Below are 141302 nucleotides of genomic sequence, written 5' to 3' on the forward strand. Positions count from 1 at the left end.
TGCAGTGAGACGGGGACCGCCTGAAATGCAAAACCTCCGTTTCTGCCTTATGTGTTCAGTCAAGTTCAGTGACCATAAGTGTAATTCCAGTCAGCGTCACAAGAGAGGGGCCCTGTCTCTGCCCTCCATACCACAGACTGTGAGGAGATGCCAAGCCAACACACAGCAGGGAGGAGGGTGGCAGGGAAGGGAATATTTTAATGCACACATACCCCCCACCCCACACACACAACTGCAGATACTCTAGAAAATGATCTATATCAAGTTTGCATTCCAAGCTTTCCTGCTGACATTGATTCAGAGTGGCTCCTTGAAAGTGGTAAAGTGTGGCGTTTGTGATATTTACGTGGCACAGCACCGACCTGGTGAGGAATTTTAAACGTCAAGATGGCTGCAAAAAATAAAAATAAAAAAAGGTTTGGAGTTTTATGCACCGCCAGTTTGACAATTGCAGAAGAGGTCACCGGAAAAAACATGAACCAATTCTACAGGATGTTCGGTTTCGTGATCGTATCCTTCGCCGAACATCTGTTTCTCCATAATCTGAGTCATTCAGAACAAGAAATGGGGCCGAGTTACATCCGAATCAGAATTTGAAAAATAACAATAGCCATTTTTGCATTTTGGCATTGAAAGTGGTTTTAATTGTTCTGTTTCAGGGAAGCTAGGTGAGAATTTTTTTACTTACTTTAACTTTTTTTTTTTTTTCCATTTATTTATGATTTTCTGACAGCTCCACTCCGATTTCTCTACAGTCTACTACTCTAACACGGTCTGGAAGTCTAGCGGCTTTGTTTTGGAAAACCATCTCAACCCAGAGGGTCAGATCCTCATCCAGTGCCGTGCTTATTTTGACACGAGGCCCCCAGGGACTGGCCGCGGCCATCGTTGAGCCGTGGGAGAAAACAGGGAGATAAATAGGACATGGAGACAGACTGCCAGACAAATGACACTGAAACTCTTTTGCACTGTCCCCACTGTTATCTTCAGTATTGCTCCCCTGCGCAGATCCATTTCTTTCTGGGACTGCGAAACAGATTTAGAATAAATTTTTGAAAACGAGCTGCTGAGTGTTACACCATGTTTTAATGAGGCTGTCATTCATCCTCCCTATCTGCAACATCCTTCGTTTAAATTCGGGCCAGGCGCTCTTTTAGTGCGACATTCTTTCTCCTTCGATGCTCATGTTTCCTGTGTCAGATTATCAAGGTGACCCATTTACAGTAAAAAAACTTAAAAAAAATTAACAAAGAGTGTAATCCAACCCTGGCTAATAAAAAACTAAAAAGAAACAGCGCTAGCCTGAAGTTTTATTGTGATATTGCAATCTCAACTGAATGCTGTCTTCAATCCTTTAATAGGAACTTTAGGTTTTCAATAAGATGTTTCAGTCAGGACTAGGACGCTATCTTGGTTTGTGTACATTTTTACACCTCAGATTCAAAATTTATTTCTGTTTTTCCTGCGTTGTGGGGCATTTTAAACCTCTTGCAACTAAATTCGGTTACAGAGACTCGAACATCTTTCACTCAACTCATTTTGAGCAGCTTTAGGCCCAACGTTAACCATTTCCAAATGATCCCCATTCATACGTGTGCATCCTTTTGACATACTAAAATCAGTTTTGTCGTTCGTCAAGGTTTTGAAGAACTTTTTTTATTTTTTATTTTGATGCCTTTGCAGATACAGTTCTTATGGGAGTTTCATTTTAGATCAAGTTCTCCATGTTATGGCTTTCTTTACATTGGCTCCTGGCAAATTTTACAAGAAATTACTAACTATTAATTGCAACATAAACAGTTGTTAAATGGTAAATTTTATTTTATCCCTTTTCATCAAACAATTTTATAATTATTTAATTATGTCAGCATGACTTTGCCTACTAAGCACTTTTTTTTAAAGCGCTCTAGAAAATAATGGTAAGTTGACTTTTAAAATAGTCTTTTGATTTTTTTTAAAAAAAAGGATTCTAATCTTAACAAATTTATGACGAAGAGGTTACGATTTATCTGTCCAATAGATTTTAATTTATACTAGTCACTGTTGCATCTTCCTCACTTATCAAAATCTAATTTACATATTAGAAGTAACAAAGTTGTGCATATAGAGCTGTGCTTGAAATGCTTTCACATTAACCAACACTATTACTGTGTGATGAGGAACCAAACAAACTCAAATGATATTTAACACTGAAATAAAGGCTCAGCTCGTCGCTCACTTTGCTCTATATCTAGCGCAACAGCACCCCTCTGTGGTCAAAAATTATTTTACACTTTTTCATTTCTCACGTCTTTTTTCCAACAAACTTTATTTAAACAAATGAATGACTAAGAAAACAAATGAATGAATTATATAGAAGAACACAGCAACTACACGAATAAACAACTATTGGTGTTAATGTCACAAATACAGTCTCTCTGAGTTCCTTTTGTTTGTATTGATTTAACATTGGTTCACATCCTTAACAAAAAGAAGGGGTTTTAATTTAAAGACATGTATGAGCAAATTTAGCAAATAAATAAAATAGAAATAATTAACTAAAACATTTGAATGGAAACACTCCTCAAAATATTGTTAATAAACATCCTAAACTCTTTCCAAAAAAAAAAGAAGAAAAAAAAAAAACTTCGTATGAAATTGAAGTGCCAAAAAAAAAATGCGTCAAAGTTTCTGGACGATCACCACTAAAATTGCAAATAATATTTATGTCTCTTCAGTTTTATCGCATAATGCCTTCAGTACAAACGTCCCAGAAACAAACGTGTTTCTACACTGTCTCTTCAAAGTAAAAGTCTCAACGATGAAGCTTTTTCTTAGTTATTGTTTTAACACGTAGTGACGGTCCTGTAAGTTACAGGACCGTTAAGACAATTACAAAAAAAAAGTATATATATTGCTTTATTTTATATGTATAATAAATTTCAAAAACGTACCTGAACGTATTTTCTCCTGAAATAAACCCCTTCATGTGAAAGGCTTCGAGCGGAAGTACCTGTGCCTCCTCCAGCCCCGAACAAATGAAGTGTGTGGGGTTGATGTCTGGGTCCCAGCCGTCTGTGGGACAGAGAGGACATTGACGCTGAGGGACAGAGCATGATGGGACTGAAGGCAGTGGTCGTTACGGTGCTGCTGGCCGCAGCGCTCTCCTACTACATCTACACCCCGATGCCTGATGCCATCCAGGAGCCCTGGAAGCTGATGGCTGTGGATGCTGCGTTCAGGACCGGCATGAACCTGGTAAGAGAAAATGCGTTCCCTGCCTTCTGAGGCTGCAAGCAGAAATGTGAGGCTTCGATTCATTAACATATCTTGTTTCTATATTTTTTGTTATGCTTTAAGTAAATGGCATTAGATTTATTTATTTTTTTTAATGCTCAGCCACTGAACTCTTCCCTGGTATTGATAACGGTATCAGCTGCACTTTGACCTGAATGAGAGTGGGTATGAAGTCATATTTTCACTGTCTGACATTTTTTGCTGCTAAATTGTGTTGCACAATTAAATTGTGCTTGTATGTTTTATTTAGTGCAATCTATTTTCAGAGTGCATCTCTAGTTAGAACAAATTTACTCCAGTGTGTGCTAAGAAATGCAATACTGATGCAGGAATAGTGCAATTTTGAACTGTAGCAATATTTGTCACAGTGCAAAGCTGCAGTCACTCTGACGGCGCCATAAGGAAACGCTCCTGAACTTCACCTTTGCTCCATAATGGGAAGTTCACACTGTCCAGTCAGAGGAACATCTAGATTGCCTAACTAGCTGAGGTTCATGACAGGTCTTTTGCAGAAGCGTTTAGTGTTTTACTTTACCTGGTGTCAATAAATGGGGTAAAAGTTAAGACTTTGGAGAGGAGATTGATTTATGTTGCGTTGGTAAATGTTTCAAAGTTCTTTGAACTTTTTCTGCATTTTTTTTTTATTCAACAGCAACAAAATTCCAGCCATTTTCTTACCTAGACAAACAGAAATTGGTGCATGATTAGGAAACTGATCATGCAAGGAAACTTGGTTATTTCACTTTTTTTAAACAATGTACGTACGTGGATAACATGGGTTGTTGTGTGTTCAACTTTTTTTTTTTTTTACTGCGATACTATGAAATAAAGTCTATCGCAAACAACTGCTCTGTTGCTAATTTGATTAATAGTTTCCAGGATTGTTGTGCTTTTATTTTAAGTGCTTTTGATGAGCAGAACATGAATGGTTCTTTCTATCTGAAATGTGGTGGAAGCAGCAAGACTGTACTTAGTTGTTTCGGGGGGTTTTCTGTCTGTTTTTTGTTTTTTATAATTAACCACAGTCGTGTTTTGTGAAGCCATTGGACAGTGAAAGAGAAAGCATTTCCTTTTAAATAAAATAAAGCAAAGATCACCGTTCATATCTTTCATGTTTAAGAATCAGGGCCTCATGTACTGATTCTTAACTCAGTCCCTGCCAAAACATGCGCCTTCTGGCATTCATGCAGGACGAGTATTGAGACAGTCTTTGTGGGACAGAGGGCAGACGGTACAGGACAACAGAGCTCACTGGGTCAGATGTCTTTTCCTGTTAATGGCCTCCATCATCTGTGCTTTTCATTTAATCCATCTGAGATTTTTATTTTTTTTTTATGTCTCACTGTCTTCAGGCTGCTTTGAAATACCACCTGGGTATCGACCATTACATCACAGCATTCAGACGCTCGATGGAGGGCTTCGAGTCAACGATGGTGATGCTGGTGGGCTCCAGGTCTCCTGCGGGGGTCGTCCCCGGCGTGAAGATCAGCGACATCACCTTCGCCGGCGTCCCCGTGAGGGTTTACGAGCCGCCAGCCGGAGGGGAGGGTCACCTGAGGAGAGGCCTGATGTATCTCCACGGAGGTGGCTGGGCCTACGGCAGTAACAGTGAGAATTTTTTAAAATATATTTACAGCACCTTGGCTCCTTCAGCAATCGGCACAAATCAGTTAAGAAATGTTTACTTTTATACATTAAAAAATAAAAAATGCTTCACCTGGAAAATATTGTCCTCTCTTTCCTCAGAGATGGGTGCATATGATAAAGTGAGCCGCATGATTTCTGATGAGCTCAACACCGTGGTAGTCTCTGTTGAGTAAGTTTATCTCTTCTTCTGACATCTTAACTTGTTATGGTAGTTCTTGCTACAACATTTTTTTTTAAAGAATCACAATTATACCAGAGCTTAGCAATATCACTAAGCATACAATAAATTGGAACGCAGTGCAGCACATTTGCAGCAGGCCATAATTAATAACTATGACAACCCGTTTGCTAAAAATCGACACAGACCTCCCCAAAAACAGCAGCGTCCGTGGCCTGAAATTCAGGTATCATGTCTGGAGAAAAATCTCCACTGCTCACCTAACACCATATTTGACGATCTTGTATGTTTATTTTTTAAGAAATTTACTAAAATATCAGAAGAAATGTTTTACTTTTTAGATATGGACCATCTTGTGTAGATTTCCAACATGAAAAGGAGAACGGTTAAAGGGTTATGAACTCTTTAGAAGCAGGTTTGTTGGGACAAACAAACTCTTACCTCTTAAAACTTTCTCTGAACGTGTGTAGATATCGTCTGTTTCCAGAGGTCCTCTTTCCAGAGCCATTTTTAGACTGTGTCGCTGCTGCCAAACACTTCTTATCTCCAGAGGTTCTGGACAAGTACGCCATTGACCCCGAGCGTGTTGCTGTGTCAGGAGACAGCGCCGGAGGAAATCTGGCCGCCGCCGTAGCTCAGGAGGTACTCGCAGAACCCAGGGTCTTGGATTCATGTGACAGCTCAGCTGCAAGCTCAGATGAAATTTACATTTCTGAGTGTCTGTGTTTCTCCAGGTTGCTACAGATGACAGTGTGACTGTGAAATTCAGTGTCCAGGCTTTGATTTACCCAGTGCTCCAGGCTCTGGATTTCAACACACCCTCCTACGTGCAGAACCGGAATATGGCCATCCTTCCTCGCCACATCATGGTTCAGTTCTGGCTGCAGTACCTCGGCGCCGACATCTCCCTGAAGCCCCAGCTCATAGCGAACAACCACAGCGCCCTGCAACACTCGGCCCTCACCCCAGAGCTGAGGTCTCGACTGGACTGGACCTCGCTGCTTTCTCAGAAGTTCACGAAAAGCTACAAGCCGGTCGTCGTGGAGAGAGACTCTCACGGGCTCCTGAAGAAGATACCGGGGTTGCTGGACACTCGATCGTCACCTCTGCTGGCTGGACCGGAGGTGCTGGCCAAATGTCCTCGTACGTACATTTTAACATGCGAGTTTGACGTGCTGAGGGACGACGGGCTGATGTACGCCCGGCGTTTGAAGGACGCCGGAGTGTCGGTTACTAGCGATCACTACGAGGACGGCTTCCACGGATGTCTGTCCTTCATCAACTGGCCGTTGGACTTTGATGTGGGGAAGAGGGCACTGAGGAGCTACATGACCTGGCTGCAGAACAACTTGTAGCTTGAACATACGCACTCACGGAAGTCAAGAGCAGACGTTTTCGTTTAAACTTTTTCCCATTTTCTCGAGATAGGGACTTAATTTCCCCAATGGTTTTCTCAAGATAAGTTAATCTCGAGAAAAACACTCCTAGTTTTTGCGAGATCGCAAGATGATGTGCGTTAAACATGATTCCATCCCTCAAATGTATGCCAGAACGGGTTGCATTTGAAGGCAACTCGTCTCGAGAAAACCATTGGCAAAAGGTATATGTGGAAAAAGGGTCGCTCTCAACTTCCGTATGCGCGTTCTCTTGCTGTGTAAAATTGGTCTTACTGAAGGGCTTGCACGTTTTCTCTTTGTTCAAAAATGTACAATCCAAGCTCAGGGCCTGGAGATGAATGGAAATCCAAACTTTGTACAAGTGAAATTTGTAGTCTGCAGACTTTAGTCACCATCAGCAGTCCAACACGGTAACCAGCTAACCAAAGAATAAAGAACTTTTTCATAAATGAATCAGCTGTAAAACAAATAAGTGAATGAATTACTTTTAGATATTTGATGCCAAGCAGTATATAAGATAAATTCCTTTAGATGTCATTTGTCTGAGTACTATGCAACATCTGATCTCCTACATTTGCAGCTTTTGCCATCATCACCAAGTCTCAAATATGACCAAAACCTGATTTTATTATTCATATCTGAAGAAAAATGAAAACGTTGTTGTTTACCTTAGCTGTAATCTGTCATTACCAGCTCTCTTTACGTAAACAATACGAAGTTGTCTTCAAGGCGAATTATCTTGACCCTCAACAATCACTAGCAGATTGCACTTTAACATTTAACGACATGTATTGCACTTGGTTTGAATCGATTTGTGTTTTTTTTTGATTGGCTAGTCAGTGGCTTGCAATAGTATCCACATTCCTTGGACTTTTATGGCCCGCCGTCTTTTGTGGCTCTGTTTCTACAATCCTTCCTCGTAAGATTTCTTTCTTTTTCTTTTTACAAAATAGTTACTGCACAGTGAACGTAGGTCTGGGCTTTGACTGGGCCATTCTAACACACAAATATCTATTGATCTAACCCATTCCTTTGTAGCTCAGGCTGGATGTTTAAGAGTTGTTGTCCCTTGGTCTTCATGGTGCAGAGTCCTTCACACAACGACTGCACTTGTAAATAAAATGACGCACATGTAACCTCTTTTTACAAATCAGTTGAGTTCTCAAGGCAACCGGCTGTAATGGATTTCATTTAGGGGTGTCAAACTAAAAAGGGTTAAAGACAACACGCCTTTCATATTTTTATTTGATAGAAAATATTTAAAAATCACATATTTTTACCCCCTTCTCACATGTATGTGCTGTTCTGTGTTGGATATAAAATGTGAAAAATGGAAGAAAACAAAAAAGTGTCAAGGGTATGAATAGTTTTGCAAAGCACTGTAAATGTCAAAAAAAAAAAAAAGACTGCATTTAACAGGGATTTTTGTCCATTGCAAACACTCCTGCAATTACCAAAGGTGCTTTAAGGTAATTTTTTAAAAGCGTTTCTCTAAGTGGAATAATTTCAATGTCTTTAAACAGTGTTGTATTTTTCCAAGACTGAAATGAAGAAATGTCTCAGATTTATGAGTAAGTAAATAAAACTTTTTAATCCGCATGCATGCACATAAATATTTTTTGGGGGGAAATCTTTGTGAAATGTTAGGCAGCAAGCCTTCATCAATAGTCTGATGTCAAGATTTTGGGGTTTATATTACAAGTTTATGCTTCATGTGTTTGGCTGATTTTCAATAATGAATGCTTGAATTAAAGGAATGAATAAATGAATGCTATTTATGTGGAGGTTGTTTTTTTTTTGTTCAAATAATGAGTCCGTAAAAAAATTAAAGGCTGCAGACTTTAGTCACCATCAGCAGTCCAAGAGAATTTAAAAGAGAGTGAAACAGCGCCCCCTGTTGGATATAAAGAAACCTACGCCTTCTACTTTCTGTACCTCATTGGGTGATTCACGACTAAAAACGCAACCAAGCATGGAGTAGAATATTTTACATGAACTAGTGTGACAAAGTGCTTTTTTTTTTAAAACTTAAATTCACCGATTAGAAACGTTTAGGTGCGTTTTGTTTTTACAAAAATGGAAGAAACAGACAAATAATTGTCACATTTATCTCAACTCCTGTTATACCTATAGAAACCAGTCACCTGCTTTTACTAATAACATAATTGCACAATATTTGTTCGAATTTCCCATGAACCAGAATTAATGAGGTTGACATGAATAAACGTTATTACTCTTCAAAGCAACGTTGAGATGCTTCTTCCTGTTGGGCGGCTACTGATATACTGTCACTGATGTAATCACCTCTTTAACAATTACCAGCACGCCCCGTGCTCTGCTTTTCGGCTCTCCTGTTTGTTTTGCCTGTGAGCCGATGAGCAGCTGTTGTCCTCGTTCAGGAATTTAGGGAGATTCCACACTCGGAGGAACTCAGAGAGGGGAAGCCTTTGGGGCAGGAAAAAAAAAAAAAAAAAAGAGGAGTGGAAATCAGGAGAGGGTGGATGAAGCGTCCTTGATTGTCTTCGAGGTATTATAATCCGCTTTGGGGGAAAAAAAAAGATGGTTCATTTTCTCAATTTTTGAAGCTTTTTTTTTTTTAAACAGACTCCGCTGTGTCAAGTCAGGAAAATTAGGACAAAGTCCTACAACTCCAGTCGCACAGGAAGTAGGCGGCCTCCAGTCCAACATGAGGGTGAGGAAGTTCATCCAGGAACAAGGCAAAGAAGACAAAATTGGAAACTAAAGGAAAATGTATTGCAATGGACATCACAAATAGCTAGAATACAGGAATAAAAAACAAAGTTAAATGTCTGAAAAGAAGCTAAACGCCTATTACACATAAAATTTGGACTAAAACTCTTAAGACCTGGTAATCCTGCTCTACTTGGTCCAATGGAGTTGGGGGAACATACAAAGTTTTATAAGGGCCTCATACCAGTTACAAACCTGTGGATTGGGGGGTCCTGGTGATCATCTGCTCCTCTGGGCCGCCTGTTCATGAATCTATGACTCAATCACACAGCATCAGCATTAAGCATGTTGGATCTGTTGGTTTCCTATGACTCAGCCACATATCAAAGACATTGATCTGGCTACTGATGATGCACTGCTGCTATTTTGTGCTGATGTGTGCAAGTACTCACTCGAAAGATAGAGGAAGGGAGTCTGACCACAAAACTCCTTGATGAACCTGTCTTGCTACCGGCCCGTCCAGGAACAGAGCCAAACCACTTGTGATATCTCACCTGTGTTTCTTTCTCAAGCTGGAGTCCTTTTTTATTTATTTATTTGTTCTTTTCTGTAACTCTGATGTGTGCAAAGTTGCAATAATTGTACATCCTTACGCTCAGCAAGAACATGCCTCACAATAACAACATCGATCTGGAACTGATGAATGAAAATCAACATTCGGAGGCCCGTTTGCTGTAGGGACAGAAGACAGGCATGTCTCTCATCGTGTCATCTTCCATGCCCGAGGCAAAAAAGCCTTCAAGTATCACTTTCCTCTCTCATTCCTTTGCTCTAGCAAGCCTGGGAACTGACTTGTTTCATGGAACTCGAGGGATTTACCACCTCCTCTTCTGCTTTTTAAAAAATCCCCGATAAGTGAAGACAACAAGCTTCGACCTATAAAAGAGAAGCAGATTAGTCACCCATCTAAACCTGTCTGAGCTACCTCGGCATCTATGTAGAGCCGTGCACCATTGTGACTGCATGAGCACGACTGATGCTTGCATGCTGATGCGAGAGCATTTTAGACGTTTCCACGCAAGTTTTGATTGTTTTTAGTGGGCCGTCCGCATCCAGGAGCTCTGTGCATTCGGTGAGCTCCACTCCCACTTCCCCGCTCCAACAATGGGGAAGAGGCTAGAGGTGAAGGAATGAAAGCTCAGGAATCACTCAAGGTTAAGCAGCGCACAGCGAATGGTTCCCATGTGACGAGCTCAACCCAGGGCTGAACCGAAGTCAAAACAATCGCAAGTCGTTCGGCTCCGACCAGTTAAATTGCCCCACAATGGCTGGATACAATAGGAAGGGGAATTTGTTTTTCTTCCATTTTGAATTTAGATGCTTTTGAGCGATTATATGAGCTGGATCGATGCCACAAAAGTCACACAGTTGCACGAAAAATGTCTAAAATATGCATTGGCAGCTAATGTCGTAAAATGTCATAAATTAGACTTTTTCCACAAATATGCACACATTTCCGCAGGATGCCTTCAGATTAAAGCGAGTTATTCCGAAGAGACGATGCTCCTGAAAACGGTTTAACCATGCAGTGTTTATGAACTGTTATGATCAAAACTGTTAATACATTTCAAAGTAATTCTTATGTTGCCGGCTTTTTAAGCTTTTAAAATGAATGTGTTTTTATTGTCTCCATATTTATGACTTTAATAAATAAAATGTTCTCACTTACTTTAAACTTTAAGTTAGAACTTTTTAGCAGATATATATATATATACATCTATGCTGGGCCAGCATTTTCTTTTTTCCAATCTAAAGCCAGCTCACGCGTGTGGCAAGAAATATTTTTGAAGAGCAATTCGATTTGGCATCACTGTACTTAACTGGCCGGTGAACTAACCTGACCGAAACCCTAAAAAGAATCACAGAGTGATCACCTCCATGCCACACCGCATTAATGCAGTAAATTATGCATAAAGAACCCCAACTAATGAAACATACCAATATATGGTCATACTTTTCAGAAAGCCCACAATATTATTTTAAAAACCCTTCTTATTATTATTCACTTTTCAACAGGAAGCAACCCTAGAACAGGGACTGTATTGAGGTCGTTTGCTGTATTGCTTCATGATGGAAAATCATTCCAATTTCCAACACCACCTGGAGCTTCAAACGCGGCAGCGTTCAATGCTCCAAGCTTGGAAATGTTCAATAACAGTGACATCTTGAGGAAGTTGAAACTCTTCAAGCCTCCTCTCTGCTCCACCTCCAGACTCTGTTGCGCTGTTCCTCCCACCCTCATGCTTCCCAGCAGAAACGCAGAGGTGTTTGATCAAACTTGCCGTGCAGTGGCTGGAGGTGATTTCCTACTTCGCCGGACTTCAAGGTGTCTCCGCACTCTGTGATATGGCCATTTCTATCTCCCTCCAGTGCCTTGGTCTCACAATACTCGCAGCTATCCTCCTGCAGACGGTCGCGGTGGCCATAAGCTTCATGTACTTCCACAAAGTCTTGAACACGGTAAGACATACGTTTGGCTGCGTTGTGTTCGAGGTAGTGCACCAGCTTCTTCTGCTACGTTTAATGGCTGCATTAAAACAGCAAACTTTTGGCATAGACGTATCAATGCGGGCACGTACATATCACGTTGGTTATCAAGCCGATCTAAAAACGTCACTTTGCAAACAAACATGACACGTACTACGTTATCCCACTTTTTTTTTTTTAAACTCACCAGAATGACTTTATTCACCGTTAAGGAGTGTGGCGACGTGTTTAAGTTCCACACAATCCCGTGGGAGTTTCTGGTCAACACCGGATAATAAAAAAGGAGACAGTAGGGCGAGTATATAACCTGAAACAATGGGAGGAAATGGGATTTGTTCGCACTAAATGGGCTGTGGCACACAAAAGCAACAAGTATCGCAAGCTTGAATAGGTTAGTGTAGAGCTTGTGACAAGTGTTGAGACGGCGCTTGTAAAGTCTGACGGCTCCTGTTCTGGGCCCTCATTGGCTGGTTTTGGTAATAAAATCCCGCCTCTCAGCGATCACACCTGGGACTACTTATGAGTTAATTACATTTTTTGTTTACGGGCTGTTTAATGTGTTTGGCTGGTTGCGTCTGAAAATGGCAGCCGGTTTGATGTGGCACATTTACTTTTATTAGTAAGTTACTAATGCATGGTATGGTAAGAAATGATAGAAAAAAAATAACAGGTAAGCTAGTTATCTTCACAACAATTTAAACGCCTTTGATATTGTTCACTTTGGGTGTTAGACCTGAAAAGTTTGGGAATTAATCATTATTATCTTTATTTTAAGCTTCTTCACAACTTTATCCCTGACCCGTCAGCCTTGTTCCTGCAGTGTTCCTTTGCTCTTCATGACAACAGTGACTAACAAATGCGTTTATACAAAGAATAAATTAAATGCAAGTTGACTACATTTACTGTGACTTCTGAAAGAAATCGGTTGCGGTGGATTTCGTTTTAGGTTATTACGGTAAAACTGGGCACGGAAAGTTGGATGCCACTCTTTAAAAAAATATATAATTTCTGAAAAAAATGTGGAAGATTTGGATCTTAACTATTATTCTCTACTTTGTGCCAACCTGTCACATAAAATCCTAGGAACATTTATTGCACATTCTGACAATAGAATGATTAAATATAAAGAATACTTTTGCCCAGCAAGGTAAAACGTTTTTAAAGCTGCAGTGTGTAATCTGCCAAGTATCCTTGCTGGTATACTCAGCTTGGTAGCATGCGGTCACTTCGCTCTGAGTAATAATGTGGCTAAACATGTTTCTCCACGCACCCCCTTTTTTTTTTTTTGTTTCATTAACTCAGTTATTTTAAATACCCAGATGCAGGACAGTTTTTCCCGGAGCAGCGTGTCCTGTCTGACAAATGCAAAGCTGCAGTCAGAGTTCCAGGACTCAGCAGCCGAGGGCAGGAAAAGCAGTGATCCCTGCTGGCAGGTCACACAGCAGCTCCACTACCACATCGAGAAGGTTTGACTTTTTTTTTTTTTTGTTTAAACTATTTTGCCAACATTCCTAACCATTTATAGCTCTGGGGGTTTTTTTTGTTGTTTTTTTTTTACCCACATTTTACATCTTTAAAAGGGAATATGTTGGGAAAATGTCTGTCACTGAATGTTATAAACCCAATTGATGATAAACATTTTAGTGTTTCTTTTTGGAACATCCCATATTTAGACCATAATCTGACACGTTCTATCAACTACGCAGACGACTGCGGGATCCTTGTCAGTTCTGGTGAATTACTAGATGCCGAATATGACTTAGTTAGTTAAAAATGCCATTGTGTTTGGGATAATAGATAACTTGTTGGCCAATTCATCTGCTCTTTCCTCTGCCTTTCTCTGTTTTCCCTGCAGAAGATTGCTGACAGATTCCAGAGGGAGATATCCACTGCTATGAGAAGTAAGAACAATCCCCCCATTGACTAATAACAGGCTTGTGTGTGACTTTTCCCACTAAAAATGCCCTGTGGTGAGTGTTTTGTTTCTGTCTGTTTTGGTTTCCTACAGATAAGTTGACGGGAGTGCTGCCTATCTTGGGCCCTGGGGTCCGTGGGGTCCCTCTTTCTAAAGTCGCTGCCCATGTGACCGGTGTTGCCTCATCGCCAAAGGCTCCAGCAGCACCAGAAAGTAAGATTCAGTTTATTGTGGCTTTAGGCAAAAACATTTAGCACAAATTGAGTCACTCGGAGCACAAGTGAAAGTTTGTAAGAGAGGCTTCTTTTTCAATGCAAATCTTGACAATGCTCAGCCTTCCTTTCCGGGGCAAAAGGTGAGGAATTGTCCTCCGGGCAATTCGAGGTGCTCAGATTCGGTTACCTCCTCATACCTGGGTCTGTCAGGACCTGCAGCTCCCTCTCGAAACATCAGAAAAATGTTATGATTTTTAGAAAACGTTACGCTAGTATTCAGCCTTCTTTTTGTCCAGCTCATCCCAAAAAAATAAAATGCATGGAGGATTTTTTTTTTTTTTTTTTTTTTTTTTTTTTGCATAAATGAACTGTTAGGTTGAGATCTAGTGACTGTAGGTGATTGTGGTATGGAATGCACACACTGACATGTTCAAGAAACCAAGTTTGAGATGATCTGAGCTTTATCACATTATCACCTCAAACTGTCATAATGCATCAATTAGAAGAAAAAAAAACATATCATAAATCACGCAAAATCACTGTCTGACAAAACACAACGCAAAATGTTCCTCCTTACTTGCACAGCAATTTTGACGACTTAAACTCTTTCATGTCTTGGCGCTGACACTCTGCTTTTTAAGTTCACACGTTATTTATTTTCCTTTATTTCACTCATATCTGCTAACTGTTAGAATACATAATGGATTCAAGACATCTCCCATGGTTCTCTTCTCCTTGCACAACATTCACGCCCGCATTTGGGGTTAAGCAAGTCCTCTGGTTTGAGTGGCACTGAGTTTTACTTTTGATGTGTTTAAGACAATAAAAGCATGACATAAGCTAATGTTGTTTTGTGGGTGAAAACAATAACACAATGTGACTTTTTTTTACATTTATTTATTTTTTTATTGATTGGCAGTGTTATTCCGCAAAAACCTTGAAGCCATGGGGCAAAAATCTGTCACTTCAGCCTGTTTTCATTGAACTACATGCAAAAAATATTAAAATATGTGTTTAGAAACCTAATTGAATTCTCCTTTAACTATTTTTATTTTTTTCTTATTATTAATGTTTATATATTTATTAAACTACAGATTAAAGATAAAGCTTAAAGCTATAGTTATGGGATGCTTACTCTATAACAGAAAATTACTTTACTGTGTAGCTCTTTTTTGCATTTCTGGAAAGGGTAAAGTATATTTTGGAAGTGTAATAAATTATTTAAAAAGGTACATGTGTTTTATGAAACAGATTCAGAATATGGGGTGTTGTTAGATTACCTTGAAATTGAATGAAGTCATTAAATATGTCCAAATATGTCAAGAAAAAAATCCCACTCCATATCACACATTTTGCTATCAAAGTACACTTGTGACATCATTGCCTGTAAATGGTAGGACTGATGGTGAGACAAGTCATTTTCAAAGCGCTTAAAATTTCTACACCCGGCTACGGATTTTAGATGATCTGTTTGGTTATATTTAATTTTGACAATAACATGCGAGACATAACTTCTTAGTCTGGCTTGTCTTTAGATGCTACAATGTGTTTATTGGCAGCATTCTAACTGATGATATCTTTGTTCCTATTTCAGACCAATGATTTCTTTAAAGATACACACTGATCTGTGGGCACATCTGGTAACATTGTGTACCCTGTGAACAAGTCTTTGCAATTTGCTTTGTACTTTTCTCCAGTGGTGACTGTTTACACTTAACTCCGGCTCTTGCACTCCCAAAGGATCTGCGATGTCGGGGACGGGCCTCCAAATAACCATGGTTGGTGCTGTTGCAGGCCCGCGGAGCAGCAGGGGGTACTCTGGCGAGCGCATCCGAGCGTGGGAGGGCCAGAGAGGTCTGTCCTTCCTGCAGAACATGGAGCTTAAAGGAGGGGAGCTGCTCGTACCAAGTGCAGGCTTGTACTACGTCTACGCCCAGACCTACTTTAGGCTTCCGTCTGTGGGGGAGACAGACGGGGAAGCAGCAGACGATGAGGGAGCAGAACTCGTCCAGTACATTTATAAAAAGGTTCAGCTTTTGTATCAGTAGATAATGAAATACCGACGTGGCAGCGATGATTTTTAAATTGTTGTTTAATCCCCTGCAGATGAGTTCCTACACGGGACCCATCCTGTTGATGAAATCGTCCCGGAGCGTGTGCTGGCCTAGGGGTCAGGAGCCAGGCCTCTTCTCCTTGCATCAGGCCGGCACCGCTTTCCTGCAGCCAGCCGACCGCCTTTTCGTCACCGTCAGCAACGCCAGCGCCATGGAGATGGACGGGAGGGCGAGCTACTTTGGGGCTTTCCTGGTGGACTAACGGCGTTAACTGAGGCTTTCCGGAGTCGTCAGTAGACTACCTCAGTCACCATGGGAAGAAACGGGACTGGAAGACAAGATCTTCTTATGGAGAGTGGAGCTGGGATCGCTCTAAGCTGCAGAGAAAAACTCTGAATGCACCGCCGCTCAAAAAGGAACGAAGATGAGCTGTTTATGCTGTGCATATATTCCAGCAGTGACCTGTGAGCACAGATCATATGTAGCAGTGGCTGGAAACAAGAACGCACATGGATTAAGTTGGAGAAACTGAATTGCAAACATTGGGATTGCTCTCTGAGAATTGACCAAATGGACATCACTGTGTAATTTTTCAATGTTTTCCAGCAATGGACACAAATTTGGTTTGCTCATATATGGCATTGTTTACAAATGTATTCATACTGATAAATAGATTTAATTGAGATGTTTTTTTTCTCAGGGTGTAAAAAGTAAAATTGTAGATATTATGTCAAGCTTAGTGTACTCTGGGTCTATTTTCTCAGCAAATATATTCCTAATTTGATATGAACCCTTTTGAACTACAAATCTCAATTTTCAGTCTGTCACACTTATTTTTTTTATAATTATATTCATCAGAGTTGGTTGATGCTTTGAACAGTTCTTTTTTTAGGGTGGACTGAAAATGCATCTAAAGCGATGAGTACAAGCCCAAAACGAAACTTTTCTGACTAAGATGAATGTATGTAGACGAAAGCTCTGCCTTGAATCTAAGCGACTTAACAGGTTCTGACCTACATAATATGAAAAAAAAGAATTGAGGAAAATTCCTCCCTTAATCACATCTGTCCACACAATTAAAGACACAAAGCTGAAAAAGTAAAAAACTATCTTTTAATTCATGTTGTTACATGTCTCCATAATATGGCAGTGAATGTTTCAGCAAATAACTGTCACTCCCCAAACAAGACTTACATTACGGAAAAAAAAGACATAGAAAAAACAAAATTAAGGGTTCAAGTAATGCCCAAAACAAATACATCTTTGAAACCCACACACACACACACACACACACACACACAAAGGAAGATAGGACACGTCTGCTGATCAAACTTAAAGTCCACCTGCTACTTTCCTGGTCCACGAGTAGAGAGGTTGTGTTTTCTCTCTGTTCAGTTTTTTTTGTTTGTTTTCTTTTTCTTTTGGTCACCAATACTGGACTGACGCACATGTTGCAGTTACAGATGAGAAGGTAAACACAAACACAGACAACACACAGCCTCGTGAAACGTTTCTTTGTGATATAACCAAAACACTTGGATACCAAACCTCCAACAGTATCAAAAATAAATCTGGTATAATCTCTGATTAATCAGGACTCTACGCGTGTGAGTGTGTTGGGGAGTTTAAAGGAAACTTTCTGATAGAACTATGGCTTCAGTTTACCTCTATACACATACAGTCATGTACAAGTGTGTTAGTTTTTTGAGGACTGGCGATTGCAGTCACAAAACTGTAACCGGACAGGAGCAGCGAGCCTCCTCATTGGGTATTCCTATTGCTATGACGATGAAAACCCACTGTTCGCCTCCAAGTGCCTCAGGATGATCTCATTAAAAGTTAAAAAAAAGCATGCTGTTTAAATCAAACTCCCAAACAGCTGAGAGCTTTTAGACAGGGTGCCTTGTGTAACGCTTAGTCTGATTTCAAAATTAAAGTTTGCTCGTGTACGGGGTTAGGGATTAGGAAGGGGTCCTGATAACACGACACATTTCATATTTTTAGGAATAACACTCAGAAAGGTGAAGATGAAATCTTAATAAAAATGACGCTATTATCGACACTTTTTTTATTTTATTTTAAAAAGAGTAAAAATCTGCACATGTTTGTGTGCAAATGAACAAAACTTGGAATGGGTTTCTATTGCCTCTTACAGTAAATCTGTGGTCTATAAGCTGGAAAAAAAAGCACCTGTGAAGAACAGAACATCCTTGGAATAGAGTATATACCTACAGACTGGCAACAATACACACCAGTGCACAGGCACGATACAGGAGGCTTTGGCACACCCATGCTAATCTCACTAGTCAGCGTTTTCCAGAACAGAAAACCAGCAGGTTACAGAACAGGACAGACACATAGCTGCCATGAGTCGAGTCCTCCCTAAGAGGGAGCCGGCGGAAACGGGTGGATAATCAGCCGTCACATTCAATCAGCACCGCGCTGTGTTGTCGTTTGTTTTGTGTTTGTTTTGCTTTTCAGATTTTCTGCCCATCAGCCAATCAGCAGCTCCAAGCTGTCGTCAAAGTTAGCATCCTGCGGCGGGCTGGCGGACAGAAAGGCCGTGGTCACGGGAGTCCCCGTCGCCGTGGCGACGTTGAGGAGGGTGTTGGCGCGGATGCTGGTGGTCGCCGGGTTGCGGAGAGCCGCGGCCGCCGTGATGCTGGTCAGGTTGATGCCGAGGGTGAGCCGCGTCTGCTCCAGGGCCTTCTCGGGCACGGCGAAGGCCTCCAGTTTCTTCTCGCCGTTGGCCATATAGGAGTTCTGGCAGCCCCGGCAGATACAGTCCAAGCACGCCTGGGGAAGACGAGAGAGATGACGCAACTCGGACAGTACGCACGAGCGCTGCACAGAAACTACGTCACTTCGTACGTCGACTGATTATTGAAGATAAGCACCGCTGTTGCAACGACATGTTAATTTCAGTGTTTCAATTAAAATAAATTCAAGTCATCTAAAACGTAGTTTCATTCCACACAGAGCTATATACTTTGATCATTTATTTTTAGTAATCCTGAGTTATCCCTAATGAAAACGCAATATTGAATTATTAGAATATCATTAGGGCAATCAAAAAAACTTTATTGTCAACATACAGCAGCTGCACGGGCTCCATTTCGGTTGAATTACAGCAACAATGTGGAATGAAATGAAGCCGTTAGCTTGTAGCATTCCCCAGCCATTGTTGGCTCTGGCGTCTCTCATTCTCCTCTTCACAAATACTCCATAGAGCGTGTATGCGGTTCAGGGGAAGCGAGTACGCTGGTCGGTCACAGTAACGCCATGGTCACTGAACCAGCTTTTGGCGCCTTTTGCAGTGTGGGCAGGCAGGTGCCAACTCCCGCTGGAAAATGAAATCAGCATCTCCATAAAGCCGTCAGTCAGTAGAGGGAAGCATGAAGTGCTCTGAAATGTAATGGTGGATGGATGCACTGATTCTGGATGTTAGAAAAATTTATTTCCAAATGAAATGCAAGCGCGGCTTTCATCTGACAACAGGACTTTGGGTCACTGAGCAGCAGTCGAGTCCTTTTTCAATGACACCGTGATGTCTCTGGTTCTAGGGCTCAAGTGATTAATCAAATTAATCGTGATTACTCGATTGTTGAAATAATAGTCAACTAATTAATAAACAATCTTAACTGGACTTAGTGATTATACAGACACTTTAATCTATATCTATCCATACTCACAAAAGGGCCATTTGCTGAAGAACAACATACGGAGAGCAGTAAATAATAAAAATCCTTAGTCAAATATGCATGTATCCTATTATGCTCCAATTGTTTTATCCAATTAATCATTCGACTTACAGATAGAATAAGCGATTACTAAAATAGTCGTTCTGTCACATCACAGAAGTAACGTGACAGCTATAGCCATCGTCTACGTCTGAGTGTGGTGGCTCTTGAAGCATTGACTCCAGCCACAGTCCATGTCTAGCAACAGTGCTTTTGTAGTTTTTCCTTCCACTCAACTTTTCATTAATATGGTTGGGGTAAAAAAAAAAAAAAACTTGTGCAAAACCTGCTTCAACATTATTTATGACATTTTGCATCTAGGCTTTACAATCTGCTGGAAACTGATAAACGTTCAATAATAAGCAGAACATTTCTACTGTTCTTCTATAGATGTAATATTAATTTTTTATATATCTTTATTAGCTGTGAACCACAACCGTTGACTCAAACACGTGAAACATGTCACTCTGTGTGTAATGAACCTACATCATAATGAGTGGATTTTTTTTTTTTTTATTATTAAATTGCAGAGAAAAATAATTTTCAATTATACTCTTACTTACTTAGTAATTTGTTCAGCAGAACAGATTACCGCTGCTGAATTATTACCAGAGGCTCCCATCGTGCAGGAGATGAGACAAATAATTTGCACAAAGCACCACAACATTGTTGTTAAACTGGATAGATGTGCAATCTCTAAAGATTTAAAAACAGAAACCCCTCCACTCTGAAAAAGTGGTCTCACCTTGCGGTTTGAGTAACAGGGACATCGCTGCCCCCTGCAGGTTAAAACAGATGGGTTCTGAGTGGCCCTGCCACACTTGCAGCCCTTCTTCTCCACCGGCTTCTTGTACGGAGGCCTGACGGGCGGCGTTGGCAGGACGCAGCCCGACATCGGCCGCTGGTCTTTGCTCCGGTCTTTCGTCTTGGAGCCTCCGCCGCTGCGGGCCTTGGCGTGGGGCTTCTTGGAGCTCTGGTCCACGTGTTTCCTGGCGCCTTTGGTGTGGTTCTGTGCGGGGCGGCTGTGCTTGGGGAACGCGCCGTTGGGAAATGACGAGTACGTGTGCGCCGGAACTGCGAGGGGAGGCATGGGCAGCTTCGTGTGCTGAGTGTGAGCGGGGGTCGGAGTGTGCGACTGGGGCGACGAGTCGTGGAGGATGGAGGTGATGGGGACGGGGTTCACCTTTTCCCTGTCGCTCTCGGAGCGCGAGCGCTTCCGGTTGGGCCGGGCCTGCTGGGGTTTGGAGGCGGGAGACGGGTCGAAGGAAGAAGGGTGCGTGTGAGTGCCGTGGTGCGCCACCGGGTGAGTCCTGCCCGTGTGGATCTGGGTGTAGTTGTGGGCTGCGTCCAGCTGTATGTACATGTGAGTGTGCGTTTTGTCCGTGGCGATGTGTGTCCTTTCCGGGTGTGTGTGAAGAGCGTCCCGGTCGGGCTGCAGGGGATCCAGCGTTTGTAGCACCTCCTCTACGCTGAGCAGCAACACCTCCCCCTCCTCCAGCTCCCTGGTACTTGATTCCCCCTCCCTGAGTGAGCACACAGTGCCTATCGTTGGGGTTAAAGGTCCAGTGCTCAGACCCAGTTCTAGACCGCTGCAGGCGGTTTCAGACACAGACAGACCTAGATGATGATGCTGCTGCTGCTCCTCTACCACCTCACACACTTCCAGCTCGGGGGAAGACGGGTCCTCCAGCGCTTGTCCGTTGCAATCCGCCGGTCCGTTGAAACACGGAGGCTCCGAGGAGGAGCTCTGAGGGACGGCGGAGAGTTCCGCTGGAGCGGGCGGCGCCTCCGTGGGCGTGAGGGACTCTGGAGCAGATAGATTCACATCCTCTTCGGCTAACCCCGGATGCTCGGTGTCCTCTTTGTGCGACACGAGCACCTCCTCCAACAAGGTCATGACCTCCGGAGAGCCTCCCACGTGGCTGCTGATCGACTTGAGCAGCGGCGAATGAGTTATGTAGAGGCAGAGCCGTCGGTAGCACTGCACCAGTAAAGAGAGCTGCTTGTTCTCCTGGAAGCAGGAGTAGTCCTTGCAGCGGTTGCACGACGACCTGATCTGCATCTTCTGGCCTTTGCAGCCCAAGCAGACGTAATGCTGACACTCTGGGTGTGTTGGGGAAATGGGGTCCTCCAGGAGTTTGCCTGATGTAAAAAAAACAACAAAAAACAAAAAAACAAAAAAAAAAACACCATCAATTTTTAACACATTAAGCTACACAAAAATCCACTGATGACTAATCAGTGGGTTGGAAAAACTACAAATCAGATGGGTTTTTTTTTTCTTCCTACATTCAGTAAATAGACCGCAACTAAATGACTGGTTAATTGTGACGGAAAGCCTCAAACATCTTGTACTTACTTTTTAATTTTAAGGAGAAATTAGAGAAAGCCAAAAGTTCAGTTGATTATTAAAATTGGTCAAATAAACAAATAAATAAAGGTTTTCTGTCCGAGGAAACTTCGCAAGTTGCAACATTCACTCGTCCTGGGTGACCAGGTAGTAACAGTAGGGAGGAAAAACTAATAGCAATAAAAAACTATAGAACTTGACTCAGTGCGATTGCTCGATACATCTCTACATTCAACCCTTCTGCTCGTCAACTTTTCTCCAAACAAATCCAATTAAATACTTAAAAATCCAGCCTGTCGAATTTCACTTATCTGACATTTAGATACAGAACAAAATCACAAACAAGACTTACAAGAATCTGTCAGATGTGTCGTTTGTTTTGTGTGTTGCTTTCGCTTAAACTCAGCCTGCCTCACCAAAACGTAGCGATCAAATACAGCAAGAATAGAAACCACATGGCTATGCAGCAAGCACAACAACAGAGTCATCCGTCTTGTCAAGAGGACGGATGAGCTTATCTCAGCCTTGGTTGCTAAGGAGACCGCAGTAGTGAGCGCGAGAGAAAAAGCGGAAACTCCTGCAGCCCACAGAAATTTCAGCCAATTATTACCCATAACATTATGATTCAAAAGCTTTCAATATGTACTTTTCACATAAAACCAATCCACAGAAAGATACATTATTCAAATATGTTTCCCTGTTAGAAATATACAGAATGCTTACCACAGACGAGACACGCGAGGGACTGTCGGAAGAAGGGTAGCTGCTTGTACATCTCTGCGAAGGTCTGAGGCTGCAGCGGGTCGCACCGCAGCACTGCCCGGGTGGCAGACACATACAGAGCGGTTGCATCCACGGGATTCATAGCGGTGCACCACCCAGCTCCTAGGGGAACACCGTCCGAGGGAAGAGTAGCCACAGACAGCCAACTTGGATACGAAAATAAAAGCAGCCCGGTGTTGCAACAGGCACCCACTGCACCACGTGAACGCAGAATAAGATAGAAATTAATTACGGACACAATTCATTGTGTAGCCGTCTCATTGAACGCGAATAACGTTAGCTAGCTCAGCAGGTGGCTAGCTTAAGTTAGCATCCCCGGTTTGTTGTGTAGTAGTTGCTTTTTAATCGAGAAGTTTTTTAAGGTCATAATTGAGTAATATTATAAAGTCGGAAGGATTACACAATATATTACAACAAAATGCACATCTAAAGAAACCTATGGGCTACGATCTAACCGCATGATCGAACGAGCCAAGATCAAAAGGTTAGCATTACGTAGCTAATGTTAGCTTAATAATCAGCAAAATGCTCGAACAGCATATACTTACTAGCAGCCATAGAGTCTACATACTATCCGACGCATTTTCTTTCGCATGGACTGTCAGATAAATTGAAGAACTAAAGTTAAAATTCCCAATTTTTGCGGTCGGAAATTATCCAGCAGGCGCGCATTAGATGTAAACAAAGCTAAGGGGCTAGCAATAGCATAGCCATCGAAGATTTAACCGTATCACTTGCCCACTTGGACCGTCTTATGCGTCACGCAGCGAAAGAAAATGCAATCTGCAACCCGAAGCCCTGCAATCGATGTAGGCTTTTTACAAATACTTGGCGAACTGTGATCTAACCAAACCCAATTTGCTCTATTATTACAAGTGCATCAATCGTACGATTTACCACTTTTCCCCTCACACTAGCCCCTCTCGATAGGCATGCACCTCACGCGAGACTTGCTGTTACCCTGGTTACAGTCACGTTTTTTTTTTTTGTCGTTTTCCACAAGGCTTTTCACATCTCCTCATTCTCGCTGTGCATTTTTCTTCTCTTCTTTTCTAAAATTTTTAGAGCCAAAATGTCAACCATATGCTTGTTTGGATTTCATAGCGTCCAAATAATATATTGAAGTAAAAATGTATACATATTAAGGGAAAGAAATTAGGGTGTTTTTAACTGTTGAAATGTTGAGATTAGAGATTCAGATAATAAAGTATCACTCATAATTGAGACATACTGAAAGAACTTTTAAAAAAATAAAAAACAAACTTTATAAGAAATTTAAAAGTTAATTGTTTTTTAGTGAATAGTTTCTGATGAGAAACTCCAACAACCAAAACATGAACTGACCCTGAAATTTTTGTTAAACAGCTTTTACGTCCACGCCACTGTTCTTCAGTGATAAATTCGCCACTTTTAGTTATATTGGGTTAATTTACAACAATATTAACACACTTACGCACGCACGCACGCACACAAATATATGAATATATATGCACATATAGATAGATAGATAGATAGATAGATAGATAGATAGATAGATAGATAGATAGATAGATAGATAGATAGATAGATAGATAGATAGATAGATAGATAGATAGATAGATAGATAGATAGATAGATAGATAGATAGATAGATATTACATTTTATAAAGACGAATAAACCATAATTAATCTTTACTAATATGAAAATCTGTTTTTTAAACTAATAAAACAACTGTTTTTTCCGACGTTTTTATCAATCTGTTTTAAATAATTTCTGCGTAAATATTTATTTCATAGACTGCTGCTTTCACGCAAACGGTTTTCCAGTTTTCCTTGGTGTATTCCCGCCCATTCACGACAGCAGTGATATTGCGCTTTCTGATTGGCTGTCGGAACCCACCCCTCAGTACGCCATTGGCTGAAGTGGCTGTCTCTCCCTCTTCTCCTGCTGTCATCACAGACCACGCACAGGCATGATGGCGGCCTTCACTGTGGCTCGTAGCACTTGTGGTCTGTTTAGCGGATTGAGGGTCTCCTTGAGGAGTTTAGCGCAGATAAAGTATGGCGCAGCAGCAGCGGCGTCCTCACCACAGATCCCTCTCCAGGTGCACTGTCGCTGGTACTCGGTCAGCCACCTGTCCGTGAAGGAGAGGATCGAACAGAAACGGAAGGCGGCGCTAATCGGGGGAGGTCAGAAGAGAATAGATGCACAACACAAAAGGGTAAAGTCAGCAAACACACACGCAAGGAACATTTCCCATCCTCCCTGTCTGAGTCACTTACAAACAGACGTTTTGAGATTGTGATATTTGGCATTCTGGATTCAGTGGTTACGTTATGGCTTACACTTAAAAAAAAAAAGAAAAAAAAAAAAAGCTAAAATAGCTCAAATCCCTTTTTGGTCTTGTTAATAAAGCATATTTCTAATGCATGCCTTTATAACGCATGATCATAGTAAGTTATCGCAGTATTATATGTAGAAGTATTCATTTGTTTGCATGCTGGTCACTCTGTCCTAAAGTTGATACCAAGACGCAATGTGTGTAATTTAATGTGACTATAAATCAGAGATGCATGATATGTCACATTCCAGTCGTCAGTGTGTGCAAACCTACACGCATAATGTTGTGTGTGGTGGAAAACTAACAATGCCCATCTGGACAGTGAATAAACCGTCTCCACGGTGAAACATGGGGGGTGGCAGCATTATGCAGTGGGGATGTTTTTCTTCAGCAGTGTTGATGGGTGAAAATTGCTGTTCACAGATGCTCTTTTTCCACTTTAACTGAGCCTGAGACATTTGAGTCTCTTTTTGTTGATCATATAAAATGCAAACAAAACATTTTTTTTTTTTCTATTCCGTGACTGTAATGTCATTTGTTACTGAGATGAAAAAAAAGACAAAAGATTTAGGTAATTTGTCCTGATATTGTCATCACGCGGCCGCAGGGTAAGCTGACCGCCAGGGAGCGAGTGGAACTCTTACTGGACCCCGAGACCTTCATGGAGACGGACATGTTTGTGGAACACCGCTGCTCCGACTTTGGCATGGAGCAGGACGGCAACAAGGTAACGTTCACAAAGCTGCGACGCACACGAAGAAAGGATTCTTTTTTTTAACCGCGCACGCGCATCTTTTGTTCTCTGTTTTCAGTTTCCCGGTGACAGCGTTGTGACCGGACGAGGCAGGATCAACGGCCGGCTGGTTTACGTGTTCAGTCAGGTACAGGCTACGGTCTTTGTTGGGCCACAGCACCAGACGTTTTTTGACCCTCCATCATTTGCTCCTCTCTTGCTTGTTCCAGGACTTCACGGTGTTCGGTGGCAGCTTGTCCGGAGCGCACGCGCAGAAAATTTGCAAGGTAACCAAACGTCCATTTGCACTATTTTCCCAGCTACAACATTGTCATTTTAGCTTCGTTGTCTTTGCGTGCTCAGATCATGGATCAGGCCATGACGGTCGGCGCTCCCGTAATCGGGCTGAACGACTCTGGAGGCGCTCGCATCCAGGAGGGAGTGGAGTCCCTTGCTGGATACGCAGATATATTCCTGGTATGTTTAATCGTCGGGAAAGCATCGTCTTTTGGTCTATAGGCAACATCTGAGTTAATGATGGAGTGTCAAAAATCAAAATCAGCTTTAGAAACCTTTCCTGTTTGCACCGTATTCTGGAGTCCAGCTTTGAACTCGTTCTCGGCAGCAGACGGACCTCCTCGCCTTTCCTGGGGTTAAGAAATAAAAATCGGCTGTTTTCCTTTCCCAGAGGAATGTGTTGGCTTCAGGAGTCATCCCTCAGATCTCCCTCATCATGGGCCCCTGTGCCGGAGGGGCTGTGTACTCGCCTGCCCTGACAGATTTCACCTTCATGGTTAAGGTATGAGGCTGCTCAGGCCCAGGCCAGATCTGGTGAAAGATTACACACATTCATCAGGAATGTCATAGAAATGTGGGGTTATTTATTATGCATCTGAACCTCATCAATTGAGTACCCCACTTCAATTGCTTTATTGATAATATTAAGCAAAGATTTGGTGCATAGTGCATATTGCTGATTTTTCTTTCATTCATACTAAAACTGCATCTAAAGTTTGTTTGACCAGACTGTTTTCTTTTATGTATGTGCGTGTGTGTGTGTGTGTGTGTGTGAGTAGGATACGTCATACCTATTCATCACGGGCCCGGATGTGGTCAAGTCTGTGACCAACGAAGACGTGACGCAGGAGGAGCTGGGCGGAGCCAAAACTCACACCACCGTTTCTGGTCAGTTCCTTAGATATCGTTCTCACGATCGCGATCATATTTTTGAATGCCTCAAAAGCGTATAAAAAATTTTTTTCCCTTTGTGTTGTTTTCTGTTGTCAGGTGTGGCTCATCGCGCGTTTGAGAATGATGTCGAGGCTTTGCTAAACCTACGGGAGTTCTTCAACTTTCTTCCACTTAGTAATCAGGATCCAGCTCCCATCAGGGAGTGCCATGATCCCAGGTAAACGGTCTTATTTATGGCACATAAAACCTCTAAACCTCTATCGGAGATTAAATAGACCTTCCATAACACAGTTTAAGACCTGTGATTAATCTATTTAAGGCCAACTTACATTTTCTTTAATAAATTTAAGACATTTTAAGGCCTTGGTGTCAGATACACTAATTGCCATTATTGTACTGGCAGTAAAAGACGCAGTAAAAGAAAAAGCCTTTTACTGCATCTGGAAACACGCGATTGCGCACTCATTCACCCACGCATTCGTCGTTATTGAGGGGTTGCTTTTGATTATTTCTTTCTTTACAGCGATCGTTTGGTGAAGTCGTTGGACACCATCGTCCCGTTTGAGTCGACGAAAGCCTACGACATGTTGGAAATCATCCACGCGGTACGAGCACAAACAAAACACACATGGACGCATAAACGCGTGACGTGTTAGTTATGCAAAACCTAAAAAGCTTTCCAAAACACATCATCAGATCGTAGATGAGAGGGACTTCTTTGAGATCATGCCCAACTACGCAAAAAACATCGTGGTGGGTTTTGCCAGAATGAATGGCCGCACCGTGGGGATTGTGGGTAACCAGCCCAAAGTAGCATCTGGTAGGCTAAACTTAAGAAAAAAAAAGCTGAAAGTTGATTTGAAAGTTTGATTCCTCAGTCTATGATGCATTTGTCTTGTTCTTTAGGTTGTTTGGACATCAACTCCTCGGTAAAAGGAGCCCGTTTCGTTCGCTTCTGTGACGCCTTCAACATTCCCATCATCACTTTTGTGGATGTTCCAGGTTTTCTGCCAGGTATTCTGGAAAATGATATTGGAAGTGGACCAGATGTGTTTGCTTAGTCCTACAAGAGAGGTGAACAACGATTTTGCATCTAAATGTATTGACGTCCCTTTAATTTGTGGCGATGACTCCCACCAGGTACCGCTCAGGAGTATGGCGGCATCATCCGACACGGAGCCAAACTGCTGTACGCCTACGCGGAGGCCACGGTGCCAAAAATAACTGTCATCACCAGAAAGGTGTGTGTTTACAGAATTTCTCATTTGCGTGTAGAAAATAGTTCTGGGTGATGGAAATAAACGCAGTGTGGTTGATAATTCAAATTGCCATTTTTAGCCTTAGCATTGCTTTTTGTCTCCCTTTCAGGCTTACGGAGGTGCCTACGATGTAATGAGCTCCAAACACTTGAGAGGAGATGTGAATTATGCTTGGCCAACGGCTGAAGTTGCCGTCATGGGTGCCAAGGTACAAACATGTTCATCATCTCTGTCTGTAACGTATTTCTTGAACCCACTCACTGCCTTCTGTTTGCACAGGGCGCAGTTCAGATCATCTTCAGAGGAAAGGAGAACCAGGCCAAAGCCGAGGCTGAATACGTGGACAAGTTTGCCAACCCCTTCCCAGCTGCCGTCAGAGGTAAATCTGCTGTCTGCAAAAACACAACGCCGTCTTTACCACCAGCTAATCGTGTTTAAACCTCAAACATCTCCATCTGAACTCTGTTCTCTCTTTAGGTTTCGTTGACGACATCATCGAGCCCGCGACCACCCGTAAGAAGATCTGCAGCGACCTGGAAGTGCTGGCCAGCAAGAAGCAGGTCAATCCATGGAAGAAGCACGCCAACATTCCTCTGTGAAACACTTCCAACCCGGCTGCGAGGCAATGCGATGGTAAAAACACCTGTTTTTACTGCGCTCAGATGAACTGCAGGGGTTCCTCGGGAAGCCTGTCACGCAGATGGTAGTCGTATTCGTTTACCACTCCACTGGAAGCATCAAGATCCCAAATTCTTTTCCTTTTCACCTCACTCATCTTTAAAAAAAAAATCAAGTGTTCTTCAATTTGGTGTCACCTATATGACTAATATCAGGACGTCTGTGATACACAAGTTTTGGATAAAAGGAAAATAATCAAACACTCAAGCAGTAGCCATATTGGCTGTTATCAAGTATGTTTTCGAACTAAACTATCCGGACAAAGTCATTTTTTGCAATAATTATAAAAACATAGTTGTTTTTTTTTTGTCCTGAGTTTCAGTGTACTGTATTTAGTTTTGTTTTTCTTTAAAATACATGTATGTCTCATTCAGGACACGAAAGTCCAAACTGTGCCTTCTCTCTCTGCCGCCCTCTGTAAAATAAATTATCTCAATGGATCCGCATCTCATTTTTATCATTATGTTCTATCTGATCTTGTTTATTTGATTCAATGAACATGAATAAGCAGAGATTTTATTTTATTTTCCAAACATTTGCAGTTGTAGATTTTCAAATGGTTGGATTGAGTGGTGTGGAATCGAAATACATGCCCAATTCAAATCCGCACCGTTCTAATGAAACTACTAGACTGATTAAAGGCAAGACCTAGGTATCAAGACATACATTGCGTATTTTATATTGTTGTAGTGCCAAGCTTTTCGCACAGAATGTATGTACCGTAGAACTGGCATCAACATAAGTAATTCAGTAGCGAGGACGAACGTGATAAACTTATCCCCGTGATAGAAGCATCTGAGCTAACTGGGAAAGGTATGTTAGCAGCTAGTTAGCGGTAGCCTCAACCAACCGCCTCAAGATGTCTGCGTGCGACTCAACGGTTGCTTCACATTTAAAGTCCTGTGAGAAAAAAAATAAATTCATTTTCATTTAGGAACTGATTTTACATGTGAATCTTACTTTTTAAGAACACATCGACACCATGTTGCATTACTACCCCACAGTTCATAATGTAAAAAAATTGCTCTTCGGACATGGAGGCAATTAAAAGCAAAAACTAAACAAGAGAAACACATTCATTCATAAACTGATTACAGATTTTATTTTATTAAAAAGAATTTAAGATCACAGAAAAAAAAGGCTTTTTAGAGTATGTTAGGGTGACTGATGTCGACTGCAGGGCAGAAAAAAAAAGATCCGGTCATCTCTGATATTTACAGCGAAAGGGAAGGTTGAAAAGTGATTGTTGACCCAAAAGAGGGACGAGGAAAAGGATATGGCTGAGAACATTCAGAACACATTCAAACACATCTGCCAGACAAAGATCCATCACTGCACTGGATATGAACAATGATCAACAACAAAATCTAGAACTTCTTGGATCCATTAACACTGAATACGGGTGCAAAAATGTAAGCGGCTCGTTTTCGACCTGTTGGATGATGGAACGGCACAGATATTCGGCTTCGATACTTGAGTTAATTACAATCGGACGATGCAGTGCCTAGAAGCTGATATCTATGGTAACCGCCTTTAAAGGTGAGGGCAGGGAGGGATGGAATATACTTTTAAGTATGTAGGCCACAATTTGGCAACAAACATGATACGTATTCAAGAGGAAAAAAAAACTGTACAGACAAAAACACACTTGATTTAAAACTTTAGTACTAAAGCTACAGAGTTGAAAATATGTTTATTATATTTTTTAAAACGTATTTAACTTTAAAAAGCTGTTATCTAGAGAGTGTGAGACAGCAGGGGGGGGGTTTCTTTGCTCCCTCGGGGTCGACCAAGTCTCAATAGGCTTGGTCAGCGCTTCGACTTCCTCTGGGTCAGCTGAGAGCTGTTGATCTCTTGTCTAGGTGTGCCGCTCCTCGGCCATCGTCGCCACCGATACACTTCACACACACATCAAACACCACAAACAAGAGATGGCGAGCGGACAGCAAAGAAGTGGAACATTTAGTAGGGAGATCCTGTTCATGTTTGATTCAACCAGAAGGACTGGAGTGCAACACCAAAAGAAGGAAGGAAGGGTATGAGAAGGGAGCTGTACAGAGAACCATAGCGCTCTGTGACCATGAGCTAAAATCTGTGCGTCGCTATTAACAGGAACTGTAAAAACTGGGTTTAAAAGCCAGAGCACCATCGGGACCACCACTAACGAGAGCTAAACCGACAGGCTGCGGAGGAAGAGGAGGAAGAACACGAATGGGACGAAGTTCTTGAATAATTCTTTCTGCAGGACCTCCGATCCGCACCAGACAGAGAGGGAACACAGTGGATCCTCCCTTCCAGGCTGGTTCCGGTCGGTGCCGATCCACTAGACGAACATCCTTCCATCATGTCTCAGAGAAACGTAGGCGTCCTTTAACACTTTAACACAGTATATTCGTCTTTGTAAAGAGTTTGATTGTTAGGTGGTCCAGGGTTAACCGGCCACAGACCACCCCCTCTTTTTCAGTTTACTCCTCGTTACAATGCTGAACTCGTGATGTTAACGCTTTCCAGATCAGAACATGGGCATGCTGAATCCCTGGAAATATGGACAGAGATAAAAATGTATAAAACATCAAGATTACTGAAGATCAAAGCTGCTATAGATAGAAGCCCCACCAATAATAATTCCTACGCCAGAAAATGGAACACAAACAACGGATTAAAATAACTCCAGATCTATAAAACGTGATACAAGTTGACATCAGTACAATTTATTTTGGAGGAGATGTGTATTTATTACGTTTGCCCTTCAGATTTGAGCAACATGTATTTTCCAATTGAGCTTCATTTCAATTTCATTCCTTAATTGTTTCCCCTTCTTAATTTGCCAAAGTTATTTATCACTATCATAATGTATAATATTATTTTCAAAATTGATCTATTGTATTCTCTCTCATTTACAGATCATAATCATTACCAGAAATTCTAACTTAAAACCTATAAATAATAAAAATAAAAAAATATATAAGATATCCACCAAAATAATAAAAATATTTGCGGATAGTGATATACATTTTCACCTAAATTTGTGGGGGAAAAAAATAAACGAGTAAATAAATGCCATAATTTAAAAAATGAAAGCAATTTATAGCACTCAAAAATAATTTGATAAAGTTACTGTTCTTATTTTTATTGCATTTATTGGCAGTTCAATTTTTTCAACTATTTATCTATGGATTTTTTTTCCTTCATTATGCCAACAATAAGTAATAAATGTTCCATAATTCAGGATAACATGCAGTGATTACCAACACTTGTAGCTTCCAAAGTAAAGACAAAAAGAAATTCAATATTATATTTCCCTACATGTTGTTAAAATACGTTTCATAAACATCAGGAACTTCACGTCAAAGACCCTTTTAAAAGAAAATACTGGGCTACTGACCAGCTTCAGTAAAGAAGGTCAATATTGGTATTAAATTTACCCTTCATGCTAATGTAAGCCTGCATGATGATAATAATAGCATTTAAGCTAGCATTATCTTTTTAGCTAACTTTGACCCAAAAACAGAAATCACCATTACCTTTCAGAAGATAAATGTTAAATACACAAGTTATTTTAGTATTTAGTTTAAAAGAACACGTACCGACTCATCTTCTATCATTGCTGCAGAGTCAAAGAAGTCTGGTCTTAATTCTGCTCTTTCACGTCTGTTCCTTGATGGCGGCTGTGAAGAGAGAAAAAAGAAAAAGGTGTGTATCAATGCAGGATAGTAAAATAAGTTCTTCCCCCAGAAATTGTTTAAAAGTTATACAGCAACACCAATAACATCCTACAATATGATACATTTGTGATTCAAATCCCACATTCGGTCACAGTAACCTGCTTACAGATGAAATCCTTCACAACTTGAAAACCTCGACATCGCCCCACTCCTCGATAAAACCCCCAACGGGTCGGGCTGCGTTTTTACTGACCAGGTCGATCACCATGGTGTCTTCAAACTCCTCGTTCATGTCCTCCAGCTGGCCCCGCGATGACATCATCACGTCTTCAAAGATGGGCTCCGCGTCGTCCTCCATCAGCCCGCGGCTGGGGCAAGAAAAACGCCGCTTACAACAGGAACGCCGATTGAGTTTAGCACAGAAGCTGAACACACACTTACACAGTCTGCCGGACGCCCTGATTGCTGCGCGACTTGATGTAGTTCATGCTCGTTCGGTCTTTTCTGGTCACCTCCTCCATCTTCTGCTGGCCGAGCCACGACATCTGTATCTGAGAACTGGAGGACGGAGACGCAACGTTAGGGCTGCAGCTAAATTGTTTTAGTTATTGAGAGATCTATCAATTGTTCTGACGACTAAGCAATTAAAACCAAACAGCATCAAAATGCAAAAAGCTCAGTCCTTTCTACTTGTCTTAACATCAATGAAAGGCTGATTGTTAATTTTTAATTTTTTTGATGATTGGATAGCAAAAGGTACTAAAAGGGTGACTTTTTATTTATTTATTTTTTAACAATTTTAACTGTTTGATGCTACAGATGCTACTTAAGAAGTTTTGGGTATTGCATATTTACAGATAGTTTTTTTTTTAATTATTTTAAATGCAAAACATATAAATGTTTTGTACAATTAGTGCGCCGTTTAAAAATCCAGCTAATGATTAATCGATTACCAGATTAGTTGATGATTAATTCATCATGATTAATTCGATTAGTTGTTGCAGCCATACTCAACATTGTTAAAATAAAAACTGCATTGCAAAAACAATAAAGAAGCTCTATCTTGTGAATAAGTAACGTTTCATTGCCCTCTACATTCTGCGTGGAAATTCTGAAAACGAACGCACTTGTGGACAAAGTCGTTCTCCGATCCTGGTTCCGAGTCCGGATCCGGCATATGCTCTGCGGGTCTGTTCTCTCTGAGGACGGTCGAGGTGAGCTGAGGAGTCTGGAGCGCGCTCGGCGTCTGGAGCATGTCGTTTCTCATCATCCACGATCCCTCCACGCTGCTCTCCTCTGAAAACGAGCACACGGCTTCACAGTGAGGACGAGCGTCTTTCCGCTCCGGCAGAAGAGTCGCGCCTGGTCTAAAGCCGGCTCACCCTCGATGCGCTTCTTGTGGAGCGGCGGTCGTCCCTTCTTGCTGCGCACCGAGCCGGTCTTGCTGCTGGAGCCCGACGTGACGGACATGTGGTCCTCGTCGCCGCCCGTCAGCAGGCTGTTCCTGTAGGAGATAAGCGGCAGCCACACGTCCTCCCGACGCTCCGACATCGACTCCGACATGAACTTTTCCAGGTAGGAGTGGCTGAGGGAAGGGCATCATTTGATGATTTAAGTTTTAGGACTTTAATTTAGCCAAAAATTTATTGAATTTATATATATATGTATATCCCGACCCCATTAGGGACAAAGGGTGATTAGAAAATGGATGGATGGATATATATATATATATAAAAAAGGGAAAACTTACACTGTCTTTTTGTCTTGTCGTATTAGCTTGGAGGAGAATTCACTCAGGACCTCCAGGAAGGCCAGATTGATTGGTGGAAACTCTGATCCTCGAGGATTTTGATACTTAAACGCAAACTCTATTCCATCCCTGACATGAGCAAAGAGTGAAAAGCGTGAGCAGTGAGCAGGAACAAAGAGACGGAGCCACGAGGGAGCCAGAATCATACTTATGTAGCGTCGCAACAGCCTCCCTGGTCTTGATCTGATCCAGGCCGAAGGTCAGAGCGAAGCGGCGGGCCAGCTCCTTAATGCCGCTCACGTGAGACGACGTCCGATCCAGGTTGGGGCCCTGATCCTGCAGAAGCTCGTTGAACAGCTGTGGCACCAACGAGAATGACCGTGTTAGTGAGTGGGCACAAGAGGACGGCTGGAAATCTGGAAGCAGAGACGACGGCGCTGCCTCACCTGCTGCAGACTGAGTATGAGTGTCTTGGCGCAGAGAATCTTATCCGTCTGTCTCGTTTTGCTGAGTGTTTCCTTGATGATGTCTCCGTAATCGTTGTAGTACTGAGGCACAGAGAATAAACGGACAAAAACGTGAGGGGAAAAAAAAGGACAATTTAGTGAATCAGATACGCATTAAAGAGAAACTGCCGGTTATTTTATCTGTATAAAAATGCAAAATTCACTTCTTTTTTCTGTTTAAGAAGCATAAAGATCTGCAGTGTTTTCATTTGAAAACCATGAAGGCATGTTGGTCACTACCAGGGCTGAAATAATTAATCAAAATAATTATGATGAATGAATTATTGAAACGTATGTTATTCAACTGGAGTACACACTTCAAAAAAGGGCATCAAAAAACCATTGCAAATATGCTCTATCCAAAACTTCTCAAGTGAGAGGGTTTAGCATCACCAAGAGCAAATTCTGCAAAACAAAAAAACCCCATCTCCTGTTAAAAATCTTTTGCTATACAGTTATTAATAAGTTAATCCAAAAAATAGTCAACAGGTCAGCTGTTGATGTTAAGTCAAGCAGAAATGGGTAAGCAGCATGTTGATGTTAGAATCTTTTTTTTTTTGCTGCAGATTCAAATGATCAAACTGTATGTTACTGTATTTTGGGCCTTAAAATGTTCATTTTCTTTTGCTATAAAAGAAATCGTGTTATTTATTTGCAACTCTGAACGCATTTCTAATCTCGCATAAAAAAAGCTTAAATTGTAAAAAAAATAAAATAAATAATAATAAAAAATCTTCAAAAATTAATCAGTTCTTCCGAATGATCAATTATCGTCGCAGCCCGAGAGATGAGCCATTTTAGCGGCTCAACACACCTTCATGTAGTGTTTAAAGATGTCCGCAGCAGCAGGCATGTCTACGATGTCATAGATGATGAGTTTGCAGAAAGCCGCAAGCAAATTCCTCCTCTTATGGAGCGCCTCGATCTTGTTGGCCTCGTCCTCCTCGTCTCCCTCTTTGCACACGAAAACAGACGTGGGGGGGGAAAAAGGGATTAGCAGAAACGCCAAGAGGAATGTCTCTTGGCGTTTCTGCCGGAATTATTTACCCATGCTCTGGTTCTCGTCGTCCTGGTCAATAAAGACGTGATCCAGGACAAAGTTTAGCAGCTCGTTCTGCAGGGTCCCGTCTGGGTTGAATACCAGCGGCTGGAGGCCCTCCCTGCCCCCGGTGATCAGCTGGTGGCTGAAGATCATCAGCAGGTCGCAAAGAAGCATGAACGCCTGAAAAAGAGAGACGAAAAAAAAAAATCGGCCTTGAATAAAACCAAAACGAGATGAAACGAGCGTGCGGTGGCTTGACGTTTCGGAGCGCTGTCACCCACCTGTTCTTTAACTGGCGTGTTGACGTTGGAGAGACACTGCTGGCAGACGGCGAGGAAAGACTTCACCACTCTCCTGAGAGCCAAGAGGTCGTCCTACATGCAGGAGAGATGGACACCATTTTGAAAGTGTCAGGAATACTAAACGCTTTAACAGGAATCAATGCAACGCTAAGAGCTCCTCAGGAAACCTTCTCCTTTGCTTCAACAACACGATTGAGGTAATGAAAGGCTGAGTTTACTTCCACAGAACAATTGATAACCTGCTCAACAGCTCACCAAAAAAAAATAAAAATAAAAATGATCTTTTTATTCCTCAAACTTTGCCAATAACACATCACTAATTAACTATTAGTTTATATAAGATATAAAGATTTATATCTTTATAAAGATATTTATATAAATATATCTATAAAAAAATATATAGAGTTCATATACAACAAATATCAATATTTCTCCTCAAAGCAAATTAAAATAAAATAAAACTGCAAAACATAGTTAGCTTGGGTAACAATGCGTCGAGTTTACTCCATGGTTAAACGCCCGTAAAACCCCCCGCTCCTTACACCCCTAACTCCGAGTCTTTGACTAAACGTAAAGCTGATATCTTAAGTACGGAGAGTGAAAAGGCTTTCCAAGGTGAGTTGAGCACCTTGCTGGGAACCCCCTCGGTGATCTTCACCAGCTGCCACAGGATGGAGTAGTGAGAGCACTGCAGGGCCTGCACGGCGATCTGCTCCGGCATGGAGCCCTGCTCGATGCCCGCCTTCAGCAGCCGGTAGCAATTCCCGAACAAATCCCACCTTGTCAGATCGTGAGCGCTGAGAGGGAAACGATGCAGAAAGTAGTAGATGTCAAAGAGGTCATCGATTTTTTTTTTCTTTTTGTGGTGCACCGTAGAGCTTTTCACCTGATCTTTATATGATTCAATCGTAAAATCATTCTTGGTTTCAATTCAATACATGTACGCAGATCTTACTTGTGGAAAGCCGTGAGTCGTTTCAGAGTTGACAGAACGTTGTAGATGTCGTCGTCGTCAGCCTCTTCGGCCTGCATGACAAAAAAACACATGTTACTACACCTGACTGACATCAGCGACAAAAAAAAAATAGTAACCTTAAAAAAAGAGAAACATTTCAGCAGATATAATGATGGCCGAATTCATCAGAACGAAGTTGTTCTGTTTAGTCGTGCAAGTTCTCCATCTTTGACGTCACCATCTTGCTCACGTTGTTTATGTACAGGAATATTTCCCTGTACATAAACAGGGAACTGGACCTGGACTGTAGATCAGTCTGATAATCCGGAGAGAATTACATTAAAAACGGTTGATTTGAATCACAATTTTTGTTAATGTCATTTTATAAAACTCCCACCAAAGAAACTTGAGTTCAGTTTTAAACCTAAAGACAAAAGAATCTAGAGGCCCAAAATATTTTTTTTTCTTTTCTTTCTTATCCAGACTTTAAAAATAAAGTAAAATAAATTTTCCAGAGTCGGTAAAAGCCTTGTTTGAAAATGCTGGGTTTTTAAATGCTGCCAGCTTCTTATAAATCAGAGTTAAGAATCTACGTTTTTAAGGAAAGAAACTTTTTTTTTTTTTTTTGCTCTATTACTAACACCGAATCTACCATTATCTCTGTGGAAATAGCTTCACTTGACACATTTTACACATTACACCACACATTTTCTGCCAGAATATGGCAATAGAAACCTGTATTTCACCAAAACATCCTTGATTTTCGAGGCATTCCTCCATTATAGGGAGAACACAAAGATGACACTGGGTCACTAATTGTACCTCCTGCAGCAGCTCTTCCACAGAGTGTGCAAAGCGGTCGGTCATCTCGTCGATGAGCTGCGAGCGGGCGATGTCCACGCGGTTCATGATAGTGTACTCCTCGGAGCAGAGGATGCTATAGGTTTTGCTGCAGGCCTCCAGGACGTCCGTCTCTATGTGTTTCTCCACCACCAACCGGATCTGCTTCAGCAAGGCGTCCAGGTGCTTCTCCATGCGCCCGGCGCTGTAAACGTCCAGGTCAAAGAACTGTGGGATCTGCAGCAGGTTGGCCACTTTCTCTGCATCTGCCTGGTACTGAGAGGGGGAGGACACCGTGAAAAGAGTTTGATTTTAAAAGAGTAAATAAAAACAGCTTTATCACCTCATGCTTTGACACTTGGTAGAATAATTTACGTTTTCTCAGTGGACTACACTGACAGATTAACTGGTGCATAGGAAATCAAACTTTGAGCGATTCATGTAACAAACAGATTAATCTGAGTCATTAGTCACTGGCTGCTGTGAAAGCTTACCTTGGATAACAGCATTGGAAGGGCCATGATGAAGTGTTCAGTGAGTTTGTTCTTGTCATCTATTTGGGTCTTCCTCTCTTTTGCTGTCAGTACCTGGAAAGGGAAAAAAAAAAAAAACTGGTCACATTTTTCATTTTCATCCTAAAAGAAACAAAAAGTGAAATTGCAGTGATTTCAGAAGTAATTGAAACGGGGCCTGCCAAAGTGTGCCCGTTGGTTGGGACCCAGCGCTCTGATGCTAAAAATTAGCTCTGGTGCTAAAGTAAACTACAACGCACTCAATAGCATGTAGAGAGAGTCACATACATGTTGAGTAACATGAACTTACTCCATTCAGTATGTTACAATTGGTGTATAATCTAAAATTAGCCAAAATGCTAATGCTAGCCTAAATGCTGTCAGTGGCTTGTGGGGCATCACTAACATGTTGCTAAGAAATAAAAGAAATAGCTAAAAAGCTTATGTTAGGGAAAAGGCTACTGCTAATGTTTGTGCTAATGTTAATGAACTGCCTTCTGATATTTACTATTGGAAAAGTAAAAATCGTGTTTACTTCGTGGTACTTGGTTACCAGAAAACACGCTCATCTCTTAGCAACAGATAAACAACAAATATTGTTATTGTTCAAAAAAAACATAAGCCTTCTTCAGCTCTTTTGAAATACTACTTACTTACTACCTAGCAAGAATTGTGCAGTTGGTGAATTTGGCAGAAAAGTGAAAATGTTTTTTTTTTGGTCATTGGTGGTAAATATATTATTAAAACAGAAATTCAACACAGAAGTAACAATCTGATTTATACTTTGTGGCACTTGGTTAATAAAAAAAAACCAAACACATTATCGCCTCACCACCGTCTACATTTTTGCATCCTGATTAAAGTACCATTACACCACATTTTTTCCTCGTTCTTAGACAATTCAGCACACAAATCTAATTCATCATTAATTTTCTCCTGGGTGGTCACTGTCGTTCCCTATTGATGGTACACAGCAATGTCAACCTTTTTCAGAAACGATCAAGTATAGAAACATTGCAAACTAAAAGCCTGGATATAATTAAAATAGATTTTTTTTTTTTTTTTTTAAAGATGATATGCATAAACAAGTATTGTTTTTTTTTAGATAACCCACTCGTTTGCCAGTGCCTCTGCCAACAGGTGGGTGTGCCTCGGCCGCCTGTCGGATGGTGCACACAGTCAGCTCTATCAACGCACTCTCCTGTCTGTCTGACAACACTACAGAGAAGAGAGCAAAACACAAGAACAAAAGAAGTCAGTGAGGAAAAACATAAAACTAACATGGAAACGATTATCAGCAAAAGTCTGAGACAAAGAATTAAAGCAGGGCTAGAGTTTCGTGAAATGGGATTTTATTACATCATTGGTCTTCCTGCTGCTTCTCAAGCTGCGATGTGCTTGATGTGAAGTAGCTCGGAGGCATTTCACAGGCATCCACAGAGAACAAGAACAGAGATTCAAAGAGCCGGCCTTACTCTCTTCTCCCTGAACGGGCTCCTCCAGCAGAAGTTCAGTCATGCATTCCCAGTCTTTCAGCAGCTCCTGAGAACTTTCCCACAGCGAGTCAACCAGGTACGCTGCATGCTCATGAAGCTGGACACAAAGGCACATTAAATATTGATAGAGACAGGCTTTGAAGGCATTAGGGGAACACGCTGCTGAAACAGATTTCTTTTTGGAATCGCCTGGTAACTGCAGTAATCTAGGGTTACACATTTCTAGCAAAAAAACAAAAAAACAAAGCTAGCAAACATAATGTGGATTGGTGATTAATGAGACGGAAACTCTGTCTTCTAAACTGCGACTTAAAAGGAGTTTGCATTGAGCTGCGTCTTACCTCGCTCTCCAAGAAGAAGAGAACCAGCATGCGGATGAGATTCCCATTGGGACTGCTCCTCCCTCGCCGCTTAGCCAGAGCTTCTTCAGCCTGTGGGTCATGGCGACTGAACAACCTGACGTTGACGAAGAGTTTGAGGTGGAAAGTATAGAAGAGAGCCGCTTGATAATAGGTCAAAGTTAAGCTTAATCAAGAGTATGGCAGGGCTGGACTTACTTTCTGTGAAGGAACTCTCCTGCAGCAACTGCAACGGGTCGGTGAGCAGAGTAAACCAGGTGGTACACGTTCTCGCAGTCCTCGTTTGACAAAGCGTCTTCACTGCCCCTGAAGCAGACAACAACAGCATTTTAAAAACAGGTATTTTGAGAAGCGACTAATCCAAAAGGTATCCAAGATTTAAACTAACTCAAATGTATCAACACTTGTCAAATTTTATCGTATTGCAACCAGAAACTTCAATGTATTCTTCTAGGATCGTTATGTGTTCAATTCTTTCTAGAGTTGCCTTGTTTTTAACTCCATCCATCTGCCCAACAACACCCATCAGCTCCCCTCCTTCTGCTGAAGGAAAGTGTTCCTACATGTTTCAAAGTGGGGAAGGTGTAATAAAAGTGTTCCTCCATGCAGCGTTTTGCATTCAACCTCAGCTTAAGAGTTCGTCTCACGATCCTTCTTCTACGTTGTTGTTTTTCCTACATAGACTTCTTCAGACATTCTTTCTGTACTCGTTAAGAGTTTAGATTGGGCCTCAAAAATTCAACCCGCAGACGTTGTGTTTGAGCCTGATCCAATCCTACTAATTAACTTTAATCATAGGCTCAAGCCCAAAGTAAACCCAACATAGTTTTAATTAAGATTTTACTGCTTTGACCGCCGTTCGAGTAAGTAGTATAACTTCTCCGTATTTAACTTTTGTTTAACGTCTTCCAGCTCCATGTTGTCTCTTGTTGTAACCCAGTCAAGGGCGACTCATCTGGGATGTCTCGATAGGCGCATTGTCCTATGCACTCTGCTTGTTACGGTCTATAGAACTTCTACCCCTATTTTCTTTCTTCCCTCAACAGCGTCACAAACTTACTCTTCTGTTTAGACAATAATAAGTAGAGTAACACAACTTTATATTGTGTTGCTAATGTATTGCCTGTCTCAACCTGGCAAATCAAGCAGATAATTTCAGTCCTGAAAGGAAATTAAAACCATTATTGTTCTGTTCACCTTAAAATAATTGTACTACTTTGTGTTAGCCTAATAAAAGAATAAAATCGCAATGAACCACACTGAAGTTTGTGGTTGTAAAAACAAAAAGACAAAATGTCAAAAAGGTTAAGGGGATTGAATAACTTTGCAAGCTACCTGGAAGTGCTGGCATTTTGAAAGACACCAAACTACTCACTGCAGAATGAGTGTGACCAGTCTAATGGCCTCTACGGCCACGTCGTACTCCTTATCCAGTGTCATCGATACAATCCGGTCCTGCCAAGACGGCCACATTTTAAGCAGAGGAGAAATTGCAAAAGAACCGAATTCAAATCGGCTGGGCTGCTGTGTGCCATGAAAGTGGTTCTGATTCTGTTACCTTGAAGCGGTTGGTGAAGAGCTCTAGCTTGGGGAATAGCTCTCTGTTTGTGTAAAGGTTCTGCAGAGCCTTCAGGCATTTCAGACGCACTTCTCCTTGCTGGAAACAAAGCAGAGAGAAATATGGACTAAACCACCCTGAAGGTGACAAAAAAAAACAAAAAACAGTGAGATTATGTAAATCTCACTGGAACCTCTATAAAAAGTGGTCGTGCGGCAGAGTGCTCACCCGGTCATGTAGTGTCCAGCCAACATATTTCAAGTAGCTGTCATTGAGAAACGCATCACTGTACATCTTCATCCACACCCCGATCTCCTCAATGCAAATGGCTCGAATCTCAGCGATAGCATCCCTACGAAATACAGACAATACCCCGGTTACAAGTAGTTTACAAAAAACAAAAAAACAAAAAAAACAAAAAAAAACAGTAATTATGTAAAAATCTTCTATAAAATATCAGATAAATTAGAAAGGTGAGAAGATGAATGTTTACCTGTAGCGATGCACAAAGATGCCTTTAAAGATGGAGTTCATCATATTTTCTATTTCATCTTGATTTTCCTGAAGCTAAACACAAAAATACCCAAAGGTCAGATTCAGTGTTATTCCTTTATGCAACATTGTATTTCCTTATGTGGAAAAAGACAAAACAACAAATGGATTTTCAGATGTTTCAAGCAACTTATCATACTTTGCTTCTAAAGAAATTAACGCTAAGTCGAAAGTTGTTATACATCTTTTGTATCGGATGGACGGACAGATGGATAAGCTGGACAATAAATCAATGAACGGGTGCAAGATAACAGGAAGTAAGCTCAGGAAATACATTTTTTCCCCTTTCCATACTATTACAAGCCTGAAAAATACACAAATCGAATTCCATATTCTTCAAGACTGTGTAGGAACCATGTGAAGAGTCCTGGGCTCAATCTCACAACTGGATCTGCACCTTTTATGTTTCTTTTTTTTGTTGTTGTTGTTGTTGCCTCCATTTACTTAGAATTTAGTTTTAGAATTGATTCAGGGATAATATCGGCGGAAACAAATCAATCCACCTCCTCCGTCTTGACAACAAAAATGTGTGAGATTTTCTTGGAAAAATTCTGAAACATTTAGAATGTTCATGTAATTGGGCATGGAGAAGCAGTATTTAGCTTCTACCAGAAAACTGCAAAGATGCTGAAACACTGAGCTCCTTTAAATGATGACTCAACGCTCACCTGCTTAGAGCTACCTTTGATTAGCATTAAGTGATCAGCATATTTAATGTGTACTTAGTTAATGATATTGATAATGACATTTCACAAATTGTAAAATACATTGCTTATTTCATAATTAGTGACCGTCTGATGTAAAGCACTTTGAGCTTCCTTGTTTTAGTTAATGTATTATACCAATAAACTTGACAAGGAGAAAATAGGCGAAACAGCAGATTTAGCATCAACCAACCTCCTTCCTCTTCTGTAGCAGCAGTTCCAGCTTCTCATTGGCTCGTTTGCCGGCTATCTTGTTCCTCTCTGCCTCGTATTGTCTCTGAGTGTTGTCCTGATGGATGCTCAGGTTCAATGCAACATTGACTAGCGCCGTCATCAGCTTCATCGCTACACAGAGATAACTTACATTAAATATTCAATACTGTGTTGGATCAAAATCATTGCTCTTAAAAACAAACGGATTTCTAATATCCTCGGTGAATACCTGCTAGTGTGGATGTGTGTCTGAAGGCTCGCACTTGGGAGTCCGACAAGCCGGTGAGGAGCGAAATGACTGTGTCCATCATGTACTCGTCATAGATGATGCTGTACTGACACTGGCGGATCAAAACGCCGATGAACTCGCAGAAGTTGTAGCGAAACTTTTTCCACATAGGGCCGGGCATGGTTAGAGGATAATCCCCACTGTCCTGTTGGCACAAGGTGAGAGATTTTAACATCTGGACTTATATTTTGTACTACTGAATCAAATGTTTAATCGATTTCAAATACTTATATTGTTTTAGACAATTATGTATCACATAGTTTTTTCTGGGAGGAAAAAATAAATAAATAGAAAGAAAACACCGGCACCTCGTCAAACTCCTCTGTCATCTTACGGATGATCTCCGCATTCTGCATGTTCCTGAACATCTCTATCCTAACAGTGCCTGCAATCACAAAAGCATGGGACACATTCTCATTTCTTGTTCTGGTCAGGTGAGAAAAGAGATGTTGTAAAAGTGAAGCTAAATTAGAAATGCAACTTGTTATAATGGGGTAAAATCTTCATAAAGATAGAAGATAGAAAAAATAAAAAATAAAAAAATAGAAGTCGCACCTTTGCAACCTGAGCACTGGATGAAAAAGTTGATGAGGTCCAGCAGAGCCAAGTCTCTGTCCTGCTTGTATGCTTCAATCCACTCATCAACCACAGACTGCAAATACATTAAAAAAGACAAATTTTTACATTCTGTAGAAAATAAGCCTTTGAAATGTGAAACTAATAAAAAAAAAATCATTATGTCACATATTGCAATTTGCAACAAAGAACATTTTAAAACAGCATATACAACCAAAAACGGTGCAATGGATTAAGGACACTATAAATATTTCTTTAATGGATTATAACTTGGTTGTGTTGGTGAAATCAGAAACTTTTAAAAGAAGAATCACTGCAGAGCTGGAAATGTAAAATAGGAATTTATGGCTGATTTTTCTGTTGCGATTATACTTTGAATCTTTGCTGAAAGAGCATGGAAGTATGGTCAGTTTTGCAGATGGCTGGATGAAATATGAATATATAAATGAATAGAGGAGCAAATGGATGATGTATTGACAAATAAATAGGTAGAGGGATGCAGGATGGGTGGATGATGGACAGACTAAAGAAAACATGAATGCAGGATGAACGGTTAGAGGGATAGATGAACGAAGTCAAAGGAAAACAAGATGACTGACTGATGGATGAACACAAATTTAGGACTGTGAAACAAGAGAAAGTTTGTAAAGTCTGGAAAGCAAAAGAGGCTAATTCCATGCTGAGAGACTATAAAAACCTAAGATAAGTTGTTGGTTAAAAAAAAAGAAGAAAAAGTAGGAAAAGATCACCTGCATTGCACTCTTTCCCAGTTTGACGACTTCAAACAGGGTGACGGGTTCTCCTCCGTTTCCGTTCTGTTGAGCCACGCCGTTTGCTTTCCCCCTCCCTCTGGTCATGCTCAGTGTCTTGTCTGTCGGAGACTTCCGGGGCTTCTTATTGGACGTCTTTAGAGAGCAAAACATCAACAATAAAGAAAGAAAAACACACTTTAAAAAAAAAAATGGGGAGGGGAGGGGGGCAGCAAAAAGACGTATGCACACATGCTAAAAACCACTCTTGTCATTTCTCATACAGATCCTGTTTCTTAGCACCAAGACAAAAACTTCTACCTGTGTCTGTTTTCCAGGCCTTCCTCTCTTCTTCTTGCCTTTCATCTCTGGGTCTTCCATCTCAGTCATGTTCATGCTTAAGCTCACAGTATCCGTCGCCCCAGACTCATTAGAGGAGTCCCTTAAAGAGAAACACGCCACATTTTAGTGTTTGACTTCATTCGAAAATAAAATTCTGAACACACAAACAGATCTCCTGTTGCAAATAAAATCAAGACTGGAAACTTGTCTTTTTTTAAAAATTTTAAAACACAAAAATTCACGTGTTTGGAGATCAAACCGAAGACTGTTAAAAAATATATATATATATTAAAAGTACAGTAATTCTAGTGGTGTTTCTCTTACTGTAGGACAGGAAGCTCCGAGGTGATCATCTTGGTTAGATGGGGAGCTGTTGACCTCTGCAGCTCTGCTTGGGAGCGTCTTCAGCAATGAATGAAGTCGAGGTGTGAACAAGGCCTGGAAGGGCAGGGAGGAGAGAGCCTTTTGGATGGATAGTGCTCAACTTGCCGGCACTTAACTCTCATCAGCTATAGAAAAGAAGGAGAAAAAAAAAAAGAGAGAGATATGGGATATCAAAACCGGTCAATGTGGCAATGAAAGATGAATTTACATGCCATTTATACACATCTGGAAAGTTGTAACAACTGTCGCAGTTTGCATGAGGTTAAAGGTCGCGGTCAGAGCGGCGCTGTAGTGCACGTGACTTCTACAGAACAATCAAATGACCAAAGAGAGACCATTCAGTCTGTCTGCTGAAACAGTCGTGGACGTGGAAATGTGGAAAGGAGGACACCAACTGGTCAATTTGAGAACTACAAGCTCAAAATATTGCATAATTTGGGAGAACTTGTAAAAAGAAATTTGAAGCAACCTATTGAACATAATTTATCAAAATATCAACTTATAATTAGTTTAAGCTATTTAGTAAAGAAATTTAATTAATTAAAACTGCATAATTGTGCTTCCATGGTTTTGCAGTAGGAGTAAGATGAAAATAAACTTGAGAAAATTAGCAATTTGATTGCAGGTGTATGATCTAATGATGCACTTAAAATAATATTTTGTAGTTGAAAAGCAACTAAAAAAATCCAGAATAATAAAAATGTAAAAAAATTGTAAAGTGGCACGAACACAAAACATTTAAACCATAATAAAAAAAAAGTAGGTAGAGTATCACTCAACAAATTTAGAATCAAAGATAAAAAGTAACAACTTTTTAAACAAATCCACTAAAAGAAATAACTACCCTGGGAGAAGCAATACCTCACTCCACCACAAGAGGCAGCATGCTCCACAAAGTCCACCTCCCCAAATCTCCATATTGCTTAATTTAGCTTTAATACAAGGGGAAAAATACCTGAAAAAATATATATTGAGACTAATTTAGTCTACAAACAGCATCTGTGGCCATCTGCTCACCTACAGAGGATTTTAGCATCAGATTTCCCTCAGAGTGTGTCAAAGTGCATACATGTGTGTTTGAAAGTAGATCTAGGCAACAGTAGGGGGCAGGCTAAGAGAGTGTGTATTTAAATGCTTCTTTCCACGCAGTGTTTGTAGTGTGGAGCAGCATGGGAGGGAGAGCGCCTTGTTTCAACAGAAGCAGGCGGAGGCAAGACGGGAGCTGTCCTCTGGCCGGGAGAGACCGGCCTTAGCTGAGTAAACGAGTTCAGACAAAACCCCGGAGGACTTTATTTATTAGGTTAGCAATCCGGCGAGAAGTTTGTTTCACTGCAATAACGCCAGATTAGGAGCTGATGTCCTCTTCTATTGGATTATAACACTTTTGCTGCACAGAAGACATATAAAGATATAGAAGCTAGTTTTTTTATTATTGTCACTAATTCTGATCAGCAAGGAATGAGAAAATGTGCAATGATGCAAACTCTTGCATAAACATAGACGCAGGTGTTAAATTGCATTACAAACATATTTACCCTACAAACATATTTTAAAGAGCGGCATCTAAATAAGACAGTTGTGTGACACGTAAACACAAATAGATAAGCAAACAAACGCAGTGCAGGTCATTCACTGTTGTACATTCTTTGGATATTCATTTGTACATTCATTTCATATCACATGATAATCACAAATTTAAGGATTTTATGCAAGAGGCCAACTCAAAGTAGTCAATGATTTTTTGATTTTTATTTTTTTTTGTTGCCCCAAACAAAAATCTGAGAAGTGTGGCATGCTTTTGTTTTCAACTTCACTCTGGCACTAAAAAAAAAAAAAAAAAAAATAAAAAAGAAAGCCAGTGCATCAAATTGTTTTCAAAAGTGAGCAAATTTGTAACTTGTGTGATTCTCTTCCTCATCACTATTATGCACTACTTCCTACTGGTCTAAGACATATAATCCCAATAAAATACAGCTAAAATTGTAGTCATAACATGGGGAAAAATAGTTTAAGGATATGAATACTTTTACGAGACGGTACATGAGGGACGTACAGATAAGTCTTTATACTGCTTTTTGCTTGAGGAGCAGAACACTGAACCGTCAAAAAATAAAAGAAGTACGAAGAAAACATACTGAATTCATGGCATATTTATGCAGCCTGAAGCGACAGGTTTAATGTTAGAACTGTTTAGCACTTTTCCCTTCGCTGCCAAAGATGCCCACCTCCACAGTCTGCAACTTTCAGGAAGATCTACATAAACTGCTGGCTCTTAATTACCATATCATGCTTCAGCTTTCTATTTGTCACTGATAAGCCAAGTTTATCTGAATGGATTCTTACAACTTGTCTTCATTTAAAACCAAACAAACAAACAAACAAAAAAGTCTGAGTAAGAGAGAGCAGGAAAAGAATCTGCCTGAGAATGTGTTAGTGTTTTTGTGTGTGGCCGTGAACGTGTGTGTGTGTGTGTGTGCGAGTGAGTAAGTCAGGAGTCGGCCTGACTCATTACCGACCAACAACTAAATAATCCCAGACGTGCGCTTGTTTGCTTTAATTTTTGTGACACTTGAGCCCTCTGTGGCTTTCTCACACCTGCACATAAACACACAGAAGAATGTAGGAGCTTTGACCGCGGGCTATTAATAATTTGCAGCCGGTCTCCCGGACTACCTTTTGGCTTTTGGAAGACAAAGCAGACATCATTGATAGTATTCACTTTGAAGCAGTCAGCTCTTAAAAGTTTTTATTTTATTTTCATAGCTGCTAAAGGTGAACACAGATTGCGGCAGGTCAGAGAACTGTACTTATTCAATCAAGTCCCTGAATGTATTTTATTTCTAGCGATAGAAATGCTGTGTAGCTGAATTGCTGTCAAATTATTTTTGACTTTCCCATTTGCTGAAATACTGGAAAACAGCCTAAAGCGTTTCTGCTTAACCTTAGCGATTGTTTCTCACACACGTTTCATTCCTAAAAATACTGATTTTCTGTCAAACTTTCTAAAGCTGCCTGAAAAACAAAGGCTGAGGCAGCTGACTTTTAGTTCAGTTCATCAGGAGACTTGTAATTTGAAACGTCTGGAACACGTTTCACCTCGTGCCATTTTTTAAAATTATTATTATTTCATGCAATGGTTTTATTGAGCACACTCTAAACCAGTTGTATCCAGTTTAACAGAACGTACCAGTATTTATTGCAATGCTATTGCCAAATATTCAGATAATAATTACAACAAACCCACATATTCTTTTTTCTATCGATGCTGCGAAGACAACAAAGATTTTATGACTATTATTAAGGAAGTCATCATCCAGTTCCAATCATAAGACCAAGGTCCCGATCAATGCATTTTTAAGTGTCAGAGTCTCTTATTTGACCAAACTCTTGGTACCTGATGTGAAGGAAAGGTGTGTGAACCGCTCCAGCAATTACATTTTATGATGTTCAAAGCAAAGCACCAAGTTTACGAAGCAAGAAAACAAATGTTTCTGTTTGTCTTGTCTGCACAATAATAACTGGACGAACACTGAAATAGCTGCATAAACATACTACCCTATAAGTAGAGCACTTCAAGTTATGAGACTTAAGAATACACATGGCACTGATTTCAATTAAGTATTTCAATGTGATTCACTGTTGGCAATCCCAAAGTATAAATGACTCATCGGTAAAGGTAAAAAATTATATTTAAGAGAATTTAGACTTTCACTTCATGGAGTGTGTGCGTGTGTGTGCGTGTGTGTGTGTGTGTGTGGGCATTAAAAACAGTCTACGTTTGAGGGTCTACTTATGAGCAAGCGCAAGAGACACCGAGTGAGCATCTGAGAGTCACTTAACATGCATGACATGTTCTCCAGGAGGCAGACTGGTGTTGCTATAGAAACTGGTGTGAGTCATGAGCCTGGCAGTGAAGGCACATTTGATTGGCTGAGTGGAAACAGGAGGGACCACAAAGAGGGGGAGAGCAGGACAGAACAAGCTTATTACAGACCTATTTGGTGTTTCATTAAATATGACTTAAAGACAGCCATCGGAATCTCCTCTGCTGGTTAGAATTGTTTTCAAATATCTACAATGATGAACTCTGAAAGGTCAAATGAGCTTTGGACTATTAAGAATGACATGCATGTCTATATATGTGGTCCAAATATGAAACAAAAATTTTACAATTAAAAATAACTAATACTTTTAGTGCATAACAGACCATCTATTGACCAGGCAGTTCTGCAGTTCAATCATGTACCCTGTCGTTGCATCCGCATCCAGTTATTTCTTTAAGATATTGCATAAGGCTAATATTTTCTGAGGTCTTGCCATAGTAAGAACTCAGTACTTTCATTAAAAGTGAGAATGCAATAAGTCAACCTAAATGGTAGAGTTCCAACAAATGTGTTTTAAAAACACTGTCATTAAACATACTTAACCTCATTAGCCAATAAATCAAAGAGTTGATACCAGAATGTGTTCATGCATGCTGTCACGGAAACAAGTTATAACATTGGCACAGCAAGAAATCTGTTATATCCTGCTCCTTTCACTATAGGCTTTGAGTAAGAACTAAGAGAAGACAGGCAGTTCTTGGAAAATCATAGAAAACCATAATTATAAAACAAGCATAGACCAGTTAGTATGTCAAGGATTACCTATAATTTTCACACACTGTTCCAGTTCTTTTTTTAATGAGTTAATGAGAAAATGCAATTGTGGCTGCGTTTTTCTTAGGCTGTACGGAGAGCAGCGTCCTGCACACCTCCACTCAACTGGCTAGGAAAAAAACTCCCCCCAAAAAAACTAATCTTTCTCACCAAGAGAAAAGGTAAAGTCAACTGCTCAAATAATCCCCCTCTTCAAGTTAGGGCTGGGCGATATATCGTGAGCTTTTCTATATATGATGGTTAAAATGGCTATATCGCAACTATCGAGTATGAATTGCCGTTCCAATAAGCTATCGCCATCAAATTCAAGTATGGTTTATACTACACCTTATGAATGCATCACTAGTCCTTTGCCCCTACCAACCTGAAGATTTTCTATCAATCACGTTGCGCGGAGAAAACAACATGGTGACAGCGAGAGTTTGAGGCGAGCCGGTAATTGAAAAGGAATGAGATGAACTAGTCTAGTTCCGAAGAGAAACAGCTCTGGATCAATAATTTGGCAGTGGCTTGGATTTTATATGGAGGATGTTAAATAAAATAAGGAAATTTGTGAAAACATGTTATAAAACTACTGTCACAAAAGGTTGTACCACAAATTTATTTCACCACCTATAAGACTATTCTTTTGCATGCCGTTCATAGCCGCGCTCCCGTCACTAAATGACTCATTTAGTGCTATGTAATGGGAAAAATAACTCAAAACTACTCATTCTTTTTTTCCCATTTGCTCTCTGTCGGCTTTACGCTACACGTAGACTCGTTGCCATAGCAACTGACAATATCAGGATTCAGCACCAAAAACATTCAAACATTTCCCCCACATAGAACAGAACATTCAGTACGTTACAGTTTTATGTTTTTAGGCTTGATGTGTATTTTTCTGTTAACATGTGAAAGCTGTGGCAGATTAGCCACTGATGCTATTAGCCACGCTAACACAGCAGTGGTTGATTAGCTAATTTAAACAACTGTCAGTTTGTGTGTAGGTCGCTTTTTTTATTTTTTAGCTGAACCAAAACACACCTTACTCCTCAACACATCTATATGTTATGTTTGTCAAAGTCAAGGAAGCAACTGACCTATCTCCCAGCCCTACTTCAAGTTCATGTTAAATTAGTGCCAACTTCTTTCCATCCTAATTGCATGTTACAAGCAAACAAAAAAATAAAAAATGAATAAATCCAGCTGATGTGTCACACAATATTGTTCCACTAATTGACTTTAAGATTTGCTTTTCCCTCATTTTTCAAAAAGTAGTGCCGAAAAATTGTAACTTATGTTTAAGACAGTTCTGAATAACATCCATCTTGGGGCAGAAACAATAACGCAGGTTTCCCCCTCACCCCCAAAAATAAAACTTATAAACTAAAACATGACAGACTTTCACAAATTTGAAAAACCACAAGATTTTGACTCCAAATAAAAATGTGCGGATGGTCTCGAATGATTTAACTATCTGCCAAAAGGCCGGTCTTTAATTTTAGCCTTTCATGTCTGCAGCAAATCAGAGCACAAACACAACTTGGTGTCCTTCCAGCTGGTAATAACTCAGCATCACTTGAGAAAGTGAAACATGGCAAGTGTGACAACAGGTTACTCATAAGATTTGACACACTGATACTGCCTAGAGCAGAGCAAAGGGAACTCTAAAGAAAATCAAACCTTTCTTTAGTAAAATCTAATAATCCTATCATTAAGACAGGTGACAAACAAAAGCTTTATGAAATGTTTTGGTGATTTTTTCTATGATTTTAAGTAGGGATGCACAATATATCGACACCGACATCGGTGTCTTTTTCTAACATATCATATCGGTCCAATGAATAAAATTGGGCCGATATGAACAACTGATAGTTTTTTTTTGTTTTTTTTCCCCCCTACCAGGTGGTCTTTTGTGGGCTCTAGTGTCCCTTATATGACAGTAGGCTGACAGGAAAGGGGGAAGGAGAGGGGGGGAAGACATGCGGCAAATGTCTGCCGGATCCGGAAATCGAACCCACGGCGGCCGCGTTGAGGACTCAAGGCCTCCAAATGTGGGTCGCACTATCCCCTACGCCACCACAGCACGCCCCAATTGATAGTTATTTTAATATATTTCAGGTTGTTTTCCCCCAAAGGTGTTGAAACAGTAGTGAAATATATATATATATACACATATATATAATATTGATAGATATTGGTTAGCACTTTTATCAAAAATATTAATATTGGATATCGGCCCAAATGTTCATAATGGTGCATTGATAATTTTAAGTGTGGACACACCAATATGTGACATCAACACAATTGACTATACGTTCTGTGATTCTATTATTTACTTACAGTTCGTGCTGAGTGATTTTGTAAAAATCAGCTAGCATCACATAAAATAGACCACGTGACTTTCTGCTGCAGCCAGTCGGCCTCTTCTTCTTACAGTCTTAACCTGTACTGAATCAGCTATAATTGGCTGTTATCTCTTGAGACATGGTGTGATGTGCGCTGAGGGCTATTACTGTATTTTGTGAGAGTGCAGAGGGGAAAAAAAAGAACAAGACTAGATTCTTTAACTAACGATATCAGGGAAAAAGAATCAAGTGGGTTCTCACATGTCTTATGTATTGCCATTAATGCATACCATGCAGAGTCACACGCTATTTCTATCTTCAGAGTCAACAGAGCAACATAATTATGAGAACAGAACAGTAGGTTTAAGTCCTTGAGGATGCAGATGCTTGCTTCAATAACTCTGTCTGAAGAATAAGAACATGAGGAAGTGACTAAATAAGGTCAACATTACAAGAACTGAGGCGGTGGTGCCATAAAAGCAAAGTAAAGAATGGAGATGCACAGAAAAGATGGTTGGTGATGACTGCAATCGAAAGATATTCAGCCTGACTGTCACTGATAACCAGCCGCTTGGTCGAGGTCTTCAATACTTTATAACGCATCGTGAAAAATGTATCATAAAAATGTTGACTTATCAGAATGATAAGTGTCAATTGAGGATTTTTGAAAACTATAAAAACTATCAGAATTTTTATTTTTAATATTTTCTCCACAATTGGTTCCATAAAGTGTCTATAAATATTAAAACACGATTAAAATGCAATTACTCTATGCAGTTTAGAGATAAGAATCACACTTCTTTATTTAAGAAGACAACCCCTATTACCAAAACATATTAGTATGTTTTTTACGCACTGCTTGTTGTGTTATGATTGCTGTGACACGCAATCGAAGTTGTTCAGTTGCCCAAACAGACTGGACAGAAGTACCGTAATTTCCGGATTATAAGCCACGACTTTTGTCTCACGCTTTCGACCCTGTGGCTTATACAACGATGCGGCTTATTTATGAATTTTTTCTAACGGCCAGTAGGGGCGCTGGAGCAGAAAAGGTAAGCGTGAGACAGTTGGAATGTATCTGTAGAGGAAGACTAATGTAACATCCTTTGTGCATGAATAAAATTAGCTTGAACAGACCCTCATCATGGAGAATGCAAGAAGAAATGCATATGATGCAGCTTTCAAGTTAAAAGCAATCGAGCTGGCCGATAAAGAAGGAAACGGACCCTGAGGAAAAAGACTTCCATGGCTTCAGTGCACAGGAGGAAGAGGATGACGCTCTCCCTGACTTTTAACTGTATGTTATTTAAACCAACCCTGTTAGTGCTGTTTTGCTATATTGCTGCTGTTCAGAAATAAAAGCTACGGCATACTATTAAAACTTTAAAAACACTTTCTGTGTACCGTCTTTCTTTGTAAATATCTCATGTTTCAATGTAGGCACATGCGGCTTATACACCAGTGCGGCTTATGTATGTACAAAATGTGTTTCCTTTAAAAATGTAGGGGGTGCGCTCTATAGTCCGGAAATTACGGTAATACTGTTCTTAAAATTAAATTAATAGTTAAGACAATAGTAGCACAAAATATTAAGTTATAATGTTAGGTCCTTAACTTGAAAGATGTGGTTCTTCCAGGCTGCGAGAGTGAGTGACAGCAAGACTTTTTGTGAAAAACGGCAAGCAGAAAAGCACAAGAACATTACTCTGTTATTTGAGTTTTCAGTTGCAAGGCAACAGGACAAACATGCATACAGACACACATTTAGGGCTGTTAGGTTTTTTTTTTACCAGTATTTAGCTCTAGTATTGTGGCATTTTGCAGAATAAGGTTTTATTGTGACAAAACTTATGTAATTTATGGTTCATATACTTTTCTCTGTTAATCATATAGTGAAGAGTGAATGTGTGCAGATAATTCCTCATTTTAATATATTAAACAAGTCCAATACTGTATTATTTTTAAACACACTATAACAGGCAGATATGTAGAAAGCACATTATGCAATTAAGTTTCATTGTTGTTTTATGCGCCCTTTTAAATCTTCATCTTAGTGTGTTATTTTTAATATGGTTTTCAGAGAGGTTAGGAATCATTGCTCTATAGGGAATTCAACAGAGCTGTTCTTGTAACAATATTATATATACATTTAATCGCTTATTTAAGATGCTAAAAACCTCTAAAAAGGTGAACTCTGTCATATTTTGTCTTTTAAAATTGGATACCCGCTTACACAGCAACTGCTCTGTCATACATAGCAGTGGGACATTGCCTCTGTTCCTGATTTAAATAATAAATGACTGTTAGAAAATGTTTTTTGAATGATACTTTTGTATGTCCTTGTGTTATAATTCCTAAAGAGACACCAGGACTAGCCAAAAATGGATCTGAACATGTCGAGGGGAAAAATCATGGAAAATGTTATTTCTAGTAAGGAAATTTATTAGGTCATTGTAATAAAGAGAGGACTTTTGGCAAAAATATTTTGTGAACTGATAAGGCAAAGGCAGAACATTTTTGGAGTCTTGTTACATTTTATAGAAAGAATATTATGTCTTTAGTCAAACATGGTGGTGGCTACCTCAGAACCTGGACGACTTGCTGTAATTGATGGAAACTTCTCTGAACCATGAAACCCTTGAAGGAGAGAGTTCAGTTTGTTTCGTCTTCCTAAGCCGAGTTATGTTATTGGGAAAGACACCAGCAAGCCCACGCCTGGATGGCTCAAATCACATGAAGGCTTAGGAGTCCAAGTCAAAGCTAGATATTTAATTCAATAGAGATGCAGTGGAGGATCCGAGACATCCTGTTCACATTGGAAATCTTCCAATGTTCCTAAAAACAATGCTGTGAAGAAAAGGGGGCCAAAATCTCTACCCAGCGGTGTAAAAGACACATTACCAGTTATTGCAAATGTTTTATGGTCGTTGTTGCTCTCCTCAAGAAATGAAATAATCATTTCAAAGTTACACTTTGTGTTTCCTCAAATTATCTTTCGAATTAGAACTTGTTTGGATAGCTGAAACATTTAATAGTAATTAAAAAAAACAAACAGAAGCAGGGTGTTTACTTTACACCGTAGATATGAACTAAGAAGGGATGTGACTGGCCACATGATAAACCAGCTTAAGTTTCCGTTACAGTCTCGTTTCTACTCGATGCCAGTAGAGACGAGACTTGCCAAGCAGAAGATAGATCAATTTCAAGCTAAGGGGCATTACCTTGATACTTTTGTGTGACTTGAGATAAGAAGCATGAAAACCTGGTTGCACAAATTGACAACTATTACCTTAGACGCCGGTTTCCACAGCAACAAACTCTCTCCATTTCTCAAACAGTAATTTCAGCTCACCGGGAATTGAACACTTATAAATCCCCCTCACCAACTCAAAAAAAATAAAATAAATAAAAAAAACAAACACATTTATCCAGACAGTTCAAGCTGTGGGAGAATCTGACCCACATCAGCCTCAGCCGTTATCTGTAACTGTAAACCGCGCTCTGCATCTGCTCTCACCTACCAGGACTGTGAACTGTCTGCAACACACTGTTAACAACACACTAGGCAGCATGAAGATGCAGCAAGAGGGAGAGGGGGAAAAAAAAGTGTCAGGATTGAGTGCATTGGCGAGCAAGAGATTTACTTCTAAAGATTAATGCTGCTGTGTTAAAGGTAAACACAGGCGGTTCGAGAAATACTTTAGCCTGGGTGGATTTAAAAGGATTTAATTAAAGTTAAATGTTCGTGGAGCGTTTGGATTGAGGGATCATCCCATTAGAGGAGAGTGAGAGCTGTTAACAAGCGATTGCTTGTTAACAGTATACGCAACATCTCCAGTGCAGTTTATTGTCACTGTGAAATGCATTATGATTCTGATCTATTATAAGTGATAAACACTGCTGGATGATGTTTGCAAATCATAAAAAAAATTTAAAAAAAAAGTATTTTGCAAAGTGTGATTTTTACTATTTGTTCCACTAATTAGGGCAGCTATCAAAATAAATACACATTTAAAAAAAAAAATCTATATTGTTTGGATAAGATGGTTTTAGAGTTTTTAAATGAATATAGGATTTCTAAAACAAACAGGAAAAATATTTTCCCGAAAGCTTAGTCAGCTTACAATTTACTGGAATCACAATAAAATGTGCCATGACTTGCCTTATCAAAAAGTCCCATCAAAACAGATGCAGTGTTGGCAAACCACTTCAGTGATTCCTCTACATGAGCAAATCCTCAGCAGATCTGAGGAGTGTCCTTTTCAAATATTTTTGCAAATAAATGATAGAGCTATGTATATTTTTTTAGAAGAAGAATTGTCAGTAAATTACTGCTACTTTTGGAAAAAGTAAAAACTCAGTTAACACTAGATTGGATGGAAGGTGGCTAACCTGCAAAAACGAGTCCCGATATTTTGGGGATAAAAACGACTCATTATGTTATATTGAATCAAACGTAGTATTATTTATTCAATTTGAGATACTTTGCTTTTTAACAGTGTAGCTTAAACATACAATTAAAAGTTAATTGCAGATAAAAAAAATTTATTTCATAGCACTCTGAAGCAGCTTCTTTACGTCAGAATCAGAAGTGCAGATACTTGACTAAACAGTAATTTGTAACAACACAGTGCTTTGACACAAAGTCTGAGAATTAGTACAAAATGGAATGACCAAGCACGGGTAGAAAACTTAACGTCTGCACCACTTACAGCTACAATCACAGTTGTCCTGTTTCTCATTACATCCGTCACACACTCAACCAGAATCCAGACAGTTCAGTCTAAAAACATTTGTAGCACTGTAATACAGTGTAATACAGTGTAATACAGTGTAATACAGTGCTACTAAAAAAAAATAACCTTCAGTACAACCCATCAATAACAATTTGAGTAGTGCTCAAAATAAACAAAATAAAGCAAATGTCCTGATTGAATGTGGTAGTGATTTTCACTACCACATATGTATGAGCAGATACTGCAACCATTTGTCATTTCACACCCATCCACCACCTTGTTATATGCGGTTTAATGTGATCGTGTCACTTAGCCAAGCTCTATACGAGACGAGCCTTGGGATTTAAGGAGGATTTCACTGACAGGCAGCAGGAACACGTCCACACGTGCCTCGGTAGAAAACGAGCAAAATCAGATAGCGACTTAGAATTTGTTTAAAGCAAATGCATTAGCCAGTGTAGCTAAAGCATCAAGGTCACAAGAGAAGAGTTGAGAGCAGCAGTAAAATAAAATCTCTCACTGACGAGCGTTGCAGGAAAGTCTTAAACTTGAAAGCAAATCAGTAGTTCTGCTTGACACGCTGTATTTTAGTAACTCAGTTTAACTGCACAGTATATGCAGTTCTAAATATAATAAAACTAGAACAGTTCCATCTTTCTGTCCGAAATCATTGCTTTTATGGCTGAAATCTGATACAGATTAAAAAAAACTAAAGGTGATGCACTAAATGTAACTATCCAGGTTCAAAACTATATTATTTGAACAAGAGAGTGTCCTATAAATCCTGTGCATAACAGAATATATTTTTTGCTATTCATAATCAAAGCCAGTTAATTTATCTACCTAAAAAACCTGCAGCCACAATCAGATAAGAAAGTCTGTCCTCTTTATCCTGAAGTTCTTTCAATATATCTCATTGTGAAAAAAAAATTAAAATAAATGAATCAGATTTAGACATATGGATCACTAAACAGAGCCAAGAGAAAGAAAACTGTCTAGTTTTAATCACTGGTCAATTTTAATGAACTTAAAATAAACATTTAATTGCACAATTGTTTATCTCTTGAAATTACCTTAAAATTCTGAAGTCTCCTTCGTTCTAAATCTGCTGCATACAGTCAGAGCCTGACCGATGACAATGTTCCTCTTTGAACGATTTTTTTTACAAATAAAATACTGTCCATTTTTTGTTTGGGGGACGGGGGGGTTACCAACATCAATGATTTAGGTTTAAATTATTCTAAATTACAATTTTACTTACGGTATATATTTTTCTCCCAGTATATTTTTTCACAAGTGTTGATAAAGCAGTGTAATATTTGCCAGTCCACATGCCAGTTGGTTGACGAATTGCTACTAATACTAATTCATTTAAGTTGTGTGAATTCAGGCATGGAACCATCAATGATATGCTGAACGTTGGCCTTTGACCAGAACTTCACATCTTCCAAATTTAATTAAAAAAAAAAAAAAAAAAAATGTGAATCTGTTCTAGTCAAATTTGTTTCAGATTCATCTTATTTTGCTAAGTGCTAAAATAACTTCAGCATGCTCTGAAACTCAATAGGAAGTTGAGTTGAATAAATTTCAGTATTAATCAAAATACTTGAAATCAGTGTATTATAACCCCTCTCCCCTTTTCCCTTGTGCCCCCACTAGGTTAAGCGTTACTTCTTTTTTTTTTTTTAAGTCTTTTTAAAATGTTTGCATTTTATAGTTGTGTTCAGATATTAATCTTCCGATCTATTGATAACACATAAGTGATATTTTTAAATTTCCTGTCAACATTTTTTAACTCAAAAACATGACGGGCCACTGGACGAATGACCGCCTTAGCGTACAACCACCGGACTTAGCAAGTTTTCTGGGGGGAAATCTTGTGAAATTGTGACTTTTTTGCGTAACTGAGCAGAACATAATGCCAGAGTCCGCTTCTCTTTTAAGTTATTTTCACTGCATTGGCCTTTGAATCGTTAATTTACCGACCGGTGAGTCCTGAGTTCAACAATTTTGTCCACCAATCTCTCTGTGTGCATCACAACAAAACTGCAGCAAGCAGTAAGAACCTAGCTAATGTCATGCCACAAAGTAAACATTAACTTCCTCTCATGTGCAACACATCGACTTTATTTCATATTCCAGCCAGCCAGTTGGACAAGGTGTTACATTTTAGTCAGAGGAAATAAGTCAACAGAATAGAGAATAGAGATGTAAGCCAGATACTCTGCAGCTGTGAGGAATACCGCATGAGAAATACACCATCACTGATGTTTTTTTGTGGAAAAAGGGGGAACAGAAACAGAGCACGACAGCAGGCAGCAAGCTAAGCAATGAGTACACACGGTTCAAACAACCCCGCTATGAAAAAAATGAAGTTTCTGATGATGAAAGTACAAATCATAAAGCAAGCAATAACTTTTAATACTATGATGTGGCAAAAAAATAAAAATAAACTCTGCTGCTTCCAAGCTTAAACACTCTCTTGCTATAATTTTATGCTTTCAGACCTACTGACAAAAAAAAATAAAACAACAATGTGTGGAAACACAGCTGTGTGAACTCAAATGATGGATTAAAACAATATCTGCCAGCTCTCCCAGAGTCGAAAAGAATGGCCTGACACTACAGGAAGAGATCAACTTCATAATACGTCACTTTTGGAAAATCCACATTTAACTCCCACTGGGACAGTTTGGTAGGACGAGGTACTCTGGTTTTTGATCAGGGGTTCTCATCTCCTATTTCAGGAGCCTGAACTGGCCCAAATAAATATTCAACCCTAACCCACCAGCCTTTCTTGTGCCCCCACCAGGCTAAGCATTGCTTATTTACTTAAGTATTTTTAAAATGGTTGCATTTTTTTTAAAGACTTCATGTAATTAATCTCCCAATCGTTCAACAGCAGATAATTATCAAGTGACATTTTCAAATTTTCTGTCAACTTTAAACATTTTTTAACTAAAAACACGACGGGCCGCTGGAAGAATGACTGCCCTGCACCCAACCTGCTGGGCTTAGCAAAACCTTGAGAGTGCGATAGAAAGTTTTCTGGAAACTAAAACATTTAAATCAATTCTTGTTAAGATTTCCGTAATAACGGATACAGGCTAACTTTTTGCACTGCTTGCATTGGACGGCCTTTCTTTATCAAATTTTAGTTGCCCCAAGTTTTTCCACAGTTTTGTTATTATTCTTATATAATTAGGACTGTAACAATACATACAAAAATCTAAGTCAGGTTGGACCACTTTCAAAAGTTTAACCAGAAACTTTTCTAAAGGTTTTATTCGTCATTTCCTACACAGAAGTGCTAGTAGATGCAACAGAATCAATAGTGTATTTCAACTTTGTTTATTTTATGAATAGGCCACAAAAATAAAACTGCAAATGAATGATTACTTTATAGCAACATTTTTAGACTGACACCATTAAAAAACTATGTGACCAACTGTGTAGGAGTTTTTCCTCAGTTCTGCTAAAATGAAGAAGCTGGAGACACATTTTTAATGCTTTGACCCAGAACGCTGGTCCTCAGACATCAAACACCAGCTTAGGCTCAGGCTTTGACTGCACGCAAGCAAAAATGTAGAGTTTTTATGATAAAAGCAGAATAGTGTATATAAAATTATACACTGGTCAGCACTATATGTAACCCAACCGAGACAAGGATTGGTATGAAATAAACAAAACTAATTTTAGCTGTACACATGCAACCGAGAGTAAAAGATGGCAGAGACTCTTTTAATGTCTCTGCCACCAGAAGTGGTTCCACTCTGGATTTCTTGATTGTTAATGAAAATATTTAACCAAACAAGGTTTAGGTGAATGAAACGGAATTAAAATGAGGATACACAAAGGAGAACTGACCTAGAGTTAAGTGAAGCCGGTTTATACCATTAATTATTAGTGTACATGTTCTCCCACCCAAGAGGAAGGAACTTCACAAAACTCAACCACAATGCTAAAAAAAATAAAACATCATCAATCTTTTAGACCTTTAAAAGCCCCTGACAATGGAAGCGGACCACAGTGACTTGCAGTAACTGGGTCCTGCTGGGGCCCAGTTATGAGCTGAACCATCGAGACAAATGGCTGAACTTTATCGCGTCTGCATCCTCTTTACACACCGAGACCGAACAGCCTTGGGGTCCCAACTGTAGACGCCTGGTTTAACCAGATTATGATTATGTCACACGGGAGATTACCCGTTTGACACGGAAAGGCTGTCAGACACACAGCCGCGTGGCTGTGTGCTCACACAAAACACACACATCCATCTGCTGCAGCCACAAACTACTGTCTACTCATTTTCAACAGCACACAATGTTAGCAGAGCAGAGGGGAGGTGGATGAATGCTGATGAAAATCTGCTAGGGGGAAAAAAAATATAAAAATTTTAAGAGCCACCTTAGAATAAAACACGGATCACAAAACTCTTACAAAACAGATTAAAAGAAAGTAGGTGAGGGACGGAAAATTTATCAAAATGATAGGAGAAGAAGACGGGATGCAGAGGGATGTAAACGGATCTGGGGGGGTTAACTCATTAAAAGTCTAACAGTAAGGCAAATGAGGAAGAAGCAGCCAGAGAGTCAATGGAGTAGAAATGCAATATTCCCTCTTCTCTCATCGGTTTTCTGTCTCGCTCTCTCTCTCTGTCACCTTGGCCCAATTTTCAGTCTTCTTCATGACAACGTCTAACCGAATGTGAGAAACAAGCAAGATGGGAGCACAAACACACGGACTGACACATGTTGGCTGCGACAGCCATTAAAACCCTCACAGCCATTATTACTTTCCAATCATCTGACGGAATGTGGACTATTTCACCGAAGCGGGACAAGTCTGCTAATGTCAAGGCAAAAGGGGGTGGGGAGAAACCATTGACTGGCAATAATGTTCTGGCACTGAAAGGGGTGGGGGAAATGATTGGTCTGTTACAGAGTGCAGTTATGAAAATTACAAGATGAGGTTAAAGGACTGCTGATTAAAAAAAAAGGGTCTAAGAAGTGAAAAGCATCTCAGCCTGGGGACCACTTGAAGTAAAAAGAAAATGAATGAGAGGCAAATGCTGTCAAGATACATTTAAAAATCTTAAAAACAGATTCCCAAGATGTGTATTATCTTCATTAGTGGTGGAACAAGAAATCAGGTTGTGACTGGCCAGTCAAGAAACAAGAGTAGCTATATGACATGTTTTGACTCATAGATGGAAGTGAAACGGCTGGTCTTTTCTGCCACTGTGTTATCGAAGCTCATCAGAATCTAAAGACTCCCCTCCAACTCAGAGAATGGGTCATTCCAACTATTACCACAAAGGGTCTGCTGCCGTGGAGAGTCGCAGGGAATCGTGTTTTGAAGAGTTTCACTCCCTTTGAGCATAAACATCCCACCTCGACACTTCACAGAAATGACGATGAACGCGCACTGCTGCGAGACCAAATGGGTTTTTCCAAATTACACAGCTGTAGTAGGGAGTTTATATGTTGGAAGGAACACACACAGACTAATAATTAAAGTGGCAAAATTAGATGGTAATAAAAAGTCCCAACTCAAACTTGTGATTGAGTCTCGCCTAAAAGCAATAAAACCTTGTTTTACTGGGCCTGTTCTCTCTCTACCACACCGTGACGTCATCTTTTCCCCTACAGTATAAACTCAAACAAAATATTTTAAACTGTGTCATCGATGGGCCCTATTAAGTAAATGAAATTGGCTAAATCTGCTTTTGAAAGGTCAAAGCTTTAGATTAAGGTTGAATAATCTGAGCAACTCAAATAACTGTGCTTAGACATGGCTTTTGTACAGTTTCATATGTGGGTTTTCCTTATGATCATGAATTAGGTGGTTCAATGTACTAAATCTTATATTGTAGTAAAATCTGTATTAAGGCTGTCAAACGGCACCGCATTCATGAGGAAAAAGTAAAGTAAAGTTAAGCAGGAGATTTGAGTTTGTGGGCTGTAGTCATGAAAAACTTGTCAAAATTGATCTGCCAATGCCAAACAACTTATTCTGCTTTTGACTCTTTTCTTTACAAATGTGGCAAGCATTAATAAACAGACTTCAACTGTATAAGTTCCACTGCCAAGAGGCGAAGTTAAAAGGAACAATAAAACAAACACAAATGTCCGTCCTGCTAACATATATGAATACCTACTATACGTAATTCTTCATTACTAACATACTTGATTGTTGCAGTCTTAGTGCTCAGAGCTGATTTGATCCCATTTCTTCTTTATTTAGAAATATAGAAGTGAGATTTCTGTAAATGACATTTTGAGAGATGGAAAGTTGTTGGGTTTTTTTTTTTAAAACACAATATTAATTTTTCTGTACAAGCCAGAAGAACAAGACCTCTAAGAGTCAACTGCACAACTTGTGTTGTGCAATTAAGCAGTCTTTCAATGTGCTCATCATCGTTCATTTGCATTTGGATTATTACAATCAAGGGTGTGCAAATGTCCAACATAAATGCATTCAACATTCATTTACTGGATTCACACCTATATTTATTGAACTACAACAGTGCTCTCACCAGCCACTATGCATCATATAATTACATGAAGTGTCAAAAACGATCCTTACAAGTAGATAAGTCATTGGAAGGGGGAAAAAAAACAAAAAAAAAAACTTTTGTCAATAAATTCAAATATTACAAAACCTTACTGGGATTTATGCACTCTTGAAACATCTACCCTACTCCAAGAACTTGAAATGTTTAATTTCCCTAAAGTTTATAGATATATTCTTTTTAATAATTATAGTACTGCTAAAGAAATCATGTAGATCTGTGAGAGTTTGATCTACATCAACACTCTGCTGCTCTACTTATCCTTTTGTACCCACTGTATTTTCTCTCCAGTAGCCTGAGAATTGACTTGGCACAAGCAAGTGAATCAATACTTAGAAAGACAAATAATACTGATTGGCAAGACAAACAGGGCCACATCGTAGGCCGTTGCTTGACACTGGTTGTTAACCTCGACTGTGTAAATGACATTTTCTGGATTTAAAGATCTGGTCAGGGGCCACGTTTAGATCTGGATGCCATACAGATGAAACAAACATATTAAATCCCTACCAAGCCAACAAATGGATCCATTCATCTCTCAGGTGCGAAACCCTTGATTCTCTACAAGCAGAATATAAATCTCTGCCTTTAGACGTTAACACATCGAAAAGAGATTAAAAATGCATCATCGTAGCCCGTCCTTTTATCGATTTAATACTGGACCGTGCGTCAAGTAGAAATTCAAACTTTCCAATTAATGTTAAAGCAAATCTCTTTTTCACAAACAGAAAGGAAAACTCTTTTCATCAAGAGATTAGGAATATTACTAACCCAGAACAGATGCTGGTCTTTTTTCCACGATCTTTAAACTGATATTCTGTGTTTTACTGACTCACAATCATTGGCCAGTCGTCCATAGCACATTCTAGTTGCCCCTTTCATGTTGACAATTATGTCAAATTCGACACATGAAGTTAATTGTGCTTGTGGTTATTTCTTCTGAGCGGAGACGAACCAATCAGAGATTTTTGCAAAAATATTTGATCTCCACTTTTTATGAATTTATGACCCGTAAATAGTGATTTAATCAATTCAGATTTCTCCTAAACATCTTAGCAGTATTCCAAAAATATTTCTTTCTACCAAAGTCGTTTTGAGAAGTCTAACACGTACCACAACAGCGAGGACGAAAGCACAAAAAAATAAATACTTCTTTATCTACTTTTCCAGGTGAAAACCAACCTGAACAGGAAAAATGGGAAAAGGTAAGGGAATGAAGAGCAGCTCACTGTTGCAGCAAGTAGAATCAAAAGGCGATATGCCCGAGTAGAAAACACTGTTTGCTTTTAAATAGGTTCCTGCAGCTTCATCTGAAAACACCTCACTGACAATGAAAGCAGATAACTGGGGAGGGAGTGTTATCCCTGCAGTAATAACTTTTACAACAAAAAGTGCTGCTGTTGCTGCGACCTGCAAGACTTTATGTATGGTGTGTTGGCTGATCGGGGACTAGATTGTGTTTTTGAGGCCAGTTGAGCTGAAAACTGTCCAATTCCAGCCACCAGGAGCTTTTTTTTTTTTTTTTCTTCCCCTACTTTGTGGTCCGGATCTTAAGCTCTGCCCGTTGTGGGTACATTTCCACAGCTGAAGGGTTTTCCTTACTACGTCATGTCGGTTGGCACTGACCACTGCAGAACAAAAACGTCCCACATGAACTGACATTTAAGAGTTTCAACAACAAAGTTGTTTTGTTGTAATTTTGTCTTTTTTTTGTTTGTTTGTTTGTTTGTTTGAGCTTTAAAAGCTTCCAAACAAACAGACAAAAATGCTGTGCAATATAAGTCACCCACTGTCACTTCCCCATTGCAACAAGACAATAATGTTTTTATGCCCATCTGTCAGTGGTGAAAATTGAACAGCTTATTTAGGCTGGAAGAGTTGCAACATAAAGCAGTAAGGCAGCTGTAGTAAAGGGGAATCCTTCAGTTGCTTCCTGTCATCCCGCTATGAAATATCCACAGACAGAAAATCTTTACTACAGCAATATACTGCTGTTCTCCACCATGTGCTTGCAAGCTAGTTAGACATCAGACAGTGGCAATCGGATCTGCAAAGAACTAGACCCAAATACGCAAGCATTTTTTCTTTAGAATCAACCCAAGACATATTTGGTGTTGACTCGACCGCGTATTTCAAAACGTAAATTACAAACCTCTTCCAACTGATTTTGATGGGCTTTATAAATTTAAACTGCGTGGGTTTTCGTTTTTATCTTGAACAGAAAAAGTACAGCGATGAGATCATGGTGACCAGCAAGACCAAAACTTTGGAAATGTATATGAACCTATAAATACTTAACTGTCTACTTACTCAGAAATGCATAAAACAGGATTCTCATTGCAGACAAGAGGGGCAGAACAGACCATTGGGCTTTATATCAATATGAAAATTTGAGATGTTTATATTATCTGAAATTGCTCCACTGCACATAAACATCAGTTGTTGATATTGTCCCAGTTTTACCAACCGGGCTAATATCGAGACGTTAAAAAATTAACATCGGCAGATACCGATGTTAATGCTGATCTAAATTACGCTTCTGTCTGCCAACACTGTTAAGGTTTTGATAAACACAAAAACAACACAGGGAAATCTCTTTACATCTACGGTAATTATGCTTTAAAAAAAAACATCTACTTGGATAATGAAGTTAATAGCTTTACATTTGAAATTTGAATCAGTTTGGTTTTAACAAGCAAACAGGTAAAAGCACCCTGTTTTAACTTAGCAACCACAGAACCACACAGCGATACCGGCGAGAGCTCACACATCTGCAAAACTCACAAAGAGAAGTAACACCTTAAATCATTAGTGCTCCACTCGACAACTGAGGAGCACTCCTTTGTCAAGTACTCTGATCGCAAGTGTTGCTTGAGTAATGGTAATAACCGTATTATCTGGTGCAATTGTGTAATCTGACCCATCATTATGTCAAAATAACCGCCGTTACTCGACAACAGGCAATTTTCCTTTTTAAAGTGGGGCTGCCAATTTCTACCCCACTAATCTAAGTAATCTCGTATTATTCTTACATCCAAAAGCAATCACAGCTTAGTTCGCCAGAACCACACAGTGATGTTTGACATGCACATAATTCTGTGGAAATAAGAAACAAATGCTTTGTGAAGAGAAGCTAGCATAACCATGGTCATTAACTGATACAGTGCCATCCGTGTTTTTTTTCTTTTTTGTTTTTGTTTTGCATGTATCTATTCAGCAGTATTTCTTTGGTTTTCTTTAACAGCACCCGCAGTGTGCTGTTCCATCTCTCCTCAGCTCAGGGAACAAAAGTTCAAAACCAAAAGAAATAATCAGACTCTGTTGCCGTTCAAGACGACCTCACAATGCTGCAACAGCTCTAATCCAAGGTTAATTACTCTTTAGATTTTAGAATCTATGACAACCTGCAAGGTTGCAACCACATGACATGCAACTGAAGCATCAGATAACCCTGAGACACACACCACGAGTTTGTTCAAATCCAAAACGTCCGCCTTCCAGGGTGCAAAGGAAACTAAGCAAGTGGACACATTCATCAACCCTCTAATACAATTCTATCCCCTGGAGTGTTTTAGCCTGACTCTTTATGCAGAATGCTGTAATGAGGTGGCTTTGCAGCAATATTGCTCATTTCTAGTCAACAGCTGATTACGTTACAGAAAACCACAGAGCAAGGAAACCCCAGAGATGAAAGAATTATTTTAGCAAGCGTGAAGTGATGGCATATTGGTACAAAAGAGGCAGCAGCATTCTCTAAAAGCAAGTGATAAAAAGAATACATATGTACTGCACCTGATGTTTCATGCATTCAAACTGTTTTAGTCTTAGATGGACTTGTGTTGTGTCTAACCTTAATTACAAAGTTGAAATGCTTAGGATAAGGTGATGATGGAAAAGGAGGACGTAAGATCTAGATTAATGATTATAACTTCCTATTTTAATAGTTTAAACACCAAATATACCTTAAGATGCACTGTGGAAACAGTCTTATCATCACCACCAAAGCTAACATCCAACGCCTCCCTTATCTGGTTACAGCCAATCAGCGACACGAGGAAAAATTTATGCCACTTCTGGATTGGCAGCTTTGAAAATGCAAGCCAATAGCGTGTCATGTATATATATATATAAGAATATATTGTTCCACAAATAATTTGAAGTAATGTTTCACAGAAAAATCCACAAAAACAGAACCGTGAATGGGCAGAGTCCACTGTGTAGTCATCAAAAAGTATTTTAAAGAACAACACTTTATGCTTTACGCAAATATCATGCAGCCCAGGTTTTTCCAATCAATGATAGTATACATAGTTTATTGTCTTAATTAGTGAGAATCCTCAAGAAGTCAGCAGCAAATTAAATAAAAATGCTTCTTTCATGATGCAAAAGTGCAAACAAGCTAACATCTGCTTTAAATTTAATATCTTTTTAATGATCCAGCTCACAAGCGTAACTGAAAAGCTGGTTTCTCGACAGACTAAACCATGACTTGCACCACAGCCCTATTAAGTGCATTTATTTATGGAAATTCTGAAACATATTTTCTTTGATGCCAAGAGCTCTTATTAAATTCTGGCCAAACTGCTTGCCATAGTCTGATTGATTAAAAAAAAAAATAAAAAAATGTTTGAAGATAAAATTCTTGACTAAATATTATAAAAATAAAAAGGTTTATCACATAAAAGATGCCCGCTGAAGTTCTTAGTTTTACTATTAGCCACACTTCAATTCCTTTATGTCTCAACAGAGGCATACTGGGCAGCGCAGGTCATTTCGCCTCGTCATCTTTTTCTACTCTTGTACTTCAGATTGCCTGAGCAACAGGACGTTTCGTACCAACCATGAGTCATTTACCCACCAGCGGCGCAAGAGCCAAAATGAGGCTTTCAACAACTTGCTAATAATGACACGCATAGAGTGAATTTGTGCTGCTAAGCAAGTTTAATGCTTGGAACATTTATTATCATTTCTAAGTACCTCCTAAAAATCAGAGCGTCGGTGTTTGAGTTTGTAGTCACCTCGCCGTAGAACAGAGGCAAAAGGCCTCATTGACATCATCAGGCATTTCCTGTGACTTATGAGCAAATACTTCCAAACAGCACTTCTGCCTTTTCAAATGAAGTGAGTCAAAGAAGGTTTTGTTCCTGGCATACCTGCTGTGTCGTTTGAATTTTTGAAACGGTCATTGTTTTGATTTGTATTGATCAGGTCATTCACTGTAAGGAAGGGGAAAACCTGGATGTTTGTTTATAGTTATTCCAGTTTGGGAAGATGAAAATGGCTAAAATGAACTGCAATGAAGAGTGACGTGTGGAAAAGGTAGGTTAATTGTAATCAGTGTCACTGTATTTGCTATCACAATTACATATTTTCCTTATGCTGCGAAGTGTCCATTTTGATGCAAATCATCTTTTTTCAAAATTATATATCATCAAATAAATCCAACCTACTGTTTGCAAAGCTTTGCAAAAATTTATTGGAAAACATTCTTCAATTAGTCTCATAAAACTACATTGAACATTAGGCCAATTCCTTATCCTTATGTCGAAATGAAGCATAACTGAAAGAGAATCCATTATAAACTGCTTTCGTATTTCTTAAACCAGCATTTGACTCATGCATGACCAGTGATGACAGTATTTGGTTTTCTTCTGTCATTTCTGTGACCGTGTTCACAGTCAACACAGGCTGGCCAAAGGAACGAGCAGGAAAGACTTCTTCGTTTAGCCAGCATGTTGAATCAAGGTCACCATTTGATACATTCTGACAAATGTCAACCCCATCACAAAAAACCCCTGGGCTAAATCATTACTCCATCATATATATATATATATATATATATATATATATATATATATATATATGAAACTCTCAGCTCAAAAGTCAGCCTCTATAAAGCAGATACTGTACTGTAGTCCATCCCACTCATTCAAACAACATTGCATCTCATTACAGTTAAGTACTGTTCATTAAGCAGCTTATCTTTGTGCGTTCCTAAAGAGAAGCTGGCTCCATACATTCCCCTTTAAAAACACATCTAATATATTCAATGCAGGTTATTATTTACCATTACCCACTTCCTGATGTGTCTATTCTAATGAGTCTTGCCATGTGCTTCTCAGTTGTTTATCAGCTCTCTGTGGAAATCATGCGGGCACGGAGCCAAGCGACTTGGGAAACATTCACTACTTCTGTTACCTGTGAACTGTCCAAAGGTTTAAACACCAAGACGCTCTTCACATCAGCTACCTTTCATAACTTATGCAATAAACATCTGCTTCAAACTGGTCTGTTTAACAGCCTGAGGCAGAGAGACGGTGGTGCATAACTAAACATTCTTCACTACATGCCATAAAACAGAGTCAACCACTGTGTGGGTATGGCAGGAATGGTGCTAAAACCCAAACTTAATACATTTTTTAGGTTGTGTCATCACAAGCCTGAAAAAAAAAAAACCACACTTTCTAGCACAGCAGAGCTAACCCCCATCAGATAGAAGAACATGTAAATTTTGCATGATGACACCAGCCTAATTTTAATTTCCCCTGACCTCTGTGATCCACCGCCTAGCTCTTCGGTGACACGTCCAACTGAGATCCAAGGACCGGATCTCAACGTGAAAGTCTGGTCAGCCTCTAAGGCTTTGTGCTGTGCGCTACTTTAACTGTTACAGGTAATTTCTCCCCTTCATCGTTTCATACAGGTGGCGTTTTGGTCGTTTTTGTACCAACCAGGGCTCAATCCAATCCAGTTTATTTATACATCACCAAAAGGTAGAACGTAGGGTACACGGCATATCGGCAATGACACTGGTAATAGTAGACTTTTTTTTTTTTTTAAAACATATCGGTTTGATAAATAAAACTGGGTTGATATTAACGTCTGATATTTATTTCCATCTTGTTGCCGTTTGCTTCTGCAGGTGGAGTGGAGGAGGTTGGTCATGTGGTATTTGTGACAGTGGCAGCAATGCAGCGCAGGATTGTGGGGAGTTTAACTGAAGAAGTGTGGTCAGCGGTCTTTTTGTTCAAGCCGTAAGAAAAGTTCTATATATACATATATGTTGTGTTTTTTTACAATATCTGTAAATATCTGTTTTCAACCATAACAGCAACATTAATACTGGGAAGCACTGACGATTTTCACATCAGTGCAGTGATATGTTTTCTGTTAAACAATTTGAAATAACCAGAAAACCACATACATTTAAATTAAACGTATAGGAAATTTTAGTACTTGGCACCATAATTTGTCCAAAGTATTGAATGATTAGGGGAAAAAAGAAACATTCATTAAAAAATGCAAGTGTTTGTTTACTGAAAAAAACAAAATCAAATGAAAGCAGGAAGTGGACCGATCATATCATTACATGAATGCCAGAAATAGGACATCTAGATTTAGAAAATCTATACAAAAACATATAAAGCACCGACAGGCTTAATTCTGGAGTTTCCACCACAAATGGATTGATTGTCTGAAACTAGAATTTTCTAGTGAAATTGTTTATATGCTGCCTTTTGTGCTTTATCAATGATTAAAACACATTGTTTGATCATTAAGATGTCTAGATCCAAATGAATATGACACTATTCCAATGATGCAATAAAGAATCCATATCTATTTCAGCTTAGTTAGTGAAGTGTACTAACTAACTAGTGAAGAGAATTGAGTCATAGCCTACCTGAGGTTCTCTAGCATACACAGATGTAAATTAATGCACCATTTTAACAAAGGCGATAAAAACAAATTTGTTAAAAATAAAAATTATTACAATCAAAAGACACAAAAATGCTATTAGCCATCCAAAACCCATCATGACATGAGAACGATGTTCTAATAAAAAAAAAAACTTTACGCAGGACTGCATGCAAATCAACTTGGATTTCATGAATAAGAATTCAAAAGAAAAACTGTCCATAAAACTATTTTTATACTTTTGTTTTTTGCTTCTTTTTAGGCTTTGCCAGACCGCCAAACGTACAAGCTGAAAATGCAGCACATGCGTGGCATTCAGCCTCAAAGTGAGGTCAATGTCTGCAAGTTTTGGTACAGAAATTCATTATGATTTAAATGTGTACATCACACAGAAAACGTAAAAGAAAAATCTTTCTCAAGGACAAAAGTAAAGATGTAGTGAGACGTCCGCAGGTTGCAGGAATTAGACGATCCCCAGTGATGCAAATAGACAGCACTGTAACTCTGGTGTTTCTTTGTCAAGACACGGTTTGCTAAAAGATTTATCTGTTCAGAAAGCATAAAAATGTACTAATATCGGAATCAGCCAGTAACCATATCAGCCAATCAAAACTTCATACAACTAGAAACCAGAAATTTTGCATAGAAAAGCTGATAAAAAAAATAATCTGAAAAAAAGCAAACAAAAACAATATGTGCAACTCGTTCCACAGCCTTAATTAAGTGTGTTGTGTGCAGACTGAAGGAGGAATGCAAGACCAGTTGGCAGGCATACAGGTTGCAAACAGTAGACCAGGAAAGCCTGCATGAGAAATCACATGGCTGACTGTAAACAAAGCAGTTATGCAACAATCTCAGATTCATGAAGCTGCCAGTAGGTACTCTCCTATCAACACTGCAAAGGCTGAGCTGAGCAGGGGTCAGTGGTGGAGGGGAGTCAGGACCAAAGCCCCACTAGGGGGGCTGGCTGATGGAGCCCATCCCCCCACTAATGTGACTCATGTTTCCCCGCTCAATGTTTGCCTGTTTCCCGCACGGAAGGGGGCGGAAAGGGGAAAGAGCGCCATAATAATCCTGCAAAACATGCAGGACTCTAATCTGTAGTTTTTTAGATGGAAACACCCACGTGCTTTTTACTGATGTACAAACAGCAGCATGTTTTATTATGTAGTATTAAAAGTCACCCAACTTGAAGGGAAGAAGGTGCACGAAAAAGTACTAACTATATGTGCGAGTGTGTATTTCTGTTTGGAAAAAACAACCTGCCTGTAGTATGATGACAACAGTGCCAACAACAGCGTGGCAAATAGCGTGGAAACTGACAATAAAGCCAATCACAACAAGGAGGAAGCCAGTACTGTACATCATACAACGAGAAAAGGTGATGCTCTGAATCCTGCCTGCAAACAGCTAAAAAACACGTCACACTGCCCAGCTCTTTATTTGTTGACAAGACAAACTCATAAAGCCGAGTGACAATTGGTGGCAATCACAGCAGCGCTGCTGCAAACACTCGCTCTTCTAACAAGTTGTCTGGCCAAAAAAAAAAAAAGAAAAAAAAGAAAAAAATTGCGGCTAGCTCGCAGGCTAATAGCCGCGCTAGGCTATGTAATGTAACTGAGGGGAGAGAAAGCACATTCACCTCCGTTAGCCGCTAGCGCCCATCCCCCAACCGCCCAGCCTTCCCTGTCTGTGTCCACCATCTTTATTCCGTGCCCCGTCTCCATTACCACCGCACAAAACACGACAAAACCACAAGACACTCACCTTTAACGACCATCGCCGGACTGGTTATTGCCTTCCGAAAGGTGCAAACGATTTTAGTTTGAATATAGTTGGTATATTTATATTGAAAATTGGCCGTGCGAGCAGAACCGCGCCTTGAGATAAGAGCAGCAATCCTAAACCGCCATCTGGTGGTATTTTCCTCTCCGTGATGCAGCGGGAGCGGCGCAGGCTCAGACCGAGACACAGCTGCCCCCTGGCGGACACACCGTGCCGCGGCGGACACGCGCCTCCGGGGGGCGAGCCTGGGAAGGGAAAGGAGAGCTGGTGGAGCGAGGGAGAGCTGACCCCGCCAGCAAAACAGTGACGTGGACGCGCAGAGGAGCAGAGACTCCCCGTCTCTCATACTATTAAGCTACTTCAAACAGTTGTCAAGTAAAAAGAGTATATAGTAGGCTAATTAAGATTATACGAAAGCAATATTTGCTCCTCAAATACTATGCATACTGTATTACGATTTTGTATTCGATTTTTATGCGTAGCCTATATGATAATGCAGCCGCAAACCGAGATACCTTGGCTAAAATAGATATGCAGCAAAATTTTGCCATGTCTATCTTGAACCACTCTTTATTAATTTTTCATGTCCTTCTTTTGTTCACAATGCAGTTTGTCATTTTACCTCCTTTGTTTCATTGTCTGTTTCATCTTTTTAAAAATAATTTACCTTTTGTGTAGCTATCCTTCATTGGCAACTTTTATTTTATCTTTAGGGATTTCTTGTACCTACTATTGCTCTCTGTTTCATTCTAATGCATCTCACTTCATTGTAATCTTTTTACACTGTTTATTATCACTTCTTGTTATGTGCTGTAGTTATTTTATTAATATTTCATTATTAGTTTAAAAAAACATTTATGAAATGTTAGGATTGTTGTTTACTTTATAAGCTCATATGGTTATCATTATAGTAATCCCTGTTTTCTGCATATGCATTCTGCTTACAAATATATTGAACAAGTCTTAAAGATGCATCTTCTCTGACACCTTAGGGTCACTGGGGTCAAAATGATCTTGAAGATTTTATTTATTTTATGAATCTTGTTGATCTCAAAGATAATATATGTACTATTACATATATTAACAAAACAAAATATTAATACCAATAATAGCAGCAGTTACTAGTTGTAGTTTTTTGCGTGTTTTTGTATTTTAGTGGCCCTTGTATAGATTATGTACTTATAAGGGTGAAAATAAGCTTAATCAGTGTTTTACTATTTCATAAATCTTATGGAATTGAAAGGTAAATTTAAACTGATTCTCTCTGAGACAACTTTCCTGTACAATAGTGGAAAAACGTACACAAAAATATAGTTTTAAATATATTTGACAATAGTGACATTTCAAACAAAATCAAACATTTTGTTTGGGGTCTCTTATCCGTTCTCAAAAAGGACAGGATATAACTGAAGAAAACAATATTCCAAGAGGGAGCTAAAGTTTGCGCGTCGCACATGAATAGCAAGGAATATACGACATTTACCCCCACGTTTTGCACCGTGCATTCCGCTCCCTCTCATCCTGAATTGGAAGAGACTGAAAAAAGAAGAAAAGCAAGAGGCCTGGCAAAGATACTTTGCCAGGCCTCTTGGCTAGGAGCTGAATGAGTTATAAACCCAATTATAAAGCCTGGGATGTGCTCACATTACTCACCCCAGCAGCTCGCTGTGGCCTAATAGGAGGAGAGGCACAGAGGCAGACGGATAAAGTAACATCTTCACTTAATTATATTACCCCAAACTCAGAGTCATTAAGCAGGTATCAAAGTCCTGATTTAAATGCTTTTGATATGTGTGTGTTTAAAAAAAAAGTGTTTAAAAAAAAAAATAGCAGAGGAACTCTACGGGGTTAACATTTTTATCTCTATGCATTTGTAGATGGAATTAAACGTCTTGAGCGAAGCGTTGCCTATTAGAGACTCTGTTTGCTGTAGCAACAGCATGTGTTGCATTTAGAACTAACAAAGCCTTGCTTCAGTAAAAAGAAACGTACATGAATCTACATATATAGTTATCAGCCTAGTGTAATCGGGCCGTTTAAATATGCTGCTTGAAATTTTGCCCTTTTTCCAGATTTTCTTAAAAAAGCACTTTTTGTGTTTCTTCTGAAACCCCGATCAGCACAATAAAAGTTTTAAAAGCTATAATCGGATGTCTGTGTTTAAGGAAAGTTAATTAGTCTAATATGTCATCCACTGACATGTACTGTAACCACATGTCATGTCAGAGCCTCATTAAAGTTGGCTTCAGTCTGATTTACAGACAATTTGTACACTGCACTTAGGAATGATAACATTTGTCTGAACTGAAAGATAACATTTGTCATTTACCAACTCTTTTATTTCTTAGTTTTCTTGCTTGTCTTGTTTCTTTTTATTCACGCTAAGTTATTTTTCTAACTTCTATGACTTTAAAAGTTCGTAACTATTATTTCTTCCATACTCAGAGCAATTGTAATTGTCGCCCGAAGGCTTTCTGAATGAATAATTCCTTGTACAATGTCTGGGTTTTCTGCTCTTTTCAGGTCAAGTCAGTGAAAAAGCAGATGTTGAAATTAAGTGCATGGTGATGCAAACTACTGCAGCGGCTTCTATCTGCCTTTCTCAATCTCTATACTAAATTCTCAACAAACTGCTCATCCTTTCCACACATTCTGCCGACAAATCATTTCAAATCTACAGCACTCTCGGCCTCATGCAGCAGTCATCGTGTTGCGTTTTTGTTGCATAACTGACAGACGTCTGACTCTGCTTTCCATTGCCCCAGCTTTTGCATTTTTGATCAGATTCTGGGTTGTGTGTGCGTGTGTGTTTAGACGTACATGCATAACCTGTTTTTGGAAGCAGGAACACTCCCAATCACAGCCTCCGCCATCATCCGAGAACTTTTCCTGAGGCCAGATCTGTGGAAACAGATGGCGGTACTGCTTCCGCGGAGAAAAATCTCCCTTTTTGTGGTAACGAAGGTGGCAGGTCATCACTCGCTGCAGCCAATGGAAAGACAAACTTGTCAATCTTCTGCAGGGGGTTTGTGAAGGAACGCATCCAGTGCGTCTAACCTCTGGGACTGTTGACTAACAAAAAAAGCTTGACATGGCCGTTCCTCGCCTGTAGATAAGTTCTATTTCAGATCTGCACTGACCTTGCTCACAGTCATTTTACTCCAGAGGCTGCTCTTCCTATTTGACAACCCTGCCTCTCCTCCCAACATTTATCTCCTGCATGCTTTTCTCCTCACCACCCACCACTCTTTCTCTCTTTCTGCAGCTGCGGTGATGCAAAATGTATGAGATGCAGGGGGCTCCGTTAGTTGGAGAGGAAAAAACAAAAACAAAAACATTACAGCCTATCATAACCCCACTTGTGTGCCAGGTCATTTCCTCCTCCATTACTGAAACACTCACACAGATGGCAATGGACATAGCCAGGGATTTTTTTTTTTTCTGTGTGTGTGTGCAGTTCAGATCTTAATCATACCAGGAGTGTTTCTTTCTACAGCCTTCCTGTTGGAACCCAGTGCTGTATTAATCTTGTCTGCTGCTATGGCTAACTCACCATGAACATACAATCACTGCTGTGAAACACAGTGGTGGCAGCACCATCCTGGTAAGGATCATTTTGTCCCGCACGGGACAGGGAAGTTGGCGAGAATTGATGGGACGATTGAGCTGTAAAATCAGGACAACCTTGAGGGAACTTGTTGAGGAATGGAAAAGACACGAAAGTGGGGTGCAGAAACTGGATTCCAAAAAAAAAACAAAAAAAAAACATGGCAGTGAATGGTGGAATCATTCCAGCTGGTTCACCCTAAAGACAATGAACCAAATGTGAAATATAATGCTTCTTTGGCAAGTAAAGAAAGTTTGTGCATAGATGGGACATGGTGATGGCAGCATCATGATGTGGGGTTGTTTTTTCTAGAGGGGACATGAAAGCAGAGCTGTTTGGTGGAAAAAAATACACTGGAATACCAGAGAAAGGAAACTCATAAGGTAGCAGAAGGATTTTTCCCAGCATTTTGATTTTTGTTTTTACAACTTTGTTTTTCTTGATGTTGGTGGCCTGGTATTGTATCACGTACGGCTGGCCAACCCTGAACGCACCATTCCTGCTGTAAAACGTGGTGAAGGCAGCACCATAGTGGGGAGATGCTTTCGAATTTGTTTTTAAATTTGTTTGTTGCGCTATTGAGCCCCCATTTATGAGCTAACAATCCAAACTCTACATTTGGCTCTACAAAAATTTAAATCATACATCCGTCTGAACACACCGTCCTCACCATGAAACACAGTGGTGGCAGCATCATCCTGGTGGGATGCCTTTCTTCAGGAGCGTGGGAGTAGCTGTTCAGAGCAGATGTGGATGTAAATACAGAGCAATGCAGAATTGGCGATCAGGAAGATGGATGAAGGTAAATGCAGGGCGATCCTGGAAGAAAAATCAATCAGACGCCACAAAATACTTATTTTTTTCCCATCCTTGTTTTCCTAACTAATCTGTCCTCGCCACGCCGGTGACATGGTGATGTATGAGACTTTTCTGCGGCCACGGTCGGGTGAGTTTTGCTGTCATCAGCTGCCGCCGAAATGAGAACAGGCATTCAGTCACACAGAGGGACCGGGTGGGGCTGGAGGGGTTCAGCTCTGAATAATGATATCCTGATTATAGTAATCCAGCAATCCCCTGAGATCAAAATACCGATTACTTCCTATTGTTCTTATTTGTGTTTATTCTGTGTAAAAAGCACAGGTATGGAGCACATGGAATGGCTGCAGATGACGTTTTTCCCGTTTGGCAGCTGCTTTTTCCTTCTGCCCTCTATAAATAATTTCGTCCTGACCAGAGAGGGCAAGAGAGTCGGAACGGAAATGCTACGACTCTCGCCCACTGTCCGTCTTTATTTTGTCACCACTTCTCTGCTTTCAGCTGCTTTCCTCTTCCTCCTGACATGTCTTCATCACATCCAGCCAATAACTCCTCATCGGAAGTGGCTTCTTTCAGTTCAAATGTGACTAACCTCGCTCCCAAGACCTGCAGAGCAGTCGATAGGATTTAAACAACCCCCCACACCCCCCTCCGAATAGCTGGGCCTAAAGCGCTCTCATCCGTTGTAACCATGGAAACACCTGATATCCCTCCTCATCCTCAGCCTAATGCCTAAACCAGATGTAGCAGGGAGAAAGAAAACTGCAGAAACAGCTCCAGGGACAAAGACCATTACAAAATTGTACAAAACAGCAATGGCAGGAAATGAACTTTCTCTCCCTCATCCATTTGCCCAAGCAGAACTCGGCCAAACACGCAGCTTGGGTTGTATTTCTGGGGTAATTGACGAGAAACACGGGCCTGGCTGTGTTGAATAAATAAACGGTGCACATTCGTGGCTCTAACAGTGTTTTTTTTTTTTTTTTTTTGCTTTTTCCAAAGCGCTGTTCATTATTGATATGGGGGAATAGAACCTTTGGAAAGTGAATTAGAAAATCCTTCACTCAGTATTCATATGGTACCATATGTGTGTGTACATTGTGTCAAAAGATACTTCAGCATTTTTTTTATGTCTTTCTATCAATTTGATCAAGTTTCTGATCATTAAGGGAAATCAAAAATATTTTTATTTCTTAAAATACAAAATACTGAAGGAGTTGGGTTAAATGTTATGGACTTACACAAGCCTTTCACAGTAGCTTGCAGGAGTTTTCCTCCTGACTGAACTGATGTAACTGAATCAAGGTTTGTCGGCCGCTTTACTTCCACACAAAATTCTCACACTTTCTGACTGGAGACAGACAGGTGTTCAGTTCAGGTGTTTGAGCTAGCATATCATTAACCAGAGCTAGTGTAGCGTCTACAATTGTCTGGCACTTCTGTCTAAAAAAGAATCAGACATGAGGAAGTCCACAATTTCTTTTGATTTTTTTTTTTTTTTCCAATGATGTCACAGGAGGAAGTCGAGAGTTTCTGGTACAGCTTTAAACATCCACACCATTGCTTTCATTTTACTCAAATGTTTTGAATTAACTTGTGAAAAGTGTTGAACCTTCTCTTTGCTATCTAGGCTTTCCTGAAATATTTATATGCATGATATCTTTAGTGGGTGTTATCTTTGGACCTCCTTTTATTTTGGCTGTAGCAGACTAAAAATGATTTTGCTAACCCTAAGTGATCTAACACATATGCTGTAAAAAATAAATAAATAAATTAATTAATTAATTAATTAAAATTACGGTAAAAACCGTGTCCATATGGTAAAATTCTGTCTTGCCAAAATTTTACAGGTATAGATACGGTAAAATTCTGGTAACACAGAAATGTTTTGAATTAACCTGTGACCATATAAATACGGTGTAAATAAATTATAAATTTATACCACATATATAGATATAAACGGAGTAGAATTCTGGCAACAGAAAATTTTATATAAACACAGAAAAATTCCTGCTATTTTACCTTAAATTAGGAACTTTAATTTCATTTAATTTTACAAGGAGCTATGTAAGGAGCATAGAATACAGAAATGCGAATTTCTAACGTACATTCTGGTCTTTTGGGCTTCCTCGACACCGTATTCTTTCTTCTTTTTTTTTTTTTGCACGTGCATAAGCTTGTTGAAAAGTCAGCTTATGCTGGAAGCAACACAGTATTGTGACCGAGTTTTACCATTTTCCTTTTGTTTTTCATTAAATGTCCCTTTTTAAAGAATACAAGATGGTCTTGCTCGCATTTCAAACACCTGCTGCTAAACAGACAAACAAAAAGTACCGGAGTACAGCTGCAGTTGCTCTGGTTTATGCTAACGCTCTTGCCATCGCTAAGCACACAAGTCATATAGCTAACGTCAAGCTTAAAAAACACAAAACAAACAAAAAAAACCGAAACACATTACATAAACCCTCCACCTTCGATACATGGCATCTCCATAATCTAAATACCAATAAGTGAAAATGGGACCGTGTGCTTTGCTTCTGCTCACACGCTGGATTTGATTTAAGCATTGACTTTTCGAGGTGGAGAACTCGCTCTCCTGACAACTGGAGGCTTCTGGTGAAACAGCGAGATGGTTAGACCTTATAGCCAACCTGGCTGCAGTCTGCAAAGGTTAATGCAGCTGAAGATGAAGCAGGCGCAAAAGATTTATGGCAGCAAAATGTCAAAGCAATTACTGCCATGCAGTAGACAAATGGGACTCGCCGGGGTTGAATGGTGTTGGATCAAGGTGGCTAAGAAGACGAGGAGAAAACTGAGCTTCGACAAAATCCTTTGTCCCTCTGTTACGAAATTGAGTTTCTGTTTCATTAAGTCGTATCTAGTATCCATGCTGCAGTAGAGCTGTGCAAAATGAGCATAATTGTGAAGTGAAAAAAGGAATACAGTTAAGAAATATATTTAGAAAGAAAAACTAAAAAAGTATTTGTAGTCTCTTTCAACACGATGCACCCAAATTACATTCAAGGCAACACAACTTCGAACTGTGTATATTTGGTGTGCAGACCCATTTAATAAATTTAAATATTTTCAAAAAGTCCATTTATTTTCAGAACTTTATCACTAAGTGGAGCACATTATATACAGTAGATCAATTTTGCATGGATGGGAAGCCTTTATTTCTGTTAATTAAGATGATTTTCCACATGCAGCTAATGGAAAACGATTGAAATATTACACCAGAATGATTTTTAAAAAATTCTTAAGAGGAGAAATGTTGGCTTAATAAAAGGTATGTTTAATACTTGCTTAGAATTTGCTATTTTCAAACAGTACTTTGACCTGACAAACAAGATGTGCACTCCGAAGTGTTGATGAATCTCAGTCTAAATCCAGCTGTTCTGTTAAGTCTCTAAGAGGCTATACACTGCACAACATAATATAGAAACAGTCCTGGGGAACATTTATAGTTTCAACCTGCTTCTCATCTGCCTGGGCAAATATTAGCTGCCCACTTGTTGCTTATTTACCCCCAAATATCTCACAAACACAAATACACCTTGAAAATAAAGTAACGTAAAATAAATACAGTTCTTTAAAGGTGTAATAAACATAATTGTAGTGGAATTTTGTTAAACTAAGACTGAGACAATGAGAAGCTTTTGCTGATTGGGCAACGGATCGTGCATGAAACGTTTTCTTGTCTCACCCCAAACTGGACTTTGGTGTGGACTTTGACTGGTCCTTTCTGGGATGTAAATATGTTTTGATCCAAACAACATCACAATGGTAACTGGACTCAACTTATTTGTAGTCCTACCCTTCAATGTGCTTCAACAGATTAGTCTGTCACTCAGCTACACCCAGAAACGTGCATTTATTCATATGTCAATACACCAATCGATATTTGGGGTCAAGTGCCTTGCCCAAAGAGAATCTCAATATGTGATGGGTGAGAAAGCTTGAAGCAAATCCATAACTCTCTAATTACAAGACTGTCTCTACCTGCAGCTCTTCCTACTTTCAAATCACAACTCAAAACATATCTATTCAAGTTGTCCGTTTCATTGCAATCTCTTTGTTCGTTTTTTTCTTCTACCTCTGTTTTCATTTTTAGTGTATTCTTGTACTGCTTGGTTTCTTGTAAAGTGTCCTTGAGAGTCTTGAAAGGCACTAACAAGTAAAATGCATTTTTACTGTGTTTACCAATGAGCCACAGTCAGCTCTGAACATAGTCCCGATTGTTTGCTTACACCATCAATCCAACGTTAAGCCTCAGTAGATCTATAGATGAAGAAGGCTGTTTCTTTTTGGATGATGGTTTGAACAGCTTTCTGTTCAATATCCCAATGTTCAAATATTGGGAATATTGTTTCCAGAAGTGCACCAGATTAAAAGTGATCTAAAACCACACGTCAGACTTTTCAGATGTGGAAAAACCTTTCTAATAAACCATGTAGATTTTCCTTCCACTTACCAGCTATCTCATGAAAAATGTTGGCAATACTTTATTGAAAGGGGTGTGCATAAGACCGACATGACACTAACACCTGTAATGAACACGAAGGAGCCTTCGTGAATGTCATGAAGTATCGTCTGGCACATACTGATACCCAAGGTCAGTATCTTGACTTTTAATGCAAAGTGGATTCTTTAAATGGACTTTTAATGTAGATTTTAATCCAAGTTTGCATAAAAATGTCATTATTTTCCAAATAACGCTAAACTGACACTTTTAATGTCACTTTTAATGCATTAGGAGTTGCATTATTTACCAAAATACACTTCATGACAACAGTGAAAACATTCATGAAGGTGTTATGTCATGTTATGACAGTGTCATGTCAGTCTTATGCACATCCCTCATGCATAGTTTTAGCACCTTAGTTAATCCCAATACTTTTACAAGGCTTTGTATTTTCAAATCCGATTTTGTTCCCAACAAATCCAAAAAATGATTCACATTTTCAGAAAGAAAGGCACATTAATTCAAACACAATGGCTGACGCACAAATACGCAAAGTACAACTGCTATGACGCATGCTCAGAGGTTTTGATTAGACCTCTCTCCCCCTCCTCCTCCGTCTGTCTCTCTCTCTCTCTCTCTCTCTCTCTCTTTCTCTCTCTGTCTCTTTCTCCCAGACTAGAAGCGCCTATATATGTGTGTGTCCAGATAGTGATGAAAGCGGCCAGCAGGTTCCCATAAAACACATTTTTTCTTTCTGTGGAGTGCAGTGAGGTGTGAGTATAGGTGCTGAAGCGCACCGCTCTGTCCCCGAGGACAATCACTGCTGCGGAAAAAAGAGGAGGGAGAGAGAGAGGAGAAAAGAGCGAGAAGCAGAAGAACAAATGGCCAAAAGGAGGTGATGAAGCGTTGGGAGATGTTCACTAAATGACTGAGGTGGTCCGTTTGTGAAGTTCAGCCCTGGTTCGCGCGACAGTAGGTGAGTGAATGCTGGGAAGCGTTTGTTTATTTTTATAATTACGCAGTTGTGTTTTATGCAATGCTCACAGCGCATCTGGGTTGTTGTAATAAGCCAACGGCAGGTCACCGGGACTGCTTGATTGATTCTGGCTGCCCTTTACCGATCAGGGCGCGCGCCCAGAGTGATGCGGACGCGCGCTTTTCTTCCCCCCCATTCAAGGATTTGTCATGGTTTACGACGTGGGCTGTCACTGTAGCTTATAGCAGAATAATAACAGGTGCGCACACACGCGCCAGACGGTCAACGCGAAGCGAAACCAGGAAGCTGAAATCGATGAGTTGTTATTTGAGGTCAGCAGTAAATTATAAAGATGAGAGCAAAAAATCTTGCACCACCGCCAAAGCGGGAGAAAAAAAACACACACACGTTTTCATCAGCCGTATTTAACACCAGTAATTCTTAACATTATTCTTTTTAAATGCTCAATTATTTATAGAAGCACTAAAAATAAATTGACTTGACTATTAATAGTCCACAGGATGTCGCTTAATTACATACACACACGTTGTATGTGCTCTCTCAGTTTGTAAAAGGTGTGCTGCTAACGCCAAGGACATCACCTTTGTAATTGTGTGAGGTGCAAAAACAAGCTTTGCGAGTAGAAAACAGCGGCATTGCAGAGGCAGACTACATCACCCAGCACAGTAACTGTGAAGAGAATAGTCAGACCATCCTGATCTCCTCCCGCACAATGTGTGTTTTTCGCGCTGCAGCCGATCAGGTTTCACGTGGCCCGCCAGTGAAAACAGGTGTGAGGGCGATTTTGTCGGGATGCCGTTCAGAGCACCTCTCGGCTCGTATACGAGAATCCACATCTCTCAAAGAGCTGAGCTTTTACGCACAATTCACATTGATGCCTCGCCCCAGCGCTACGATGGAGATCAGACTGAATACATGAAATGATGAAATTAGCTGGGGCACCACTGACATGTTGGGATCCCAGAGCACGTTTTTAAGAAATACAGGAGGGAAATAAAACTTTCTCAGTTGTGAGAGACTGGGTGCTTTGAGTGTCTTTTGAAATAGGAACCTCTCTCTATTTTTTTATCAGTTTGTAGAAATAGATTACAACAAATATATTTATGGGGAACAAAAATAAATCAGATGTCAGAAGGTGGCAAATATTAATGTGGTTTTGGAATAAAATGCTCACATCAACCCCAGAAGAAAAGTGAACAATCTTGTGAGGATGTTCAGTGAAGCTGGTCACAGAGGCTTACTATCCACAGTGAAATGAGTCCTGTACCAGCGAGGCCTGAAATGCCATTTAGAGAAGGAGAAGTCATTACTACAAAATCGACTGGAAAAACACAGGAACGACAGACATGAATCTTTGGAGACATTTCTTTTGTTCGGATGAAAATAAAATGGAAGTGTTTGGCCATACCTACTATCGTCATGTACCGCAAGAAAGCTGTGGAGATACGAAATATGTTTGACCCCAAGTCACACCAGTTTAAAACACAATTCTACAAAAGTAGTAGGAATTTCAACTTATTACTCCTCTTATTTGCATTGCATTTAATTAATAGATGTGAGGAGTGGGTGGGATTGATGCCTATATCTCCGGTGGTCATTCAGCTAGAGATGGGGCACATTCTGCACAGACAACCTTACATGGGCATCAACATACCTGAGGACAATTCAGACTGATCAGTTGATGTAACAGGTACATGTTTGGACTGTGGGAGGAAGCCAAAGTACTTGGAGAAAACCCACGCATCCACTCTTAGAACATGGAAGTTAACATGCAGAGAGAACAAAGCAGGACGTTTCAGCTGTAAGGCAACAACGAAACATAAATAACATTGTCCTACTTTCAATAAAAAAAGCTTTAAAAGTTTAGCTTGATTTAAGACTATGTGTCTCTTTATGCATTGCACGTAAATATCTTAAGATATAGAAACAATTGTTTCAGCTTTATGTGGAGAGAAAACTTGAGTGACACAATTTTGCAGAATTAAAACATTTAATTGTTCAGGTGCGCTCAGTGTATCTGTCCACGTTTGATCTAGCTCAGGCTCATGGGTGCATTGGAGTCTGTTAAATTGTCAATAGTCTACCCTCGACATGCTTCCCCCAATGTTTTTCCATTTCTTCATTTAAAGAAAATTGTATATACAGAGCCGTGTTATTTAAAAGATGTATTTTGTATGTAGTGAACACAAAAAAGAAACACAAAAAGCCCACTTTTTGTCAATAGGATTAAATGTTGTGCTATTATAAGAAACTGCTTAAAACGCCTAGATCGACCTGACGAGTTTCTGAGTGTTTTTCTGCCTGAAATGCAGCAGTGAGGAAGTGCCACGTAATATTTGCAAGGCCATTGTGAGTCCGACATCTGCAAGGCATCAGAGCATCAGACAGACACCGAAACTAGATAGGGAAGAAATAAGGTTTTCTGTTGCGCTGGTTGTATGACTTAAGTGAGTATCAACGTGTGAAAAATCAGTGGTAAAAAATAAAAGAGGGAGAAAAAGTTATTACAGAGAGATCAAAAGACAGGAGGCTCAAAAGCCTTGCTTATATAACTCCCACTACCAGCAGATACTTGAAGGTTATGTTACCCAAGAAGAGAAATCGGCTTGATAAGACAATTACTGTTCTGCTTAATTCAGTTACTGTGGATGAAATGTGTCTAATTGCATGGGAAACGCGGTTAAGCTGGGGATTTGTGTAAAGCCCACTTGCATTTGGTAGCAAACTGCAGGGAAACATTGAGAGACGTGAGTCACTGCTATTATTATCACGGATATTAAAAATATATGAGATATCAAGCTGAATCCCAAGGAGAAGCAACATGACGAATAAAGGAGTGGGAGGATTTGCAGGGGTCTATGCTTAAAAAAACAAAAAAAACAGAAGAAGTTAGTATGTGGGGTACTAAAATGTTTCTGCTTCTCCCGCAGGTGTACGTCATCTCCGAGATTTTATATTTTTTAAAATGGAGTCAGCTCACCTTCTGAGTGGCTCCAAGAAGAGAGTGAAGATCCACCCTCATACAGTCACAGCCAAGTATGCCACGCAGACCCCCTACAGCCCCCAACCTGGAATACACACCCATTTCCCCCAACCAGGCGACGAGGGCTATGACGATGCCCCATCATTCGAGGACTTTGGCTCATTCTTGGAGGAGACATCCGACAGGAAACGGCTCACGGAGAGCAAGAGGTGGCCCTTGACGTTGTTTGGTTCCAAAGACAAGGACACAGCTCATAAACTTCAAGCCACTGGGGGAGGAGAGGGGAGTGAGATGGGAACCAAAGCAGTGAAGGGATCTGGGAAAGGGGTTGGAGAACAGCTGGCCAGTTTTGGTGAGGCGTCTGTGTCTGCGTCTCGGCTCACCTGGTTGGGACTGCTCGGTGCAGCGCTTGCACACGGCTGCCTGATTGCCCTGACCCGCCTGGCCTCTGAACGCTTTGGCCTTGGACCCCTGTTTCTTCTCTTGGTGAGGTCCGTCATCCAGCTTCTGTCAGTGGTGGTCGCACTGCACAGGGCGGAGAACCCGTTTGGGCCAGAAGGATATCGGCTACGTCTGTTCTGTTACGGCATTGCATACTCACTCTCCCTCTGTTGTGCATACTCCTCCTTAACTTTCATCTCCTCTGAAAGTGGTTCAACAACTTGGCGACTGGCAACCACCGCTCTGTCAGCAACCCTTGCCTTCCTGCTTCTGGAGGAAAAGCTGGGACTGGCTGATGGGATAACTTTAGCCGCTGGCCTGTGTGGATTGGGTCTTGTGTTGCTTCCCACGGCAGATGAGAGTTATGAAGACGCACCAGTTGACCCGGTCACATTCTGGAGAGGCGCCTTTGGATGGTCTCTTTCGGCACTAGCGGGACTGTGGATGGCCCTGGCGCTGGTTGGGTATCGCTCACTTAAAGACAGAGTGGGAGTTGGCACTGCCTTGTTCACTGTGAGTTGGACTGGTTGTCTGCTCACCCCAGCTACGATCCTGCTCCAGGAGGGCTGGTCTTGGCCTATGAGTTTACCAGCATGGGGCCTTGTCCTGGGCTTAGTCGCCTGCTCTATAGCGGCCTTCCTGGGAATGACGCATGCCCTCACCCGACTCCACCCAGCTCTGGTCTCCGCCTCGCAGAGCTTGGAGGTGCCTGTAGCCATGCTCCTGCATTTGGCCCTGCTCCCTCTGGCTCCCACCGCTCCGGAAGTTGTGGGGAACGTGATGATCATGCTGAGCGTCGGGTGGCTGGTGGCAATGAAGTTGCTGCCCTCTCGAGGTGCGGGACGGCGCCAGAGGGAGGAGTATGAGGAGATTCTGGACTCACCTATCAAATAAACAGACGCATTCTCTCTTTCCCTCACCCACACGTTCTCCTTCAGGAGGGTGGTTCCAATGTACATAAGAGACTGCTAGATGTTCATCAGAGCTTGATCTATTTTGTATTGTTGTTTTTGCTTAGAAGAAAGTGCCAATATTGTGTTGTCTGTCAAGTGACTACATGATGTGAAAATAAAATCTCTCTGAGAGTATTGTTGTCTTTTAATCAGCCTCCAGAGGTTTTCTGTCTTATGCACATAGATAAAGAAAGTATGCACTCATTCCCACACCATCACACCACCATGTTTGCCAAAGATTGGTGCCTTTGATTTGACCATTGTTTGATGGCAAGAGATTGAAAAAAGCAAGCGATGGCAAACGGATATTACCAGGACAACATAGATGAGAGCATCCAATGTGATCAGCTAGTAGATTAAAGACTAGGAAGGATAAGACGTTGTTACAGATGACATAAAATAGATGAAAGAAACCGGGCAGATCAAAAGGAAGTCAGGTTGGAAAACAAAGAAAATGTTGACTGATTATTGTCTCTCTGTGTGGCCAGCTGGCTCTTAAAGTAGTTGTTTTATGCAGGGAGAACAGTCATTATCTCTTTTTTTTTACCCACCACATCAGTGGTATTCTCTGGGGTTCTCCTCTTCTGTTTTCCCCATCATTAGCCTCCTACTCTCATGGCTCCAACTTCCGCATGCTGGTAAAAAAAAAAACAAAAAAAAACATTAAAAAAACACAAACAACACACAACAAAGGAGCCATTCTTAAAATCTCCCACCACATGCACTGCACAGATGGAGACCTTTAATGGAAGTCAAGTACCACCATATTGAACAGATCATTGTGTCTACATAATGTAAATTGTTGCTGCAAATATCCAGGGAAATTGTGAAACAGGTGTGGTGTCAGGCCTGGTAGCGACACAATACTCCACCATTTCACACCTTTGAGTCATGTTGGAGGTGATTTTTACTGGGGAATCGGCCAGAAGAAAAACGTTGCTGTCAGTGGTGTTTAACACGCCTGTAATATCCTTGATGCAGGTACAAAAAAAGGGGCTGGAATAAAAGTACCCTGGTTGTAATATTGTCACCAAAGAAAATGCGTCATCTTAAAGGTACTTTGAAAGTATGTCTACTCGACAATATACTTTGGGTATTTCCGAGGTGAGGTTTCAGTGACAGTATGACATTCTCTTTTTGGGTTTGTTCATGTTTACTTTAGTTGTTTTACTTATCCCTGTGTTTCCCTGTGCTCCTGCAGTTATTTTTTCCAGTGTTCATTTGTGGTTTTTACACGTTTTCTGTTTATTTGGCTGCACAGCATTGGTTGCCCAGCGGTGGAACTGGTGCAGTGGGTAGGCGTTGTTTGCACAACCTTTTTGAAGGACTCCAGATGACCTGCTCACGTCCACCAACGAGAGTGGCGTACGCCCACCTCAACCAATGTCAACATAACAGATTTTTGGGTCCAAAGATTAAAAAGAAAATTGTCTTAAATGTTGAATCGTGCCAAAGAATTGGCTGAACTTGATAAATTACAGCCTAGCGTGTGATCCCTGCTGATTTATTCTCTGAATCCAGTAAACTGACAATGACAGCAGTCAACGACATAAAAATGAAACATTGCTCTCGACACATCATCGCCAATTTTGCTCTGCCAGCAAACCCAACCATGCATTTAGGAAATAATCTCCTCACTGTGACATTTTACCATGCGATCTGCTGGCTGGGGTTACGGAATACAAACATTCAAAACCCTTCTCTCTCCAAGCTTCGGTTTATGATCGACTGCGGTTGCATCTTATTCGGTTAATCAGACTCACCTGTTCATTGTTCCACCCACCAGTACTCCTAGTATATACACTCATTTTTATTCATTCTTTGCTTGATTCAATTGTTGCTTTCCATGGTCACTGTGCGTGTTTTTTTTTTTTTTTTTGAAGATTTCTTTCAATTTTCACTTGTCTCATAATCCTGCCTGTTCCCATGCTTGTTTCTAGATCCCAACAGAGTTCAAATTTCACTTGCAGAGCACAAATCCTCTTTGATCAGTATAAGTCCAGATTAGCTGGTTCTGGAAGATCAATTTCAGTTTTTGCCAATACAATTTTAAGAACTTTCAATCGCCATACTTGTATCATAGCGTTAGTACATCAGTTGATAATTTTTTATGCAGAAAACGCAGACAATCTTCCTTTGTGAAATATACGAGAAACCTAAAATAAATCAAATGTGGAGCAGAAAAGAAATGTTGACAACTGTGCTGATCAAATGAATAAAAATAACCATTACTAAACAAACAAGAAAAATGACTGAGAAATATGGGTTTCTTAGAACGCGTTTCACCCAAAAAGACCACTGATAGTTCATCACCTCCAACCTCCTTCTAAAATATTCATTGATTTATATGTAGATACTCGTCCAACATGATTGTGACATGTCTAATATTTAGGAAGTAAGTAAGTTTTTTTTATAAAATTGTAGAAATCTGCTTTGTTCTTGATCTCTCTCAGACTAGCCACTGGCTTCTGCTGCTTCGGATGAGGCCCCTCTCGGACCACCCAATGGTTTTAACCTCCAACTTGCTTGGATCTTTACAAACAGAAGATCCCAGTTGAGTAAATTACTCCAGCTGAACCTCACTTGAAAAACCCTGAACTAACCGCCTTTCTGGACTCTCATCACATTAACGTTGTGAAAGTATGCCAATTTTTCAAATCCACTTTTTTGTTTCCCTTGTGAAACAAAATCAAAATACATTTTGAGTTGTTATGTTTTTTTTTTTTTTTAAATACCAAATACATCAAAAATTACTGATCCAGACAGGATACAAACAGGATACAGACAGAAACAAAACAAAACATATGAGGAAACTACCTCCAGAAACCTGACTTTGGTTTCAATAAACAAGCCCGCAGGCATGTGTGTGTGTGTGTGTGTGTGTGTGTGCGTGTGTGTGTGTGTGTGTACCAGTGCGAGGCTGGAGGAGGGATGGGCGTCAGTGTGTAACCTACTTTTAGCATGACTACGTGAATCATAAACACTGAGTACTGCAAGCGGCGGCCTCTTTGCATTAAAGCAGCTAACGAGCTGGAGAAACACGCCTTAAATTACACACAGACCAAAACCTCTGGCTCTCCTCTTCTCCTTGCGGTTGAGCGTATCAGCGGTCAACGCAACAAACGCTGCAATCAGACAAATGAAAAACGCGAGTGCGTGGGCTGTTGTTGGAAATCAGACGGGGAGAAGGGAGGAAACATTTTCCACGAGGGCGATTTACTTTTTAATTGATTTTTTTTAATTCATTACAGCAAACCCACATGATTCTTAATGGCGCTTTAGAGTTGAACTCAGCAGAAAAAAATACAAGCTCATATATAACAAAAACAACCTCTTAGACGTATAAATATATTATATAAACAAAAAGTACGCAAAATGCTAGTTTGTTTTTTTTGCTGTGCATATTGTTCTTTTGCAGGCAGTTCATGTGTCTCCTCTGCCCTTCCTCAGAGTTCCTGCCTGCTCGATCGCAGTGCTCAGCTGCAGGTAAACCCTCTGCACGTCTCTCGCTATGACGACCAGAGAGCCTCTTAACATATCCAGGTCCACCAGTGACGACAAATCCTGCTCCCCCAGCTCGGACGGGAATGAATTCGCCCCCGAGCTAAAAGCTCTGCCCGAACCTCCAGGCCTCTGAGTCGGCTGGTGTCCCCTGCTGCTGCTGCTGCTGCTTTCTGACGCGGCCTCCTCAAGACGACTCAGCCGAGCCTCATCCTCGTGTCTGCCGCGCAGGATGACCTGCAAGGTGGCGTTTATTCTCCTCTCCATCTCTGCCCCGTCCCGGCGGAGCTCTGCCAGGCCGCGGTGCAGCCCGAGAGCCACGTGTTCCGCCTGCGCCCTGCACGCTGACCCCAGACTGGGCGCGCTCTGCTGCGACGCCCCCCGGAGGAGCTTGTCCAGCTGGCTCCTCAGAGACGCCATTCCTCCGCAGCACCGCTCCCCCGACTCCAGCAGCATGTTCTGCCTCATGTGGGAGTCCTCCAGAGCGATGAAAAGCTTGTCCCAGTGGGAGAGGCCTGCATGGTACGGCGTGTTTGATGACTCTGAAAAACACAGGAGGATTTAATTGTGCAGACCCGTAAAGGTTGTAGGATACCATGTGCCAAAAATGAACATGTATTAATAGATTAAGATGCATCATAGAAGAGAGAAGGTAGATTTAAAGAGAAACTTCGTATTAGAAAAGGTGATGTTTCCTTTGTGAGCTCCCAAACCTTCCACCCATCGCCACGTATTTGCTGGTGAACATGGATGAAGCACTTTGTGAACAGGAGTTTGCTTCTGAAAGTGTTGATTTCCTCGAAATTTCTCTTGTTTCATCTGTTCTCAACCACAAACTTTTTATCTATGTGTGATAAATCATCATTAACCAGAGTGGAAGGTCATGACTGATCTTTCCTCCATCCACGTCAGGACTTGTATGGGTATCTTGGGTCAGGAAACAGGCAGATAGCATATCTGCAGACCCCACACATCCTGGATACAAACTGGTAAGGCTTTTACCTTCGGGCCACCGCTATTAGAAAAAACAAACAAGACAAAAAAACAACAACAAAAAAAAAACAACAACAAAAAACCCCGGCAAAAACAGGTTGTCTCACTGATAAACACCGAACGGTCAGTGTCCAAATAAATGCCATGTATATTTCCACTGATTAAACCTCGTCTTTCTATTTAGAAAAAAACACTATACATGTAAATATGTACAAGAAAGAAAAAGCAATAGATTTGTCAAAGGCAAAGAACATATATATATATATATATATATATATATATATATATATATATATATATATATATATATATATATATATATATTTATATATATATATATATATATATATATATATATATATAGATAGCATATTTTCAGCAACAAGGCAATTCAAAGTGCTTTACATGAATTAAAATGAAATACAAACAAAATAAACCAAAGGAAAGAGGAAAAGAAGAAAGAAAATAAAAATGTAATAATGTTGATCCAGAGTATATAAACTAGATTTTCCTATTCAGGGTTGCTAGATAAGTAGAAGTAAGTAATCTCTGGACTTCCTAAGTATGCTCTACATTTATAAAAGTAATGAGTACTCTATATATGCCTAATTTGAACATATTAGAGCAAAGCCTAAAATGTAACACCACTGACCAGACCTGAATCCAGATGAATGAAGCTATCATGAAGTTTATAGAAAAGTTGAAAAGAAGCAAACAAAACTCAACAGTTAGTCTTAAAAAAAAAAAAAAACATAATAGTACATATTCAGAAATCAGCTAAAGTTTTTGTATTCTAATTAAGTCCAAATCAGTGACAACATGTTGTCAAGGAGACATGATAATCCTCAAGTCTTTCCAATCGAAACAGCTTGAGCGAAACTCACCCTGCTGTTGGTCCAGAGAAATCTTGTTGCCGTAGTTGTCTGCAAAGCCGTCATCGTCCTCAATCTCATTCACACATAAAGACAAACCAGCAGCACTAAGCACACAGAGCACACCCCACATCCTAAACACATGCATGACAGGGCTCTAACTCCTCTTGTTCTACTGTGTTAATTATTTTATTCTGTGAATTTCGTTTAGATTTACTCGCGCTGCTCTTGCTTTCTCATTTAGTCCCCCTCCCTCAGTGTAAAGCTCTGCTCAGTGAGCTCAACGAGGCCGTTTCTGACTTATAAACTCAGCAAGAGGGAAGGAGGGAGAACCTCGAGGAGGGTGTGTGGAGAGTGGGCGAGTGACGCTACCATGGAGGTAAAGTCAAAATTCACGCTGACATGGAAATGTGGGCATCATGGAGAATAAGGGCTTAGAGTGGAGACGAGAGAGCACATAGGCAACCCGGGGTAAACTAAAGGGAAGTAAAGCTGCAGGTACAATTCCAACTTTTTATTTTTTGCAAAAGAAAACAGGAAGATTAGTAAAAAAAGAAAAAAAAGTAACTTGTTTCTCCAGACAGCAAGTAATATTGCTTTTGGAAGAACTCCTGCCAAATTCATGATCTGAATCTGTGAATGGAGCTAAAAATGAGGGTGATGGCTTGGAGGTCTTCATCAGCAAAGCTAGATTGCGAAATTATAAGAAGGGTTTAGTTTCTGAATAGCCAATAAAAACATTTTTCCCCTGATTGCTTAGAAGAGCATTACTAATTTTCATGCAGTCTTTCAAAGACAATGCAAATCTGACCAAATGTAAATGTAAAGGTGGGATTTACAGATTTAAATACAGTCGGGGGTCTGATGACTTTTGGTTTGACTGTGTGATTTTTGTTCAAATACATTTCTAACCAAACTTCAAACTTCGTTTTTAAATAAGTAAATAAATAAATGAACCAACAAATAAATACATCTGAAATTAACCTTACGAACTTGGTATCAGCAACGAATGGTTACTGTTGCTGTCGTTCTCATTGAATAACCCACTTTATTTATAAGTGTTAAAACACTTCTGCTATTATCATAGCTCAATTGGGCTGGGGTTTTTTTTTATTTCAAATTGATAAAAATCTATATTAATTTCAATCTAAAGACACAGCAAAGTAGATTTCTCGACTTTAAAGGAAAAAAAACTATGTAAACTACTCCTGCTGTACTGGGTACATACAATGTGCTGTTAAAAACTCAACTGATTTAAAACTTATCTTATTTTTCTGGTGGAAAAAAAAAAAGAAAAAAAAAGCTTCTCCATCATGAAGTAAGAATTAACATTTAGCTCTTTCTGTGTCTTTGAAGCTCCTTAAATAGAAAATTACAGCACGTCATCGTCACGATTTTATTATCCTGGGTTTTCAGAAACTTTGCCTTCGCCACTTTAAATGAAATATTGTTGCTAAGCTGCGGGTTTAAAACTTTATTTCTGGCTTCTATTACATTTAGCTCGGTTGCCTGGTGACGAGGTTGATCAACCGTGGAAGCCAACAGGTGATTATTTACTGCGTTCTCCGTGAGGCCGGCCGGCTGGCCGGCCTTGATCTGGCGGTTCACAGCAGGTGCTGCGTGTTCAGCTGCAGGAGCAGGACGCGCTGCGGCGAAGGGAAACGCCCTGACCTTTCTCTCCCTGCAGACCCTGCTGCCCGTTCCTCATGCTGCACACGTCAGCACGCGTGTCTGATCGCCCTCGGTCTGGCCGTCTGGGTAGAGGGAGAAACCCGGGGCGACGCTGGCAGATTTATCTGAGGAAAACGGACAACCTGCAGGAAGAGGCGGACGAAACAGGCTGGAAAACACAAAAAATGTTCCATGGCACAACATGATAAAAATGTGAATTTTACTTACCTCTTGCTATCCTTTTACTCTGATGCTTCAGCAGAAACAGGGAGTCTAGTCTGAGTTAACAAGACAACACACACACACTCAGATTTATAATGAAATAATTAGGGTCAATTCAGATTCATGGCCTAGTCAAAGTGCACATCCATCATCCAGTCTGACTGATCTCAATTTGTGGGAAACTGTGAAATCATTTGACTGTCTTCCAGTTCACAATTATGCGCCGCCGTGTCATTTGTACACAAGCGTTCGTATGAGCTGTTTTCTACCAGACCAGCAAATTATTCTGAGCCACAAGAGTCACATTTCTCCTCAACCGCCAGACGCCGCTCACCGCCCTCCACCTGCGCGCCGCACCTACCGTTCAGCTGGAAACTCTTCCCATATGGCGACCAGTAGGAAAAAGAAACAAGTGAAGGAGGTAGAGAAAGAAAGTAAAGAGAGGACAAATAAAAGATGCAATAACAGTAAAATGTTTACTATAAGTAGCTCCTTTTTTTACTTTTTCAGAGTTGGAAGCAAACAGATGTGGCTTTTTCTGACAAAGTAGGACAATAGGAGTTGTCAGGCAGAACTCGCAGCAGATGAAAACCATCAACAGGACCTCACTGGCGAACAAAACCGCGTGCTAACACGACAAACCGAGCCAGCACATGCCGTTTACAGTGCGGTATTTTTTGGGTGTTTCCCCGCTCGTCCCCCTGTGTGAAGGACTGGGAGGGACGGAAACAATAAAGATACTGTTAAAACGCAGCCTGCTAATGGAAAGTGGGGTAAGCAAAGTCTAAATCTGTTGAAATGACTCAGTTCTTGACCTAGTGATTGTAAATGTCACAACAAAGCGGAGTCGGGCACGACTGAATGGGAGTCCAAATACGTGTAAAAAAAAAAAAAAAGTACAATAGATTTTTCTTTTTTGCATGTGGGTTTTCCCCAACCATTTTGCCTTTTGTGTTCTGTTGAATAAGTAGAGGGAGAATTTTCTTAAATTTCTCTAATGCAGAAATCAATAATTTGAAACAGGCCGAAATACAATTCATACACGTTATGGAGAGCAAAATGTTTCTCTCATTGGTGAAATACGGACTGCACTGACACCGCTTCGCTCGTTTTTGTTCACCATTTAAGTAATTTTAAGATTGTTTACAACATAAAAGCCCAATAAAGTGCAATAGTTATGGATATAGCACTAGAAAATGTGAAACATTTCAAAGATGCAGCATATGAGCATGTTAGCAAAAATCAGAACAGCGTGCAGAACTTTGGAACTTGGCAAAAATATCTAAGAATAGAGTTGAAACGTAGCCAAATTCAAGCAATTTCCTTTGTCTGAGCTAAGGAAATTGAGTTATCGTCCTAGTTTCCTTCTTCTTCCTGTATGACGCTGAGCGAGACCACGCCAAAAGATGGCTCCGATATCTGTTGACGGAAAGCGTTACATTACGGAAGCATTAAAAGCAGTTGGAAGAGTGACGGGGACTTGTTGCTTCAGGGTAGTGGGGAAATACACCCAACCGTGGACAGATTGAGGAGCTTCTATTCTTGTTTAGCGAGTCACTTGAGAGAAAGTGGCGTTATATTCCATGCGACTCCAAGCGGAGGCTGAACATTTGGGCCTCCGAAAGCTTATTCACTGGTGTGATACCAGCATTTATGTTAGCGAGCCAAGAGGCTCATGACAGATCGAAGCCACACATTCTGCATCTGATCTGGCCAATCTGTTTGGACGGCAAAGGAGCCAAAAGCAAAGACGAAGAAAAAGAAGAGGAACAAACACTAAACATTTTGGATATTATTTAGGTGTTTCTATATGCGAGCCAGTGCGTGTCGCACTCTAACAGACCTCATTAGTGCGCTATGTGAACCCAGGCGGTGCAACTGGCTTTTAACAAGGAGTTATCAGAAACGAGCCTTGCTGGTGAAGAAAGATTCATTTCACACTTGATTTGCTCTGGTATGACATCACCAAAGGTTTTGTTTCTTCATCTTTACCAAAATCCAATCGGACTCCAAGCTGGCGCAGATATCAGCTCGACGAAGCAACTAAATCGCAGGCTCACCACCGGGCGGACATTAGAGGAGAAATTTTATTGCTACCCAGCCCCGCATAGATTTATGCATTGGGACAAAAGTGTTGCTTTTGGTGTAGATTACATCAGCTCGTCTGTTTTAGGGTCCCAAACTTGGAATAACAAAAACAAAGAAAATCAACATCTGGATATGGAAACTTTTATCCATTTCACAATAAAAGAGGCTTTAAGAAAATTAAACTGGTGAAAAGAAATGACTGGGCAACATATATGTTTCTTTGCGTGTAAAGAAACATAAAGATTCACTTGAGGGTGGAGTGTTTTCACCTCTTGGGCTCTACAACACATGAACACAAGCGAGCCTTTCTATCTCAACTCAGAGAAACACGAGTAAAGAAGAGACATAAAGTGATACAATCTCTACAACGACATTTACACACATGTACAATTGGCACAACACTTGATACGTTTGGTGATTGTGAAAATACAGACTTAGTTTCCATTTTACACTGAACATCTATAACAGACAACCCAGTTTTTTTGTCTCTTAAATATGAAACATCTATTATATATGGCTACATTTAAATTCATTTATTCTGGCACTAAGTCAAGGCTAAAGGGCAAATAGCATCGTCAACTCAGAGCAAGAAAAGCTCAAAATCTTAACATTGTTAAATATATGAAAGTGATCATCAGTTTTTCTATTGCTCGCCAAAATGGATAATTAAAAACTTATATTTTTGGATACAACAAAAGCCTATGAAATCACACGTGTCTGAAATGGTTATACACTTATAATTGCATAATAAATCTGGACCGGTGTAAGGTTTTAAGGTTTTACTATCTCTGGTAAAGAGTTGTTTTACCTCAGATGTTACCACTGAGGAAAGTATGAAATGTTCGCTGATGTCTCCAATCTTATTAAATTCCCTCTATGTTCTCCACAAAAATTATTTGGCGCAGCAACTTTTCTCAGTGTCTGAGCCAAATGAATGACAGATTCTGTATGAGAATTTTTAACATCCCCTTCAGCCACCATTTGTGGTATTGGATTAAAGTGACTTTTTTATGACCACCCATGTTGTGACGAGCTGCCGGCAGACTAACATAATTTTAGTTCTATTACAGATGGGAAGCCCCCCTTTAAAACAGAGGCTAATTATGTGTAGAAAACTGAGATCCTCAGCTAATTTCATTTATTACCTCTAATTTTTTACGCAACCACTTTATAGCTGTCGACACAGTCGTGAAATTTGTAATTGCAGACACCCATTTGGATCATAGTGACAATGTTGGTCAAAGCTGGAGCAGAAATGTATATGCTTGCTGCAGAGCACTTTTAAATCTTGGAGTAAGGAGCCAGTCAGTTAGGTCTTCAAGCTAATACTCTCCGACAGTATTTCTGCTGACTACCATCTCCTCACTGGACAACTCCAGATATAAATCTTTGCTTTATGAACTGGCATTCTGGCTGAAGACTTTGGTGTCACTCTGATCTTCTTGGGTGGCGCATGTGTCAATTATGTGTTCCCTCTGCAACATCATCACCCTCTGGAAAATCCAGCTGCTTTGTGCTCGTTGTCTTTGACGCTGAAATGAATACAACTATCCAAAACACAACTGAGAAGAAAAAAAGTTGTACAAATGATGACATGAGCCCTCTAAAACCAGCACTTTTACAATTCCATAAGGATAATTAACCCAGCTTGGCACAACTAATGTTTGAGTCCTCTACATAGAACAGTAGCTCCAGATATTGTGAGTACCAACTGTGAAGTGCTCTAAATGGTCACAACCCCAACGAGACATCTTTTCCATTGGCGGCTGGCTGCTCATGAGTTTCATTGGCTATTTGGGAATCAGGAACCACATCAGTGGATGCTGTGACGTCGGTAGCTACTTGGTCTCCCGTCTGAGTCTCATTTTGGATTGTACTTCCTTGAGGAGGAGGCGAGGCGACTGCTGTTGTGAAACTAGCGGCACCGTTGGTAAAAGTTGCATTGAAAGTCCAGGTAGAGTCTCTCACAGCAGAAGGCAAACTGTTTGTTCCCTGATTTGTCCTGCTGGGTGAAGGAAGCTCATCTGACTGGCTGGATGTAAATACTAGGTCAAATGTTTGGTCTGTAAATAATTGATTTTTAACAGCTGGTTGGTGACCGCTTGGTTGACCGGGAGTACTGATGGCGCTGTTGTTGTTGTTGTTGTTGTTTGTGTGATCAGATGAAGAGAGATCTGTTTCAGTTTTAGGATTGATAGCAAGAGTCCACGAGTCCTGGTCAAAGTCTGGCAGCTGGCCAGCTACTTTGGGAACCACAGCGACCTGATCCAACCCGACGGGCTCATCGGCGACATGGCTGCTGATTAGTGGCTCGTTATTAACTGCTGACTGCCAGTTATTAGAGCAAAAGACAGCTGGAATCCTGAAAGTAAAATGAGAAAAATGTGAATGTAACGGTCATAAAACAACAATATCAACTGATATGAGAGTGTCTTACAAATTGATATTTTTGGTAAAGTTTGGGAATTCAAGCATGGAAAGATGAATCCACATTTAGTACAAAATTCTCAAGCAACTAGCCTTTTTTTTTTATATATATATTTTTTTAGACTGTAAGTTAAGCAAAAGCACCTAAAACAAATAAATTTATCTGAAAATAGTAATGTACTGGAATATAAATGTGTAAAAGTCAAGTTAAGCATTAAAGAACATTTGGAAATAATTGAGTGCTATTTTCACATCAGAAGCTTACAAGGAGGTTTGGCTCATTAGAAATAAAGCAAAACAAAACAAAAAAGCAAATTAAAGGTGGTCCAAAACCTTTGCAGACTACTGCACCCGACTAAGAAGTTGAACAGGCCTAGTTTTCATTGTTGTTATTAAAATACAACAGTTGCTATCATTATCACATGATGAAAATTCTTCTTTAGAGGTTGTTAATAATAAATGCAGACCTGGACATCTGTCTTTGCAGTTCCTGAGCGTGTTGGTTGCCCTGGGCGAAAAATGACGCCTGACCATCCACAAAGTCCGTAAGGCTCCGCATGTGGTTGATCTGAGGAAAGAAACGGGCAACGCGACATTTGACACTGAATCGTACAGAATCTTACAGAAACATGGTCACACATACTCTGTCTAGGGTTTGTTTTATTGCACTTTTCTGGCCGATCGTCGATTACCAATCTTTTAAAAAGCTTAACCTGCTGATTCTGATTTTAGGTGATACCATTTTTATTTATTTTTTTTTAAATCTGAAATGTTGTGCACTGTAGCAAAGAAAGCTGTTGAGTTGGCAACAGTGAGGTAACTATTGTTAATTGTAAACATGCAGACATAACTTGGTGGGCAGGTCTATCAATCAAACCTTTCTCACCGGAAAGAAAAGAGGACAGTGGCTGGTTCTTAGACATTTGCCAAGCTAGATAAAATCGGCAGATAAGATCGGCTTCATATGTAAAAATCGGCTGATCACCAATCTCCCAAAATGAAGGAAATCGGCACAGATAAATCGTCTGGCCGATAAATCTGTGCACTCCTAGTTTTAACATACGTGAGTGTCGCTGATTCCTTCAAGAGCCTGTCTTGTGACTTCTGACTGCCGATCGAAAAGACTCTGGCAGATCCTCAGCTCCATCTCCGCCTTCGCACACAAACACAACTCGTTAGATGGCACCGTACACCTTCAAATCATTTACTTTGGTTCTGAGAAAGTATCTCAGAACCAAAGTTCACTACTGCTCCTGACCAGGAGTACTGAAGGCGCTGTTATTGTTGAATAAGAACAACAGGCATTACAATACAATACTTAGATACAATGCTTAAACAGCGGCGAAAAGTGTTATATCTGACAACACCGATCCGACTTATCTGATCGGTGTTGTCAGATTGAGTAATTTCAGCTTGAATGGGTAAGGTTTTATGGTAGTGTGTTTTCTTTTTATCTATCAGAGTAAGCCACCTTTACTGAAAGGTAAAGTAAAACGATTTGACTGATTTTACAAAGACATTCAAATTTATCTTTGTAAAAATGTGGAAACCATTCACTCTTTTCTTTCCATTTTATAACGATGCACCATTTTCTGTTTGTGACATTGAAAGTCCCAATGAACTGTGTTGGTGTGGGTCTATTTTCCATCAACCAATCTGTCAGAAGTGGCAGAAGCACACTATCTGAATGAGATTAAAGATAGAGATGTTTGTACCTGAGAGATTTCCTGAGCCCATATCTGTTTGGAGAAAGCATAAAAAAAAACTACGTTAAAGCCCAAATTATAATGTTTCTCTCTTTTGCTGTTCACGTTTCTTCAAAAAGAATCAAACCTTAAGCCATTTGACACGCAGGAAGCTGAACATGTAGGAGACATGAGACAGGTAGTCATCATCTAACGGGTTCGCATTCAGGTCCTGGCAAAAAACAAAAGAAAAAAAAAAAGGGACACAGGTCAAACAGGACGTTACAATGTTACAAGAAAATTGTCATGTTTTTACTTTTAATATCCCACACTTTAAGGTAAACTATAGCTGCAACTCACCCTGGCCTCTCTGTCTGCTTCATGGGCTTTCCTCAGCCTGGTCTTGGCTATATCCAAGTCCAAACGCTTGTTCACCAACATCTTACGCTCATTCTGTTAAACCGTTTACAATAAAACCGGGTCAGAAGCTAAACGCCTTACATGGCTGGTAGCAAAGGAGAGGTAGTAAGAGACAAGAGGCGTGTTTCACCTGGATGGCTCTGTATTCACCCTCTGTGAAACTCTTCAGCGGGGTGAGAAAGTGAATGTTTGTGCACTCTGCAAACTTCCTCTCGGCTTCTCCCAGCTGCTTCTGGGCCTCGCCGCACCTTATCAGAGCCGTTCCTGTACGCAAGCATTCAGTGGATCAAAACGGCAGGTTGATATGATGTCGGTGTGAGATCAATTTCAGAACTTTTTCAACCTTTAGTGTTACAGAGGTAAGCCCACATTTACACCGCTGGCAGAAGCAGTTTGTTTGTTTTTTTTCCAGAATTGCGTTACTACTTCAACACAGAAGAAAAATGTCCATCTGCCAATTGTATTAACTTGTTTGGACTTATATACATACCCTTCATAATGAATTTATTAAGCAAAAAAAAAAAATAATAATTAGAAAGAAAGCCACAAAACACAAGCAAAAAGTCTGCAATAGTTGTTTGTACAAGTGTGCAGACCTTGCTAATGTGAATTAAAAAACTGAAACTGGTCAGAGCCTGACATCAACACTGATGGAGATAAAGGGATTTTTTTCCCCAAAGGAAACATTTGAAATCTCCCAAAACTCTGAGGAAGAAAGAGTTATGGTTTAATGAAACCACATTCAGCTTTTTGATCACAATTCCAAATGGGAAATTAGATACAAAGACAACAGTAAATGTCTCTATCCGACAGGCGAACGACTTCAGCAGAGGTACATTTCAGTAGGCTGAGCTCAGACGTAAACCTGACAGAAAATCTGAGACATCACCTGATGAGGAGTGGATTTCCTTGCAGTCTGGTAGATTTGGGAGAACCTTTGAAAGATAAGTTGGGGAAATGCAGCCAAATCAAGATGCAGGAAGCTGATAAACTCCTGCCAAATCAGACTGACTGCTGAATCAAAGCCTGCTTCAAAAGTGTTATTTTATAAATTTGTACGCTCGTGCAACCAGGGTGTTGCAGCTTTACTATTTTAAAAAAATATTTTCCCCCCTTTTCCGAGTTACTGGAATTGTACTGCTTCAAATGCCAAAATCTGACATTTTAACTTAATGTCAATTGTAAAAAAAATAAATAAATAAAAACCTGATAACATATCATATCCACTTAAAAAGGGCAAAAGCTAAGAAGGCAAATGGTGCAAACAGATGCAGACTCACCGTAGGGTGTGTTCGATCCGATCTCCAGCCCAGCCTGGGTCATTTGATCCCCCAGTAACTCATGAGCGCGGGGTCGAGGCGGGGCGCTCCACTCCAGATGCTCGTACAGGCGGTCCTCTAATCGAGCTCCTGTATGTCAGAGGTTAAAAACAAAACAAAACAAAAAACATTAGAAATAATTTATTCTTAGAGTTATTTTTGTAGATACTGACATTTAGGACACTCAATTATAAATAACCTTACTGGCATATGTCTGCTTTCCTGTTTCTGCATAAAAACAATAAAGATCTGCAGTGGAGCCAAAGGCTCTCTGAACATTAGAATTGACATTTTATGAAGCTTTGCCCTAAATGCTCCTGGCAGCCCAACAGGCCACTTTACTGACAGAAAGCAGACCACGTCCACTTATACCTCTATTAGCTGAAGAAATTGAAAGCAAAAAAAAAAAGAAAAAGAACTCTATTCATCTGTATGAGCCAATTACAGTCAGAGCAAACACACTAATTCAAAGAAGATGCATGCAGTAGAGGGCAAACACTGATTCACAGCCCTGCAGGAGGTTTACATAGACAACAATTATATTTATGATTATGCATTTAAGGACTCAATGTTTATATGTACATATATGTTTTCTTTTCCTGACACATTATCAAAGAAAAGGTGGGTAATTTAGCTCAAGTCTTTTATGAAGTAAATATATTGCTATTAGCTGTTTAGTTATTTGCATCAAATCACCACTGAACACATGTTTTGTTTTGGTATCTTTTTCTTGATCAGGCAGATTTTTTATTTTCTTTTTTTTTTTTAACAAAGTGATGACACCTATATACCTTATCATCATAACTCATCTTTTATGGTCCCATCTCTTTGAAAGACCGTCTGAGCCCTGATTTATCCAACATTTTTTCGTCTCCTGATTTATGTTGCTGAGCTTACTTACATATACAGGACAATTAAGTTACCATTTTCTTTTTGTTTTTTGTTTATGTTCATTGTGAGAAGGGGTATCTTTAAGTTGGTGGAAGTACGAAAACAGAGAGGTTGGCCCTGAGCGCCTTACTTGATAGGACCACCACTGTTCTAACTATCCCAAATAATAGCAATACACAATAAATGTATAATTTCTCACCTAGACTAGGTTGCAGTAGCACCTCGGTTTGAGAAATGATCGAGTCCGTCCAGGTCTTGGTGGCGTCCGCCTGAGCCAGGAGTTCCTCCAGCCCGGGGTCCAGCTCGGTCTTATCCCCCTGGCCGAGACTCTCTCCGGTGTACTGGAGCAACAATGACAAAACAACCTTATATTGGACAGCAACGGGAGACTCAAGTTTATTTTAATAAAACAGGTGGACTTGTAGAGCGCTGTCTCTCCTTATTTACCTGAACAGCTCGGTTAATGAACTGGCCAGCATCCACAGCCAGTCGCGTCAGGTCCATGACGGAGTCCTCAAGGTCGGCCGCTGTCTCCGTGGAGGCGTGGCAGCGGAGGGTACCGAGTTAACCCGGGTTACTAAACCAACTGTTCACCTCCAAGAGCCACCAGCTGACCCACGCATCGCCTCAGCCAGGCTAACGCCTTTGCAAGCACGGCAAGCCGTGGCGACACTCAGCCTGGTTGCGAGAAAAAACGTCGCATCCGGCTATTTACAACACGTTAATATACGTTTATTGCTTCTAACGGCTTACCATACATAGAGGCTGACGGAGCGACGTCGGAGACATTAAGAAGCTCCGCACGCACCTGCTCCGCCTGTTTACCGCCGTCAGTATTTACCTATTATCCACTTGTCTCCTAAGGGTCAATAAAGGACGCTCGGAAAATTGACTGGCGTCGCTGTAACGTCAGGCTTTTAATTTGTGTCTCTAAATGACGCTATTGTTTCATTAATGTCCAGGATAACTTCAATAAATGCTTCGGACGGCCATTAAAATGTCAAATGATGTACCATGGTGGACATTAGCGTGCGTTAAACTGTTTACACCGACGTAAACATGACGAAAGTCCTGAGAAAATGGAATGACTTGAAAGATTAGACTTCCTGTTCAAGTTCACAATAAAAGCACAATCTCTCCACAAAACGTTGCACTTTTATACATATAAAATTACACATGAAATACAAAATAAAAAACATAAATTTGAAAAAATGTTAATCTCCAAAAGAAAGGAAAGGAGACACAAAATGTAAGTCAACAGCTCTTAAACACAAAAATTCCTTTCAGGTCCTATTACAAAGTAAGCTGCAAAAACAGCCAAGCGTTAACTAAAAGAAGAAATGCCATAATAATAAATACAGTGACTCTCTGAGTGTCTGAACGCATAATCCCGCAATAAAAGAGCCTGTTCTGCAAACAAAGTCTCAGCATTCAACCTTACTCCCCAGCGGTAGTCGTGCCGAGTTTTCTTGAACCTCTGAAGGAAGGCAGGACAGAAACAGAAAGGAAGGAGGATTAACTCAATCAGCTGACTGTGTGAGGTGCATCAGAGAACCTAAGGAGGGTTAAAAGATTAAAAGACACACTCAATCACTCTTACCAACAGTAGATTTCTTTATTACAGAGTACAGCACATAAAATCCAAACGTATGACAATTTATAAAAAAAAAAAAAATTATCGGGAACTTCAACAAAACCGAAACTTTACTCAGAAAGTGCTTTATGATAATTAACTTAACATGTATCTATCTTTCTACAGGTATGGACCCCAGCCCAAATACATCTGACAGAGCATTTTGTCATCTGTGGCTTCCTGGATGAGGTAGTGCACATGTCCCTCTATTGACAGAGGGAGGCCAAGCACTTTATTTCTGCTCTTTATCACCCCCTGGAGACGCTGCTCGATGTCACACACGTGTGTTTTGGCCTGGCAGTGACAGATAGGGTATATATGAACAGCTTGAAGCAGAAACAAATCATTTGTATAAGACCTATAAACAATATCCAATTTTTAAAAAATCTAAACAAACCTTTTCATTAACTATCTCGCCTGTCTCATTGGCCTGCGTTTTCACCAGGCCTTTGGATGGTTTGCTCCATTCCACCAGCGGGTCATGAAGGAAGGTCTTCAGCACACTTACGGAGTAATAGCAAACAATTATATGATGAAAGTCTTATTTTTGGATATGAACACTAAAAGAAAAACAAGTTTTTGACAATCACAATGTATTACACTGTGTCTACCTCATGAGTGGCTCTCTCTGGTCTCGCATCAGTCTAAGTGTGACCTCACAGGCCTGTCTAAACAAACCCTCAGTACCCATTGGCCCCATAGCGTGGACCATGTTTTGGGTAAGTCGGAAAGGAACTACCTCGGGCACGTCAAATGTCTCCCCCTAGTGGACACAAAGAGAACGGCACAGATAAAGCAAATGGGAGGGAGAAGGGACCAAAACACACAGCAGATACAGTTCCTGAAAGAAGTGTCCATACTTCTAATCTGAGTGACTAACCTTGTTGAAGAGGCAGTTGAAGTCAACGTGGACACATTCCCCAGTGAAAGAGTCAAAGAGGATGTTTTCTCCATGGCGATCGCCAAGTCCCAGGATGTAGCCGACCATGGACATCACAGCAGTGGAGCGGCAGTATGCAGAGCGACTGCTGTACCTGGACATGAACATGCGCAGACATTAGAAAAAAATTAAAAAACAGAAATGAAAAGTGAACACACATACATTACATTTCAATCCAATCAACAATACTGCTTGTGACATTGTGCTCATGCAGTGAACTAGTGGCATACCACGATTCAGGGTCAGGAAAGGTTTGGAGGAACCACTCATAGAAGACGGGCGGATGCTGAGCGCAGAGCACCTCCTTGTGGATTCGTAGTTTTTCCTCAAAAGCAGCGGTTTTGGGTAAAATAAGCTTCCTCAGCTCTTTACCCGACAGGTGGATACCTAGAGAAAAACAGTCAAAATCCCTTCAGCTGTTCCAGTCTACAAAATCTTTCACACTTGGTTTCACAAACTCTACAACGCCTTGCAAAACCTTTCAACTTTTCACGCTTTCAGAAATTATTTCCCAAAATACTTTAGGAAGAAAACAACAAACTAAAAACTGTGGGAACGATTTGCCCATAAGTCAGTGAAGTATTTGATATTCACAGATTCTCTTTTTCTACAATTTTGCTGTGGAACGTAACTCCAAATTATTCACAGAAAACGTCCAACAGCCATTAAAACAACAGCCGTGTTTAATACAGAATTGAAATCAGTATTTTACAAATCAAGTATTCACTAACTAGGTCCTAAATCCCTCAGTTTTCAACGAATGTGCAACGGTCCTTCAACTTCACCATTACGCTCTACCTCATGCTGGTTTTAACACATAAAACACCAGTAACGTAAAATGAAGCTTGCAATTGCACCTCGCTAAAAGGTAAACAAGAGGCATGAGCAGCAGTTGACAGAAAAATAAATACCCCTCTCTTTGTACAGCTTGGTGAGGATGTGTCGCAGCCCAGCGGTGTCGTTGACCCACTCGATGATGCCGCACTCCTCGTTGAGTGGAATCACGGCATAGGTGCGGATGTGCAGCTCCCTGCGCCTCGACTCGGCGTCCTTACGGAGACACTGCTCGCAGAAAGCACGACGGTAAGGAAAGGAGGCGCCACATCATTACCAGAAACCGGGTTCATCAGTCCGACGCGCAACCTTGTTGATGAGACAGTTGAACTCCATGAGGCGGCAGTCTTTTCTTAGATCGTCTTTAGGTTTACACATCATGGTGTAGCTCCGTCCATCTGAGCCCTTCAGACTTATCTTCTTGGGCTTCTGCAAGGAGGCTAAAATCTCCACCTTAAATAGATCAGTTAGGATAAAACATTATAAAACCCCCTCCAAAAAAAACAACAACATTATTTCAGACTCAAATGCCCAATATCTAAGCATATCAGGATGTGACTTTTTACTCAATACGGTGGGGAGAAAAGTCTGGAAGTATAAACATTTTTACATGTTTTACTTTTCCAAAACTGAAATTCATCTACATCATATTTCTACGTTATAAACGTCTCAAGAAACGGGTCGCGAAAGTCAGACCCTATCTTTCCTACTTACGCCGTCTTCAAAGCCGTCCAGGTACGCCCAGTGTCCGGGGAAGGCGTCATGCTTTGTGCTCGCCCCGCCAGTAGAGGGCAGCGTCGGGATGAGGACGGACTGGAGCGGGATAAGGATCTGGCTGAAGGTGGACTCCTCCACCAGCCGCTTCAGCTGCTTGAAGTGAACGCCCATGCTGAGGGTGGTGCTGTTACCGTCCACCTGAATGAGCGACACCATCAAACACATCTGTCTTTTAGAAAGTACGACATTTCCCCCCCCCCCTCTCTTAGGGTAATAAAAACACACAGTTAATCAAATCGTCTTAATTTTTCTCTTACATTCACCGATCCCTTCTGACAGCTGCCTAATCTTGGAGTTAATTTTGTGAACACATAAACTCAAATTTTAAATTTGCACGTCATCACTTCTAGGTGTAATCTCACTACCCCTCTTTTCTTTTTTTTTACTTTTTTTACGTACTGTGAGGACATTTTTACCGGCTTGTTGCAGAGCTCCAGTAGCTTATCCGTGAGCCTGTTTGCGTCTCCAATGAACTTCTCCAGAGGCTTTTTAAGACTGATGGCGTTCTTAAGAATCTGATTGCAGCGGTTCATGCGCATGGGGTAAGAAGACTGAAACACAACAGGCACACATGGGATTTTTCTAGGGCGGGCAATTAAATAGAGCTGCTGTTCAAACAACAGCGATGTGCCGGGAAAAAACAAGAAAAGCGCACAAACAGTCCAGACAAAAGAAGCAAACCAGGGAAAGAGGAATATTTGTATAATTTGAGTTACAACATTTAATTTCCCTCTGGCAATAATAAGAGTATTTTTGATTTGAATTTGAATTAAAATGAAAGGAAAGAGAGGAAGGAGAGGCGTAGAACCTAAGGAAACAATGAAGAACACATAAATGGAAAGAAAGTAAGAAAGAGCAAAAGGAAGAGAAGAAAAAAAGCAGAAAGAAGGAAAGAAAACAACAACAGACTAAGAAAGAAAAGGATAGACAGACAGAGACCGACAGAAAGAAAGGAATATCATCTACACGTTGGAATGGGGAATAAAGTCAAGACATCTTTTTCATACCCCCAGATTGAATAAAATCCCTGAGATGTTGATATTCTCTACACTAGAAGATGCTGAAGTCTTGATGAAGGAAGGACGACACTGTAAATATTGATACTTTGTATTTTGTAATTCAATATATTTAAAACACAATTTTTACTGCTGTACTTCCAGCAGATTCGTCTAACAAAATAGAACCAACAAGACTACAGCAGTAAAGTTTGGGGAACAACAACATTCTCACTCACTCTCAAAACTTTTATCCACAACTGTATATCAGATTATTTTAGCCAGGATAAAATGAGCGTATGCTAACACCAAGGAGCTAAGCAGGTTTACAAATACAAAATAACAGCATCTGAGTGAATCGGAGATAGTTGAGGGGGAAAAAGGAAAACCCACAAAACACAAGCCAACCTTGGAGACGGCGGTCATCAGCCACATGGCCTGCTGCGGGTACGCCAGAAACACTTTGGACACGATTTTCATGAGAACCTTGAAGACCTCGTCGCTGGAGTGACACACCCTGGAGATGAGCTGGGAGAAGGCGGTGAGGAACTGGTAGGGCGCCAAGTTGGAGCAGTGCTCCTCGACCACGGCGTTGATTTTCCCGAGCTCCTGCCGCATCAGTCGGTCGACTCGTCCGGCTGTGGAGGGCGGACAAGAACGATGACGAAACCATTTCCAGTCCGACCGGCGCCCGTGGTCTCTGACCTTACCTACTCACCTTTCTCACAGTCGCACACTTTAGCTCCAAAATCCAACCAGAGGGAGAGCATGCGAGGCATCGCCTGGTAGATGTACTGGTTCCCAAACTGCAGGGCTCTGACAGGAAACGAGTTATACCATCAGAAGCCATTTTGAAGGACATGAACACGCAGAAAGAGCGAGAACCTACTTTCCAAAGAAGGTGACGATGTATCGGATGAGGTTCCCCTGTTTCTCCAGCTTGTTGTCTGTCACCATTGGCATCACTTTGTCATAGTACTTTGCAAGGTAGAAGTTCCCGTCCTCCCATTCTGGGAGCAGGTTGGTGACATCCTACAGACCAAATACATAAACCAGTTTAAGGTGAAAAAAAAAAGTAGATTAATAAGTGAAATCAACTATCATTGTAGTTGCTAATAATCCGTTTATCTATTTGTGAATATAATAAACGCCACAAATAAAAGATACGGGGTAAAACCTTGTACGCCTTCATGATGGCGTTGGACTCGAAGTTTGCCGTCTCCTCCATGAAGCGTCCGACCAGCAGCATGGCCTTCCCTTTGATCTGCAGGCTGCGGGGGTCGGTCAGCAGCTGGTCGTCAGGAAAACACTGGGCCACGCCCTTCTGGAGGACGATCAGCGCCTGGTGCACGTCGCCCTGATGGCAGGCACACAAAGAGAGGGGTTGGAAAAAACCCCTGGCAATTTCAAGAACAAAAAAAACAAAAAAACATAAAAAACACAGACGCCAGGGATGTGGTTCTGGAGAAAATTCAGGAACTTTCTCTGAAAATGGGAACTTTAAAACTGCCGAGATATGTCCTGAACTCTACTGTAAAACATTTTGCGTTGCTGGTGCCACTACAACGTCAGTCCGTTCACCAAAAGACTTGAGGTTCCTTTTCCAGCAGGACAACGACCTTCAACACAGTCAGAGCTGCAGTGGACTGGTTTGGAGCAAAGAATATTAATGTCTGACTGAACTTGAGCCATTTCCCACGGGTCGGCAGTACCTTGGTCCAGAGCCACTTGGCCTTCTCTGTGACCAGCTCGGCCAGGTTGGTGTTGTCTGCGTTGAGCAGAGCGTTGAAGGCCGTCTGGTGGTGTCCGGCCTTCCTGGCCACCCGGGCGCTCTGCAGCCAGCACTCGCCCACCAGCTCCTGACACGCCGGCCTGGAGGACGAAAGCCGCAGTGATCGCTGCTCAAACAACGTTGGATCGATGGGTAAACTCAAATCAAATAGCTTATCAAACGTTTTATCCATGGTGGCATTTATTGAGTTGAATGAAACTCTAAAGAGGTTCTAATACCCAGTTTTATGTAGGGCTGAAACAATTAGTCGGATTAATTGTGATTAATCGATTACTGAAATAATTGTCAACTAATTTAGTGATTGACTAACCGTTTACAGACTCTAAAACGTGCACTCTGCTAAAATAACATACTCAGAGAAGTTATTAAGCCAAACTCCCCCCCGCCCCAAAAAAAAAAAAAAAGAAATAGGTACATTTTACATTTATGATAAAAAAACCTTCATTTTCTGTAAACTTTTTCTTCTCAGAACTCCTCTTTCTCAGCTTCGCTTGGTTTAAACTCTGCAAAAATGTAATTTTATTCAGCACATTTTGCTATTCAATAATTAATCGCTGGATGAAAAAAAACATAACCAACAGATCCTGGCAGAAAGGTCAGAATTTTTTCACATGTTGAATTTAGAAGTATTTTTTAGCCGCAGACGCATCCTTTACTACAAATGATCAAGAGTCTACTAAAGCAATGCTATGTTACTGCATTTTTGGCAATACTGTTTTTATTTTATTCGAATCTCTTGTTTATTTGCGTTTTTTAAATGTGTTTCTAATATTGTACAAGAAAAAGTTCATATAGATATATGTACTGCATAAAATAAGTGGAAAAATGAAAAATCTGAAGAGTGCCAATTTTTTTTTTCTTCTAAATCATGAGAATAACTGATTTAATAACCAATTTCTAAAATAATCACTAGTTGAAGTCCTAGTTTTATGGCTACTAAACATTACTTTTGCACCAGCAATCAAACGTCTAACGAGATATTAATCAAAAACTGAGCTGAAGGTTTAATAAAATTCATTTTCATCCATTGAAGATACAACACAGAGAGATTGGTTTAAGCACATTATGTCTTAGAAAGGCCGTTTTCATCATGAAGCACAAAACTGAACTTTGAAGGCCGTGTCTCCTTTCATAATTTAATAATGGAACCACCATCACAACAGCGTGTGAACACACTTCTATCTCCTTACTGTGGTCTAAGGCTGAGCAGGGCCCGCCGCACGGCCAGGATCGGCTCCTTGGCCCTGAAGGAATTCTGGGTCATCTCCAGTCGGTCTGACCAATGAGGAGGCAGCTTGCCCAGGCTGGGGGCGGAGCCGTCTCTGGCGCCCCGCAGCTCGGTGAACGCGTGCTCCAGCTCGCTGAGCATGTGGAGCCTACGCACACAGGCGGACGCATTTTAGAGTCACGAGGAAGAAACCAAAGCTGCTGCTGAAAGCTGAATGGTCAGACCTGACGATGTACTCGTATCCCCGCTGGTAGGTCCCACACTCGTAGCTGGCGGCGGACAGCGGGACCACCTGCTCTTTCCGCACCAGCTTCAGCCCCTGGTAGAAACTCTCCGCGTCCTGCTTCTTCGCCGACAGCAGCAGCTGGCCGAGCCGCACGCCCCAGGTGCACGACTGCTGGTCTGGAGGGGCCGCGTTGTTATCGGCAGATTACACAAATGCAATGAGAACTGGTTCATATCTACTAAAGTGGAAAGATCTTTATACTTTTTTTTCCCTAACCTGAACTTAAATAATCTTCCAACAAATCCCACTTTCCGAGCTTCCAGGCGGCCTCCACTCTGTAGGTGTTCAGCTCGGACTTCCACTGCTGCCTAAACGTATAAAAAAAGGGAAGCAAGTTGAATTTAAATCAGGTGGCAGTAATGAAGAGAGTAAAGTAGGATGCAAGCGCCTTACTTATTGGCTAGTACGCCGTTAACCTGCGTGATGACGGTGGACAGCTGCCCCAGGCCGAGCATAGAGGTCATCACTCCATGATAGTGACCGATCTGGAAAAGATTGGTGAATTTTTACCATTAGAGACGTATTGTAGTACGTCTGAGAAATGTATCATTTAGAGCTTGTTTAAAAAAAAAAAAGAAAAAAAGTTGTTTGCTCTGTGTTTTTGTGTTGCCCCGGCAACCAATCAAGGGTTTATCGGGCATCTTGCCTAACGACACGATGACTGCAGCTCCTCCAGAGTTGCAAAATGTCTCTTGAACACTCACGTGTTTGTTACGTAGAAAGTTCAAAGCTAAGGACATCGTTTTAGAAATGGAATTAGACTAAAGCACGTAGAGGCAATTAATTAATCGCATGATAAATTAAAATGAGCTCGATCATTTTAATTCTGATGAATATTTTTTAAAGTTTTTGGTTACAGAGTCTTCATAATCAGTTTTACTTGGATGTGGTTTTCATTTCTGTTTTTACGTATTGTTTTTGGTAGCGTTTTCTTTTGGACATTGAAAATATCTTTCAGCTCAACTGCTAAGTAGGAGTGGGCATTTATCACATCATTTATCAAATCATTTATCGTGATAACGTCTTATGATAAAAATTCTGATTGATTGTTGTCACAATAAATTCCAATTAATGATGTTTAGTCCCACAAAGCCTCTCATCACTGTGACACAGGAATCATAGCAGGTTGCTGCTGTCATACAGTCATGCTGCTGCCTGAAAAGTAAGAAATAGTTTTCATTCTCACTTTTATTGTTATCACAACGGTACCGCAAAATATTATGATAAATATCGCTCACCGCAAGTGGTAAGAGTTCTTGACAAAATTAACATTTATTGGTCTTTGAGAGAGCGAACCTACATTATTGTCTTATCAATATATCACCTGAAAATTATCGCAAAACAACATTATCATCTAGCGCAATCATTCCTGGGACAATTTACCATCCAGCAAAATTTGTCATTGTGACAAGCCTAGATTAGACTTCAATAAACTTCTAAACAACTTCATTCCTGAGCAGGCTGCTGCATCTCCTGATCTTTATGATGCTCTTTGTTCACCAGCGCCACGTGACACTGAGGTCTGTTGCTGTAGAGTGAGCAAACGTGAATAAGGAATCTGTAGGTGGGAACCTGGTCCGACTCCAGCTGTATGGCCCGGTCGTAGCAAGCCGTCGCATCTCGCAGCAAGCCAATGCTCTCGTGTTCAAGTATCTGTTCCCGTAGCGACGGCTCTTCCCTCCTCAGAGCGTTGACTCCCCTCACTCCGTCGGGCTCGTGCATCGCCGCGTACAGCGTCTGGAACGGCCAGGGATTCATCACCACGCTGAGATTCACATCCAACATCGGCTGAAGCCGATCTCACAGAGTCAGCCTGACCTGCAGGAAGCTGAGGTGGTCCTGGATGTTCTCCTTGTTCTCCAGGATGTACGCTTCGAAGTGCATGAGGGCTCGAGTGTACGCCCTGGAGCGCAGGGAGGCCTTAGCCAGCACGTCCTGTGGGATACCCTTCAGGAAGGCCACCACACGGTCATAATCACCTCTTTCTGCAGGACAAAAAAGTTTAGATTTTATATTAACAATATTTAGTAGAGTAAGAAGTGGTTTAAGTTAAGTAGCATCCACTATTCAGGGTTCACGCACTTTTCCCTCAGTAAAATTCCAGTACTTTTCAAATATTTTCATGGTAGGTTTTCAAACTTTTCCAGCACCAAACTTAGGCAATAAAAACAATATAAATGAACTAAAAAACACAGTTTAAATTCACTATTATATGATATCATATCATATATCATATTACTGTCAGTAATTATATATTATTGCAGTATTATGCATTCTACAGCAGGACAAGGTAAATTAAAATATAAAAAAATTTATGCTCTGAAATGTCTAAAACACACCTGAGTGGTCAGAGAACTAAACATTAACACTAACTAAACAAAATAAAAAAAATCTGTAACTTTGTTTCAGGTATAAAATATAAACCAGATCAATAAGTCACTGAGACATTATGAGTGAAAAATATGCATTACATCAACACAATCCAATCAGAACTGGATCACATCAAATCATGTTAAGGTAAAAAAAAACCTTCTTGCTTAAATTAAATACCTGAAGACAATATACAAAGAAAGTTACAAAAAAAATCTAAAATATATAAATATATATATTCTTGCAAAGTTTTCTTGAATTTAGCAAGTAGAAATAATTTTGGTGATTGTGACCAACCTAAAACAAGGAAACTTTAGTCTGACTGAACTTCAGACAGTGAGGGAAAAAAAATGTCTGTTTACTAATGCATGAAAATATATTTTCCCAACTGCAAATAATGTATTCCACATTTAGGCTTTAGATCAAATGTTAGATTACATTTCATTACAAAACTCTGCAATTTAATGCCAAGCACTTTCAAGGCCTTTATACAGATATCCGGGCACTTTCCAAAACCTTGAGAAACACTTACCTGAAATTCAAGCATTTTCAAGGACTTCAAGCACTCGCCCGATCCCTGACCGTTACCTGTGACTTTGGGTTTGGCGTAAAGGATGTGGCGGCTCCACTGTGTGAGGTGCGACAGCATGCTGAACACAGTCTGAGTGCTGAGCTGCGATAGGCTGGAGGCCGTCTCCTGGACTCCGCCCCCTCCTCGTCCGTCGCCCTCGGTCAGCACGGCCAGCATCTCCTCCGTCACCTTTAAGACGAAACGACCGGCGCGTGAGTGAAAAACGCAGCAGCAGCCACACCAAGCTACGCTGGACGGGGAGAGAAACCCTGACCTCCTGCTGCTCTGCAGGCGTGCAGCCCAGCAGCATGTAGAGCAGGATGTGAGGCAGCAGGTAGATGGTGACTTTGTAGTCGTGTTTGATGATGAAGCTGCAGCACTTGAAGACCTTGCCGGCCAGCTCGTGTCTCACCTGGATGGAGAACCACACATTAAAACTTCTCAAAAAAAAAACAACCTGCGTGCAGATTAGGAAGGGGTAAAGCTTGACTGTGTTGAGGAATCGGCTAACCTTGCTGATGAGGTATCCAGCCCAGGTGGCAGACCAGTCAGAAAACTTGCTCCCTCGGTTGCTAAGGTACACTGGCTTCTTCACTTTGGACCAATTCACCTCCTTTTGACTGCTCTTATATCTGCAAGAAAGCACGGGAAGAGTCATCAAAGTACTGTAGGTGAACTCTTCTGTGGAGGAGGGGATTCCGACCTGCTGTTAAGGTGAGGCTCCAGGATTTCTTGGATCTGTTCTGGGAATCTCCTCCACAAGCGGCGGCCCGGTGAGTCGGTCCTCCCCTCGCGACACTCAAAAATGGACAGCAGCTCCTGCGACGAACAACAGATCATCGAATTAGAAAACTCAAATAAGTAAGACAGAGCAACCAGGAGGGTTTTTATGTTTGGACGCATTTTGCGTACCTGTATGGCGTACGCAGCGGAGTCCTGAGCTCGCACGTTATCAGCGTAGGCCAGGAATGTTCTGGTGAGCTCAGTTAGCAGGTCATGGGCAAAGTTGGGATCATCTACTCCGCTCTGTTGACAGGAATACATTTTCAGAAATTAGTTGTTGTATCAAATTTATTAGGAAATACTTTTTCTACAATAGTACCAAGAGATTAGGGTGGTTTTAGTCCTACTGCAATCTTCCTAAGTAAAAATGGATGAAAAAGGACAAACATGAAGCAACATTTTACTTTTAGGCGTGTTTGTAAAATAACTAAGTATCTGCAACTAGTCGATGATTATATATTTCTTTTGTTTTATGTCGTATGCGGTCAAAAAAAAAAAAGACAACAAGAGTTCAACTTTAACTTGCCACGAAGGTGTTGCGGTTGCCCTTGGAGTGTGCGTGGGACAGATCCAGGCGTCCAGGGTCCACGGCCCCCAGCTCGCCCAGACACTCCCCGCAGAGGAGCCGGGCCTCGGGGGACGAGTCCTGGCAGCCCTTCAGCAGCACGGACACCAGGCTGGAGATGACGGGCTCCACCGCCTCGCTGGCACACACCTGCTGCAGCACCCACTCCTGAAACACGCAGCCAGAGGTGGGCGGAGTAGCGGAGTACCCAGAACTTTTACTCAAGTAAGAGCAGAACTACATCGACATGTTTTTTTACTCAAAAGTAAAAAGTAGCCATCCGAGAAATTATTCAGGTAGGAGTAAAAGAAGTATTTTGGTTAAAAAAACAAAAACAAAACTCAAGTACTGAATAACTGACCAAATTATCAATCAATTCATATTTAAAAATCACATAACTAGACATACCAAAATATAATGTTAAGTGGAAATGTTGGTATATTAATGGAAAAAAAATAGCAAAGAATAAACAAATGTATTACAAGCCTGCTGGGCCACCAGGTTTACTTACAGGCTACGTGTTGTTTGTTTATTTTAGTTTTATTTAAAGACTTAATAGTTGGTGTTCAGGTATTAGTCTTCCAGTAACATATAAATATCAAGTGGTATTTTGAAATTTCTTGTCAATTTTAAACATTTTTTTTATGAACCGATGAATGGCTGCCCCAGCACCAGGGCTCGGCAAGTTTTCTTGGGAAAACCTTGGATACTTCGTAAGATTACTCAAATAAAAGTAAAAAGCAGAGCTTGGAGAAAATACTCCTAATAGTGCATTTCTAAAGAAAAAGTTACAGTACTGAAGTAAAATGTAATTAAATAAATGTAACTAGTTACTCCGCAGCTCTGCACAGGACGTAGAAAAAAACCCACCATAAACAAATAACACCATTACGTTAAATTTTTACTAACGTTACACACGGTATTAAAAACGCAGTCAGGATTATAGTATTAGCTCACTTTTCTTTGCAGAGATTCCCAAACGCTACCGTAACCTACGAGTCCTTGTTTGGTGTTTTTTATAGTACCTGCTTGCTGTGCATCATGTCCCTGAGGCTGGTCAGAGCGTGGATCCTCACATCCACGTTCTCGTGCTGAACGGCTCTCATCGACAGCTGCAGAGCGGAGGCCAGGTCGCTGCTGCTGGCCGTCAGCTGAACGGAGCAGAAACAAATTCTTTATCACGTCGTTTCCGTGTCTTTAGGAGGATTTCTCCCTCTCTCAACCCGTCACCGTCGTCGTCGCGACTTTACGCAAACCTTTTTGTAATTTTGCAGAACCGTGTGGATGTCTTTGAGCTCCGGATGCTCGGGCAGAAAGTAAATCTCGTGGAGGTAATCGTTTACTTCGTCCCTGTAAGAGAGCGAGAGAAGCACGGTCTCAGTAGGGATCACTCTGTAATCATCTAGAGCCGTCCGAAAGTCTTCATTTTTCACAATTTGTCAGATTACACCCACTAGCTTTATTGTATCTTATTAGGATTTTAAGGAAAACCCATTAGAGGCTTTAAAAGACTTGATGCTGTGACGGATTCTCATATTCCAGGACGAAAATGACTCTAAACACACAGAGATGCAGCAGAATCCCTTAAAAATAGAATATTCATCGGTTAAAACGGCCCAGTAAAAGCCTGAAAAGCTTTACAGATACTTTCTATTAAGTCTGCATGAACATGAGAAATTTGATTTAGAGGATTGGGCCAAATCTCTGTCTCTGTATATGCAAAACTGGTAGAAATATCAAGTCCCAAGCAAACTTTACCAAGTATTGATTCATTGGGGCATGCTGCACTTTTCAGATTTCTTTCTTCAAAATTAAGTGTCGTTTTTTTTCTCCACTTCCTTCCGCAGCTCGTGGCTGTAATCCGACAAAAATGTGAAAACCCCAGAGGGTGTTTTAAGAATACGGTAGTTCAATCGAACTCTTGATTTTCAATCTTATTCATATTGATACGTTATTTTCCCTCTTTAAAGTCACCTGTTGTCCAGGATGAGGTAGCGAATGATAGCGGCGGTCTCTCTGGGCCGCAGGGGGATCAGGGGCAGCAGGGCAACGATAACATGACTCAGGAGAGGCCCGAGGTGGGAGGGCTCCACACTCCTCACAAAACACTCCCACGTCCTGCAACAAGGAAGCGCAATCTTTCAACTTTTTTTTTTTTTAGTGCGCCTCAAAACTCGTCCAGGAGACGACTTCACGAGGAAGAGGCAGGTACTGACTGGCAGCAGAGCAGAGGGAAGTCCTCTCTGAAACGCAGACCCGTGCGAAGCGTCGTCATCATCTTCACCCTGACGGAGCTGATGTGCTTGGAGCCCATCAGGCGCATCAGAGCCATCACGCTCGTCAAAGCCTGGCCGCAGGAGACGCGCAAAAGCAGATGTGTCGAAGCGGACGGGGCTTGGAATGCTGCGGCGGCGGCGGTCAGCCGAGGACGACTCACCATTTTCTTGCGGTCCTTCTCTCCTGCGCTGGAGCTGAGCAGCTGCATGTTGAAGAAAGCCAGAATCCCCAGCAGCTTGGGCTGCAGGTAGTCGGCCTGGAACGCAGCAACGCAACATTTAGGTCAACGTGAAATATCGATCGCATCACAAACTGAGAAGAAAACGATGTGGACCATGTGCTCCGGGGTGGTGATGTCTCTAGGACCCTGGTACGGATCGTCGTTGGATGCAAAGGAGGCCAAGATGGCCAAACCGTTGAAAACCTACAAAGAGTTGATTTCCATCACTGAATAAGTCATTAAACAACCAGAAAAACTACAAAAAAGAAAGGTGATTTAGGTTTTCTGCCCACCTGCTGGTAGTGTTCCCCCAAACGAAGCAGCAGCTCGTTGTGGAGACCCTGGAAGTCCTGCCTGAGCAGGGAACCCAGCTCAATCTCCGTCTCACTCTAAGATGGAAAACGACACACAAAGCTGGGCGTGGAGTGTTTTACAACCAAATATTATCATTTTATAGCACAATTAAGTAAGTGTGTTAACCTCAGTTGTTATACAAATGTTTGATATACACACATATCTATGTATAAAATATGACTAAATCAATTTGACTTTGTATTTTAATGCTGCGAGAGGTTTGAGCAGCTAAAAGCTTCCTCGCCTACAACTCCCAGAATGCTGTGCCGTTCAGATGTATTATCTATTGATATTGCTCTCACAGGTTTATCGCGATATATGCTGTTATTGATTTAGTGACCAGCCCTGTAAATAACCTTCAGCTTTGTAAAGAACATTTCCCACTAGAGCTGGAAGATATTTCATACGCCCAAAATAAAACACGACAACCAGAAACAATAAATGAGACAGAATGGTAAAAAAAAAAAAAAAAAACACACAATTGAAACCATAAACAAAACAGATCATGATGCATCTGTAAAGAAAAAAAATATTACTCATCAGAAAGGAAATTATCGAATTCCTTTTTGCTTTATAATGCAATTAATTGATTAATATTAAGAAAAAAACCTGCAGGTAGTGAAATGCTCTCTCCAGCTCCTCCTTAGTGCACGAGCAAACCAGATGACTGAAGATGTACTTGAAGTTGTTGATCAGAATCTCTCTCCTGTTCGCCTTCAGCTCGATGGCCAGGGTGCGGATGAGGGCGGAGCCTGTGGAGCTCGCCTTGGCTGCCAGGTACGGCAGCAGCACCTGGAGCGTCCGCTGCAGACACAGATGTGCGAGACAGTGCGTGTTTGAGTGGCATGAAAAAAAAAAGGTTGTTTCTGGGGGGTGGGGTGGAGAGAGAGAAGTTCTGTCTGAGCGTTACGGTGAGGAAGCGGTGGAGGTCCGGGAAGTCGAAAGCGTGCGCGATTTGAGCCAGAATGTCCAACGCCAGCTCTCGCTGATTGGCCGATTCGCTGGTCTGGTCCGGCGTGCTCCGCAGGGCGGAGGCGTGGCGCGAATGCAGCGACTCCACCAGAAACTGAAAACACGAGTCACAAACAGAAAGATGCCGTCCACAATTTCTCCACTGATCTACCTTTCTGAATCTATCAAAAAGCCAGTTTGTGTCTAGTTCAGTTTTCTATTTTATTATTGTATTTCATCTGTACTAAAAAAAGGTCAGATAAAATCATCAAACAGCTTTTTTTCTGCTTTAATTAAATCTTTCAAGGTGTTGCAATTTTATATATATGCAAAATAAATAAATAAATAAATAAATAATGCCACTAAATGCAGGTACAGATGCATAGATTGGCAAATTATCTACCTGGCAAATGGGGTTCTTATACTGGCTGAACAGGGTCTGCAGCTTCAGGTCTTTGGCAGCCGCCAGCGCTCTGATCTGAGTGTAAGCAGCAATGGACACTGTGGACGACTTGGACAGGAGACAGTGGAGCAGACGCAGCAGGGAGAAGGACACCAGACTGCCCTGAGAAGCCCTAACGAGAAAAGGAAAAGACCATTTTACATGCAGCAGGTTTCCTCAACTCTGTATAAAAATATGGGAGAAAAAAGAGGTCTATGAATTAAATTAAATTCATCTTTTTGTCCAGACCAGGGGTTTTAAAAAGTGTGGTCAGGGGACCAATTTGTGGCCCCTGGAACAATTTTGTGAGGCCCCGTGATTGCAGTTCAACAATGCTACAAATTTGGCCCTCTAGTGAACTTCGTTTTTTTTAAATCATTTTTTAGCTCGAGAATTTCAATGGTCCGAAATATTTTTCTTTTAACTTGAATTTCATTGTAAGCAGGGCTAATATAACGACTCAAAGAAAAACAAAACAAAAAAAAAACTGGAGCACATTAATTCTTCAATTGAACGTGGGAACAAATTAAATCATTTTCTAGACTAAATAAACTGAACCCCCCCGCCCCCCCCAAAAAAATCTTCATTAAGACAAAAATGGCACTTTGTTCAATTCATATATTGCGTATTTAATTTATTGATTTAAAAGAAAGAAAAAAAAGAAAAAAAAGAAAATTACTTAGCATTTTAAGTGGAAAAACTAACGTTCAATTTTCCGGGGCATGTTGCAAAAGGTTTCGATCCAGAAGCAAAGTCTCACACTGTGTCATGTAGAAAAACCAAATGTTTAATTTCAGGCTATTTATTTATTCAGGGGGAAAAAAATCCCACATTATTTTAAAAAAATAACTTGACATCTTGTGATCAACAAAGATTCTATGGCAAACTTTTATTTTAAAACTATTCGGCACATCTTTGCCCAGGCTCCAAATCATCTGGAGGTTGATGTAGTTACACTAAATATATTCAGTCATTTAAAAAACAACAACATTATAACCCTGAAGTAAAAGTTCTACAGTTCCTAATAGTAAAAATTATTGTTTTACCTGCCGATCTCTCCTGTGGTGAGGATGAGTGTCTTGCGCAGGTCGTCGTCTCTGCTGGCTTTAGCGTTGCCGAACGCCTCCTTAAGACGCGCAACCAGCAGCTGAGGCGGCAACAACACGTCGTCAACCTCCGCGTGACTTTAAAAACGCTGCGTTTAATCGCTGAAATGTCTCACCTCGCTCAGCGTGCCCTGCTCCGAGTGCCTCGTGGACTCCGTCAGCAGGAAGCGCACGGATTGGCTAAAACGCGTCCTCACGGCGGGCTCGGCGTCCTCGATCAGGCCAATCAGGGCGCAGAGAACGGCGCGGGAGTCGCTGTCCTCACCGAGCAGGTTGACGTGCTGGCAGAGGTGAGGTAGGGCTTCCAGAAACGCTGAAACAAGTCGAGTCGTCCTTAAGATAGCAATTTACAGCGCCGTGAAAGCTCATTTAGAAAGCAAAATAAAACTTTTAATTACCTAGTTTTACACAGCTGGCAGCCTGCGGTCTGAGTAAAGCTATGAATGGTTTAACTACGGATGCTTTGAGGGATGGCGCTTTATTCCCAGCATGCAGAGCTGCAACAATCCAGCGAAGGCAGAGGACTTTGGAACGACAGGAGGCCTCTACGTCGGAGTCGCAAAGCTCGGAAAGCTCCGACTGGACGCAGCTCAGATGCCCGACAATCCTGGCGAGCGCCACCTTCACCTGCTCTGACTCGTCCTCCAGCAGAGACCTACAACAAAGGAAAAAATAAAAAATAAAGCCACGACGTAAACCACCAACGGAAGCAAAAAAAAACAAAAAACAAAAAAACAAAACACAGCGGTAACAACAGCGAGAACGGGGATGTCCCGTTTGCAGGTGGGAGTTCACGCACAGCAGAGCGGTGCTGATGAGGTCGTGGTGTGAGGGTCCCAGGTGATGAAGCAGAATGGGGAAGACCTGGACGGCCGTGGCCCTCACCGCCTGGCCCTGGCTCCGCAGCGCGTTGCGGAAGATGCAGACGCGCCAGCCGTCGCACACGCCCCGGCGCAGAAAGGCCAGCAGCGACACGCAGTCCGCCTGGACTTCATGTGCTGGAATCACACGTCGGATTCGCCGTTATGTAATGATGTTAAACTGAAATACATGGTTGTAGACGTAGATAAATGTGGAGCAGCTCTAATAATTATTGACATTCCTACAACATATGTGTACACAAGCCTTAACCTGAAAAGTAAGAGACAGAACCGAGACTTCCTGCAAACTCAGATCAATGCAAAAATAACTACTTAAATGTATTCTGGATTCCTGCTTGTTTTTCCGACTTTCATAAGTTGAAATATTATGAAAGTGTTTTGTTTGGGGGCGGGGGATAGGAAATACAAAACAGATAATATTTCAGATGTTTCTACAGTACAATTCTCCATACTTATCCAGACTGAAAATACTTTAAATAATTTCCAAACTTGTCCAGATTTTTCCGGAATGCATAAATGTAATTTTTTACACATGTAATCACTGTAGCACCCATGGTTTTCTTAAAAACAACTGCTTTCTAATGTTATTTCCCTCTAATTGACTAAATTTACCCAAGTTAAATGATGGATTTGGGAATTATTCAGTGTCAGATTATTATCCCACAAATAAAGATACAATAATTTCAAGGCTTTTTCCCCACTTCTTTACCGGGGGAGGGGGGGTGCAAATACATTTAGAAGACACTCCACAATTACGAGGATGTTTGGCACATTTTAAAAGCTAACCTTGAATGTTTTATCATCTGCTGGCTTGAGATGTGACAGGATTACTTACAATAACAGAAGCGGAGTCTCTGAGCCAAAGTGGAGAGCCAGGAAGGAAACCCTGAACTCTTAAAGGCTGAGGCAGATTTGTTCTCGCACACCCAAGGAAGAGACAGCAAGGCACACACACGCCGCTGGAGCCCATTTTCAATCTGGCTGTTCACTACACACATATGGTAACATAGCATGATCACCAAAAATCTGTTACAATTCTTTTAAAAAATTCACTAAAAACACATCATATGAGAAGTTTAAGTAAACATAAGACAGAAAAACCAGAGGGAATACCAGGGTTTCTGCAGGTTTCACGCATTCAATTTTAAGGCCATTATGAATGAAATTCAACACCTGCATCATGACGGAAATGTACAAAAGAACTTGGATGGAAAAAAAAGCTGGCTAGCTAGCTAGCAAATGTATTTTAGCAGCTAGTTAGCACTAGCCTGAACCACCTTGATTCACAGAACGTAAGGAAGATTTTTGCTGTTGCCTGATGGAAAGTCCTGCGAGGAAAAAATATGTGATTAAATAGTCCTGCCACTACAAAATCTAAGGCCAACTTACATTTCTTCAAATGAATTCAAGACACTTTAAGGCCTTAATTGTAGATACATGAATTAATTTTTTTTTAAGAATACCCAGACACTCGCTGCTCTTCAGGAGACATAAATACAACTTCAAAGGATGCTTATTTTTTTGTCTTCTTACATGTCAGGTAGAGAACAGAGTCGAGAACTGTGATCGTCGATTGAAAAGCAGACTTAAAGTATTCCTGATGAGAGACAGGCCGAGACGTTCCTTCTAACACCGACTGGCAACTCTTCAGCGCCCGGCCCATAGTCTCAGTGGAAACCCAGACCAGAGGACAGGAACTGTTGACAAAACCCCCCCCCCCAAAACTGTGACTATTTCTTTCTGCTACGTCTCCTCATCAGTAGATCTCAGTCTGTTCGGAGGCAGGTACCTGAGGGGTGAGGAGCAGAGCGCTGCCAGGTGCAGGATGAGGGCCTGACCCTGCAGGGCGGACAGGGCCTGCAGGCTCTCTGGTTCTGCAGAGCATGAGCTCGAAACAGTCAGCAGCTCTTCGAGACGTCGATTTAATGCGGCCCAAACCTCGCTGCCGACACGCATGTCCAGATCGCTGAACACACAAACACAAAATGACTGAACTGCTGGAATTAAAAAAAAAACAAAAAAAAACAGTAAAGCAGAGCTTTTACGCAGAGCTTTGGGACACGATCACCAGAACAAATTGCACTCGAAAAGTATTTTAAAATATACATTGTCATAAATGTGAGACATTTAATGCCTTGATAAGCTACTTTTGAAATAAAATACTTTACATATTGATTTAACTGCAGAAGTTAACAAGTTAAGTCTTTAATAACTTAAAACTGAACTTAATTCAATTTTAGATCGGCTTAATTATCATAAACAATGTTTTAAGTTAGCAGGTTGTAATCCTGATGGGAGCCCTACTGTCTTTCCAGGAGACACAACGTGTCTCCTGGAAAGTTCACTTTAAATTTACTTTGCCAACACATTTCCACACACTTGGGAGTGGCAGTTTTTGGCTTTTAAACCATAACTGCTCTAAAACAACCTCAGATTAATGTTGCTTTGGTCTGATTTTGGCTTTTTTAATCATTTTTGTTGAAGTGAGCAATCTGTGTCTCCAAATAGCAGCGACTTCTCCTACAAGAGGCGGATCTGCTCAGCATCAAGGGATGAAATGTAAAGGTCTCGGGTTCCAGACGTCCCCAGTCAAAAAATTTCCCAGAGAACGAACGGGTTGGTTAAAGTGACTCCAGGAAGTTTAGTTCCAGAGAAAATGTGCTCAAGAATCAGCAGCGGAAACCGACCAACAGATGTTTTTTCTTAACTCGCATCGGTGATGTTTTTGTCGTTTTGGTGACCAACCTGTTGGTAGATTTGCAGGATCTCTTGGCAGGAGTCTCTCCATCTCCTGTCTTCTGCATCACGGCAGCTTTCTCAGCCTTAAGTGCAGCTTGGAGGAACCCATCTGCACACTGCAAAGCACACAACAAATGTAAAAAAAAAAAGCAAGATGCAAACATGGCAAACACCGCAAAGGTTATAGAAAAAAAACCTCAGTACTTCAGACTGATTTTCTGTCCCGACGGTGCGCGCCAGCGTCCTGCAGACGTCCGCCACCTGCTGCCTCCTCAGCAGAGCGGCACCTTCGTAACTCGGCACGACAGACAACGAGAAGCTGAAGAGCACGCAGAGGGATTCGGTAAGCTCCGATCCGAACTTAACCCCTGACCCCGCGAGAGCACAAACGCACTCGAACATCTGCGAGAGATAGACGGACTCGAAATCCGAGTGAGACACGTAAGCCGACTGAAACAAACAGCGGGTGAGCTTCAGCAGCTCCCCTTCGTAGGGCTCCTTCTCATCCAAGAAGTCGTGCGTTTCAAGCACGTGAAAAAAGGCAGTGAAGAAATTGTGGCTCTGGGTCTCGTCGAACTTTCTCAACTCCACCAGCTTTCTCAACATCGCCATGGAAATCTTCCTCAGCCTGGTGTTGCCGTTCGCCAAGACGGAGCAGGCCGTCTCCCACACCGCGCTCAGGTCGCGACAGGAGACGACTCCCCTCAGAGAGTCGGTTGTGATGCCGAGAGCGACAGCGGTCAGTGACTCCAAGGCGGCAGGCGACGAGAGAACGAGGGGAGTCTGGGTGAGGTAGGAGGCACGTGTGGTGGAGAAGAGGAAGCGCTCGAGCTTCACGGGCCACTGGTTCTGCGTGTGAACGTCCGGCCCACACAGCGCGGCTATGTGGGCGTACAGGACGTTGCTGAGGTCTTGAGCCATTAAAATGAACTCCCGAACAAGGCAGCTGAAGATGAAGGGCACCCGGACCCGCAGAGAGTGAAGCAAGGAGCACAGCACAGCAGAGACCCGCCCGTGGATGACGTCGCAGCCCGGAGACGCTCCGACACGCAGCAAACGCACCGCCACCCACTTACTGAAGTCTGAAGTAAAACAAATAGAGAAACAGAGAAAGCAATGGATCAGTTGGTCACTGTTTGTTGTTTTTGTTTTCTAGGTAATCCATACCAATGCAGCTCTGTATGGTGTCTGGGTACTCAGCAGGCTGACAGGCAGGATTAGCAAACATCAGAGACGAGGATTTGACTATATGTTGCACAAAATCCAGCAGCATCACACAGGCCGGCTCCGAACTGGACTTTTTATTTAAGCCTAGAGCAACTGAAAAAAGAGAAGATTATTCATTGGTTTAAGTGCTTCACAAATGAATCAAAATAGCTAAATCTTAAAAATATAAAAAATAAATAAACAAATGAATCCATATTCACCAAAAGTGATTTAAGGGTAAAATGTTCTCATATGTAATTTGATACTATTCTACAATCAAATTTTCACACTTCTGAGTCCATTATTGGTAAATTTACACAAATATTTCAGCTGAAGGTCCAACTTATGCCCATCACACCAAATAAGCATTTCTGATAACTCTGAAATACATGTGGTAATGAGTAAATATGTTTGGAAAGTTATCTTCCACATTCTATGAAAAATTGCAGAAGTGGCCCATGTGTTTTTATAGCACTTAGTCTTTTGGTTAGGATCACTATATGACCGGAAAAGCTTGGGGGAACAATGTTGGTGATTAAAACATTAAGAGAGAACCAGGTGATGCTACAAAGATCAGTTGGAGAACAATACATTCTAATACCTAAAAGAACGGTGCGGGTATTTATTCACTGATTATTAGCTTTGATGTAAAGCTGTACTTCCACCTGTTTTCTGTGTGCGTTGTTATTACTGTTGACTTACCAACATCTACATCTGTCAGTATCCTGTCAATGAACTGGCAGAGGATCTGCCGGGGTTTCTGTACCGCTGATTCGTACTCAGCAGCACTGGCACTGCAAACAACAAACACGGCATTAACCTCACTAATTGAGTCATTAAACACTTCAACACATAGTGACTGAGTAAAATACAAAAATTGGTGACGGAGCTCAGTGAACTGTTAGCAGGTTAGCTAGTAGCCGACTTTTAACTCACTTAGCTAGCTCTTGAAGAGCCGGTATCATTGCAGACATTTCAAGTCCATCCATGTTTACGCTTCCGTTTTGTTCGGCTTTTTGGAAAGCTATTAAGTGTAAAAGTATAAATTAAGTCATTTTAAAGGAGATAATCTCCCAGCAGCTGTCCATCGCTCCACGAGTTTCGAAAACTTTCGCTCCAAAGTGACGTCGCTTGTTTTGATACGGTATCCACCGAGGCTCAAAATTACTCAAGCACAAGTGCTGAGAGCCGTATTACGTATTTATTTTTAATATTAATTTTTGGGGGGGCAAAGGTACAACAGGCACAGACTGAAATTAACATAAAAATCAGCCCAAGAAACTGAATAAATAAATAAATTAACAAAAATGGCTAAAATATTAGAGAGCCCAAGACCAGCAGGTAGTTACTGAAGACGTTTCGCAGCATAATTAGCAATAAAAACACAATTATTTGTGGAATCTAAAAAACGAGTTTAAGTTAAAGAAACTTGGATTCATCAATAAAAAAAAAGGGGTTTTTCTTTAGGACATACTCAATTTTTACTCAAATATTATAGCATCTACGGGAATAAAATGCTGTTTTTATCTCTTTTGTATGAAAGTTTTGCATAATATTATTTTACTAATACATGTTAGAAAGCGGGGTATGGGATTGTAGACATACCTCATAGCAGATAGGAATTATTTGGAATATATATTTTTTTCAGTCAATGGAAGAGACTTGTTTTTTTGTCCAAGGAAGTTACCCAGCTTGATCCAAATTTATAAAATCTTAGAGGAAAAACTTCCCAAATAAAAAATGCTCTTGTCCGTTTATGTTGCTTATTGTTGTTAGCTTAAACCTATCAATTGGTAAATCACACTGTTTTCCAGCTTACACTAGATCATGGTTAAGTTGGTTCTTTGTTGTCTGCTTCCTTCAGTTTTTCGGGGTTCTTGAAATATTCTCCATAGTATTTCTACTTTGTAGACAATAACAAAATTTATTTTGAACATGGCCCAAGCTAACTCAAGAAGTACTTCTATTGATTCTGGGACCACATGTTGAGAACCATAGCTCCAGTTTATTGTTATTACTGATTTTTATGTTTATGATCCACTTAATATTTAGCTTTAAATTGTATGTATCCCTAATTTTAACAACCTGAAGGGAGGTTAAATCATCCAGTGAGTGCAATAAATATTTTCTTTTTGCAATGCATTTATTTGTACTGAAACTAAAGTTAAATGGATTTGGAGCTTTTTCCCTTTTCTTTCTGCAATACTTTTTAAACCTGAAATTTTATAGAGATAGTGTGTATGCTTTATGGATTTTTACCAGTAGCCTTACTAACGTTATACATTTTTTAAAAACAATCGGATTTATCATGTTTGATCTATTCAAACCGTTGGAAAAGAAAATGTACAAAGACAGCAAACACACAAATTTTCAACTTTTATATTTAATAGATGTCATCTTCAGTAATTCAACAGCAACATTCAACGCATGACATTCACAGGCTTTACAAGAAGGTGTTTCTGTGCTATTTTGTTTACCCCTCTGGTTCACCTTAAATTGCAGAGGTAGTGAATACTTTATGAAAGGAATGGTTTAGTTAGTATTAAGCAGAAAAAGTGCTAAAAAAAGTTATAAATCATACATAAACAAATACAACAGCTTTGTTAATCTCTTCTCTTACAAAGAAGAGAATAATCAAAATATTGTTTAGGGCTGTTAGAAAGCAAAATAAAGAATAACCAATAGATTTGTTCTGGCTGGTGATTGCAGCAAAAGTAAAGATCAAAGAAAAAAACAATAACAATGATAAAAATGCAGAAAAAAATGCAATTGGATGCTTGTTTGTATGTTTTTAAATCCTGGTTTTCTAATTAGTGTTTGCTTCTTTTCATGTCGTGCCCCATGAGACAGGCAAACACGGTCATCACCATTTTAGGTTTTACCTCCACCAAGTCATCAGGCAGGGCGTAGACGCGGGCGCCGATCTTACGGGCCAATGAGATTGCATACCTGAGAGACAAACGGGAGAGAAGTCAGTCGGGAAATGAAAGGACTGGGGAATAAAAACGAAGGGATGGGAAGTATTGCTCTTTACTTGGCATTGTTGAGTTTCTCATCGTTCTTCAGGACTCCCTTTTCTCCTCTCTTTACCATATCCCACTTGACCATTGAAGGGGCGATGGCGTCAATCAGGTCAATCACTGGCAGACTGGTGCTGATCAGCTTGTCCTGCGCAGAACGTAAAACAGGATTACATTTTGGTGCAACTTGAAATTACGATGGTCACTGAAAGTGGACACCACCCAGTTAAAATGCCAGCTTTATTTAAAGTAAATTAAGCAAGAGAATAAAAAATACTTTGACATTTAGTGCGACACAGTTAAAAAACAAATCTGTTGGAAGCACAGAAATATGAAAAGTAAGAATAACATAGTTAATTAAATGTGCAAAACTTTAAAAAAACAACAACTTTCTCATGGCATATTTTCATTACATTTCAGCTTTCAGTCTTCTTCGGAAGCCTCTTAACATTTGTACACTTTTGAAAGTTATGCTAACCCTAGCCCTGTTCTTGAACTCGCAATCTTGTCCTACTAACCTTAAAGCTGCTGATCTGTGTGTCCTTTCGCTTCTCCTTCAGGGTGGAGTTGACCCAGTTCAGGATAAACTGATCCGCAACTTTCTCTCCGCTGCCCAAATCAGAAAGAACCATAACGGTGTACCTGAGGAAGAACAAACAGGAAAGATAACCGAGATGTTAAGAGAGCAGCTACATGGACCACCCACACATCAGCTTAAGAAAGCAGCACTTTCTGGAGCGTCCACCTTCTCATCAGCTGCCAGACGACAGCCAGGGTGTGTGTGCGACTCCCCTCGTTTAGGTTTTCTCCTCCGATTCCGACCAGAGAGAACTTAGCTTCATCCTTGCTCAACTTTACAGCGTAGTTGCAGTTCTCCAGCTAGAACACATCATGGAAAACTGAAACCCACACAAATTTACTTGTGCTCACGATTAAAGTATTTCTGCTGTGTTTGATTCTGGCACCTTCTTCATGTTTCCCCCCAGTTGAGGATAAGGAGGATTGTTGACTTTCTTCCAGTTCACTACCACTTTGACTTTTTCTAGAAGTTGCAGGATCACCAAGCCATCACAAAGATCCCTGCAAAAAAAATGAGGATAAATATAACGGATATTAACACCAAAAGCATTTGAATATGACTTACAGGTGAAAGTTAACACACGCCACACTGTGCGGTGTACATTTTCTTCAATGTACACCGCATTGGATATAGGTGTTTGTGGAAAATGATGTACAAAAAAACCCCACTCCAACTTAATGACAAGCAAAATATATCTAAAAAATCTACCAAAATACCCTAAATAATTTTCATGGAAAAATTTAAGGCAATTATTGCATGAAAAAAATAATTAAAACCTACTAAAGCTTGCCGTTCTTATTAGATATACGTATATAAAATGTTGGTACTACATTGTTTTAAGCCAACGTTATTCAGAGTCATTGTGGAAAGATGCAGAATCAAACATCTGCAGCCTGCAGCATCGGAGCAACATGTTATTCTGAAGAACTTCCAACAAGGCTTCTCTTAATTTTAGCCGAAAATGATGAAGATCTGATATTTAATTTTAAATATTCAGGTAACTTAAAAAACCCACCAATTTTAAGTACAAACCTGACTCTGACCGAAAACATGCCAAAAGCAAAACTGCTCTACATTTAATCTGATCAAGTCAGACTAAGTCTCCAAACTATATGCACAAAGACTTGTAACTGTAATTGAAGCAAAAAAAAACAACAAAAAAACCGGGTAACACTTTATTTGAAGGGTGTGCATAAGACTGACACAACACTGTCAAAAACATGACATAACACCTGTTATGAATGTTTACGACTGTTGTCAGGAAGTGTCATTCGTTAAATAATGACACTTTTAATGCAAAGTTGACAATTTTAACAGACTTTTAATGCAAGTTTTAATGCAATTTTGCATTAAAAGTGTCATTTACCGAATTACACTTCATGACAACAATTATAGACATTCATGAAAACTCTTTCATGTTCCTGACAGGTGTTATGTCATGTTTATGACAGTGTCATGTCAGTCTCATGCACACTCCGCCAAACAAAGTGTTACCAAAAAGGAAAACCATGAGCCAAAGAAATGTACTTCACAGTTATGATGCACATCAAACTCCATATATGTTCTACATTTTTTTTGTCTCTATGTTTCTATTGCTTCCCTGTTAAGTTGCACATTCACATGTTAGCTATCTCCTCCTCAGATAAGAATAATTACCTTCATGTACAACTGAACCTACCGATAAAGATGGTTTACACGTGGAGAAACACCCAGAGAGTTCATCCAGTTGCGAAACGTTTTCTCCTCTCTGGTTTCCGCTGGCAAGATATAAATACAGGTTATCATTCTCCACAATGGCCACATGCCTCACTTTCCATACGCAGAAACACTTTCAAACGTGTCTTTGGCGTCACTGACTTTCTAGTTTCTAGTTCTCTGTTGTATGGTAAACATCACTTACCCTCTATGTGCTCCCCATCCAGGTTAAACTTAGCCTTGTGCAGGCCCGGATGCATGTTAAACAAGTTGGCCACAAAAGCCATGTTGAGTTTGCTGTTTCCAGACGTGACGTCGCGAGGAGAAACAAACTGCCGGCAGTCCAACTTGGCCGCCTCCTGCAGCATCAGCTCGGCCCTTCGCTCCAAATCCCACTCCTTTATATTCGCATACAACAACATTGTCGCTCACTGTTAGGACTTAAACTGATTTCACTGAAGCAAGCCAACTCACACTAAGGCCGGCCATGTTGATTTTGATCCCCATGTGGAATTCGTCTTCGTCTTGAGGGGAAATCTGGTCCAGCAGGTGGAAGTAAGCCCTAGAGTCCTTTAAAGTCAAAGAACAAAACATTCCTTTACATGACCCTCTGCGGGTATTTAAAGGAACGCAGCTGTAAATGTTCCACTAAGCACCTTGATATCAGCACTGAAGTTGTTGATTGTTTCTGTTCCTGCGTTGATTAGGTGATAGTTGACCCATCGTAGAAGCAGCTCCTCAGGAGACAGAGACATGAGGTGGTCCAGCTCTTCTCCTTCCATCAGGAGGGAAATCAAGCCTAAAGACAGACAGGAAGGACATTTTTCCAGAAGAAATGGAAAGACGTGTCCAACATTTCCTGATGAGAAACCCATTTGTTGATTAAAATAACTTAAACCCCTGAATGAGTTGCTCCGTCGGGCAACGGAGGGGAAAAGAGGAGAGTGTCTCTTCAAGTAATAAAGCAATAAAATTACTCAAAGCCTTTGGAAAAATGAAAATAAAAACGTTGCATCATGACTTTGGTTATCACTGGACAATAATTGTCAAGCGAGCATTTAATTATTTTTCTACTGCATCGGTTGGCGCAACAGTAACCTTTGACCCAACCTCTTGTAAACGCTCTAAAAATAAATAAATTTTTAAAATGAACATCGACAATAAGTGCTCTGCAATTTCAAACACTGATATTACTTAATTAACGAGCGAGTGAGTCCTGACCTTCGTTCCTGGTGATTTCTATATCAGCGAAGAGGCCGACCTTGATAATCTGCCAGAGCAGCCCCAGGACCAGGTGGGGTTTCCCAGCCATCAGGTCATGGGCGTCGATGCTCACCACTGTGCAGCCGATGGCTGAGGCCGAGTTCAGGGCCAAGACAATGTTTTCCTATGAAAGCATGTAAACACCTTTGTTTAAAAAAACAAATAATAAGTTGCTTTTTTAAATGTATATATATACATGTATAAAGAATATATATATTTCTATCTGGCAAAGTCAATAATCGCAACCTAAAACCCATCTTTCCTTGCTCAAATCAAAGGCAAATTCTTCTTCTTCTAAGCAGGCAAGATTTGTATTGTAAGCTGTAAAGGTTAAAAATACGCTTGGCCTGTGACTTGATAAAGTTTCGCATTCGGATTTGAGAAAAATTTATTTTTTTCCAGCTATGATCAGATTTTGTTGAGCTGGATTTCCCGCTATGATCATGTACCAAAGATGATGTTTGAAAGTACAGAAAGAAGGAGGTGAAGAGAAGTGAAAAAACGAAAAACAGATCTTTAGCATGATAGATCTAACTATAGTTCAAACGTTGTACCTCAAGCTGCAAATTCAGGTGGTTTAATAGAACAGTGAATCTTTTCCAAGTGCTCAAATCAAAGGCAAATTCTCTTCTTCTAAGTTTTTTCACCTCTCATTCCAGCCATTGAATACATTGTCATATTAATTTTGCTTATATCTATACTGGGACAAACTGTCCCATGATTATTGGTAGTATTATCCAGTTTGGGTACACATCATTAAGATCCCCGGAAATGGACCAAAGACAGTGTTTAATATTGAGCATAAATGGGCCACCACAAAATATGACCCCACTAAGAGGGCTGTTGGGGTCAATAATGGGGTCATTAAGGTCACCTGAGTCATTTTCCTCAAACTGCTTCAACATTTTGGTCAGTTTTTGGTCGGATTGGAGTTGAACAGGCGAGATCTTTCAACTAACTTACAGGGAAACTGGATTTACCTACAGACTAACAGAAGTCTTAACGTATTTGATTAAAGAAGTATCACTGGTAGTTTACATAAAAAAAAAAAAGAAAATCTTTCTGGTTTTCTGGTCTGGAAAACCAGAGCAAAGTGAGGATTGATGCAGATGCTTTTGGCATGTTTTAGACAGTTTGTCACAGTTTCAGCTTTGGACCAGCATTTGGCTTCCAGCAAAAAAGACATCAATCATATATTTACCAACTTCGCACGTCTTTCATTTATGCCACTGTATCCAAATGTGAAAAAGATACCAGCCCCTATTAGATATAATGTATTCAGTAAGAACATAAGCAGAAGTCATGAGTTTGCACATTTGCAGATAACGAATCTTATCTGCAAACTCTTGTGAGAAAAGTTAATCACAACGTAGTTTATGTGTGGCGCCTAATTACTTCAGCGCTCATAGTGATTATTCAACATGGGATGTTTGTGTAATTTACAAATTCTGCAAAAATCTACTCACTCTCCTTGTGAAGGTGGTGAGTTTCTTCGTGTTGATGACTCTCTCATCAATCGTGTCAGGCTGGGACAGGTTGATGAGCTTACTGGAAGAGGAAAAAGCAGTGGGAGAGGTGGGCGAAGGCGAGTCACTAAGCACACTGCAGCAGCCGTGTAATTGTCCGTTTTTAAAGAGCCTCTGCCGGTGCAAAAGTCCATCACGTAGTGAGACAATCATGCTGAATCGAAATGAACGAGGAGGCGCTGTAAAGCAATATAACGTGTTATCACTGCAATCCTCTTCCAACCTTTGCAGCAACATAAAACGCTGTCGCTATGTTCCGAGTGTTTGTTGCAAACTGGCAATGGTTCCATCTCAGGTCTACTAAAATTGTGTAATCACAAAATACACACGCATAAAACCACAACACGCCATCAGGATAGCATAATAGACAATCGGTGTTCTTAAATAACTGCTGGATTATTAAAAAGTACTGTAAATTAATTTATCAAACCTTAGCATATTTTTGTAGTGGGTTTTAATTTCACTTCCATCTATTGTACTCTTGTGTACTTGGGAAAATTTAGCTAAAATCTTCCCTTTTTTAAAATACCACTTTATTTAAAAAGTTTAGTTCTACTTCGACACAAATACTGTATAACATTTCACAGAGTAATAGACTGAGGTGAGTCACAGTCTATTACTCAGTCTATAGCTAAGTTGTAGCAATAGACTGAGTACAACCCAGATATAAGCAACATCTAGGTTGTAGCTATAATCTGCTATAGCATGCCTGATTAGACACTTAAATGGATTTGACCAAAAATGATAAAAACAAATGTTTACTCAGACCGTTCTCATGAGAATTTTCTAACTCAATTCACAAAAATTTCAATTAAACTTTTGGTTCTTTATAAGAAAGATATTTTTGCATTTTGATCTGTGTCTGAATTGTGAACTATGTGACACCATTTTCGGACGAGTGCACAACTTTGTGGGAAACTTTGGTGGAAAAAGTTCCCAAATTCTCAGGCGTTTTGCAGTGTCATGTAGTGCAGACGTATGCGTGCGCTGTACCACAACACGATGCCGTCACGGACGGAGGCGAAAAGGCTCTCGTCGTTTGGGTTTATGGGCAGCAGGTGGTTGCAGTCGGGATCTTTGCCCAAAGCTTTGTTGATCCATCTAGCAAAAGCTACTTTCTCCTCCTCTGAAACAAGCATGAATGTTAGGATAAATTGCCTGAAAATTGTAATTGTCACAAGAGAAACTTTTTTTTTTAGACTTAGACCTCAACCTGAACACATCACAAATGGCCAAAGTAGAAAAGACAGTAAAAACAAAAACGCAATCAAAAACATTAAATTCATACAAAGCATTCCACTATGACATGCAGTGGCTCCATGTTTTCCATTACAATCATGTTGTATTGGTTAACCAATTATACATTTCAACAACAATAGATCTACCTTTGATGGCCTTACATGTCTGACATCTGCAATTAATGGACTTTCAGGGGTTTTGAAACTCTGTAGTCAGATACTTTGCCGAAAGAAAATCTAGGATTAGAACCACCTTTTGCTATAATAAAACTCCAGGTTTTTTGGTGGCTATATATCCCCCCACCCCAGCTTTGCACAATTGCAGACAAAACCCATTGCTTTTTGTAAAACAGCTCCCGCATAATCAAATTGAGTTGTGAGACATTATGAGCATAAAGTTTTTACTTTTCTTTCTTTAATCTTAATATTTTACAGCTTGTGAAATTTTTCTGGGGCTGCACAGTGGCGCAGTTGGTAGAGCTGTTGCCTTGCAGCAAGAAGGTCCTGGGTTCGATTCCCGGCCTGGGATCTTTCTGCATGGAGTTTGCATGTTCTCCCTGTGCATGGTGGGTTCTCTCCGGGTTCTCCGGCTTCCTCCCACAGTCCAAAAACATGACTGTCAGGTTAATTGGTTTCTCTAAATTCTCCCTAGGTGTGAGTGTGTGTGTGTGAATGTGTTGTTTGTCTTGTATGTCTTTGTGTTGCCCTGCGACCAGTGATGTCAGTAACGCGTTAATGGCCGTCGGACTCACCACTTTTTCAGTAACGAGTAATATAACGCGTTGCTATTTCAAATCCAGTAGTCAGATTACAGTTACTTATCAAAATCACGGTGCGTTACTATCTTCTTTTGTTATTTAATCGTATTTCCTCTACTCGTCTTGTCGAGTGACCGACGTCTCTATGCGACAGAAATGTAAACAATGGAGGGAGATGCGCATTTTGTTGGTGGAAAAACTGGAATTATTTTGAGTTTCTGTCGCCAAGTCCGATTATTATAAACGGCTTTGGGCTTCATTTTTTTAAAGTCGCTTGCAGATTTAATGAGTGGCGGGTTGCGCCTTTTTGGGCTCGTTTTTGAACGTAAAGTTGCTCATTTGGGTTTGGAAATAAGCAGAGACTCATAACAAATCCCAGAATTTGTCGGTCATTAAGGTAGTTTTAGTCAGTCTCTCCCTGTCCATCATTTTGCGGATGATCCGTCCCGCTGTGTCTTTGTTAAAGCCAAGTTAATGTGTTACCTCTGAATGACGTCGAGCTTCGCGTTGCGCTCCAGAAAACTGCAAACATCGAGACTAATATGAACAGCGCAATAAACGTGAAAACAGCCACGAATAAACGTGTCCGTAGTTGGCAATGATTATAATGGCAATTTAACGCCACTATAATTATTAATATTAAGATACGTGTCACAAATCTGTGCAGCCATCTGAGCTGTGGAGCTGCAGGAGGAGCTCTGTGCGCTGTGACACCAAACGCAGGGCCGTAACGCAGAACCTGAAGGGGGGGGGGGGCTTTACAATCCTTCTTAGAGTTTTCCAGACAACAGTGGACCACACAAATTACTCAGGTTTTTTATTTTTTGTACTGTTTTTTCTACAATCTCCTCTTCAGTTCAGCCTTATCAGTGGAGACACATTGTTGATGTTACCATTATAAAATAGCTGACAATTAAGTATTGACAAAGATCAATGTGATTTTCACAGGAGGCAGAGCGTTGTTGTTAACAACTGCTGAAAGTAACTAAAAAGTTACTTTTAGTGTAACTTAGTTACTTTCCAAATCAAGTAGTCAGTAATATAACTAAGTTACTTTTTCAAGGAGTAATCAGTACTCTGATTAAAGTTACTTTTTCAAAGTAACTATGCCAACACTGCCTGCGACAGACTGGCGACCTGTCCAGGGTGAACCCCGCCTCTCGCCCGGGACGCAGCTGGAGATAGAAACCAGCAACCCTCCCGACCCCATTAGGGAAGAAGGGTGTAAAGAAAATGGATGGATGGATGGATGAAATTTTTCTCCTTGCATTACCCTTTATTTTAGCTCCATCCATCGTCCCGTAAACTTTTCTTTCCTTGGTGAAGAGAAGAAAAGGTTACACCGATTATGTTTTCAGGGTGGTGTGCTGTGTTAGTTTTCCATCACAAAAAGGGCTTTTGCATGTGTAGGCCAGAAAAATGAAATTTGTTCTCATCAGACGTTATTCTACATGTTCTCCATGTCTCCAATGCAGAAGGCTTTCACGGGCCAATTGTTTATGTATAACGATAAAATTACACATAAATAAATTCTATCTACTAATTAGTTGACTTCAGAATGTAAATGATGGCAGCAGGATGGACTTGGGTCATCAGTATAAAGGTATAAAACAAAAATGCCCACCAAATCATTTGGTAAAAATTGTCCAAATCATGGATCCTTTGACCTCCATTTATTTATGCACACCCTCTCTCTCTCTCTCTCTCTCTCTCTCTGTCTCACACACACCCACACTTTCAACAACGTCTCAATTAATTAACTACCCTGGTATCACATCATAAAAAGGTTCAGGCAGCATGCACGAGCGTGACGTTTGCCTCACCTGAATAGGAGTGCTGCGTTCCCTCACAGGAAACTCCCGACGTGCCTCCAAAGGAGTTGATCCCGACTTTCCTGGTCAGGAGCTTTTTGAACGTCTCGCTGTACTCCTTACTCTTCAGCTCTTGGTAAATCTGATCGCAAACAGACTGTGTCGGCCCACATGGGGAAGAGCGAGTCGGATCTTTGTCAGTTCGAGACTTACAGAAACAAATTCGTTGAAGCTGATTTTTTCGTCTTTGTTCGTGTCTCCGGCGATGAAGGTCTCGACGATTTCCCGCACTTTGTAGCCAGGCAGGTGGAGGCTGGCTTCTCTGAACAGCTCCTGGAGCTCGAAGTCGCTCACGTAGCCACTATGGTCAATATCTGGACAAAGAAACAGAAGGAAAAAAAAACCTTGTATAAACAAACATCACAACAGCTTACTGGTCTTGATTTATAATTTCCTACTGACTCCACAGCAATTTCCAAACAGAAACGACACAATTATAAAGAATGTTTGGTGGTATTCACTAAGTTGATTATGTATTCACCAGGAAGTAAAAAAAAAATGCTATACTTACTTGATATGACCCAATTAAGGTACCTACAAATCTAATTAAATTCCCAGCATTTCTTGCATTTTGTGCACCACAGCACACGTTAGAGTGCTAACACACTGCAAGAGGCACATAAAACCACAAAATCATTTGTGATGACACAGCAAAGAGTGGATTATCCATGTAATCCATGTCTTCTAACATGACTGAATGCTTATCCTCCAACCAAACCCTGGTTTCATTTAATCACATATGATCAACTGCATCAAATTCAGAAATATTTTTAAAACAAATAATATGCAACGATGGATAAGAAGTCCAGAAGAACAAACTCAAAGCAATAAACACTTGTCTAAAAAAATACAAAGGTAAACTAATTTGTTGAAATTATTAAATCATGTTGTATCTGAGAGTGTGTATATGAATAGTGTGTCTACTCATGTTTCATTTTGTCAACAGAAGAAAGGAAAACAGAATCGGTGAAAATCACATGCAACTCTGTAGGTTTCACTTTTATTTTACAGCGAATGCCCTCTCTCTGATGTTTTAATTTGTTAAATGCTTTTTGATTTTGACAATGTTTTCAGTAAAAGACAGTCAAAGTCAATGGTCAAAATCAAAAACAAGATGCAGTGTGTACATTTAGCAGCACACAAACCACTGCCAGATTTAAGAAAGCATCAGCTTCATGTGGTAATCCCTCATTAACGGTCCATTTTAGTCAAATTCCTTCAGTCCAGCACGCCAAGATCCCCAAACCATAAACTGAACTTCTTCATGCCTCCACACTTTTACCACATCCCAACAATATGTTTAAGGTTTTACAGCATCGACTTCTTGTGCATTTATAACGCGATTCAAACAGCTTCAGTATCCACCTGCCCAACCCCCTTCATCCAACCGTCGTGCACACAAAGCTTTTATTATTAAATAAAAAGAAAAACTCCTGCTCTTTTTCTTAAAGACTCCAGGTCAGATTAGGTCATTTTGTTTCAGGTTTTGCGGTGATGAAATGCAGTCCAGGTTCCTTAAAAACAGTGAAACAATCCTTTAGTGGAACCAGAACTTCAAATCACACGCCAACTTCAGCATCATCAGCTGTGAATATTTCCTACAGAGATTACACAGTGATTACACACACACACACACACACACACACACCCACACGCACACACACACACACACACACACACACACACACACACACACACACACACACACTTCCCTCTGAGCGGATGTGCAAATAAATAATAAAAAACTTGCACAACTTTTTTCTAAAAGTGTCCATCTTGCCCCTCAGGCCTTGTCACCCTGGGCAGTAAGCCATGCTAACACCCCTAATCTGCTAACTCCAACTGATTTATATTTACAGTGCGATATCCACTATCATTATAGTCGATTTTCTATGCTAACATTTTAAAATGAAAGATTATGATCTCTAGGTGATAAAACCTACAAAATGTCACTATAGGAAATTGAAACATTATTCACAAATTCCCCACAGGCAACAATTCTGACAGTAAAATTTTTTATAAGACTTGTACTGTTCTGTGCTTTATAGCAGGCAGTAAAAGTCTAACTACGGTCTGTAATCCCAGCAATAAACCTGCAAGTTGAGATTGTGCATGCAAGTGTGATGAAAAAAAAAGAAGAAAAAAAGAATGAAACTGACCAATTTTATCAAAGGCCTCTTTAAGGTCTTCCAGATCCTCTTTGGAAATCTGTGTGTAGCGGTTTTCCATGGTGGCTCCTGTTTTCTTCAACCTAAAACTCACACACACACACACACAAACGAAAATGTTTTGTTTTTTTCATAAAGGCGATAAATCCTGACGAAGGCAGCACGCAAATTTACTGAAAGTTTTAAATGGAACAAATAATCACGAAGCATTCACTAACTTTTTAGACACGCCTCAGAGGTTTTGCACCTTTTCTGAAACGTCAGCATTTACAATTAACTAAAGGTTACCCTTTGCAGACTTTCTTAAAGAAACTAAAGTGAAAATGAAGACGAGG

General features: G+C 40.6%; 9 protein-coding genes, 2 long non-coding RNA genes and 1 pseudogene across 15 annotated transcripts in view; 5 read left to right on the forward strand and 7 right to left on the reverse strand.

Annotated features, from left to right (window-relative positions):
- The first annotated feature begins 2987 nt into the window (after positions 1–2987).
- nceh1a (neutral cholesterol ester hydrolase 1a) lies at positions 2988–8267 on the forward strand. The gene is made up of 5 exons (XM_044142014.1): positions 2988–3237; positions 4629–4884; positions 5023–5092; positions 5572–5743; positions 5836–8267. Exons 1-5 carry the CDS (start codon positions 3094–3096, stop codon positions 6454–6456), a joined length of 1263 nt encoding a protein of 420 aa, XP_043997949.1. The 5' UTR covers positions 2988–3093; the 3' UTR covers positions 6457–8267.
- Positions 8268–8524: 257 nt separating this feature from the next.
- Positions 8525–12406, reverse strand: LOC122845680. The gene is made up of 3 exons (XR_006373103.1): positions 11924–12406; positions 9445–10125; positions 8525–9172 (listed from the first exon to the last, which is right to left on the reverse strand). It is a non-coding gene; the product is annotated as an uncharacterized LOC122845680 (long non-coding RNA).
- LOC122845679 lies at positions 11394–16812 on the forward strand (annotated as a pseudogene).
- Positions 16813–17011: 199 nt separating this feature from the next.
- On the reverse strand, positions 17012–23774 carry msl2a (MSL complex subunit 2a). 3 transcript variants are annotated; one of them, XM_044142012.1, is made up of 4 exons: positions 23691–23774; positions 22734–22895; positions 20406–21802; positions 17012–18716 (listed from the first exon to the last, which is right to left on the reverse strand). In XM_044142012.1, exons 2-4 carry the CDS (start codon positions 22873–22875, stop codon positions 18414–18416), a joined length of 1842 nt encoding a protein of 613 aa, XP_043997947.1. In that variant the 5' UTR covers positions 22876–22895; positions 23691–23774; the 3' UTR covers positions 17012–18413. The 3 variants fall into 3 exon arrangements, with proteins under 3 accessions (XP_043997947.1, XP_043997946.1, XP_043997948.1); XM_044142011.1 differs by having other exon boundaries at positions 23342–23744; XM_044142013.1 differs by lacking the exons at positions 22734–22895; positions 23691–23774 and adding an exon at positions 22363–22518.
- A 939-nt stretch (positions 23775–24713) lies between these two features.
- Positions 24714–29415, forward strand: pccb (propionyl-CoA carboxylase subunit beta). Its single transcript, XM_044143213.1, has 15 exons — positions 24714–24994; positions 25722–25841; positions 25927–25995; positions 26078–26134; positions 26211–26324; positions 26536–26646; positions 26924–27032; positions 27135–27255; positions 27562–27643; positions 27735–27858; positions 27945–28052; positions 28179–28279; positions 28407–28505; positions 28577–28676; positions 28775–29415. Exons 1-15 carry the CDS (start codon positions 24746–24748, stop codon positions 28894–28896), a joined length of 1686 nt encoding a protein of 561 aa, XP_043999148.1. The 5' UTR covers positions 24714–24745; the 3' UTR covers positions 28897–29415.
- A 643-nt stretch (positions 29416–30058) lies between these two features.
- stag1a (stromal antigen 1a) lies at positions 30059–73707 on the reverse strand. The gene is made up of 32 exons (XM_044143475.1): positions 73530–73707; positions 45710–45894; positions 45365–45485; positions 45044–45199; positions 44274–44370; positions 44027–44103; positions 43659–43863; positions 43410–43561; positions 42454–42527; positions 42189–42312; positions 41961–42059; positions 41778–41857; positions 40601–40708; positions 40385–40499; positions 40023–40140; positions 39662–39765; positions 38530–38622; positions 38018–38311; positions 37196–37266; positions 36869–37037; positions 36220–36312; positions 35944–36118; positions 35711–35850; positions 34837–34938; positions 34599–34747; positions 34391–34519; positions 34023–34225; positions 33768–33936; positions 33082–33198; positions 32894–33008; positions 32563–32643; positions 30059–31511 (listed from the first exon to the last, which is right to left on the reverse strand). The coding sequence occupies exons 2-32, from the start codon at positions 45736–45738 to the stop codon at positions 31488–31490; spliced, it is 3783 nt and encodes a 1260-aa protein (XP_043999410.1). The 5' UTR covers positions 45739–45894; positions 73530–73707; the 3' UTR covers positions 30059–31487.
- Positions 73708–83016: 9309 nt separating this feature from the next.
- On the forward strand, positions 83017–87953 carry slc35g2a (solute carrier family 35 member G2a). The gene is made up of 2 exons (XM_044142634.1): positions 83017–83411; positions 86363–87953. Exon 2 carries the CDS (start codon positions 86398–86400, stop codon positions 87748–87750), a length of 1353 nt encoding a protein of 450 aa, XP_043998569.1. The 5' UTR covers positions 83017–83411; positions 86363–86397; the 3' UTR covers positions 87751–87953.
- Positions 87954–91167: 3214 nt separating this feature from the next.
- On the reverse strand, positions 91168–93980 carry LOC122845997. Its single transcript, XM_044142635.1, has 2 exons — positions 93188–93980; positions 91168–91852 (listed from the first exon to the last, which is right to left on the reverse strand). The coding sequence occupies exons 1-2, from the start codon at positions 93321–93323 to the stop codon at positions 91233–91235; spliced, it is 756 nt and encodes a 251-aa protein (XP_043998570.1). The 5' UTR covers positions 93324–93980; the 3' UTR covers positions 91168–91232.
- A 695-nt stretch (positions 93981–94675) lies between these two features.
- On the forward strand, positions 94676–95821 carry LOC122845998. Its single transcript, XR_006373178.1, has 3 exons — positions 94676–94720; positions 94863–95489; positions 95579–95821. It is a non-coding gene; the product is annotated as an uncharacterized LOC122845998 (long non-coding RNA).
- Positions 95822–97283: 1462 nt separating this feature from the next.
- On the reverse strand, positions 97284–104992 carry LOC122845999 (endophilin-B1-like). 2 transcript variants are annotated; one of them, XM_044142637.1, is made up of 11 exons: positions 104657–104992; positions 104346–104576; positions 104098–104239; positions 102969–103097; positions 101819–101952; positions 101629–101721; positions 101417–101500; positions 101299–101322; positions 100647–100736; positions 100051–100151; positions 97284–99518 (listed from the first exon to the last, which is right to left on the reverse strand). In XM_044142637.1, exons 2-11 carry the CDS (start codon positions 104400–104402, stop codon positions 98888–98890), a joined length of 1485 nt encoding a protein of 494 aa, XP_043998572.1. In that variant the 5' UTR covers positions 104403–104576; positions 104657–104992; the 3' UTR covers positions 97284–98887. The 2 variants fall into 2 exon arrangements, with proteins under 2 accessions (XP_043998572.1, XP_043998571.1); XM_044142636.1 differs by having other exon boundaries at positions 104652–104992.
- Positions 104993–105500: 508 nt separating this feature from the next.
- atr (ATR serine/threonine kinase) lies at positions 105501–127966 on the reverse strand. The gene is made up of 48 exons (XM_044142638.1): positions 127785–127966; positions 127551–127642; positions 126810–126962; positions 125847–126724; positions 125649–125758; positions 124693–124869; positions 124437–124600; positions 123739–123891; positions 122822–123020; positions 122421–122677; positions 122139–122335; positions 121963–122063; positions 120878–121049; positions 120434–120589; positions 120133–120327; positions 119463–119558; positions 119284–119373; positions 119110–119205; positions 118889–119019; positions 118647–118790; positions 117929–118022; positions 117698–117823; positions 116634–116840; positions 116237–116350; positions 116028–116143; positions 115836–115956; positions 115599–115736; positions 115342–115513; positions 114202–114368; positions 113956–114120; positions 112777–112868; positions 112600–112691; positions 112322–112499; positions 112060–112245; positions 110790–110949; positions 110255–110434; positions 109967–110109; positions 109796–109893; positions 109486–109715; positions 108499–108633; positions 108020–108220; positions 107615–107758; positions 107383–107533; positions 106702–106858; positions 106412–106565; positions 106143–106294; positions 105929–106034; positions 105501–105825 (listed from the first exon to the last, which is right to left on the reverse strand). The coding sequence occupies exons 1-48, from the start codon at positions 127835–127837 to the stop codon at positions 105652–105654; spliced, it is 7767 nt and encodes a 2588-aa protein (XP_043998573.1). The 5' UTR covers positions 127838–127966; the 3' UTR covers positions 105501–105651.
- A 1246-nt stretch (positions 127967–129212) lies between these two features.
- LOC122845936 (plastin-1-like) overlaps positions 129213–141302 on the reverse strand; it is a 13502-nt gene continuing 1412 nt past the window's right edge. Inside the window, exons 3-17 of one of the 2 annotated variants that reach the window (XM_044142513.1) lie at positions 140959–141050; positions 138953–139113; positions 138752–138881; positions 135926–136058; positions 134873–134954; positions 133365–133530; positions 132800–132942; positions 132618–132713; positions 132349–132541; positions 132127–132205; positions 130834–130948; positions 130614–130747; positions 130387–130510; positions 129883–130016; positions 129213–129797 (exon numbers count right to left, since the gene is read on the reverse strand). In XM_044142513.1, the coding sequence (XP_043998448.1) occupies positions 129659–129797; positions 129883–130016; positions 130387–130510; positions 130614–130747; positions 130834–130948; positions 132127–132205; positions 132349–132541; positions 132618–132713; positions 132800–132942; positions 133365–133530; positions 134873–134954; positions 135926–136058; positions 138752–138881; positions 138953–139113; positions 140959–141028 (1899 nt within the window). In that variant the 5' untranslated portion in view covers positions 141029–141050 and the 3' untranslated portion in view covers positions 129213–129658. Of the gene's footprint in view, positions 129798–129882; positions 130017–130386; positions 130511–130613; positions 130748–130833; positions 130949–132126; positions 132206–132348; positions 132542–132617; positions 132714–132799; positions 132943–133364; positions 133531–134872; positions 134955–135925; positions 136059–138751; positions 138882–138952; positions 139114–140958; positions 141057–141302 lie in introns of both variants that reach the window. The other variant, XM_044142514.1, reaches the window with a different exon arrangement.

The sequence above is a fragment of the Gambusia affinis genome, linkage group LG16 (assembly GCF_019740435.1).
Source record: "Gambusia affinis linkage group LG16, SWU_Gaff_1.0, whole genome shotgun sequence".
NCBI lineage: Eukaryota > Metazoa > Chordata > Actinopteri > Cyprinodontiformes > Poeciliidae > Gambusia > Gambusia affinis.

Coding starts and splice junctions, on each gene's coding strand:
- nceh1a (XM_044142014.1), top strand. CDS start 3,094: ATGATGGGACTGAAGGCAGTGGTCGTTACGGTGCTGCTGGCCGCAGCG. Junction 4,885..5,022: donor CTGGGCCTACGGCAGTAACA/GTGAGAATTTTT, acceptor CTCTTTCCTCAG/AGATGGGTGCATATGATAAA. Junction 5,744..5,835: donor CCGCCGCCGTAGCTCAGGAG/GTACTCGCAGAA, acceptor GTGTTTCTCCAG/GTTGCTACAGATGACAGTGT.
- msl2a (XM_044142011.1), bottom strand. Junction 21,803..22,733: donor CCTCGCGTGTCTCGTCTGTG/GTAAGCATTCTG, acceptor TTTTTACATCAG/GCAAACTCCTGGAGGACCCC. Junction 18,717..20,405: donor CCTGTTACTCAAACCGCAAG/GTGAGACCACTT, acceptor CGTCTTCCCCAG/GCGTGCTTGGACTGTATCTG.
- pccb (XM_044143213.1), top strand. CDS start 24,746: ATGATGGCGGCCTTCACTGTGGCTCGTAGCACTTGTGGTCTGTTTAGC. Junction 24,995..25,721: donor TAGATGCACAACACAAAAGG/GTAAAGTCAGCA, acceptor ACGCGGCCGCAG/GGTAAGCTGACCGCCAGGGA. Junction 26,647..26,923: donor ATTTCACCTTCATGGTTAAG/GTATGAGGCTGC, acceptor GTGTGTGAGTAG/GATACGTCATACCTATTCAT.
- stag1a (XM_044143475.1), bottom strand. CDS start 45,738: ATGATCACCTCGGAGCTTCCTGTCCTACA. Junction 40,500..40,600: donor GGAGAGTTCCTTCACAGAAA/GTAAGTCCAGCC, acceptor CGTCAACGTCAG/GTTGTTCAGTCGCCATGACC. Junction 34,748..34,836: donor TCATACTCAGTCTGCAGCAG/GTGAGGCAGCGC, acceptor TTGGTGCCACAG/CTGTTCAACGAGCTTCTGCA.
- slc35g2a (XM_044142634.1), top strand. CDS start 86,398: ATGGAGTCAGCTCACCTTCTGAGTGGCTCCAAGAAGAGAGTGAAGATC.
- LOC122845997 (XM_044142635.1), bottom strand. CDS start 93,323: ATGCATGTGTTTAGGATGTGGGGTGTGCTCTGTGTGCTTAGTGCTGCT. Junction 91,853..93,187: donor TTCTCTGGACCAACAGCAGG/GTGAGTTTCGCT, acceptor TGTGTTTTTCAG/AGTCATCAAACACGCCGTAC.
- LOC122845999 (XM_044142637.1), bottom strand. CDS start 104,402: ATGGACCTGACGCGACTGGCTGTGGATGCTGGCCAGTTCATTAACCGA. Junction 101,501..101,628: donor AAGCAGACAGAGAGGCCAGG/GTGAGTTGCAGC, acceptor GTTTTTTGCCAG/GACCTGAATGCGAACCCGTT. Junction 99,519..100,050: donor CTGCAAAGACAGATGTCCAG/GTCTGCATTTAT, acceptor TTTTACTTTCAG/GATTCCAGCTGTCTTTTGCT.
- atr (XM_044142638.1), bottom strand. CDS start 127,837: ATGGATGGACTTGAAATGTCTGCAATGATACCGGCTCTTCAAGAGCTA. Junction 125,759..125,846: donor GGACAGAAAATCAGTCTGAA/GTACTGAGGTTT, acceptor TGTGCTTTGCAG/TGTGCAGATGGGTTCCTCCA. Junction 123,892..124,436: donor CTCTGTTCTCTACCTGACAT/GTAAGAAGACAA, acceptor ATATGTGTGTAG/TGAACAGCCAGATTGAAAAT.